The 144,179-nt window shown below is 38.1% G+C and overlaps 3 protein-coding genes and 2 pseudogenes across 5 annotated transcripts; 3 read left to right on the plus strand and 2 right to left on the minus strand.

Moving 5' to 3' along the window:
- Positions 1 to 7,080: 7,080 nt before the first annotated feature.
- Positions 7,081 to 7,884, plus strand: LOC121978215 (B3 domain-containing protein Os03g0120900-like). Its single transcript, XM_042530592.1, has one exon. The coding sequence runs from the start codon at positions 7,081 to 7,083 to the stop codon at positions 7,882 to 7,884; it is 804 nt and encodes a 267-aa protein (XP_042386526.1).
- A 24,035-nt stretch (positions 7,885 to 31,919) lies between these two features.
- LOC121978216 lies at positions 31,920 to 58,819 on the minus strand (annotated as a pseudogene).
- A 9,617-nt stretch (positions 58,820 to 68,436) lies between these two features.
- Positions 68,437 to 69,895, plus strand: LOC121974974 (putative gamma-glutamylcyclotransferase At3g02910). 3 transcript variants are annotated; one of them, XM_042526285.1, is made up of 2 exons: positions 68,437 to 69,023; positions 69,707 to 69,895. In XM_042526285.1, exons 1-2 carry the CDS (start codon positions 68,496 to 68,498, stop codon positions 69,806 to 69,808), a joined length of 630 nt encoding a protein of 209 aa, XP_042382219.1. In that variant the 5' UTR covers positions 68,437 to 68,495; the 3' UTR covers positions 69,809 to 69,895. The 3 variants fall into 3 exon arrangements, with proteins under 3 accessions (XP_042382219.1, XP_042382220.1, XP_042382221.1); XM_042526286.1 differs by having other exon boundaries at positions 68,439 to 69,023; positions 69,703 to 69,895; XM_042526287.1 differs by lacking the exon at positions 69,707 to 69,895 and having other exon boundaries at positions 68,443 to 69,146.
- A 969-nt stretch (positions 69,896 to 70,864) lies between these two features.
- Positions 70,865 to 72,267, plus strand: LOC121978217 (annotated as a pseudogene).
- A 2,113-nt stretch (positions 72,268 to 74,380) lies between these two features.
- Positions 74,381 to 87,289, minus strand: LOC121974973 (choline-phosphate cytidylyltransferase 2-like). Its single transcript, XM_042526283.1, has 8 exons — positions 86,899 to 87,289; positions 78,177 to 78,290; positions 77,861 to 77,956; positions 77,291 to 77,333; positions 77,067 to 77,222; positions 76,849 to 76,917; positions 75,719 to 75,829; positions 74,381 to 74,700 (listed from the first exon to the last, which is right to left on the minus strand). The coding sequence occupies exons 1-8, from the start codon at positions 87,189 to 87,191 to the stop codon at positions 74,611 to 74,613; spliced, it is 972 nt and encodes a 323-aa protein (XP_042382217.1). The 5' UTR covers positions 87,192 to 87,289; the 3' UTR covers positions 74,381 to 74,610.
- Positions 87,290 to 144,179: the final 56,890 nt, after the last annotated feature.

Genomic DNA, 144,179 nt, shown 5'->3' on the forward strand with positions numbered 1-144,179 from the left:
GTATCCACCTCAGTAAACAAAACAAACTGATCATTTCTCATTAAGGTTGATACGGATCAAAGAAGATTCCAAGTTTTCAATATTAAAGCACTCTTCATAAACCAAAACTAGAATGAACGCTGCTATTGTTCATTTCACAACAAAAATGCAAAACAAAACCCCGAGAGCTACTCCTACCGCAGGTGAGAAGCACTTACATCGGGTTCTTGGACTTACAACCGAAGGGAAATGCTTTAGGGTTTCGGTGGAGCTTCGATTCTACCGGTTCCTTGTATCTCCCGAGTTCTCCTTGTCGGAATGGTCACCCACGGGTGAAAACCGGCCGGAAAAGCACGTCGCCGACGCCGGAGGGAGGAACCCTAGCCTTGGCTGCGGTTTCGCCCGAGGGAAGAAAACGGCGTCGCGTGCGTGGGGAGAAAAGGAGAGATTAGGTTTTAGGTTTCGGGAAAAGAAAATTATCTCCTTTAATAACCTGGATTATTTCGGTTCCATCTATTACTTAAATAAATTCCTCCCCATATATGATTAACGAAACAATTACAGCTCAGTTGGTTGGCTGCTGCTTGGCTCATACTTGGAATCGTGGGTTCGAATCTCAACTTCAACATTTTTGGTCAAATCTTCCTTCTTTTTGTAACCCTACTAAACGACCTCCAAAAATCACGTAAAAATACTCTAAAAATTCTTAAAAATCTCTAGAATATTTTAAAAGTATTTCCAAATATTTTTATGGGCTTTTAGAACTTGAAATAGGGAAAGTTAGGTCGTTACAATTCTAGAGTTTTTGAAATAGTTTTTCGAGTTTGTGTTTTCTTCTTTTTCGAATTTATGATTCGATTGTTCTTTTTGGTTAACCTAGAGTTATTTAAGGAAATAAATATTATCTTTCCTTAAAAGGCTTTGCCTAGGCGGTGGTGGTTGCTCCCATATCCAAGAAGGTCATGTGCCTCGCCATGCAGTCCTGGAAGCCAATTTTGGAAATTAATATTTATGGAATTAATAACTTAGGTAGATTTGAATCAATAGTGTTAAGTTCCGCTTGCGATTCAAATCTAAACCATTAAGAACAGATAAGTTAAATTTGGAATCAATGATGTTAAGTTCCGTCTGCGATTCCTAATTTAACTTCTAAAGAACACAATAGGTTATTTAAGGAAAGGTTCGACACTTGTACAAAAAAATTTTGTACAGTGGAACCAGTACGATTTTCTTAGGACTAACTAACAGTTACCACCCCCTAGAGTTTTCACCTTCCTAACCTCAGTTAGGACTTTCCTGAAACCTCATTTAAGCACGTTAGATAATAAGGAATCTTAACTTTGAATCCCTTTGTCATTATCAAAACCTAGGTTCGATCGTCGGATGTTTCCCGCACCAACAAAAATTTGCTAAATTAAAATTTAGAAAGAAACTCAAATTTATCTATCGAAATGGCATGATATGATAATCTCAAGATGCCATATAGAGAAGGATGAACTGCCTGGGATTACTAAGCTACCTTATATGGTTGAGTTGGCAAGCTACTGTATCCGCTGAGCTACTGAGCTATTGTGTCGATTGAACTGCAGAGTTGTAGAGTTGCCTTGCTACTGTATCGCCTGAGTTGTGAGTTGTTGTGTTGGTCGAGTTACATAGTCACCGAGATGCGTAGCTACTATGTTGGCTGTGATACAAAGTCATCGAGCTATCGAGATGTTGTGTGTCGGCCGAGCTGCCAAGTCAATTGAGTTGTTGTGTCAGTCAAGTTGTCTAGTTAGTTGATCTACCGTGTCAACGAAACTATTGTATCGGTTGATTTATCTAGTTAGTCGAGTTGTTGAGTCAGCCAAGCTGTTGTGTCAACCAAGCTATCGAGTGAGAGGCTGAGATTGAGTGGAAAGAGACGCCAAGGCCTACGTTTGGCATAGTTTCTTTAAAACATATTCATCTCCTCCGGTTGTGCTTCAAGATTACTTTAGACATCTGTTTCCTATGATACAACGAGAAAAATCACATACATAACTAAATAGTGGTTGTTCATGATGAACTCAATGAGTACCCAAACACTATCATGAATAGATATCTATCGAGCAAAATGCACGATAAAGAGAAAGAACGAAGAAACGAAGAAACGAAGGTGGAAGAAATGAGCATCTCTTTTGCTTATGTGTTTATCTACTTAAGGTCATAATCTCCTTATATAAGAGTTTCATCCCTCTGTTGCATTGAATGATCGAATAGTGGTTATTCATTGTCTCCAATTGGTTAACCATCAATAGTTGACCATTTCAAATTGACGGTTACGGATTCTCTATTAATCACGCATTAGAGCATCCATTACACCTGAGCAACAAGTAAAAGAATAATTAGAATGGCAAAACATTAGTTGATTCTCTTGGGAAAAATTTGCCCCAACTGATTTGGCATTCGACACACATAGGTCGTGTTCGTTTATGAGTCATCTTTAGTTTAGTATAATTCTGGCCCTGAATTTGTACCCCTTGCGCGAGTGTATATGAGAGAGAATCTCTCCCCATGCATATGTTCACAGTTTCAATACATATGATACATTATAAATCAATTATAATACCATAAAACTCTTAATGTGAGACTAAACTCCCACACACAATAGAGATCTCCTTCCTTTCCATCTCCATTTTCTATTCACATTTCCAACCATGTTCCATCTACAATGAGATTCTATTCTTCATTGAAGTTCTTTCTACCTTTGCAATTTATCATTTTTATTATTCTAGTTGTTTTTCTTATTCCAATTTTTTAGCTTAAAGTTTCCATCTTCAATATTTCATATATTCCTAATTTTGCTATAATTAGTTTTTTTAAAAGGTTTCTTTACCTTCAAAAGATTTTCAAAAAATAATAGATTTTGGAGGGATGAGGATCATCCATGTAACATGTCTAGGTTTGACAATAAAATATTCTACCTTCCCAACATCCAATTTTACTCCACTATTTTATATTTGAATTTAACAATGTCTTCAAATCATTCCAAAGGTCCTTTGCAAGGATGATTCCTAAACGTGATTTCTCTACGGTGGTAAAAGGTGATAACGTTCATCCCTCACAATCTATTATCAGATTATGTGAAGAAAGGTAAATTATAGATGGTTACTAGCCCAAGTAATAACGAGTGCATGAGGGAGGATAAGTAACATAGCTACTAACTAGGAATTGTCCCTCAGATTTCATAGTAGTAGCACCCCATATACTAGTCAATTGTCTATTCCGAAGGGACAAAACATGATTCCTCTATATGTGTAATGTGTGAACACATGAAATTTCCCTTTTCTAGATTTAAATCAGGATATTGCAATCTTTCACCATGAAAAGTGTGTTTCTTTTCTATTTTTCAAATCTATATATATGCTATGTGAAATTAAGCTTCGAACATCATAAAGGTCAATTTCTCCCTTTAGGATTTCATGAATCTTTCCTAGTGTCCAACAAAATTTCAAAGGACAAAAGAGACTAAGGTATAAAATATTACTCATTCTTAATGACGGAAACCCTACTTTGGTCTTAGTCACCAACTATGAGAAGAGAATGGAGTGTAAGAGGAGTCCGCCACCACACCTATTTAAACTTGTTTTTCTTCTCTATAAATCTCCACCAACAACGAAGAAGGACTATGATTACGACAAAACTTTCATTAAACCCCTAAATCATTAGCAAAATGAATTCCATTATCCAAGTTGGTTCGTAAGACAAATCTATGTGTACAACACATGATAGCCTTCTAACACCCATACCATGAGCTGAAAATCTCAAAGGGTCTCAGTCACCATGATCAAATAGTAAGGGCTTGAATAACATACAAAAAATAACAAAATAATTACTATGAACACTAAGATCTTTACCAATGTCTTCTCCTTGGGTAATTCTAGATGGTATTTACCACCAAAATTATTTCTAGAGATAAAATATTTTGCATTTCATCAATTGTATCAATTTGAAGCGACCCCTATATATAAGAGGATGCTCATATTACAATACATTTTTCTTTTATTATTTTATCGCTTCTTTTTATCAATTTATAGGTCTCTTAACCCGAAGGTATCTTGAGATTTAGGGGTAATTCACTACAAGTTTAAACCCCACAAATAATAAAACTCTTAGTGGACTTGATAAGCTCAAAGACACATGCGAGGAAAACATATGCTGTAGCCAAGCTGCAGGCGATTTTTTATATTTTTTTTCATTCAAAACTAGCTAAGTGTTTAAATCAGATATATCATTTCATCTAAATTAGTATTGGTCAATGCAATAGACCTTTTATTTTCCTTAGTGATTCTTAATGACAGATTAAAGTCTAAAGTCAAAGGATTACACTGACATTTATTGCTAAACTCAGAGCCTGTTTATAAACTCACATACTTTTATGTCAAGTTGATTAAATTGTGTTTAGTTTATTGTACCACAACACATAAAAAATGATATACTACATCCATGAGCTAGATAATTCAACCCTGACATCAACAAGAACGTTCAAGTTGCTCTTAAGTTGCCTAGTTATGTCTCCAAATTATATATATATTTTAGATAAAGGAACATGGAAAGGTGGCTACATTCTGACTCCTAAACTGTAGGAATTATGGACGAGCAACCTCCTTCCCATCTGCATAAAATATCCACAAAACTAACAATTTGAACTGGAAGAAGTGAAAAAAAAAATGATTCTAAGCAATATGGGTTTAGGGTTTAGTGTTTGGTGATTAATTAATCTCCATGTCATAACATGGTCTGGAGGTGTATGCAGATGAGTGGGGTTATTGTATTACATAGTCAAAAATCCAAGCAAGGGGGAAACCATAAACTAATTGTGATATATAACATTATGCTAATCTAATAGTATTATAATCTTTGACCAATTATAATCCAACGTCAGGCTCTTCCAAGCTACTGATGTCATTTTTCCCATTGGAAGAAACGTGATCATCTCTCAGTGCCTGTGGCTTTCACATGCCCCTCCATTATTGTTTGTTTTTTAGCTTCTTTTCAAGGCTTTCATTAGCATTTTATGTTAACTAATTAAGGGAGCCTTTAAGCTAATATGAAGATATCTCTGCACTAATAATGATCAAGGGAGAATCAGTTAAGTAACCTTGGTAAATGATCAAATGGATACATGATCAAGACTATATTTTGTTTTTATAATTTAAGTGTTTGGATTTCGCCCTACTAATCAGAAAGTATATATGCCTGGTCTTCTCCTCTGTTCGTCTATTGGGTAAATCAAGAGCACAATTTATGTATATTCAGAAGCTTTGATTGAGACTTTAATTTGATATAATTCAACGGTTATTTGTTGTAAATGACCTATTTGCAACAATTTCAAATGACCTGTTTAATTCATTTGGACAAATTCATTTAAATTTTGAGTTATTACAGAACAAAATTGCAAAAGAAACAGCAATGTCAATTTGAACATCGAACTATTTTAGACTATAAAATATAAAGACAAAAAAAATGTAAAATAAGATAAAAATGAAATATAATTTTTATTATATTAGCTTCTTAAAGATGAACACATTATTTTGGAAAAATTTTATTTTGGTTAGTAAATTAATAAAAAAAAAAATGCAAACACATCTTTACTATTTAAAAAAAAATAGTAAAATAAAATATAAACACATTATATCAAAACAAGTAATTAATGATAGCCCTATTGATTTTGTTCCATATATAAAAAGAGAATATATAAGACAAACTGTTTAATATCAAATAACTTATTATTTTACATAAATTATATAAAACTATTACTATGAAATTTCACCAACTAGAAAATATTATGTTATTTGCAATATTTTATTTTTATTCACTCGTATATCTTAATTTATTGGCATTATAATTGCAGACATTAATAACTCCCCTAGACTATATATATATATAGTGCACACTTACAACTTTCGATGCTATGGCTTAAATAAAATATATCATAGTCTACTGTCGAATAGTTTACAGTCTCACAATATAAAAAAGAATTAGGCCAAGTCTTGAAAGGAAACTAACATCCTACCATATAAATCAATCTGAATAAACGTTTTAGAATAATTTAACAAGGAAACTGAGATCAATCAAATCCTTTGTTGTAGAAGTTCATCTGTCTGAATTCTATTGATCCTGAAGTTTGTGTAAATTCTATTAGTTTGTATGCTTCTGAAGTTGTGGCAGCAGTTCATAAAGCCTGTGCTCCTGATGAAATCCAAAACTATTATGATAATATATAGCTAGGGTTGAGATCTGAAGCAAGTTTTTTTTTTTTTTACATATATATGGCCTGTTACATCAAGACATTAGAGAAACCAAATGTAGATTTCCCCCTTCTTCCAATGTAAAGCTTGGCTTGGCAGAGAAGAGTCTGCCAAGAAGACATCTCTTTCATCTTCAGGCATGTGTCCCTTCCCCTACACAGTTAGTTTCACAAAAACTACAAGAGAATTGCCTCCGATTTGCTACACATTCTCCCATCTATGTGTACGTACAGGAAGTCATTTTTTTTCTACCACGTCGCCAAACAAGCTAAGCACTGATCCAATCACTCCTCCATATTTTAGCTAGCTACTTAATAATGATCTGCATGTCTATCTATCTATATCTATCTGTATGTATATCCAACTGGCTTTTGTTTTCTAGGGTTCATAGTTTATAGCTAGCATCACCTCAATTCCCATATGTCGACAAGGACAAGGTTACATGAGACCTACCGGATTATTATTGAGGGTTGAGGGGCTCCTCCCTTTCTCCTCACCTTGGAAGGTCTCCTCCTCCTCCTCCTCCTCTATATCCTATGCTCTCTTCTCCTACCTTTCTCCCTACATCTCTTCTCTTCCTCCTCATCCTCCCATTGGTTCTTCTTTTTCTAATCCCTGCAATCTGAAGAAAAACAAAACCCTAGTCTCTCTTTCTCTCTATCTTTCTCTTTCTTTCTAGATCTGCAAATGAGATCCATGTTAGATTTGTGATCCATAATCCCTTCCCTTTTCCTTGTTCCCCTCATGCTCGTTCTAGAAGAAGAAATGGTATAAAGAGTCAGAAAAAGAGATTAATGCTTATATATATATAAAAGATATAGCAGAATTAATGGAGAGAATGATCCCCTTCGCTTCGGCTTCTTCCTCATCCTCCACGCCTTGGTCAGCGTCCTCCTCCTCCTCCTCTTCCTCGGCTGTGGGGGCGGCCGCGGCGGCCCCTGTGGTGGAGTTGGAGCACATGTTCGACAAGGTGGTTACACCCAGCGACGTCGGGAAGCTGAACCGCCTCGTGATCCCCAAGCACTACGCCGAGAAGTACTTCCCCCTCGACCCCTCGACTGCCGCTGAGGGGGTGCTGCTCCGCTTCGAGGAGTGCCTAGCCGGCGTCGCAGCCTCTTCTGCCGTCGGAGGGAAGCAGTGGCTGTTCAGGTACTCGTACTGGAACAGCAGCCAGAGCTACGTGATCACCAAGGGCTGGAGTCGGTTCGTGAAGGACAAGCAGCTCGACACTGGCGATACCGTCTCCTTCAGCCGCGCGGATTCCGGCCTCCGCCTCTTCATCGACTGGTCCCCGCGGAGGCCACCGCAGCAAATCCGGGGGCGCTTCCCGCCTATCCCTCGCTCAGTGATGGCGCAGTGGGTGGGGCTTTTCCGGCCCGCTGGGCAACTGCCATCGGCCTACAACCACCGAGGAACGTGGTACTCGTATTACCATTCGCGGCCAGGAGGAGGCCTGGGGCCGCCGACGCCACCGCCGCCACCGCCCCTGCAGCAACTCGGAATCAGAACGGCGAGTCAGGCGGAGCGGAAGCGAGTCAGACTGTTCGGCGTTGACTTGGAGTGCTCCGAGTCAGAGACCTCTCCTCCTGCAGATCCGCCGGCGCTGCCTAAACCCCCTCCGGGCAGAGGATGAAGGAAGCTAGCTCTTACAAATCTAACGACATTTTGTCTCCGCAGGGAGAAACTGCAATACAATATCCTTCAAATTAATGCTGCAGAAATTCTTGATTTGTGATTAGGGTTTTGACTTGTAGCTGTCATTCTTTTTTCATTTCTTCCATCTCGTGGGAACACTGAGGAATGATGATGATGATATATGATGATCAGAGAAACAAACAAGAAAATCAAAAATCATCTACATGATGAGCTTAGCTTGTTTGTATCTTAATTATCTACTCCAAGCACTCTCTCCTCTACCAATTAATCATGAGAGATCAGATGTAGATAATCAAGCTAAAGTGTACATCATTTCCAAACTTATCTAGTTAATTATCACAACAACTTCAAGGATAAAGATCATATCTCTTCGATCTCTTCAGTATTCTTCTTCTTACTTAACAATTGTTTCTTTTCTTTTCTTTTCTTTTCTTGCAGTCCTGATGTATGTGGATATGAGAGAAACACAGTGACGAAGATCTTTGAGGTTACATCTCTCTTTCTCTCTCTCTCTCTCTCGTTCAAATTTTTAATCTGCACAAATATATTTATGTATTGACAAGATCTCTCTCGCTTTCGGCTGATAGATCCGCAGCTTCCCAGTAAGACTAGGTTAGGCTTAATATTATATATTACTCAGGAATTAATGAATTGTTTTGGATTTCTTTCACCATTTATTTATACATATGCAGAGATCATCTTGATTTGCGCAGACAATTCATGGATGTGACGATCTGCGATCATGTCATTTAGTAAACCTAATTGATTTGGACGTCACAATTAAAGAAGAATTGATTGCAGTTATATATAAAAGTGAGAAGAGAGGTGCAGGGTTAGGGTTTTGGGCGCTGGCTTCTGCAGCGTACGTTCCTGTAACACATTTAAAACCAGTACAAACCTACTCAAAAGTGCCCTAGCTTTGAGTGAAGCCCTACGGATTAAATGAATATTAAATTAAATAATAATAACCAAAAAAGAGGGAACCGGTTCTGCAGCTCAACATATATTATATTATATTATTCAGAACATTTCTTACCTTCTACTGTTTGGTTAGAGGAGTGGAGTGCTTAGTTCTAATTTGATCATGCTCGAAACACTCTTGTTACTAGCTAGCTAGTTAGGCTTTAAAGCCCTAAATTAATGTTCAAATATCCATCTGCATCGATCAGAGGAGTTAGAGAGACAAGAGATCTTTCTTCCTGTTTCATTATGCATACTTAGCTTAGATGTTTCTTCAGAAAGGAAAAGAAGACTCTCATGTTCAAAATAACTGTATATGTTCTAATTAAGGACTGATAATCGTCACATTGGTGAAGTTTTGGAAGTTGAGTTGCATGTTGTTGGTTAGTCACCATGTGCAGGTTGATGCCAAGTTTCAGAACTTCATAAAACAAAAAAGTAGATAAATAAAACTCAACTAGTTTCAGCCAAAGTGGACTTTACATAGTTATTTCTTTGTCAACTTGTCTGGTTTGGTGAGATAAAATATTTTGGAAACCCTATCAAGTTAAGCATGTGCTAATTGATGGGGCTTGGTGTGATTTGAAGAACATTTAGATATTAATTCAAATCACTTAGATCTTGTTTTTTTTGTTGAACCTACAAAATCCTACAACACTATGACCTTTTCCGTCTATTTAAGGCTCTATATATATAAAGCACAGTTCGAATCCAATAAGCAATTTGTTTTAGAGTTTTTTTTTTTTTGGTGTTTATTTGTGATGTGTGTTTGTTCTTTTTGATTAAAGAGTTCTTTTCCTCCTCCTCCTCCTCCTCCTCCTCCTCCTCCTCCTCATCATCATCATCATCATCATCATCATTATTATTATTATTATTATTATTATTATCATTATTATATCACCTTCTTAAAGAAGTTAACAATCAATATGGATATCTGCTTGTTTCTGAACCACATTTCTTATTCAAAGAAAAACTAGTTCATCTATCTAAACAAGGTTTATCCCACTATTTAGTCAAGTATAAAATGTACATTAATGTGCAAGTCATATACTCATAATTAAATACACAAACAAACAAAATTTATAAACAACGCATCTATGGGAAAAAATAGTAATTACAGATAATTAAAGAATAAGTGAAGTAAAAAAAAAATAGTGATCACAATTATCTCATAAGTTTTATAAGGTGATCTATAGTTTACTCGTAAATTAATAGTAGTCCTTAGCGCATCTAACCCTAGAATTAGGAGTAAGATTTTGTTGGAAACATATTTATCCCCTTACATCACAGCATTATGTTAGTTAATATCCACGCAGTTCTTCATGTGGTGATTGTTTTACCATGCAACAGCACAACTTATTTAGTTTTGTGTGTGTGTGCGCACGCGCGAGATGTATAGAATGATCCAGTTCATTGTTATCGTAGCGCAGACAAACATCCAAGATGAAGATAGCTAGTTATTGGCACTTGTGCTTTAGAGCATGGTGGGCATGGTTACAATATAACATTGGATGACTTTCGCAAGGATATGGGTTTCAATAGTACATGAATGGCCAATGTGATGTGTTGGATGCAATAGGCTTGTTGGCATTAACATTTTTCTAATTTTAAAAAATTGCTATTTAGAGCTTTAAATGATTAGAGTGGCCTAACTATTTATATAAGTTAATTACTTGACAACATAATTCGCTATTATATTTTGTATACTTATTCATATTAATATTTTAAAAAATAGAAAAATTGTTATTTATGACATTGAATGACAAGGTATATCAATTCAAGTATGCATCTATCTAACTTAAAGTAACAACATAGATCATGAAAATGTTCGCATTTCACTTTGTACATCAAACGTTCTCATCTCATTTTATACATCAAAGTGGGAGATTGAAGTTAATTAGTGGAGCAAAAGATGATATCATTCATCCCAAGTGGCTGAGTATAGCAAATCTTAAGGTAAGATATAGATAGGAAAATCAAAGGGACATTTTATCTTAGCGTAACGACTCTTTGTATGGAGGAGGTTAAGCACCCAATGAGGTATTTTGCATCCATTGAAAATTGATCTCAAGATCTATTAGAACAAACATTCATATAGATATCAATTGCATCAACATGTGGAGATGAGTTTGAAGTCAATTATGATTGCATTGCAAATTGAAGTCAATTTTAAGATTCAAATTGATATTTTGAAAGCTTAGGAAGATAGTTAATTATTTTTAATAATTAAAATATAAAATACAATTCCAAAATAAGAATAAATTTTAAGTTTTTAAATTGATTTTGAAATTGAAAGTAAAAGGATTTGAAAATCAAAAAAAAATTATGATATTGTCTCTAAATTCAATAATAATCTTGAAAATATATACTAGTTTATGAAATTATTCAAATATAGATTTATAAATTATTTTAAATTTAAAATTAGATTTTGAAACTATATGGAAAAAGGGAAATTATTTTTCCAAATATTTATCAATTTATTAAATTATTTGTAAAATTGAAAACAAAAATATTATTATTTTTTAAATTTTAAATTATTTTTCTAATTATTTTAATTTATAATATAATTTTTACATTATAATTATTTGAAGAATTTAATGTAGATTTTCCTAATTGTTCGGAAATTCAGAATTAATTTTGAAAAAAATTTCTCAACTTTTGAATTTTTTGGAAGCTAACAATTTAATTGAGAAAGTATTTAAACTCTAAATTTATTTGTTGAAATATTTTAAAATTTTAAACTAAGCATGATTTTAGAAAAGATAATGATCTGATATTGGCTTGATTAATATTTTATTTGAATAAATATTCTAATACTAAATGTCTTAAAATTGATTGAAATGAATAAGGTCTAAAGTACCAATTGGTTTCGTATATCTAATTTATACTGATTAATTTTGGATTGATCAGTTTGGCTTCATAAAAAATTTTCATTGACTATCAGAATAAATCGACAAGTATTCGCAATGGGCGACTCATCACTCTAACGTTCTTTAGTCCATCGTTCATTAAATAAAATTCATCCATTAACTCACAACTCATACATAATTACTTCAAAAATTTACAAGATAACCTGTAGCTCTACCATTATCGCTGGGCAAAATACTTCTTAATCAAATCTCTTCTTTTACACATTATACATTGAGATTGTGATGTAAGTTAAGGCATTATGAATCCAACAAGAGTATAGATTTCATGTCTACAAAGTAAATTTTAAATTTTCCATTTTTATCCAAATGGAATGCGATGGGTAATGTTTGAGTATTTTAGCTCAGAAGAAGTACTTCAGTGTCAAAAAGAATATATCGTTGAAATACATCAACTATTGTTTTTTATACGTACTCAGCCAGTTCTTACTATCCGATTAATATTAGAGGTGGTCTATCCAACTCTATAGATGTTTCTTTCGGCCACAAGGTAAAATAGGCAGAGAAGTACAAATAGGTTCTCACAGACTGCTCAGTATCACAATTTTTTCAAGCTCCTCAGGTATAATGTATCCTGCGTGATATTTGAACTCTCATTGTATAGGAGTAAGTCTCACCTCTTAACATCTCACTATAGCCCTGGAGTAAAATATTTTAATTATTATTTTTATATATCAGGTATCCAAATCTTACAACACAATTAATTTTAGAATAGATGATCTGACCCTATTTTTTGTCCACCAAGTAAATTCAGGAAGTGTAATAACTCCTAACATGGTGCATTGGTGCTCCAGCTTCACTAGTACTTCAATCATCATAAATAGCCTTGCATGGGAATTGAACCCAATTTGCTTAGAAAATGAACCATGTCTCCTACCACTACACTAAGCCCTAGGGACCAACTATTTTTTTTAGTTGGCATCATGTATATTCATCTTATACCGACTAATCTTAGGGATGACCGGTCTAGCCCCCAAAAGTTTTCTACTGCATGCCCATCAGAGTAAATCAGGAAGTGCTCGCAATTGACAGGATATCAACCTAATGTTCTTAGGTTAATCGTCCATTAAGAAAAATCCATCTATTAATTCGTCGAAGTTGAGACTCAATCCTTAAATGTCGTATGAAAAAAATGATGACTACACAGGTCGTCCATGAGGACTAACCCGACCGGACCAAAATGAATTCAAATATTTGATTTGAATATTTGGAGGGAGAGTTTTTCTTTCTTATAACCTCCTTAATCCCACTTTCTTGGATAAAGGTATATATGAAATGAAAAGGGAATAAAAGGAGGAGACGTTCTTACCATGAATTCATTCCATTCTGCAAACCACCATATCACAATTTAAACATTTGGATTATGAGAATTGATCTCTTTCCATTTGTGAACGGTATCTGACCATTGAGGTCGAATGATGTTTTATTTGATTTTTTGAGTTCATTTTCCACCATTGGTATCAGAGCTTCAATTAGTCAAATTTCTAACTTGATTTCGACACATTTAAATAAAATATGAGTTCGAAAAGCCTGAAACTCCCGAAAAGCTCTCTCTATGAAATTTGTAGTGGGCCTAAATGAACATTTTCAATGTCAGATCAATATCTCAAATAGTCAGGATTTCTGCCATCGTCGGGCATTGCGTTGGGAGATACCAATCGCCGCGGAGGTCCTGAGCCATGGAGGAAAAGAATGGCGCCCCCTCGCAAACCCTTGCCGACTACGCATCAAGCGAGTCGCCGGGAAATCACGATTTTGCGTTGTGGTTTCCTCCTGAGCTGACAATGTCACAACCACATTGTGGGTATCTCCCATAGCCGACGATCGTGTCATAGAGGAAGGGAACCGTCGCCATTGGCTGGTCATGGTGTGGCTACGGAGAAAGAAAATTGTGGGAAGTGAAACTTAAAACTTAAAACCACGTAAGTTTTCCTTGTTTTATTTTTTTCAATTAAAACATGTTGCAATTAATTGGAAGTATTGATTCACGGGTGTAATATATTCTAATGGGAAGTGAAACATTACATGCTGCAACAATAGTGAAATATTATGTTTCAATTAATTCATGTGTTTAATTGGAATTACACTTTATGATTTATTGTTTCAATTAATTGGGTTTTGGTTTAGATTTGATCAAATAGACATTTAGGTTTGTCTGTGTATCCAATCTAATATTTTTTTTCTTTCTCATAGTATAGATATGGCTAGAATTAAACAAACTCTTAGCATCGTTCGGGGAGCAGCTAAAGTTGCCTCGGGAAGAATAATAAAGTTGCATATGTTTAAGCGTTATGAAATGAATCATATACACATCATTACCTCGACATCTTAAAGTTTGGGAGGAGAAATATTTATATCTTTTACATTTGGGTCATTATTTTGAACTTACTGATATAGTTTGAATTCCACGAGATTCTTTGCCTGGATGTTGGAAAAGCATAATTGATGAAATACTTAACTAAAGTGGATCGACTATCTGCCTTGATGCCAGGGTCGTCTCAACCATTTTTGAGGGCCTAGGCGAAAAAAAATCAAAGTTTAAAATTTTGACCCGTGCCAAGATTTCGATCCTGGATCGGAATGATACGGTTTTGGTACTATATCGTGTTGTGCCGATATAATTTCGATATTTTTTAAATATAAAATATATTAATTAAAAACTAAAATATTTAATATAAATATTTAAAAAATAATCTTTTAAAAAGAAAAAGATATGAAAATAAATAAATAAATAAAAATTTTATTATAATTTTTAAATTAAAATAAATAAAATATAAAATTAATTAGATAATTTTATTAGGGTTTAATAGATTCTCTTTAGATTATCTCTATCATAACTAGGAGTTTATTAAAATAATTAACCTAAGTTTAATTAAAAAAAAATTTGAAATCCGACACCACTCGAGAGCCCACACGACTTTGGCGCTGTCGCGGGGTTGCCTGACCAGCAATGGCCGTGGGGATTGCGTGACTCCTTCGGCGCGACCACGTTGGTCGTGTGACCCCTCTGTAGTGATCGCAGGGTCGTACGATACCTCCGCGATGGCAACGGAAGGGTTATGTGACCCCTCCACTACTGTTGTAGGGTCGAGTGCCCCCTCCGTTGTGACCGCGAGGTCGCGCAACACGTCGTACCTGTCGTGGGTGTGGTGCCGAGGTCCTGCCGGTGCCGGTCGCCAAGCGGACGAGACCTTTCGCCCGTTTTGACTGTTTTGCCATGCCACTTTAAACCATGAAAAAAAATTAATATTTTTTAAATAAATATTATTAGAAATATTTAATTTTATTAGTTATAGCAAAAGGTGAAATTTACCACCCTAACAATCCAACATGACTGACCCTACAAGCATATGTAAGGAGATAAATCGGGAAGTTGCAGTTGGTCACTGCGGGGAGAGTATTTTTCTTGGTTTTGCCGAGAAACGACATCTTGCCCATTGTAACAATATCTATTATGTATTAGTCAATTCAACTATGTCCCTCGGGCGATATTTATTTTTATTAGTAAAATTTAAAAGGGTAATTTCATATATTGCTAATGATTATTTATAGAAAGCAGTGGCCCAACTAGGCCACATAGTAATAATTTTATCTTATGTCAAACCTAAAAAATAAAAAATATTTTATATTAACTAATTTAGAAACAAGTAATAAATTATTGTAATACTATTAATATACATTTTAATTATAATTTTTTAAAAAAATATCAATTATTTTTAACTCCAAGGAGGTAAAATTATTGTGTGACTTAGAGGAAATAATTTTGAGTACTAGATATAGTCACTACTTATAATATACGCTTCCTCGAAATCCATTATTAATGGGAGCTTCGTGAACTAAACTGTTTTTTATCAATTTTAATTTTGATAAATTATTAATAAAATGTATTTAGTAAAAAATATTTAGTTAGAAAATATGTGAATTATTAAAAAATGAAAAAAAATTAAGAAAGAAATAATACTACAATATTAAATATGTTTTTAACTTTTGAAAAGTATTTTTATAAAAAAATATTAATTAAGTATAATCAATAAATATTTTTAATTTATTAACAAAATTTAATTTTGATTAGTAAATTAAATTTTTAACAGTAAAAAATTTAAAATTACTAATTAAATTTTAATTAAAAAATAAAAATAAATTACCAACCAAATCTAATTTTAATAGTAAAAAATTAAAATTATCAATTAAATTTAACATGAGTAAAAAAATAAAAACAATCCAGATTTAATCTATAAAAAATTTAAAATTTTTGACCAAATATAGTTTAGCTAATAAAAAATTAAAATTACCGATGAAAATAAATCTCGACTAAAATTTATTTTAACTATAATTTTAAATATTTAATATCTAAACTCATATGTTTTTAAATTAATATTTATATTTGATATATATATATATATATAATTTGTGGGCCCAATATAATAGGGGCCCTATGCATAGGCCTTAATGGCCTATGCCTTGAGCCGGCCTTGCTTGATGCGATAGAGTCTTTATTGATTATGAGATGGAGGAAAGAGATTTAACTCAAGATGAATAAGTCATTATCCAAGAGAATAAATTCTTAATGGTACTCGTCTCTTACAGTTCGCTCCATTAGACAAGCTCTCAAGATGAATGGCCAAGATGATAATCTGCATATGTAATGAAAAGAAATTAGATTTTATTTAAAATGATAACTAGTTATGGTGTATGTTTATTTTAAAATTTTCACATGAATATAATATGGCATATGTAATATAGTTTATGTTTTATTTATATTTGAATACAAACATGAATAGTAAAGTTTGATGTTAGATTATTTTAAGACATGTTTATCTACATATGTTTATTTGGAATCTATTGAGATATTCTAAGTTATGTGGGTGTTTTATGTGGGAAGAATTTGAGTGATTCTCACCTAAAATTAATTGATATTTTTTTGTAGTTTGAAATTAAATTTATGATGATGCAACATTAGGATTGTAGATGATGATTGGAAACTTAGTGAGCTTTTGAGTCTAGGCCTTATGTTAAATCATCATAGATTTAATTACAAATACATAAACTAATGTGTATATTTTAATGAGCATTAACATGTGTTATTGTGTTACCACCTCTAAAAATTAAAGACCATGACATCAAAATCTATCATTGTTGATCTTAACAAAGGTGACAAACTGAATGGTGACAACTATAATACTTAGCGCCATAAGATTTCGTATGTGCTTGATGAGCAAGATGCCTTAGAGGGAATCAACCAAATCATGCAGGATCCCGGTGTGGGTGTTGAGTTTTTCGGACAGCAAAAATCGCTTTTTGTGTTACGAAAACCCCGAAATTCTCATGCCACAGATCCGTGCAAAGTTTATAAAACAAAAATTTCGTGTACGAGTTTCTCTAACCTAGATCTACACTAGATCTACAAAGGAAAGGAGGTTACCCTTGATGAGAAGCTCTTCGCGTAATCCCGCTCGTCCAAAGGTTCGCCGGATCTCGAGAGTATTAAAGTAGATACTCCTCTATATGTATCCACACAAGCAAGGAGATGGAGAAAACCAAACAAAAGGTGTGCTAGCACCTTTGATGGTCACGGCAAGGAGGAAGAGAGGGAAAGAAGAAAGAGCTTGAGGAAGAAGATGGAGGTTACTCACCAAATGAAAAACTCCCCAATTGAATTAAGTGGCCGGCCACATTGAAAAAAAAGGCTTTTAAACCTCCATGGGATACCAAGAGTCACAACTCTTGGTCTCCCTCATGAGGTGGCACACACATTGCTAGCCTTGATGATGTGGCACATCATTATTGGCCCACTTAATGCCAACTCACCAATGAGGTGGCAAATGGTCAAGTCAAACTTGACCCTTCATCTTCCTCTCAAGTCAAGTCAAACTTGACCACTTCTCTCCCATGGTTGATCTAATCTAACCATTGGTTCAAGTCAATTTTAATTTAATGAATCTCTATTCATTGAATTAAATTGATTAAATGAGTCTAAGTCCAAATTAGACTCACTTAACACATGAACCAAATTGAGTCCAACTCAATTAGCTCAATTTGGATTACTCTTAATCCAATTTGGTTCATCACATGAACCTAATCCTTTAGGTTCATCAAATGAACCTAATCTCCATCTAATTGCCCTTTGTGTGTGACCCTATAGGTTCTTATAACGTTGGCAATGCTCCTAAACCCATTTAGAAGCATAAGTAATGAGCGGTATCAAGCAACACATCATTACTACCTAAGTTATAAGAATGTTGAGATCCAACATCACCTTGTGATTACTAATTGTGACTCTTCACAATATACGACAAGTGTCCTTCTATCCTTGACATCTAGATTGATCAATGTGAGGCATAGACCGTGTCATTCTCTAATCAATCTAAATCTTGAACTCCAAGTAAACTCACTCAATCAAATGAGCTCAACATCTCATATTGACTCATTTAGGCATGGTCATGCACTTAGTGGTCTCACTCTATTAAGAATATTGATGTCTCTCCCGTCATATAGGAGGGATAGATCTCATCTACATCACTCACATCCCTCCGCACAATTTGTTACATACCCAGTAATCGTCTTTATAGTCCACCCAGTTACGGGTGACGTTTGACGAAGCTAAAGTACGTAACTCCTTATGTAGGGAACCATGGTGACTTCAGGTCCAAGGACTAGTAGTCATACTAATAGCCACATGAGAAAATATATGACACTCATATAACGATCCATGATACTTTCTCATGGCGGTCATTCAGTATACATTCTCCAATGCATACCCATGTGTCAACTTGATATCTCCATATCCATGACTTGTGAGATCAAGTCATCGAGTTGACCTACATGCTAGTCTCATCGCATTAACATTGTCCCTGAATGTTAATACTTGACTAGGAATGATTAAGAGTAGTGTTCCCTATATCATCTCACTATCGATTCAACCAATCGATTGATATAGGTAAGAACCTTCTACTCAAGGACGCTATTATACTTAGTTATTTGACACCAATACAAGTAAGTATAATAACAAAAAACAAATGCCTTTATTTATATACAAGAATATGATACAACGAGTCCATACAACAATCATCAAATGATTGGCTCTAGGGCTCTAACTAATAGTGGGGAACAAAGCTCATTAGAGGAGAGATCAAGAAGCTTACCAGGCATGGAAAAAGAAAGATTCCACTGCTTGTGCTATTTTGGTTAGCTATATAATTGATGATCTCGTCCATGAATATGAGCAACATCCTACTACTCATGACATTTGGGTGTACCTAAAGAAGAAGTATGGAGGTACTACAGTCACTCGTCTCAGGCAATTAACTATCAAGTTTGACACTTACAAGAAACTAGTTGACCACAACATTAAACAACATTTACAAACTATGTCAAACATGATATGAGAATTGAAATTAGTTGGGCATTGCTCTCTAATGAGCAATTGGTTCAAGCTTTGATTAGATCTCTTCCTAACAAGTGCGAGCATTCGAAAGTCAATCTAACTTACATTGATAGCATTAAGACTGTCTCTAATGCTGCTAGTCATGTTGAACTTGAGGATGAGCAACTTGGTGTTGCTAAGTCCATAGAAAGTACTTTGAGGCTGAATCTAGTTCCAAGAAAACTTCAGGCTTTAAACACTTTAAGAACCGGAAGAAAAATAAGAAAGGGAAGAATGTTGTCGAAGGTTCCAAGAAGAACAACTTCAAGCCAAACCAAAAGAATAAGCATAACAAGTTTGGGAAAAAGAAAAATAAAGCAAAATGAAGTGTTGGAATTGCCAAGAATTTGGTCATTTCGCTCGTGAGTGTCATGAGCCTAAAAAGGTAGCACTTACCAATACTGTTGTGAGTACTATTTGTGTCTCTAGTATTGTTTTACTAATAGAATCTTATCATGTGTGGATTGTAGATTCAGGAGCAATAGACTATGTGACTAGAGATTAGGAAACATTTGCAAATTTTTGTTGATTTTCTTATGTAACAAGATGGATATATGTAGGAAATAACGCTATAGTTGAAGTCAAAGGCATCAGTACTTGAAAACTTGAGTTGCATGGAGCCGAACTCTTATCTTACATGATGCCCTCTATGCCCCAGAAATCCAGCGAAATCTAGTATCAGTTGTTGTTCTTTTGGGATCAGGATTCAGTTATTAGTTGTTATTCTTTTGGGATTAGGATTTAGTTTGAACTTTAGTAGTAATTTGGTTCGTATCTACTATGGCAATATATGATTGTGGACATCTCAAGAGTGGTTTTATTGTATTAGATTGTGTCAGACAAATGTTTATCTATTATGTTGATCATTATGTTTTGTTAAACGTTTATTCATCTAGTAATGCAAATGTAGATGCTTATACTTGGCATGCTAGATTAGGTCACATTAGGCAAGACAGAATGAATTGGCTAATAAAAATAGGACTATTAGGTTCTCTTTCTAAAGTTGATTTTTCTAATTATGAGCATTGTCTTGCTGGTAAATTTATATGAAAACTATTTGGAAAAGTAATTAAGGGAGAATTTCTATTGCAATTGATTTATTCAGATATATGTGGTCCAATGAGTATGAGGGCTAGACATGGACCCTCTTACTTTATTACATTTATAAATTATTTCACTTGTTACAGTCATATCTATTTGATTTTACATAAATCTGAAGCATTGGAATGTTTTAGACACTATACAAATGAAGTGGAAAATCAAATGGATAAGCCAATAAAGGCCTTGAGGTATGATATGAGACATGAATATCCAGATCAATTTAAGGATTTGTGTAATGAAAAGGGCATAATTAGACAATTGACTATTCCTTACACATCTCAACAAAATAATGTTGCTGAGAGAAGGAATAGAACATCGTTAGATATGACAAAGTTCATGATGACACAAGCTAATTTGTTTATTTCGTTTTGGGGAGATGTTTTATTAGTTGCGACCTATATTGAACAAAGTGCCTTCAAAGTCAGTTCCTTCAACACCATATAAACTTTATGTAGGTCCCAGTAGGCCAACTAGAGGGGGTGAATAACCCTGCAAGTTAGAAATAAAACTTCTCTTGCTATTGATCTTAGCAAGGACACACTTTGTTAAATAAAAAAATGAATACAAACATAAATTAAAGGAAGAAGCCAAAATTACTTGGTTACAACCTAGTGGTTGTTAATCCAAGGCGATGAAAAAGCTCCACTAACGTTCTCCTTCAAAGCATGTGGAGTAGTCTCTTACAATCGTTAAAAGTGCAAAAATAAAAAAAAGAGTTCGAGTACAGTTGTGTTTTGTAAACTTTAAAGACCAGAGTTCTATTTATAACTCACTAGTCTCAACTAGTTATTTGTTATTACGGCGCATCCCGGGCACCTGGACTCGGTAGACTTAATTCACTCCGTAATGACTCTTAGTCAACGGTTTATTGATTTTCAATGCCTAGACCGGGTTTAGGACCCTGGAGTCTGCTGACGTTGACTCCAATGTTGATTCTCGCTGCAACGGCTCGAACATCTTGTTGACTTGGCCAGTACTGCTTCGAGTGGTTAGAGTTAGGACAGTTGGACCAAGTCCTAGCTAGACCCGACCCCGGGCCGGGTCTGGCCCGGACCCGGCCCGGGCCCGTAACCGGGTCAACGGGCCGGTTGCCCGTTGACCCGGTTCGCCGGGTAGAACCGGAACCGGCCCGGCAAGTTGTCGGGCCGGTTCCGGTTCATTGGCTGTAAAACCGGCGAATCGCCAGTTAACCGGCGGGTTGAACCGGCGGTCCAGCCGCAAATTTTTTTTAAACGGCTTGAACCGCCGGTTAACTGGCGGTTCATAGCCGTTGGAACCGTCGGTCCGTTGGGAGGGTTTTTTGGGTATTTTTTTCAACGGTTAGGATCATTTGACCGTTTTTGATCAATGACTATGATTTAGTGTCCGTTACTATCAAAACTCTATAAATAGAGAGCTCATTTCATCATTTTTCACACACATCTTCTCTACTCTTGATCTCATTTTCGTATTCTTTAATCTCTACACGCTTTCGTTTCCAATTACAATGGAAGGAGGCCGTGAAGGTGCATCATCTCGAGCTCGGAAGGGAAAGCAAATAATGAATCCGCGGGAGGAGGACCCCAACATTCAATCCACCGATGATGAGATCGAGCATCTTCCGAATCCGACACCCGAAACACAAGGAAGTACCGATGCAATTACTTTTAAGGTTCGGGAACTTCCTCCTCTAAAGTCTTCTATTTTCACTAAACATTTTGAGAATGTCACTCTTCCGTCGGGAGAAATGCGTGCAAAATGTAAGCACTGCAATGCTTCCTACAAATTCCAAGTCGACGGCGGCTATGGGTCGTTGAAATGACATGTAGAAACGAAGCACCCGACGGAATATGGACTCGACCGTTCTCAAACACAATTATCAAGATTTTCTTCAACTAGCGATAGTACCGATTCCGGTTTATTTTTATATTCGGATAATAAATTAAGAGAATCATTAGCTAAATTTGTTTCCGTAGAACATCTTTTTTTTAGTTTTAGATCTAAATGCACATTTGAAGATTTTTGTAAAGAATCTCTTAATCCATGTGTTAAACGTGTTCATAGGACTATGATCCTGTCCGAACGTTGAATCGATGGACGCTGGGCACGTGGCGCTCTCCGAACCGGTGACGTGGATCTCTGACTGGCCGTATGGAGCTCCGACGAACCTGCAAAGAAGTCGAGCCGAAAAGGGGTTCCCGGCGACGACCCTCCGACGCTCAAGTCAGGCAAGAGAAAACTATGAAGTGGCTTTCAATATTAGAGATCGCGTGATTGCGTACCTCCGGCGAAGTCTAAGAGCTCTTATATAGAGCTGCGAAGAGGCTTATGCATACATACCGAGGCGAACACGTGTCCTTTTACCATACCTCAGTATGGGCTTGTCAGAGGAGCTTGCCTGACACCATACTGCTACAGTTCGAGCACGTCTCTGATGGGACAGTAGAACCTTCCATCGTCGGATTCTGCGTATGGCCTGGTCGTCGAACATGTCTGTTGTCAGAAGATGTTCCCCAATGTCCCCTTGTCCTTGTCCTTGTCTCTTTTTCCCCGAGCCGAGCGTCCATCTGCTCGGGAGGCATCGGTCCGACCGGGCGTGGATATCGGTCCGACCGACAAGCTTCCACTCCCTCGCGTGCTCAGCTGAGATTGTTCCTTCACATCATTGCTGCTTTACGCCTTGGCCGAGCGGGCTTCCCGCTCGGCTCGACAACCCTGTTTACTATGAGCGTCGGAAACCCGACTCCCCATCGGGTTGTCTTTGTTTATGTACTGACCCGTTCGGCCAGTCGACCCACCCCTTTTTCGATCGGCCGGGCCTCGTGCTGGCCCCTTTTGACTTTTGACCTCCACGTGACATTGACTCCCCTCCAGAGGGGGTCCCCCGACCTTACCACCGGATCACTTGCCTCCCCTTCAAGTCTAGTCGAAGGAGGCAATTAGTCCGACTGACTGGATCGCCAATCACACCGAGCGGCGTCTTTGTGAAACTATCTTTCGCTCGACCCCCACAGGGGTAGCTATGTCGTCAGTCAACGCCAACATTCCTCGGATCTCTTCGAAGTTTGCGCCAATCTCCATCATTAAGGCTGAACACACGCTCATTAAATGCGCTCCAGTAGCCGAATGCCACGTGGCGCACTGTCCTCATCGTACGGCGGCGGCGTCGCGGGCGACGAGACCGAGGCGGTTTAAAATGGACGGCCCGATGCGTGCTTCGGTTCCCGAGACCTGCATCGGACGGTTGAGGCCGCTCGGGCTCAACCCTATAAAGCCTTCTCCTTCTCCCCCTTCGCCGCATTCTTGCTCTCGCGTGCCCAGAAATTTTCTTCGCTGTTCTTGCTCCGGTGATCTTGTTACAGCTTCTTCCGGCGATCCCGTGTTCCTCGTCAATCTTTATTCTTCTCTGTAAGGTTCTTCTTCTTTTCTATCTTGGGTTCTAGTGTTTTTTGTCATGTTTTCGCTTTCTGGTCGCTGTATTGCTTGTCATCTTCCTCCTTCTGTCATTTGCTTTTCCTCGCCTTTTGTGATTTCGTCCGTTCGGACAATGGCTAGTTCTTCCCAGCCACAAGACCCAGCCCTCGGCCCTTGGTATACTACCCTGGAGTCGCGCTTCGATCGGCGCGACGCCGATATTCTGATGGAAAATTTTGATATCCCCTCTGATTTTGAAATCATCTTACCCCCCCTCCGCTCGACGACACAAACCGCCGCGCGGAGCTTTCTGTGTTTTCCGCGACCAGTTCGTAGCCGGTCTGTGATTTCCAATCCATCCCTTCATCGTAGAAGTTTGCAATTTTTTCGGCATTCCGCTCGGAAGCTTAGTCCCTAACACCTTCCACCTTCTATGCGGCATTGTCGTCTTATTCAAAATCCACAACATTCCCCTCCGACCGGAGGTCTTCTACTATTTCTACTACCCTAAATAGTCCGAGCTGGGCACTTACATGTTCCAGGCTCGGCCCGGTTTATTTTTCTTTAATAAACTGCCTTCTTCCAATAAGCATTGGAAAGAATATTATTTCTACCTCCGTCTGCCCGAACGGGCCTCCTTCCGAACCTAATGGCAGGTCGGACCGCCAATCTCCCCTGAGTTAAAAAAGTTCAAGACTCGACCGGAATATCTTCACGCTGCCAACATGCTAGCCGGTCTGAAGCTCAATATCAACAAGTTCTTACCATAAGGGGTGATGCACATATTTGGCCTGAGTCCGATCAGGACTCCCCTCCCGAGCGGCTTCGGTAAGAATTTTACTTGTACATTCGCCTTGATTGCTAACTGATTTCCTCCTTTTTCCTTTGCAGCGGACATTGTCATGGAGTCCGTGATGGCCGGTATTCTAAAGAGGAAGGCGGCGGCGCTCGAGGCCGCAGCTGCCAAGGAAATGGAGGCTCTTGGCATTGAGCCGGTCGGCTCACGTGAAGGAGAGAGCGATACGAATTCGGGGGAGTCGGCCGCTCAGGCTTCTCTCCCAGAGCCGGTTGGCGCAACTGCTAGTCGAGGGCCTTCCGTCCGGGAGGAAGGCTCTGCTCAGGAGGAAGAGCGCCCTCTTCAACAAAAGAGGCGCCGCACGGAGACACCACTCCGCTCGGCTACTTTCGCAATCCATCCGTCCGAGCAGGCCACCGCCGATTCTCGCGGCAAAGCCCCAGAGGTGGAGGTGATCTCGTTCGATCGGACCCCATCCCAACTGGACGCGTCCGCGGACCCCCTCGAGGCTGTTCCGATCAGCGCCCTTCCGCCCGCTCCCCGCCGAGTCGAACGTTCGGCCATTTTGTCTCAGTTTTCTGCGCCGGCCTCCGACCCTTCTCCAGCTTCCGCTCAAACTACTCCCGGTCGGCGCCATACCATCAAGGTCTCTTTGCATCTCCCCACCGAAGAATTGATGCCAGAGTCCGATCGGCCAACCGCGCCCGAGCACCTGATCACAATGAAGGGGCCCCTAGCCGAGATGTGGGCCGACGCTCGGGCACGTGTCGCGCTGATTCCGCTCAGAAATCTGGCCAATAGCCACATGCAGCAGGCCACTGGGGTAAGTGTGTTTCCTTCCGAAGTTTTTTATGCATTCTTTCCGATCGGCCATTAACAATTCTTGCTTATGCCAGAGATGGGTGGAGGAGATCGCCGTATGCAACCGTCTAGCCATGGTGGACGAGGAATTAAAGAGGCTGAAGTCTCCGGGCGGCCCGTCCGGCTCCCAAGGTCCAACATACGCCGAGCTACAAAAAGAGCTCAAGAAGACCCAAGACCTGTTGGCGACTGAGCAAAGGAAAACGGTCGATCAGGCCCATACTTTGGCCGAGCTCAATCGACAGGTCAAGACACTCGACCAAAAAATAAGCCTAGCCACCACTCGGAAAAACACGGCTATCGCCGATCTGGAGAAGAAGAATGTCGAGGCGCGGGGCTTGGAGCAACGAGTCAAAGAGCTGATGGATCAGCTGGACGGCAGAAGGTGAGCCACTCGGCCGAGGCGACTAAACATAAGGACGAGCTGAAGAAATTACATGAAGCTCTTGAAGCTTCACAAGCTACCTTCAAAGAATACCAGGAAGCAGAGCCCGGCCAAGTCGCAGCGCTGAGGCAGAAGCACATCCGCTCGACCGAGTTTTCAGAAAAAGTGTGCGAGCGGATGTATACCGCCTTTGAGCTTGCCATCTGTTACGCTCCGCAAGTGTATGGAAATGTCGCAAGTAATATAAAAGATTATCGTATCCACAGGGACTGGAATAAGAACTAGAAATGTCTCAATGCGAATTAGCTAAACAACTATCCAATTGTTTCAAATGCAAAGTGAAGGTAAACAAATCTAATATTAAAGATCAACAAACAAGAGTTTAGTGTTTTGGGTTATGATAAAGGGAGATTCTAGGAGTTTCGGTTTCTTTGTAAGATTTCTTGAATGTAAATGGTTCACCAATTCTTATCTCTCAATTGCCAAACACTTGTAGAAAGTTACCGGTTCTCTCTTGCAATAGATAACCGGTTAAGGACTGAGAAATGTATCTAAATATGATCAATTAGACGTGAACCTATGTTGTCCTTACACAGAAGCGCACCTATTACTATGCCTTCCTCGGATATCAACATAGAAGCCCACAACTTATTAATCTATCAAGATACAAGAAACTAATCACAAGATCCATCCTACTCTCTTGAATATTCCTATTTCCTCTTCAAGATTATCTGTCAAACATCCTTACACGGGCTTGCACCTGTCACGTGGATCCCTCGGATGATCGAGTGAGAGTTTATCTTTACAAAGTCCACAAGAAATCCAAACAATCAATCAAGAATGAGAATTAAGCACAAATCACCATTAATCATTCAAGATCTAATTGATACAAGCAAGACAATGTCATTGAAACAAGAAATTGGCAAATCCATAAGAGATTACATCAATCCATCATACAAATACTCCCTTAATCCTAGAATACAAGATCTACTCCATGAATCGAGGAAGAATACCCGAAGAAATAAAGATTACAAGCATTTCTTAAATCCCCAATCCAAGAAACCAAGAAAGGGGAAAGAAAACTTATCTACGAAGAAGCCTCGTCTTGGGATCCAATCCTCGCTCGAGTCGAAATCGTCAAGAACTCCTCGAACGCCTGAAATCCTCCCAAGAATGGGAGGATACCACCGAATCTTGCCTTCTCCCAAAGGGAGAGATCCCTTTCAATTCATGAAGGAGGGTTTAAATAGAGGAGGAAATCGCGCCACACGGCCCCATGACACGGTCGTGTGAGATTCACACCCTTCTCTGCCAAAGCTGCATGGCCGTGTGACTCACACGGCCAGGACCTTTCTCTGAAATGCTACGGTCGTGTGGTGCACACGGCCACCACCTGCTTAGCCTCTGGAAACCTCACACGGTCGTGTAGATCTACACGGCCATGTAAGGCATCTGCTCTAATTTCTTCAAATCAAGACACGGCCGTGTGAGATTTACACGGCCATGTCCTCTTCCTTTCTACCACACGGTAGTGTGTGGTACACGGCCTGATGCTCTCTCCCTTCAATTCCTTCCAAGCTTGCCCGAGGACGCATAATCTTCACCAATTTCGACTCCTGTGTACAGAAAATGCACAAAAAGTAGATCTCCGAACCAAAAGAGTAAATATGCTAAAAGGAAAGCTGGAAGTATAAAAGTGCATAGATCAAGCATGCTCAAAGTATGTAAATGTGCGTAAAAACATGCATAAAAGAGTATATAATCTACGCACATCACACCCCCAGACTTAAACCTTTGCTTGTCCTCAAGCAAAATGCTGCAGTCTAAATTCATATGTTCTACAACACATTCATAAAACCTAGTGTACTTTCCTAACTCTATCAAAAAGTTTCATTAACAAGCGTGATCATGGAAACAAGTAAAGTACGGTTCAAGCATAAGAATCTTGTGCACAGTGTAAAAGTAACTCAACACCCTTCAAGTTTCAATCCATGTCCTAGTCAAGTCATCATCAAATTTGAATTCCTAGTGTTTCCAGTGAAAGACAAGTAACCAGTGATAGGCACTTACTCACCATTCACTTGGTTCATATTTCTCAACTAACCCAAGGTCTCAAAGGTGTGCTCAATCTCAAGGGAAGCTAAGCAGTCATTTCCCCAGTAACCTAACTCGGTCTCAAAGGGGTGACTTGCTAGATTCCACTCATGACAACTGTTTTTTATATCCCTTATTTTATTTTTTATTTTTTATAAGTGTTTGCATTGTGCAAAACTTATTCACAAATGTACTTTTAGCACACATGTTGGGATATTTTGATTTTTCCAAATGAGCTTTAATGATTTGAGCCTCATCCAGTAACCAAAATGAAAGTTGAGAAATCACCATGGAAACCAAGTACTAAGCAAACAAGATGAATCATGACTATTTCAATGACATCAACTATTCAAGCATCAAGCACAAGTGTAGTGAAGATAAAATCCTTAAGGTTGAACCAAAACTAAAACTCATCACCATAAGATTTTTAGCTTATTAATGCTTCCCAAGATAGAAAAAAGAACTACACAAAGTTTACTACTAGCATCATTCGAACATCATGAATCAAGACAATAATCGTGCTAACATTTCACTTGAATCCAAGAAAGCATATAAGTGAAGATTTGATGTTCTCAAATTTTTTTTTTTTTTTTTTGCCATGATTATTTCAAAAACAAGCACAATAAAGCAACAAGCAATGAAAATAAGAACCAACATGAAAAACTAACAAAAACTAAAAACTACATGACACCCCCCCAGACTTAAACTTTTCATCGTCCCGATGAAATCAATATGGTGGAGGAGGTGGAAAATCAGGAAAATCAGGGAAGAAAAATGCAAAATCTTTAACAAACCATTTAACTTCGTTTCTGAAAAAATTATGATACTCAAACAATTTATCAATATCATCCTGCACAAATCTCATAAAACCTCTAAGATCTTCATGAAATTCCATTTTAGCCTTATAAGCATTCATCATTTTAGAAATCTTATCACACAATTCTCTTTCACTCTTAAAACAATCTTGTAGCTTTTTAAATAGTTCCTCCTCCATAAGCTTCTTATTCTCAAGAAATTCATTAGTTGAATCTAAATCACTATGAATATTCTTTAAAGCAGAATTAAGTTCTTGAAACATAAAACTATGAATCTCTTGGTTACCCTTAGAAACATTTCTTGGAGTAAAAGATAACAAAGCTCTAGATTGTTGCCTAGCTAATTTTAAACACCAATTCTCTTTATTATGGATTCTAGTGAAATCATGATTGGGCAATTTTAAAGGGAAACCATTTTTAATGAATAAACTAAATCCATGCTCTTCATGCTTAATCATTTTCATTGCTAAACATGAATTCAAATCCAATGTACAAGAACTCTCCACCACCTCTAATTCACTCAAATCACATCCTAATACTAAGGCCAATTGAGTAAGTAATCCCCCCAAAATAATAGGTGTGGTAGAATTCGATTTCCCTAATTTTGCCAAATGTTTAAGAAAGAAATAACCAGAATTAATTTGAACATTTTCGACCATTGCCCACAAACAATACAAATTTATAAGTCTTACTGATCCCTCTTTGTCCTCCCTTCCAAATATAGTGTTTTTCATGAATAAGTAAGCATATTTAAAAATAGGATTGATAATTTGGAAAACTCTAGAATTATGAGGATCAAATAGCGGTTGTTCAGAAATTTGTCGCCAAAAATGTGAATTCTCAAATTGGGGCAAAATCACACACACATCATTCTTTGGCAATTCATAACAAGTATTAAAATCTCCCAACGTCCATTCATAACTTTCATTAAACAAACGAAATTTAATCTTCCCCCCACCTTGAACATTATCAACCTCTATTGAACTTAAAAATTCAAAAACAATTCTAGGATAAGTAGGATATTTTATGTTCACTAAACCACTCCATCCTATCCTTTCAAATAACCAAACTAAATCATCCTTAAACCCCAAAGTTTCTAAAGTTTCAACATCAAGAAACCTAGTGCCTAAAAGAGGTCGTTTACATAAAGAAGAATATCTATACCGTTGCTCATCACTAGAGAAAACAATACCAAAGTCATTAGAAATACCTTTAAAGCAAACATTCCTCTCCTTTCTTGCAACCACCTTCTCCTTCCCTTTTCTTATGGCCGAAATCTCCTCAATCACGTTTTCCATGGAAGAAAATCAAATCTCCTTAAGAAGAATGAGAAAGAAAAATTAGAAGAAGTAGTTTAAACCTTTAGAAATGGGAAAATAGGAAAGAGGAACGAGCGGCGGTACACGGCCGTGTGCCGCCCACACCCCGTGCCCTAATTCCCTAAAAAGATGTGGATCAGGCCGTGTGATATCACACGGCCATATTCATTTCTCATCGCACGGTCGTGTCTGTGACACGACCCCCTTCTCTTTCTTCTTTGGATTCCAGACACGGGTCGTGTCTGGGACACGGCCTAAACCTCTTCTTTCACGGGTTTCTTCGCACGGCCGTGTCTGGGACACGGCCTAGACCTTTTTCTCCTCGGGATATCTTACACGGCCGTGTCTAGATGACACGGCCCAAACACCTCCCTTGAATGTCATGGCTTAACCTGAAAACAAAATTAAAAACAAGTAAAAACCAACAAAATGAATTTATACTAGCTAAAAGAATTCAATCTGGAGGGCGAGGTTCAGAAAAATACAACCTTTGTACCTCTTTAATTTTCGTACCATGAATATATTTTTTCAAACGTTGACCATTTACCTTAATTATCCCAAAATCTTTGTTCCAACTATCTACAGCTCCAAAAGGATAAACCTTCTTTACCTCATATGGACCCGTCCACCTTGACTTAAGCTTCCCAGGAAAAAGTTTTAATTTTGAATTGAACAACAAAACCAAATCTCCTACATTAAAGTCTTTACGAAGAATGTGTTGATCGTGCCATTTCTTCGTCCTTTCTTTGTAAGATTTAGCATGCTCATATGCATCCATCCTTAATTCATCAAGTTCGTTCAACTGAAGCTTCCTTTTCTCCCCTGCTTCCTTTAAATCCATATTCAAATTTGCAATTGCCCAATAAGCCTTATGTTCTAGTTCAACTGGAAGATGGCAAGGCTTACCATAAACTAATCGAAATGGGGTCATCCCAATAGGAGTTTTATAAGCAGTTCGATATGCCCATAAAGCATCATCTAATTTCAATGCCCAATCCTTTCTTGAAGTGGATACGGTCTTTTCCAATATGGACTTAATTTCCCGGTTAGATATCTCAGCTTGCCCATTAGTTTGAGGATGATAAGGTGTTGCTACTTTATGCTTCACTCCATATCTTCTAAGTAAGTTTTCAAACTGTTTCTCTATAAAATGTGATCCTCCATCACTAATGACTGCCTTTGGCACCCCAAATCTTGGAAAGATAATACTCCTAAATAATTTGATAACTGTTCTCGCATCGCACGTAGGAGATGCCACAGCTTCTACCCATTTGGACACATAATCTACCGCCACAAGAATATATCTATTCCCATATGAAAGAGGGAATGGTCCCATGAAATCAATTCCCCAAACATCAAATAACTCAACCTCAAGAATGTAATTTAACATCGTTTCATTTCTTTTAGTTATATTCCCAGTTCTCTGACATTGATCACAAGACTGAACAAACAACTTAGCATCCCTGAATAAGGTTGGCCAATAAAATCCTGCTTGAAGAATTTTCGTAATCATTTTTGAACTACCCAAATGTCCTCCATAGGACGAAGAATGGCAATGAAACAAGATATTTCTAACTTCTTCTTCAGGTATACATCTTCGATAAATCACATCATTGCACTTCTTATACAGGAGAGGTTCATCCCAAACATAATTCTTAACTTAAAAAACTTTTTCCTTTGTTGATGAGAAAAATCCGGAGGTAACACTCCACTAGCAAGGAAATTCACAAAATCTGCGTACCAAGGAGTTTTCACACTTGATAAAGCTAATAAGTGTTCATCCGGGAATATGTCATCAATAGGTAAATCAAAATCCACCTCATTTTCTGACTTTTTAGATATTCTAGACAAATGATCCGCTACTACATTTTCAGCTCCTTTCTTATCCCTAATCTCAAGGTTGAACTCTTGCAAAAGTAAAATCCACCTGATTAACCTAGGTTTAGCGTCTTTCTTTCCAAGTAGATACCGAATAGCTGCATGATCAGTATATACTATTACTCTTGATCCTACTAGATAGGATCTAAATTTATCAATAGCAAATACCACTGCCAATAATTCTTTTTCTATAGTAGAATAGTTTACTTGGGCTGCATCAAGTGTTTTACTTGCATAATGGATCGCATGTAAAATCTTATTTCTTCGTTGTCCCAAAACTGCTCCTACAGCAAAATCACTAGCATCACACATTATTTCAAAAGGAAGATCCCAATCAGGTGCTTGAATGACTGGAGCTGTTGTAAGAGCACTCTTGATTTTATTGAAGGCTTCAATACATTCACTATCAAAACAAAACTCAACATCTTTAATCAACAGATTAGTTAATGGCTTGGAAATCTTTGAAAAGTCCTTAATAAAATGTCTATAGAAACCAGCATGTCCTAAAAAACTCCTAACTCCTTTTACATTGATGGGTGGGGGTAATTTGTCTATTACTTCCACTTTTGCTTGATCTACCTCAATACCATGCTCTGAAATTTTATGCCCCAAAACTATTCCTTCCTTAATCATAAAGTGACATTTTTCCCAGTTCAACACTAGGTTTGTATCTTCACACCTTTTTAGGACAGTAGAAAGATTTGACAAACAAGAATCAAAGTCATTTCCATAAACTGAGAAGTCATCCATGAAAACCTCCATAATTTTTTCTATTAAATCTGAAAAAATTGCCATCATGCATCTCTGAAAAGTGGCTGGAGCATTACAAAGCCCAAATGGCATCCGACGATAAGCAAAGGTACCATAAGGACAAGTAAAAGTAGTCTTCTCCTGGTCTTGAGGATGAATTGGAATTTGAAAAAATCCAGAATATCCGTCCAAGTAACAAAAGTAGGAATGTTTAGCTAATCTTTCAAGCATTTCATCAATAAATGGTAAAGGGAAATGATCCTTCCTTGTTTATTTATTTAACTTCCGATAATCAATGCACATTCGCCACCCCGTCACTGTTCGTGTTGAAATTAGCTTATCTTCTTCATTCTTGATAACAGTTATTCCTCCTTTCTTTGAAACCACGTGGACTGGACTCACCCATTCACTATCCGAAATTGGGTAAATAATCCCTGCATCAAGAAGTTTAATCACTTCCTTATTTACTACCTCTTTTAAATTTGGATTTAGTCTCCTTTGATGCTCAATTGAGTTCTTGTACCCCTCTTCAAGTAAAATTCTATGCATACAGAGAGATGGACTAATCCCTTTTATATCATCAATTGTATATCCAATGGCCTTTCTATGCAACCTTAACTCATCCAACAGTCTCTTTGTTTCAAACTCATTTAACTGAGCATTAATTATAACTGGATAAGTAGAATTCGGCCCAAGAAATTCATACTTAAGATTTGGTGGTAATGGTTTAAGTTCAAGTTGAGGTGGTACTATTTCTGGTAAAACTGGCTCTTGTTCTATCAACATAGTCTCCTCCTTAGCCAAGCTTTCTTCTAAAAACTCTTCATTATCTAAAGACAGATCATCCTCCTTATGATCACCAAGACATACCCCCTTTTCTGTTGAAAATGCTTTTTCACCAAACATTTTTGATAATGATTCACAGCACTAAGGAAATAATGTTTGGAAATCGTTTTGATTCAAGATAAGCCCTTTTTCAACATCATCCTTTTCTCTAATGATATCCATTGTTAAGAATGAGCTATCTTGCTCTGCCCAATCATTGGAATTTTGCGTAATTCTGCCAACTATCTCAAAAGTTTCTTCTAGACTTTTTTTCAAAAATGATCCTCCAGATGCTAAATCCAGTTGATTCTTATTTGAGAAAGAAAGCCCAACATAGAACAAATGCATAATTAACCATTTCTCAATTCCATGATGTGGACATAACTGCAGAAGAGAGGAATATCTTTCCCAGGCTTGGTATAATTTTTCTCCATCCAATTGCTTAAAATTTAAAATTTGACTTCTCAAATAAGTAGTTTTCCTTGGAGAAAAATATTGGTCAAGGAATTTTTACTCTAACTCATCCCATGTTTTGATACTTTGAGACTTTAGAGAATTATACCATCTTTTTGCAGCATCCTTCAGACTAACAGGAAAAGCAAGCAGCTGAACAATATCAGATGAAACTTCTTCATATTTCAAAGTATAACAATATCTATAAAACTCCATCAAATGGGAATAAGGGTTCTCAATTTCCAATCCTCCAAACTGAGTTTTCTGAACCATGGAAACAAAAGATGGTTTGAGTATAAAATTTCTTGCTTGTATGTTAGGGTAAACAATTGCTCCCATTTGTTTTGCAGACTTCGGAGCTCCATAATCTCCTAGTGACTTGCACACCATGTTTAGATATTCTTGTTCTTTTATTTGCCTTTGCAAAATTCTTCTTTTATGGAAAGTTCTGTCAATCTCAGGGTCAAAAGGAAAGAATTCCCCTGCAAAGTTAGATCTTTGCATACACAAGAACAAGATAGCAAATGACAATTCAACAGAAAAAGAGAAAAATAAAAGAATAAAAAATGCAGAATTGAATTTGTACAAAAAGAATTAACAAGAAGTAAAAGTTATACAAGAAAGTAAAAATAGAAATCTAATGATTAGTTACAACTATGCAATATGAAAGGAAAACAAATGTTATGTTTAGTCTAACTCAATTGATAATTCCTAATGTTATAGTGCAGTCCCCGGCAACGGCGCCAAAAACTTGTTACGCTCCGCAAGTGTACGGAAATGTCGCAAGTAATATAAAAGATTATCGTATCCACAGGGACGGGAATAAGAACTAGAAATGTCTCAATGCGAATTAGCTAAACAACTATCCAATTGTTTCAAATGCAAAGTGAAGGTAAACAAATCTAATATTAAAGATCAACAAACAAGAGTTTAGTGTTTTGGGTTATGATAAAGGGAGATTCTAGGAGTTTCGGTTTCTTTGTAAGATTTCTTGAATGTAAATGGTTCACCAATTCTTATCTCTCAATTGCCAAACACTTGTAGAAAGTTGCCGGTTCTCTCTTGCAATAGATAACCGGCTAAGGACTGAGAAATGTATCTAAATATGATCAATTAGACGTGAACCTATGTTGTCCTTACACAGAAGCGCACCTATTACTATGCCTTCCTCGGATATCAACATAGAAGCCCACAACTTATTAATCTATCAAGATACAAGAAACTAATCACAAGATCCATCCTACTCTCTTGAATATTCCTATTTCCTCTTCAAGATTATCATTCAAACGTCCTTACACGGGCTTGCACATCACGTGGATCCCTCGGATGATCGAGTGAGAGTTTATCTTTACAAAGTCCACAAGAAATCCAAACAATCAATCAAGAATGAGAATTAAGCATAAATCACCATTAATCATTCAAGATCTAATTGATACAAGCAAGACAATGTCATTGAAACAAGAAATTGGCAAATCCATAAGAGATTACATCAATCCATCATACAAATACTCCCTTAATCCTAGAAAACAATATCTACTCCATGAATCGAGGAAGAATACCAAGAAATAAAGATTACAAGCATTTCTTAAATCCCCAATCCAAGAAACCAAGAAAAGGGAAAGAGAAAACTTATCTACGAAGAAGCCTTCGGATCCAATCCTCGCTCCCGAGTCGAAATCGTCAAGAACTCCTCTCCTGAAATCCTCCCAAGAATGGGAGGATACCACCGAATCTTGCCTTCTCCCAAAGGGGAGAGATCCCTTTCAATTCATGAAGGAGGGTTTAAATAGAGGAGGAAATCGGGCGACACACGGACGTGTGAGATTCACACGGCCATGTCCGATTCCTTCTCTGCCAAAGCTGCATGGCACGGCCATGTCCCTTCTGTTCTCTGGAAATGCTACATGGCCGTGTGGTGCACACCACCGCCTCTGGAAACCTCACACGGTCGTGTAGATCTACACGGCCATGTAAGGCATCTGCTCTAATTTCTTCAAATCAAGACACGGCTGTGTGAGATTTACACGGCCATGTCCTCTTCCCTTCCTGTTAAAACTACACGGCCGTGTGTGGTACACGGCCTGATGCTCTCTCCCTTCAATTCCTTCCAAGCTTGCCCGAGGACGCATAATCTTCACCAATTTCGACTCCTGTGTACAGAAAATGCACAAAAAGTAGATCTCCGAACCAAAAGAGTAAATATGCTAAAAGGAAAGCTGGAAGTATAAAAGTGCATAGATCAAGCATGCTCAAAGTATGTAAATGTGCGTAAAAATATGCATAAAAGAGTATATAATCTACGCACATCACACCCCCAGACTTAAACCTTTGCTTGTCCTCAAGCAAAATGCTGCAGTCTAAATTCATATGTTCTACAACACATTCATAAAACCTAGTGTACTTTCCTAACTCTATCAAAAAGTTTCATTAACAAGCGTGATCATGGAAACAAGTAAAGTACGGTTCAAGCATAAGAATCTTGTGCACAGTGTAAAAGTAACTCAACACCCTTCAGGTTTCAATCCATGTCCTAGTCAAGTCATCATCAAATTTGAATTCCTAGTGTTTCCAGTGAAAGACAAGTAACCAGTGATAGGCACTTACTCACCATTCACTTGGTTCATATTTCTCAACTAACCCAAGGTCTCAAAGGTGTGCTCAATCTCAAGGGAAGCTAAGCAGTCATTTCCCCAGTAACCTAACTCGGTCTCAAAGGGGTGACTTGCTAGATTCCACTCATGACAACTGTTTTTTATATCCCTTATTTTATTTTATTTTTTTTTATAAGTGTTTGCATTGTGCAAAACTTATTCACAAATGTACTTTTAGCACACATGTTGGGATATTTTGATTTTTCCAAATGAGCTTTAATGATTTGAGCCTCATCCAGTAACCAAAATGAAAGTTGAGAAATCACCATGGAAACCAAGTACTAAGCAAACAAGATGAATCATGACTATTTCAATGACATCAACTATTCAAGTATCAAGCACAAGTGTAGTGAAGATAAAATCCTTAAGGTTGAACCAAAACTAAAACTCATCACCATAAGATTTTTAGCTTATTAATGCTTCCCAAGATAGAAAAAAGAACTACACAAAGTTTACTACTAGCATCATTCGAACATCATGAATCAAGACAATAATCGTGCTAACATTTCACTTGAATCCAAGAAAGCATATAAGTGAAGATTTGATGTTCTCAAATTTTTTTTTTTTTTTTGCCATGATTATTTCAAAAACAAGCACAATAAAGCAACAAGCAATGAAAATAAGAACCAACATGAAAAACTAACAAAAACTAAAAACTACATGACACCCCCCCCAGACTTAAACTTTTCATCGTCCCGATGAAATCAATATGGTGGAGGAGGTGGAAAATCAGGAAAATCAGGGAAGAAAAATGCAAAATCTTTAACAAACCATTTAACTTCGTTTCTGAAAAAATTATGATACTCAAACAATTTATCAATATCATCCTGCACAAATCTCATAAAACCTCTAAGATCTTCATGAAATTCCATTTTAGCCTTATAAGCATTCATCATTTTAGAAATCTTATCACACAATTCTCTTTCACTCTTAAAACAATCTTGTAGCTTTTTAAATAGTTCCTCCTCCATAAGCTTCTTATTCTCAAGAAATTCATTAGTTGAATCTAAATCACTATGAATATTCTTTAAAGCAGAATTAAGTTCTTGAAACATAAAACTATGAATCTCTTGGTTACCCTTAGAAACATTTCTTGGAGTAAAAGATAACAAAGCTCTAGATTGTTGCCTAGCTAATTTTAAACACCAATTCTCTTTATTATGGATTCTAGTGAAATCATGATTGGGCAATTTTAAAGGGAAACCATTTTTAATGAATAAACTAAATCCATGCTCTTCATGCTTAATCATTTTCATTGCTAAACATGAATTCAAATCCAATGTACAAGAACTCTCCACCACCTCTAATTCACTCAAATCACATCCTAATACTAAGGCCAATTGAGTAAGTAATCCCCCCAAAATAATAGGTGTGGTAGAATTTGATTTCCCTAATTTTGCCAAATGTCTAAGAAAGAAATAACCAGAATTAATTTGAACATTTTCGACCATTGCCCACAAACAATACAAATCTATAAGTCTTACTGATCCCTCTTTGTCCTCCCTTCCAAATATAGTGTTTTTCATGAATAAGTAAGCATATTTAAAAATAGGATTGATAATTTGGAAAACTCTAGAATTATGAGGATCAAATAGCGGTTGTTCAGAAATTTGTCGCCAAAAATGTGAATTCTCAAATTGGGGCAAAATCACACACACATCATTCTTTGGCAATTCATAACAAGTATTAAAATCTCCCAACGTCCATTCATAACTTTCATTAAACAAACGAAATTTAATCTTCCCCCCACCTTGAACATTATCAACCTCTATTGAACTTAAAAATTCAAAAACAATTCTAGGATAAGTAGGATATTTTATGTTCACTAAACCACTCCATCCTATCCTTTCAAATAACCAAACTAAATCATCCTTAAACCCCAAAGTTTCTAAAGTTTCAACATCAAGAAACCTAGTGCCTAAAAGAGGTCGTTTACATAAAGAAGAATATCTATACCGTTGCTCATCACTAGAGAAAACAATACCAAAGTCATTAGAAATACCTTTAAAGCAAACATTCCTCTCCTTTCTTGCAACCACCTTCTCCTTCCCTTTTCTTGTGGCCGAAATCTCCTCAATCACGTTTTCCATGGAAGAAAAATCAAATCTCCTTAAGAAGAATGAGAAAGAAAAATTAGAAGAAGTAGTTTAAACCTTTAGAAATGGGAAAATAGGAAAGAGGAACGAGAGGCGGTACACGACCGTGTGCCGCCCACACCCCGTGCCCTAATTCCCTAAAAAGATGTGGATCAGGTCGTGTGATATCACACGGCCATATTCATTTCTCATCGCACGGTCGTGTCTGTGACACGGCCCCCTTCTCTTTCTTCTCTGGATTCCAGACACAGGTCGTGTCTGGGACACGGCCTAAACCTCTTCTTTCACGGGTTTCTTCGCACGGCCGTGTCTGGGACACGGCCTAGACCTTTTTCTCCTCGGGATATCTTACACAGCCGTGTCTAGATGACACGGCCCAAACACCTCCCTTGAATGTCATGGCTTAACCTGAAAACAAAATTAAAAACAAGTAAAAACCAACAAAATGAATTTATACTAGCTAAAAGAATTCAATCTGGAGGGCGAGGTTCAGAAAAATACAACCTTTGTACCTCTTTAATTTTCGTACCATGAATATATTTTTTCAAACGTTGACCATTTACCTTAATTATCCCAAAATCTTTGTTCCAACTATCTACAGCTCCAAAAGGATAAACCTTCTTTACCTCATATGGACCCGTCCACCTTGACTTAAGCTTCCCAGGAAAAAGTTTTAATTTTGAATTGAACAACAAAACCAAATCTCCTACATTAAAGTCTTTACGAAGAATGTGCTGATCGTGCCATTTCTTCGTCCTTTCTTTGTAAGATTTAGCATGCTCATATGCATCCATCCTTAATTCATCAAGTTCGTTCAACTGAAGCTTCCTTTTCTCCCCTGCTTCCTTTAAATCCATATTCAAATTTGCAATTGCCCAATAAGCCTTATGTTCTAGTTCAACTGGAAGATGGCAAGGCTTACCATAAACTAATCGAAATGGGGTCATCCCAATAGGAGTTTTATAAGCAGTTCGATATGCCCATAAAGCATCATCTAATTTCAATGCCCAATCCTTTCTTGAAGTGGATACAGTCTTTTCCAATATGGACTTAATTTCCCGGTTAGATATCTCAGCTTGCCCATTAGTTTGAGGATGATAAGGTGTTGCTACTTTATGCTTCACTCCATATCTTCTAAGTAAGTTTTCAAACTGTTTCTCTATAAAATGTGATCCTCCATCACTAATGATCGCCTTTGGCACCCCAAATCTTGGAAAGATAATACTCCTAAATAATTTGATAACTGTTTTCGCATCGCACGTAGGAGATGCCACAGCTTCTACCCATTTGGACACATAATCTACCGCCACAAGAATATATCTATTCCCATATGAAAGAGGGAATGGTCCCATGAAATCAATTCCCCAAACATCAAATAACTCAACCTCAAGAATGTAATTTAACATCGTTTCATTTCTTTTAGTTATATTCCCAGTTCTCTGACATTGATCACAAGACTGAACAAACAACTTAGCATCCCTGAATAAGGTTGGCCAATAAAATCCTGCTTGAAGAATTTTCGTAATCATTTTTGAACTACCCAAATGTCCTCCATAGGACGAAGAATGGCAATGAAACAAGATATTTCTAACTTCTTCTTCAGGTATACATCTTCGATAAATCACATCATTGCACTTCTTATACAGGAGAGGTTCATCCCAAACATAATTCTTAACTTCTGAAAAAAACTTTTTCCTTTGTTGATGAGAAAAATCCGGAGGTAACACTCCACTAGCAAGGAAATTCACAAAATCTGCGTACCAAGGAGTTTTCACACTTGATAAAGCTAATAAGTGTTCATCCGGGAATATGTCATCAATAGGTAAATCAAAATCCACCTCATTTTCTGACTTTTTAGATATTCTAGACAAATGATCCGCTACTACATTTTCAGCTCCTTTCTTATCCCTAATCTCAAGGTTGAACTCTTGCAAAAGTAAAATCCACCTGATTAACCTAGGTTTAGCGTCTTTCTTTCCAAGTAGATACCGAATAGCTGCATGATCAGTATATACTATTACTCTTGATCCTACTAGATAGGATCTAAATTTATCAATAGCAAATACCACTGCCAATAATTCTTTTTCTATAGTAGAATAGTTTACTTGGGCTGCATCAAGTGTTTTACTTGCATAATGGATCGCATGTAAAATCTTATTTCTTCGTTGTCCCAAAACTGCTCCTACAGCAAAATCACTAGCATCACACATTATTTCAAAAGGAAGATCCCAATCAGGTGCTTGAATGACTGGAGCTGTTGTAAGAGCACTCTTGATTTTATTGAAGGCTTCAATACATTCACTATCAAAACAAAACTCAACATCTTTAATCAACAGATTAGTTAATGGCTTGGAAATCTTTGAAAAGTCCTTAATAAAATGTCTATAGAAACCAGCATGTCCTAAAAAACTCCTAACTCCTTTTACATTGATGGGTGGGGGTAATTTGTCTATTACTTCCACTTTTGCTTGATCTACCTCAATACCATGCTCTGAAATTTTATGCCCCAAAACTATTCCTTCCTTAATCATAAAGTGACATTTTTCCCAGTTCAACACTAGGTTTGTATCTTCACACCTTTTTAGGACAGTAGAAAGATTTGACAAACAAGAATCAAAGTCATTTCCATAAACTGAGAAGTCATCCATGAAAACCTCCATAATTTTTTCTATTAAATCGTAAAAATTGCCATCATGCATCTCTGAAAAGTGGCTGGAGCATTACAAAGCCCAAATGGCATCCGACGATAAGCAAAGGTACCATAAGGACAAGTAAAAGTAGTCTTCTCCTGGTCTTGAGGATGAATTGGAATTTGAAAAAATCCAGAATATCCGTCCAAGTAACAAAAGTAGGAATGTTTAGCTAATCTTTCAAGCATTTCATCAATAAATGGTAAAGGGAAATGATCCTTCCTTGTTTATTTATTTAACTTCCGATAATCAATGCACATTCGCCACCCCGTCACTGTTCGTGTTGAAATTAGCTTATCTTCTTCATTCTTGATAACAGTTATTCCTCCTTTCTTTGAAACCACGTGGACTGGACTCACCCATTCACTATCCGAAATTGGGTAAATAATCCCTGCATCAAGAAGTTTAATCACTTCCTTATTTACTACCTCTTTTAAATTTGGATTTAGTCTCCTTTGATGCTCAATTGAGTTCTTGTACCCTCTTCAAGTAAAATTCTATGCATACAGAGAGATGGACTAATCCCTTTTATATCATCAATTGTATATCCAATGGCCTTTCTATGCAACCTTAACTCATCCAACAGTCTCTTTGTTTCAAACTCATTTAACTGAGCATTAATTATAACTGGATAAGTAGAATTCGGCCCAAGAAATTCATACTTAAGATTTGGTGGTAATGGTTTAAGTTCAAGTTGAGGTGGTACTATTTCTGGTAAAACTGGCTCTTGTTCTATCAACATAGTCTCCTCCTTAGCCAAGCTTTCTTCTAAAAACTCTTCATTATCTAAAGACAGATCATCCTCCTTATGATCACCAAGACATACCCCCTTTTCTGTTGAAAATGCTTTTTCACCAAACATTTTTGATAATGATTCACAGCACTAAGGAAATAATGTTTGGAAATCGTTTTGATTCAAGATAAGCCCTTTTTCAACATCATCCTTTTCTCTAATGATATCCATTGTTAAGAATGAGCTATCTTGCTCTGCCCAATCATTGGAATTTTGCGTAATTCTGCCAACTATCTCAAAAGTTTCTTCTAGACTTTTTTTCAAAAATGATCCTCCAGATGCTAAATCCAGTTGATTCTTATTTGAGAAAGAAAGCCCAACATAGAACAAATGCATAATTAACCATTTCTCAATTCCATGATGTGGACATAATTGCAAAAAGGAGGAATATCTTTCCTGTGCTTGGTATAATTTTCTCCATCCAATTGCTTAAAATTTAAAATTTGACTTCTCAAATAAGTAGTTTTCCTTGGAGAAAAATATTGGTCAAGGAATTTTACTCTAACTCATCCCATGTTTTGATACTTTGAGACTTTAGAGAATTATACCATCTTTTTGCAGCATCCTTCAGACTAACAGGAAAAGCAAGCGGCTGAACAATATCAGATGAAACTTCTTCATATTTCAAAGTATAACAATATCTATAAAACTCCATCAAATGGGAATAAGGGTTCTCAATTTCCAATCCTCCAAACTGAGTTTTCTGAACCATGGAAACAAAAGATGGTTTGAGTATAAAATTTCTTGCTTGTATGTTAGGGTAAACAATTGCTCCCATTTGTTTTGCAGACTTCGGAGCTCCATAATCTCCTAGTGACTTGCACACCATGTTTAGATATTCTTGTTCTTTTATTTGCCTTTGCAAAATTCTTCTTTTATGGAAAGTTCTGTCAATCTCAGGGTCAAAAGGAAAGAATTCCCCTGCAAAGTTAGATCTTTGCATACACAAGAACAAGATAGCAAATGACAATTCAACAGAAAAAGAGAAAAATAAAAGAATAAAAAATGCAGAATTGAATTTGTACAAAAAGAATTAACAAGAAGTAAAAGTTATACAAGAAAGTAAAAATAGAAATCTAATGATTAGTTACAACTATGCAATATGAAAGGAAAACAAATGTTATGTTTAGTCTAACTCAATTGATAATTCCTAATGTTATAGCGCAGTCCCCGGCAACGGCGCCAAAAACTTGTTACGCTCCGCAAGTGTACGGAAATGTCGCAAGTAATATAAAAGATTATCGTATCCACAGGGACTGGAATAAGAACTAGAAATGTCTCAATGCGAATTAGCTAAACAACTATCCAATTGTTTCAAATGCAAAGTGAAGGTAAACAAATCTAATATTAAAGATCAACAAACAAGAGTTTAGTGTTTTGGGTTATGATAAAGGGAGATTCTAGGAGTTTCGGTTTCTTTGTAAGATTTCTTGAATGTAAATGGTTCACCAATTCTTATCTCTCAATTGCCAAACACTTGTAGAAAGTTGCCGGTTCTCTCTAGCCGGCTAAGGACTGAGAAATGTATCTAAATATGATCAATTAGACGTGAACCTATGTTGTCCTTACACAGAAGCGCACCTATTACTATGCCTTCCTCGGATATCAACATAGAAGCCCACAACTTATTAATCTATCAAGATACAAGAAACTAATCACAAGATCCATCCTACTCTCTTGAATATTCCTATTTCCTCTTCAAGATTATCTGTCAAACGTCCTTACACGGGCTTGCACCTGTCACGTGGATCCCTCGGATGATCGAGTGAGAGTTTATCTTTACAAAGTCCACAAGAAATCCAAACAATCAATCAAGAATGAGAATTAAGCATAAATCACCATTAATCATTCAAGATCTAATTGATACAAGCAAGACAATGTCATTGAAACAAGAAATTGGCAAATCCATAAGAGATTACATCAATCCATCATACAAATACTCCCTTAATCCTAGAAAACAATATCTACTCCATGAATCGAGGAAGAATACCTGAAGAAATAAAGATTACAAGCATTTCTTAAATCCCCAATCCAAGAAACCAAGAAAAGGGGGAAAGAGAAAACTTATCTACGAAGAAGCCTCGTCTTCGGATCCAATCCTCGCTCCGGAGTCGAAATCGTCAAGAACTCCCCTCGAATCGCCCAGAAATCCTCCCAAGAATGGGAGGATACCACCGAATCTTGCCTTCTCCCAAAGGGGGAGAGATCCCCTTTCAATTCATGAAGGAGGGTTTAAATAGAGGAGGAAATCGGGCGCCACATTTGACACGTAGTGTGAGATTCACCGCCATGTCCATTCCTTCTCTGCCAGCGCATGGCCGTGTGACTCACAGCCATGTCCCTCTGGAAATGCTACAGCCGTGTGGTGCACACGTCCACCACCAGCCTCTGGAAACCTCACTGCAGTCGTGTAGATCTACACATGTAAGGCATCTGCTCTAATTTCTTCAAATCAAGACAGCAGTGTGAGATTTACACGGCCATGTCCTCTTCCCTTCCTGTTAAAACTACACGGCCATGTGTGGTACACGCCTGATGCTCTCTCCTTCAATTCCTTCCAAGCTTGCCCGAGGACGCATAATCTTCAATTTCGACTCATGTGTACATAAAATGCACAAAAGTAGATCTCCGAACAAAGAGTAAATATGCTAAAGGAAAGTGGAAGTATAAAATGCATAGATCAAGCATGCTCAAAGTATGTAAATGTGCGTAAAATATGCATAAAAGAGTATATAATCTCGCACATCACACCCCCGGACTTAAACCTTTGCTTGTCCTCAAGCAAAATGTCATAATCTAAATTCATATGTTCTACAACACATTCATAAAACCTAGTGTACTTTCCTAACTCTATCAAAAAGTTTCATTAACAAGCGTGATCATGGAAACAAGTAAAGTACGGTTCAAGCATAAGAATCTTGTGCACAGTGTAAAAGTAACTCAACACCCTTCAAGTTTCAATCCATGTCCTAGTCAAGTCATCATCAAATTTGAATTCCTAGTGTTTCCAGTGAAAGACAAGTAACCAGTGATAGGCACTTACTCACCATTCACTTGGTTCATATTTCTCAACTAACCCAAGGTCTCAAAGGTGTGCTCAATCTCAAGGGAAGCTAAGCAGTCATTTCCCCAGTAACCTAACTCGGTCTCAAAGGGGTGACTTGCTAGATTCCACTCATGACAACTGTTTTTTATATCCCTTATTTTATTTTATTTTTTTATAAGTGTTTGCATTGTGCAAAACTTATTCACAAATGTACTTTTAGCACACATGTTGGGATATTTTGATTTTTCCAAATGAGCTTTAATGATTTGAGCCTCATCCAGTAACCAAAATGAAAGTTGAGAAATCACCATGGAAACCAAGTACTAAGCAAACAAGATGAATCATGACTATTTCAATGACATCAACTATTCAAGCATCAAGCACAAGTGTAGTGAAGATAAAATCCTTAAGGTTGAACCAAAACTAAAACTCATCACCATAAGATTTTTAGCTTATTAATGCTTCCCAAGATAGAAAAAAGAACTACACAAAGTTTACTACTAGCATCATTCGAACATCATGAATCAAGACAATAATCGTGCTAACATTTCACTTGAATCCAAGAAAGCATATAAGTGAAGATTTGATGTTCTCAAATTTTTTTTTTTTTTTTGCCATGATTATTTCAAAAACAAGCAAAATAAAGCAACAAGCAATGAAAATATGAACCAACATGAAAAACTAACAAAAACTAAAAACTGACACCCCCCAGGACTTAAACTTTTCATCGTCCCGATGAAATCAATATGGTGGAGGAGGTGGAAAATCAGGAAAATCAGGGAAGAAAAATGCAAAATCTTTAACAAACCATTTAACTTCGTTTCTGAAAAAATTATGATACTCAAACAATTTATCAATATCATCCTGCACAAATCTCATAAAACCTCTAAGATCTTCATGAAATTCCATTTTAGCCTTATAAGCATTCATCATTTTAGAAATCTTATCACACAATTCTCTTTCACTCTTAAAACAATCTTGTAGCTTTTTAAATAGTTCCTCCTCCATAAGCTTCTTATTCTCAAGAAATTCATTAGTTGAATCTAAATCACTATGAATATTCTTTAAAGCAGAATTAAGTTCTTGAAACATAAAACTATGAATCTCTTGGTTACCCTTAGAAACATTTCTTGGAGTAAAAGATAACAAAGCTCTAGATTGTTGCCTAGCTAATTTTAAACACCAATTCTCTTTATTATGGATTCTAGTGAAATCATGATTGGGCAATTTTAAAGGGAAACCATTTTTAATGAATAAACTAAATCCATGCTCTTCATGCTTAATCATTTTCATTGCTAAACATGAATTCAAATCCAATGTACAAGAACTCTCCACCACCTCTAATTCACTCAAATCACATCCTAATACTAAGGCCAATTGAGTAAGTAATCCCCCCAAAATAATAGGTGTGGTAGAATTCGATTTCCCTAATTTTGCCAAATGTTTAAGAAAGAAATAACCAGAATTAATTTGAACATTTTCGACCATTGCCCACAAACAATACAAATTTATAAGTCTTACTGATCCCTCTTTGTCCTCCCTTCCAAATATAGTGTTTTTCATGAATAAGTAAGCATATTTAAAAATAGGATTGATAATTTGGAAAACTCTAGAATTATGAGGATCAAATAGCGATTGTTCAGAAATTTGTCGCCAAAAATGTGAATTCTCAAATTGGGGCAAAATCACACACACATCATTCTTTGGCAATTCATAACAAGTATTAAAATCTCCCAACGTCCATTCATAACTTTCATTAAACAAACGAAATTTAATCTTCCCCCCACCTTGAACATTATCAACCTCTATTGAACTTAAAAATTCAAAAACAATTCTAGGATAAGTAGGATATTTTATGTTCACTAAACCACTCCATCCTATCCTTTCAAATAACCAAACTAAATCATCCTTAAACCCCAAAGTTTCTAAAGTTTCAACATCAAGAAACCTAGTGCCTAAAAGAGGTCGTTTACATAAAGAAGAATATCTATACCGTTGCTCATCACTAGAGAAAACAATACCAAAGTCATTAGAAATACCTTTAAAGCAAACATTCCTCTCCTTTCTTGCAACCACCTTCTCCTTCCCTTTTCTTATGGCCGAAATCTCCTCAATCACGTTTTCCATGGAAGAAAATCAAATCTCCTTAAGAAGAATGAGAAAGAAAAATTAGAAGAAGTAGTTTAAACCTTTAGAAATGGGAAAATAGGAAAGAGGAACGAGCGGCGGTACACGGCCGTGTGCCGCCCACACCCCGTGCCCTAATTCCCTAAAAAGATGTGGATCAGGCCGTGTGATATCACACGGCCATATTCATTTCTCATCGCACGGCCGTGTCTGTGACACGACCCCCTTCTCTTTCTTCTCTGGATTCCAGACACGAGCCGTGTCTGGGACACGGCCTAGACCTTTTTCTCCTCGGGATTCTTTACACGGCCGTGTTTGAGACACGGCCTAGACCTTTTTCTCCTCGGGAGATCCTACACGGCCGTGCCTGGATGACACGGCCCAAGCACTTCCCTTGAATGTCATGGCTTAACCTGAAAACAAAATTAAAAACAAGTAAAAAACCAACAAAATGAATTTATACTAGCTAAAAGAATTCAATCTGGAGGGCGAGGTTCAGAAAAATACAACCTTTGTACCTCTTCTATTTTCGTACCATGAATATATTTTTTCAAACGTTGACCATTTACCTTAATTATCCCAAAATCTTTGTTCCAAATATCTACAGCTCCAAAAGGATAAACCTTCTTTACCTCATATGGACCCGTCCACCTTGACTTAAGCTTCCTAGGAAAAAGTTTTAATTTTGAATTGAACAACAAAACCAAATCTCCTACATTAAAGTCTTTACGAAGAATGTGCTGATCGTGCCATTTCTTCGTCCTTTCTTTGTAAGATTTAGCATGCTCATATGCATCCATCCTTAATTCATCAAGTTCGTTCAATTGAAGCTTCCTTTTCTCCCCTGCTTCCTTTAAATCCATATTCAAATTTGCAATTGCCCAATAAGCCTTATGTTCTAGTTCAACTGGAAGATGGCAAGGCTTACCATAAACTAATCGAAATGGGGTCATCCCAATAGGAGTTTTATAAGCAGTTCGATATGCCCATAAAGCATCATCTAATTTCAATGCCCAATCCTTTCTTGAAGTGGATACAGTCTTTTCCAATATGGACTTAATTTCCCGGTTAGATATCTCAGCTTGCCCATTAGTTTGAGGATGATAAGGTGTTGCTACTTTATGCTTCACTCCATATCTTCTAAGTAAGTTTTCAAACTGTTTCTCTATAAAATGTGATCCTCCATCACTAATGACTGCCTTTGGCACCCCAAATCTTGGAAAGATAATACTCCTAAATAATTTGATAACTGTTTTCGCATCGCACGTAGGAGATGCCACAGCTTCTACCCATTTGGACACATAATCTACCGCCACAAGAATATATCTATTCCCATATGAAAGAGGGAATGGTCCCATGAAATCAATTCCCCAAACATCAAATAACTCAACCTCAAGAATGTAATTTAACATCGTTTCATTTCTTTTAGTTATATTCCCAGTTCTCTGACATTGATCACAAGACTGAACAAACAACTTAGCATCCCTGAATAAGGTTGGCCAATAAAATCCTGCTTGAAGAATTTTCGTAATCATTTTTGAACTACCCAAATGTCCTCCATAGGACGAAGAATGGCAATGAAACAAGATATTTCTAACTTCTTCTTCAGGTATACATCTTCGATAAATCACATCATTGCACTTCTTATACAGGAGAGGTTCATCCCAAACATAATTCTTAACTTCTGAAAAAAACTTTTTCCTTTGTTGATGAGAAAAATCCGGAGGTAACACTCCACTAGCAAGAAAATTCACAAAATCTGCGTACCAAGGAGTTTTCACACTTGATAAAGCTAATAAGTGTTCATCCGGGAATATGTCATCAATAGGTAAATCAAAATCCACCTCATTTTCTGACTTTTTAGATATTCTAGACAAATGATCCGCTACTACATTTTCAGCTCCTTTCTTATCCCTAATCTCAAGGTTGAACTCTTGCAAAAGTAAAATCCACCTGATTAACCTAGGTTTAGCGTCTTTCTTTCCAAGTAGATACCGAATAGCTGCATGATCAGTATATACTATTACTCTTGATCCTACTAGATAGGATCTAAATTTATCAATAGCAAATACCACTGCCAATAATTCTTTTTCTATAGTAGAATAGTTTACTTGGGCTGCATCAAGTGTTTTACTTGCATAATGGATCGCATGTAAAATCTTATTTCTTCGTTGTCCCAAAACTGCTCCTACAGCAAAATCACTAGCATCACACATTATTTCAAAAGGAAGATCCCAATCAGGTGCTTGAATGACTGGAGCTGTTGTAAGAGCACTCTTGATTTTATTGAAGGCTTCAATACATTCACTATCAAAACAAAACTCAACATCTTTAATCAACAGATTAGTTAATGGCTTGGAAATCTTTGAAAAGTCCTTAATAAAATGTCTATAGAAACCAGCATGTCCTAAAAAACTCCTAACTCCTTTTACATTGATGGGTGGGGGTAATTTGTCTATTACTTCCACTTTTGCTTGATCTACCTCAATACCATGCTCTGAAATTTTATGCCCCAAAACTATTCCTTCCTTAATCATAAAGTGACATTTTTCCCAGTTCAACACTAGGTTTGTATCTTCACACCTTTTTAGGACAGTAGAAAGATTTGACAAACAAGAATCAAAGTCATTTCCATAAACTGAGAAGTCATCCATGAAAACCTCCATAATTTTTTCTATTAAATCTGAAAAAATTGCCATCATGCATCTCTGAAAAGTGGCTGGAGCATTACAAAGCCCAGATGGCATCCGACGATAAGCAAAGGTACCATAAGGACAAGTAAAAGTAGTCTTCTCCTGGTCTTGAGGATGAATTAGAATTTGAAAAACAATATCCGTCCAAGTAACAAAAGTAGGAATGTTTAGCTAATCTTTCAAGCATTTCATCAATAAATGGTAAAGGGAAATGATCCTTCCTTGTTTCTTTATTTAACTTCCGATAATCAATGCACATTCGCCACCCCGTCACTGTTCGTGTTGAAATTAGCTTATCTTCTTCATTCTTGATAACAGTTATTCCTCCTTTCTTTGAAACCACGTGGACTGGACTCACCCATTCACTATCCGAAATTGGGTAAATAATCCCTGCATCAAGAAGTTTAATCACTTCCTTATTTACTACCTCTTTTAAATTTGGATTTAGTCTCCTTTGATGCTCAATTGAGTTCTTGTACCCCTCTTCAAGTAAAATTCTATGCATACAGAGAGATGGACTAATCCCTTTTATATCATCAATTGTATATCCAATGGCCTTTCTATGCAACCTTAACTCATCCAACAGTCTCTTTGTTTCAAACTCATTTAACTGAGCATTAATTATAACTGGATAAGTAGAATTCGGCCCAAGAAATTCATACTTAAGATTTGGTGGTAATGGTTTAAGTTCAAGTTGAGGTGGTACTATTTCTGGTAAAACTGGCTCTTGTTCTATCAACATAGTCTCCTCCTTAGCCAAGCTTTCTTCTAAAAACTCTTCATTATCTAAAGACAGATCATCCTCCTTATGATCACCAAGACATACCCCCTTTTCTGTTGAAAATGCTTTTTCACCAAACATTTTTGATAATGATTCACAGCACTAAGGAAATAATGTTTGGAAATCGTTTTGATTCAAGATAAGCCCTTTTTCAACATCATCCTTTTCTCTAATGATATCCATTGTTAAGAATGAGCTATCTTGCTCTGCCCAATCATTGGAATTTTGCGTAATTCTGCCAACTATCTCAAAAGTTTCTTCTAGACTTTTTTTTCAAAAATGATCCTCCAGATGCTAAATCCAGTTGATTCTTATTTGAGAAATAAAGCCCAACATAGAACAAATGCATAATTAACCATTTCTCAATTCCATGATGTGGACATAACTGCAGAAGAGAAGAATATCTTTCCCAGGCTTGGTATAATTTTTCTCCATCCAATTGCTTAAAATTTAAAATTTGACTTCTCAGATAAGTAGTTTTCCTTGGAGGGAAATATTGGTCAAGGAATTTTTCCTCTAACTCATCCCATGTTTTGATACTTTGAGACTTTAGAGAATTATACCATCTTTTTGCAGCATCCTTCAGACTAATAGGAAAAGCAAGCAGCTGAACAATATCATATGAAACTTCTTCATATTTCAAAGTATAACAATATCTATAAAACTCCATCAAATGGGAATAAGGGTTCTCAATCTCCAATCCTCCAAACTGAGTTTTCTGAACCATGGAAACAAAAGATGGTTTGAGTATAAAATTTCTTGCTTGTATGTTAGGGTAAACAATTGCTCCCATTTGTTTTGCAGACTTCGGAGCTCCATAATCTCCTAGTGACTTGCACACCATGTTTAGATATTCTTGTTCTTCTATTTGCCTTTGCAAAATTCTTCTTTTATGGAAAGTTCTGTCAATCTCAGGGTCAAAAGGAAAGAATTCCCCTGCAAAGTTAGATCTTCGCATACACAAGAACAAGATAGCAAATGACAATTCAACAGAAAAAGAGAAAAATAAAAGAATAAAAAATGCAGAATTGAATTTGTACAAAAAGAATTAACAAGAAGTAAAAGTTATACAAGAAAGTACAACTAGAAATCTAATGATTAGTTACAACTATGCAATATGAAAGGAAAACAAATGTTATGTTTAGTCTAACTCAATTGATAATTCCTAATGTTATAGTGCAGTCCCCGGCAACGGCGCCAAAAACTTGTTACGCTCCGCAAGTGTACGGAAATGTCGCAAGTAATATAAAAGATTATCGTATCCACAGGGACTGGAATAAGCACTAGAAATGTCTCAATGCGAATTAGCTAAACAACTATCCAATTGTTTCAAATGCAAAGTGAAGGTAAACAAATCTAATATTAAAGATCAACAAACAAGAGTTTAGTGTTTTGGGTTATGATAAAGGGAGATTCTAGGAGTTTCGGTTTCTTTGTAAGATTTCTTGAATGTAAATGGTTCACCAATTCTTATCCCTCAATTGCCAAACACTTGTAGAAAGTTGCCGGTTCTCTCTTGCAATAGATAACCGGCTAAGGACTGAGAAATGTATCTAAATATGATCAATTAGACGTGAACCTACGTTGTCCTTACACAGAAGCGCACCTATTACTATGCCTTCCTCGGATATCAACATAGAAGCCCACAACTTATTAATCTATCAAGATACAAGAAACTAATCACAAGATCCATCCTACTCTCTTGAATATTCCTATTTCCTCTTCAAGATTATCTCTCAAACGTCCTTACACGGGCTTGCACCTATCACGTGGATCCCTCGGATGATCGAGTGAGAGTTTATCTTTACAAAGTCCACAAGAAATCCAAACAATCAATCAAGAATGAGAATTAAGCATAAATCACCATTAATCATTCAAGATCTAATTGATACAAGCAAGACAATGTCATTGAAACAAGAAATTGGCAAATCCATAAGAGATTACATCAATCCATCATACAAATACTCCCTTAATCCTAGAATACAAGATCTACTCCATGAATCGAGGAAGAATACCCGAAGAAATAAAGATTACAAGCATTTCTTAAATCCCCAATCCAAGAAACCAAGAAAAGGGGGAAAGAGAAAACTTATCTATGAAGAAGCCTCGTCTTCGGATCCAATCCTCGCTCCGGAGTCGAAATCGTCAAGAACTCCCCTCGAATCGCCCAGAAATCCTCCCAAGAATGGGAGGATACCACCAAATCTTGCCTTCTCCCAAAGGGGGAGAGATCCCCTTTCAATTCATGAAGGAGGGTTTAAATAGAGGAGGAAATCGGGCGCCACATGGCCCCATGACACGGCCGTGTGAGATTCACACGGCCATGTCCAGTTCCTTCTCTGCCAAAGCTGCACGGCCGTGTGACTCACACGGCCAGGACCCTTCTGTTCTCTGGAAATGCTACACGGCCGTGTGGTGCACACGGCCACCACCTGCTTGGCCTCTGGAAACCTCACACGGCCGTGTAGATCTACACGGCCATGTAAGGCATCTGCTCTAATTTCTTCAAATCAAGACACGGCCGTGTGAGATTCACACGGCCATGTCCTCTTCCCTTCCTGTTAAAACTACACGGCCGTGTGTGGTACACGGCCTGATGCTCTCTCCCTTCAATTCCTTCCAAGCTTGCCCGAGGACGCATAATCTTCACCAATTTCGACTCCTGTGTACAGAAAATACACAAAAAGCAGATCTCAGAAACCAAAAGAGTAAATATGCTAAAAGGAAAGCTGGAAGTATAAAAGTGCATAGATCAAGCATGCTCAAAGTATGTAAATGTGCGTAAAAACATGCATAAAAGAGTATATTATCTACGCACATCACCATCACCGCCACAACAGGATATCTAAAGTCCAAGGGTCAACTGCCCGACTCCTCCAGCATCCCGGCCCAAGACCATGCGGCGCTCCTTAGCACCATCCCTAAGGACCTTTATGATTTTTTGGAGTAAAGTTTTTATGTAATTCGGCCGTTCGGCCAAAAACTATCCTTTTTGTAATTCGGTCGCTCGACTTTGCTTCCTCCAATTTCAATGAAATATTTATCTCTATGCAAATTCGTTTTTACTTTGCATGCTTGTGGATGATTGGTCGGGGCCTATGACATACAACTCGGCTAACTAGGCCTCCCGAGCGGGCGTAGGTGGCATACGACTTGTCACTACTTTCCCTTGCCGCTATCTTCAAGCGTCTTTCGTTCCGACCGGAGGGTTTATAGTCGCCGGTGCGACTCTCGATTTTTAACGTCGGAGCTCAACAGTCTTCTGGCCGGAGGGTTTATAGTCGCCGACGCGACTCTCGATATTTAACGTCGGAGCTCGACGGTCTTCCGTCCGGGGGATTTATAGTCGCCGGTCTGACTCTCGATATTTAACGTCGAAGCTCGACGGTCTTCCGTCCGGGGGGGTTTATAGTCGCTGGTACGACTCTCCATTTTTAACGTCGAAGCTCGACTTCTTCCGGCCGGAGGGTTTATAGTCGCCGGCGTGACTCTCGATTTTTAATGTCGGAGCTCGACGGTCTTCCGGCCGGAGGGTTTATAGTCGCCGGTACGACTCTCGATTTTTAAAGTCGGAGCTCGACGGTCTTCCGGCCGGAGGGTTTATAGTCGCCGCCGACTTCTAACGCCTGAGCTCGGCGGTCTTCGGCCGAAGGTTTATAGTCGCCCGACTCGATTTTAACGTCGAGCTCGGCGGTCTTCCGCCGGAGGGTTTATAGTCGCCGACGCGACTCTCGTTTAAAGTCGGAGCTCGACGGTCTTCCGGCCGAGGGTTTATAGTCGCCGACTCGATTTTAGAGTCTCGACGGTCTTCCGGCCGGAGGGTTTATAGTCGCCGGCGCGACTCTCGATTTTTAACGTCGGAGCTCGACGGTCTTCTGGCCGGAGGGTTTATAGTCGCCGGCGCGACTCTCGATTTTTAACGTCGGAGCTCGACGGTCTTCCGGCCGGAGGGTTTATAGTCGCCGGCGCGACTCTCGATTTTTAACGTCGGAGCTCGACGGTCTTCCGTCCGGAGGATTTATAGTCGCCGGTCCGACTCTCGATATTTAACGTCGGAGCTCGATGGTCTTCCGTCTGGGGGATTTATAGTCGCCGGTCCGACTCTCGATTTTTAACGTCGGAGCTCGACGGTCTTCCGGCCGGAGGGTTTATAGTCGCCGCGTGCGACTCTCGATTTTTAACGTCGGAGCTCGACGGTCTTCCGTCCGGGGGATTTATAGTCGCCGGTCCGACTCTCGATTTTTAACGTCGGAGCTCGACGGTCTTCCGTCCGGGGGATTTATAGTCGCCGGTCTGACTCTCGATTTTTAACGTCGGAGCTCGACGGTCTTCCGGGCGGAGGGTTTATAGTCGCTGCACGACTCTCGATTTTAACGCCGGAGCTCGTGGTCTTCGGAGGATTTATAGTCGCCGGCTCGATTTTAAAGTCGGAGCTCGGCGGTCTTCCCACGGACGGTTTATAGTCGCCGTAGCGACTCTCAATTTTAACGCCGGAGCTCGATGGTCTTCCCGAAGGGTTTATAGTCGCCGTAACGTCGGAGCTCGGTGGTCTTCCGGCCGGAGGGTTTATAGTCGCCGGCGCGACTCTCGATTTTTAACGTCGGAGCTCGACGGTCTTCCGGCCGGAGGGTTTATAGTCGCCGGCACGACTCTCGATTTTTAACGTCGGAGCTCGACGGTCTTCCGGTTCGGCTGACGACGCCCATACTTGCTCTAACTTTCTGATTTTTTACTCCTGCATTTCAAGTATACAGTCGAACGGAAAGTATACAGCATACATTACATTGGCACACCTTTCACCCCGCCCGGTAAGGCTAGAGGTGGTTCGCGCTCCATGGTCGATCCAGTTGCCGTCCGTCTTCACCCTCCAGATAATAGACACCCGAGCGGAGCTTTTCGATGACTTTGAAGGGGCCTGCCCAAGGAGCCTCCATCTTGCCAACGTCCCCGGCCGACTTTACTTTCTTCCACACTAGGTTGCCGACCTGGAACGCTCTAGGGATCACGCGCTAGTTGTAGTTCTGCTTCATTCTCTGCCGGTACACCATCAGCCGAACGGACGCCTTGGCTCGCTCTTCGTCGATCAAGTCCAATTCCAGCTGCCTTCGCTCGACGTTGTCATCATTATAGTTCTGGATCCGGACGAACTCTATACCTACTTCAACTGGGATAATTGCTTCGCCGCCGTACACCAAATGGAATGGCGTGACTCCCGTTCCCTCCTTTGGGGCCGTGCGGATAGCCCATAGGACGCTCGACAGCTCGTCCACCCAGCTTCCTCCCATATGGTCGAGCCGAGCCCGAAGAATGCGAAGAATCTCCCGGTTGGCTACTTCAGCTTGACCATTGCTCTGGGGGTACGCCACGGAAGTAAAATGTTGTTCGATACCATAACTTTTGCACCATTCTTCAAGCTGCTTCCCGGCGAACTGTCGCCCGTTATCAGATATGAGCCGGCGAGGAATACCGAACCGACAGATTATATGCTGCCAGATAAACTTTTTGACCATCTTCTCGGTGATCTTGGCCAGTGGCTCGGCCTCCACCCATTTAGAGAAGTAGTCGACCGCCACCAGTAGAAACTTCCGCTGACCGGTAGCCATAGGGAACAGACCCACGATATCCATTCCCCACTGATCGAACGGACAAGACACTGTAGATGCCTTCATTTCTTCCACCAGTCGGTGGGAGACGTTGTGGTACTTTTGGCAGGAGAGACACGTCGCAACGGTCCGAGCGGCGTCTGCTTGTAGGGTTGGCTAGAAGTACCCGGCCAGTAGGATCTTCTTAGCCAACGATCGTCCGCTCGGATGTCCTCCGCACGATCCTTGGTGCACTTCATGAAGGATGTACTCCGCGTCCTCCGAGCTTACGCACTTCAAAAGTGGGCGGGAGAAAGCCTTTTTGTAGAGTTGGTCTCCGACGAGTGTGAACCGACCGGCTCTCCTCCTCAATAGTTGTTCTTCCTCCCGATCGGACGATGTCGCACCCGAGCGTAAAAACTCCATGGTGGCTATCCTCCAATCGCTCGGAAATGAGAGGCCCTCCATCCGGTCAATGTGCGCCACCAAGGATACTTACTCGATTGGCTGCTGGATGATGACCGGCGATATTGAACTTGCGAGCTTGGCTAACTCATCCGCCGCCTGGTTCTCCGCTCGGGGTATCTTCTGGATAATGACTTCTCTGAAATGGGCCTTGAGCTTTTTCGAAGGCCTCAGCGTATAGCTTGAGCAGAGCATTGTTAATCTCAAAGGTGCCCGAGAGCAGCTGGGTGGCCAGCTGGGAGTCTGAATGAATTGTCACCCGACCGACTCCTACATGCCGGGCTGCCTGCAAGTCGGCTATGAGGGCCTCATACTCCGCTTCATTATTTGTGGCTTTGTAGTCTAGCCGAACGGATAAGTGCATCCGTTCTTCTTGGGGAGAAAGTAATAGCACACCAATCCCGCTCCCGAGCCGAGTAGACGATCCGTCCACAAATATTTCCCACATAGCTTCGGGCTCGGGATTTTGCACTTCGGTAACAAAATCTGCTAAGGACTGCACCTTTATCGCCGATCGGGGTTGATACTGAATGTCAAATTCACTCAACTCCGTTGTCCATTTGATGAGCCGCCCGGATGCTTCTGGATTAAGCAGTACTCTTCCCAATGGGCTATTCGTCCGGACGATGATTGTATGTGCCAGGAAATAAGGACGAAGTCTCCGAGCGGCGAGGACCAAAGAAAAAGCCAGCTTCTCGAGTCCAGTGTAGCGAGATTCAGCGTCTTTTAAAATATGGCTCAAGAAGTACACGGGTTGTTCTTTACCGCTCGTCCTCACTAATGCCGAGCCCACTGCCCGCTCGGTTGAAGATAAATAAATACAGAGCGGCTCACCTGCAGCTGGCTTAGCTAGCACGGGCAAGGAATTCAGGTAGGTCTTCAGCTCCTCAAACGCCCGGTCGCATTCCTCGTCCCAATGAAACTTAGTAGCTTTGCGTAGGATCTTGAAAAAAGGGAGACTCCGGTCGACAGTCTTAGAGATGAATCTTGAAAGTGCAGTTATCCGCCCGGTCAGGCGTTGTACTTCCCTCAGATTTCTTGGGGGCGGCATATCTTGCAACGCTTTTACCTTGCTGGGATTTGCCTCTATGCCCCGCTCAGTCACTATATAGCCCAAGAAACACCCGCCTTTTGCTCCGAACAGATATTTTTGAGGATTCAGCTTGACTCCATACTTCCTCAGCGTTCGGAAGGTCTCCTCCATGTCCGCAGAAAGATCAGCCGCTCGGACGGATTTGATGAGAATATCATCCACGTATACTTCTAAATTGCGTCCGATCTGCTCTTTGAATACTTTGTTCATCAAGCGCTGGTAAGTTGCTCCTGCGTTCTTCAATCCGAACGACATTACATTATAGTAGTAAGTGTCGTCGGCTGTGACGAAACTAACCTTTTCTTGATCTTCTCGGGCGAGCGACACCTAATGGTAGCCCTGATAGGCGTCTAGCATGCATATTAACTCGCACCCGGCTGTGGAGTCCACCAGTCGATCAATCCGGGGTAGAGGGTAGAAATCCTTTGGGCATGCTTTGTTGAGATCCCTGAAATCGATGCAAACCCTCCACTTGTTGCCTGGCTTGGAGACTAGCACTACATTTACGAGCCAGCTCGGGAACTAAACCTCCCTTATATGACCGGCCTCCAAGAGCTTCTCAACCTCCGCTCGGATTATGGCGTTCTGTTCGGCGCTGAAGTCCCTTTTCCTTTGCTTCACCGGCCGAGCATCCGGTCGGACGTGAAGCTCATGCTGTGCTATACTCGGCGAAATTCCCGGCAGCTCATGCGTCGACCAAACGAAGACGTCGCAGTTTCTCTGGAGACATTTGATCACCTCCTTTTTCTGGCTTGCCTCCAGATCGGCCGCAACGAACGTGGTAGCCTCCGATCGGGTCGGGTGGATCTGCACCTCCTCTTTTTCTTCATAGACCAAAGAGGATGGTTTTTCGGTTATGGCGTTCACCTCGATCCGTGGCGTCTTTCGCGCGGAATTAGCTTCCGCTCGGACCATTTCGACGTAGCATCGTCGAGCCGCCAGCTGGTCTCCTCGCACTTCTCCAACTTTATCTTCAACCGGGAACTTGATTTTCTGGTAGAAGGTGGAGATGGTCGCTCGGAACTCACTGAGCGCCGGTCGCCCCAGGATAACATTGTATGTTGAGGGAGAGTCGACCACGACGAAGTTGGCGGTCCGCGTCCTTCTGAGCGGCTCTTCTCCCATTGAAATAGCCAGTCGGACTTGCCCGACCGGTAGAACTTCATTGCTCGTAAACCCGTAGAGGGGGGTTGTCATGGGCAACAACTCGGCTCGATCGATTTGCAGTTGGTCGAAAGCCTTTTTGAATATGATGTTGACCGAACTGCCTGTATCAATGAAAATGCGGTGAATAGTATAATTAGCTATTACCGCTTTGATAATGAGGGCGTCGTCATGTAGCACTTCGACTCCCTCAAGGTCCCTGGGCCCGAAGCTGATTTCGGGCTCGCTCGCCCGTTCTTGACTGCAGCCGACCGCATGGATCTGGAGCTGCCTTACACTCACCTTCCTTGCTCTGTTGGAGTCACCTCCGGTCGGTCCGCTAGCGATGATATTGATTTCGCCTCGGGACGTGTTGCTCCTATTTTCTTCCTCCCGTGCGGACGGCCTAGGCCGCTCCTTAGACATCCGGGGATTGTCCTCGTGCCTCAGAGGATGATGCCGCTCGGGAGACTGTCGTTGTCGCCTGTCGCCGATTCGCCGATCGGCTTCAGATTGTCGCTGTCGCCTGTCGGATGATGGCGATCGACGATGGCTTCTTCTTTGGTTTGGGCCGCTCGGCAGCTACCTCTTGGACGACATGAGACCTCGCGTGGTGAGAGCGGAATGCCTCGGCACGCGGTCCTCTGGGCGGCTCCTGGCGAGTGACAGGCTTCCACTCGGCAGGGGCTAGCCGCTCAGAAGAAACTTTTTTTCTTCGGGCCGCCTGGGCTTCCTCCACATTAATGTACTCATTGGCCTGGTGCAACATATGATCATAGTCTCGGGGCGGCTTTCGAATAAGTGAACGGAAGAAATCACCATCCACGAGGCCTTGCGTGAATGCATTCATCATTGTTTCTGAGGTGGCTGTTGGAATATCCATGGCCACCTGGTTGAATCGCTGGATGTAAGCTCGGAGCGACTCCCTGGGCTCTTGTTTGATGGCGAATAAACTGACACTAGTCTTCTAGCAACGCCAACTGCTTACAAAATGGTGGAGAAAGGTCGTGCGGAACTCCTTGAAGCTGGTAATGGATCCGTCCGACAACCTCCGAAACCACCGTTGCGCCGATCCCGAGAGGGTGGTAAGGAACACCCGGCACTTTACTCCATCTGTGTATTGATGTAGGGTAGCTGTGTTGTCGAACTTACCCAGATGGCCGTCCGGGTCAGTGGTTCCATTGTATTCCCCGATCGCCGGGGGCACATAATGCTTTGGCAGAGGGTCCCGCAGGATGGCCTCTGAAAACTGTCGGTTGATCCGCTCGGGGGAGGCGTCCGTTCGGGGAGACTTGCCTTTTCTGTTGTCTCGCCTGGGCGCCTCGTCGGATGAAGATCCTCGATCACGGTTAGCTGGTGCGGCTTTAGGGGGCGTACAGAATAGGGCCCGATGAAATGCAACCGTGGCAGGCGGTGCTTCCGCTCGGCCACCTGACGCTGACGTCGCTTGTTGCTCCATCTGCTTGTTGCTCCACGAGCTTAGCTGCTCTTGCCTCGATGAGAGCGTCGAGCTCCTCCTGGGAGAGCATCACGGTGTGCGGTCGTCCAGCTTCGTCCATCTCTTCCGCTCAGATGCAGGTGCGTTCCCACAGACGGCGCCAATTTGATCCTGTCCGAACGTTGAATCGATGGACGCTGGGCACGTGGCGCTCTCCGAACTGGTGACGTGGATCTCTGACTGACCGTATGGAGCTCCGGCGAACCTGTAAAGAAGTCGAGCCGGGAAGGGGTTCCCAGCGACGACCCTCCGACGCTCAAGTCAGGCAAGAGGAAACTATGAAGTGGCTTCCAATATTAGAGATCGCGTGATTGCGTACCTCCAGCGAAGTTTGAGAGCTCTTATATAGAGTTGCGAAGAGGCTTATGCATACATACCGAGGCGAACACGTGTCCTTTTACCATACCTCAGTATGAGCTTGTCAGAGGAGCTTGCCTGATACCATACTGCTACAGTTCGAGCACGTCTCTGATGGGACATTAGAACCTTCCATCGTCGGATTCTGCGTATGGCCTGGTCGTCGAACATGCCTGTTGTTAGAAGATGTTCCTCAATGTCCCCTTATCCTTGTCCTTGTCTCTTTTTCCCCGAGCCGAGCGTCCATCCGCTCGGCAGGTATCGGTCCGACCGGGCGTGGATATCGGTCTGACCGGCAAGCTTCCACTCCCTCGCGTGCTCAGCTGAGACTGTTCCTTCACATCATTGCTGCTTTACGCCTTGGCCGAGCGGGCTTCCTGCTCGGCTCGGCGACCCTGTTTACTATGAGCGTTGGAAATCCGACTCCCCGTCGGGTTGTCTTTGTTTCTGTACTGACCCGTTCGGCCAGTCGACCCACCCCTTTTCCGATCGGCCGGGCCTCGTGCTGGCCCCTTTTGACTTTTGACCTCCACGTGGCGTTGACTCCCCTCCAGAGGGGGTCCCCCGACCTTACCACCAGATCAGACTACACTTACTCGTACAATTTAAAAAAATTAGTAAAACAAGGAAAAAAGAATTTAATTGATGAATTTAGTAAATTAGATAATAAAGTTTCTTTATGTTCTGATATTTGGAGTGATCATTGGCAAACACATTCGTATATGAGTGTGACTTGCCATTGGATCGATAACTCTTGGAACCTCCAAAAAATATTATTAGCTTATAGAGTTTTTGATGAATCACATAATGCTCATAATATCGCACAATTATTATGTTTAATTTTAGAAGAATATGGTTTAACTCATAAAATATTTTCAATATCATTAGATAATGCTTGTTCCAATACTATTTGTATAGATGATCTAAAATTTATTTGTCAACCTATTATTGGAGGTTTATTTTTTCATATTCGTTGTGTATGCCATGTTTTAAATTTATGTGTTCAAGATGGTTTAAAAATTTTAGAAAGTTATATTAAACCAATTAGAATTGTAATTTCTTATTAATGGTCTCATCCATCTATAATGAAACAATGGGGTAGGTTTTGTAAAATTAATGAAATGAGACCTAAAAAATTTTCACGTGATGTACCAACACGTTGGAATTCAACATACCAATTATTACAAGATTCATTTCAATATAAAGAATTATTATGTTCATTTTTTGCACAAAACACTAATACTAATATATATTTATTTTCACAACAATGGAATATTTGTAGTAGTATTTGTGAAATTTTAAAAGTATTTAATGATGCAACCGAACAACGTAACTTTCCGGTGTTTATTATCCCACTGCTCAATTAGTTTTAGAAAATTTTTCTAATATAGTATTAGTTTTAAATGAACATATTAATAATGAATCTTTATCTCCTTGCATCTTAGCTATGAAAACTAAATGGGAAAAATATTTTTATTTAATTCCTGAAATTTATTTAATTGCATTTGCTTTAGATCCTAGATTTACATTAGAAGTTTTACAAGAAATGTTAACTTTATATTATGACGCTTTAATTCCAATTAAAGATTCTTCTTCCCCTGATCCAGTTAATATTATATATAATGTTAGAATTTATTTATATGATATTTATAATCAATATTATGCAAAATATGGAACACAAATTAATATTTCTGAAATACAACAAACTACTAGTAGTAATTTAAAACTTACAAAAGCACAACTCTTATTAAAAGAACAGACAAAACGTCCACGAGGATCCTCAAGTTCCACACAGGAACTTGAGAATTATTTTACGACTTCTTTTGATTTTAATGAAGCAGATAGCGAAAACTTCGATATCTTAAAGTGGTAGTCACAGAAGGCCCAAAGCTTTCCTGTTCTCTCCGTGATCGAGTGTCAATTGTTGTTGTGGAGCAGACGTTCAGTGCCGACGGCAACATATTAGATGAACGACGATCAACTTTGTCTCCCGACTCATTGGAAGCCCAAACATTACTGGACGATTGGACCAAAGCGGAGAAAAGAATCCAAGGAATGCAACTTTTAGATGATGAAGTTGAAGATTTTGATACTGAAGGAACAAATACGACAGGAACAGGAAATGGAAGTGAATGAAAATGTAAAAGGATAAAAATGTAAAAGAACTACATGAGCTTTAATTCCCCTAAAGGGATACGTAGACAACTTAAATAAGTGCAAGCCCTTTTTCAATAAATTTTAATTTCTAATTTTTAATGTTTAATGTTTAATTTTTAATTTTTTTTAACATATTAATCTTGAACCGTGACGAACCGTGAACCGAACCGTGAACCGTAACCGTCTTGGGCGGTTAAGGTTAAGGGTCGACTTGCCTGGAACCGTCGAACCGGGGGTTTCGAACCGTCGAACCGTCGGTTCTGAACCGTGGTTAGGTCTAGTCCTAGCGCCTAGACAAAGTCAACTTTTGATGATGACTTTGTTCGATCGCTTGGGTGATCCTCTGACCATCCAAAGTTGAGCTCACTTGAACCCAACTCCGACCTTCTCCTCAAGCAACTTTCCTCCCTAGGTTTTCATCCCTCAAAAGTGTCGTACACATTCTTCTCATCCACGGTGTACTCTTTCATAGCTCCTCGTCTTTTGGATAAACCAAGCTCCTCAACTCGTTTCCTGTGTCATCCTTCTTACTTGCTACATCTTCTACTTGACTTCTTATGTTCCAAAGTCCTTACATACTTAGATACAAGGCATCAAAAATATAGTATCTAACTTAACTTGATTGATCATATCAAAACAAACTTGGGGTACTTACACTTTGGACTGGTAGGAAACTGGACCTAAGTAACCTTAGACCTTGAGGATCAACTACTTATATTTATGATTCTACAAGTAAATATAGAAAGTTGGATCCTCAAGGAAAGAAATATATTTTTATTAGATACTCTAAGCATTCTAAGGGTTATGTATTTATTGATGAACAAGATAATGGAAGCATTACTGAGATTAAATCATGAAATGTAAAATTTCTGGAGAATGATTTTCCTAAGAGAGGTGAAATAAAGGGCAATGTGTTGGATCAGATGAATGCGATAGAGGGGGGGGGGGTGAATATCGTGCTTTTAAAAAAAACTTTTCTTTTAAGAGATTAAAACAAAGTCGTGTAACAGAAAGTAAAAAGAGACTCGTTCGATTACTTGGTTCGAAGTCTAGGTCGACTCTTACTCCAAGGCCCACGATCCTTGACCGCACCAATGAGCAATCCACTATAACTCTTCTTTCCGAAAACCTCGGAAAGAGGCAGTGCGCACAGATGAGCAAGATAGTAACAACCTACTATCTTACTAATAAATGAATACAATGCAAGCTAAAATAATATACCGACAAATATAGAAGTTGAAGCTTGGTCGGTACTTCCGAACGGAGTAGCTTGAAGAGTTGTAGAAGACTTGTAGCATGAGTAGCTTACGTAGAGGAGAACTTTGAGTCAATCAAAAAGCGTTACACAGCCTCAAACCTCGAGCTTCTTTTTATAAGAATCGTCGATGTTCAGTCGACCGATCCTTAGGTTCGGTCGACCGAACCAGCTCCCTTCCTTCTTGGATGAGATTCAATGCTGATTCGATCATCGACAATTAATGATCATTAAGGGTTCGGTCGACCGATCCTTTTGTTCAATCGACCGAACATGCTCCTTCCCTGTTCGTCGAGATTTGCCGAGATTCGCATTTATTGTGCCTTTAATGATTGATCGTTCGGTCGACTAATCCTCTGGTTCAGTAGACCGATCAGTGTAATTTCCTTGCTGATCATTACTGATTGAACTGTGCTGAGTCACACTGGTTCGGTCAACTGATCCCTGCGTTCGGTTGACCGATCCGGTCGAACCTACAAAATAGTGTTAGACAAAATATCCCTGCAACACAAAGATTAGCACAATAATATATAATGCATAAGTAATATTAGACATTAGAACCTGTCTTAATCTTAACTTAGAAACCTTCCCGGTTTCTTCAGTTAGATCAGCGACCTTAGGTTGTCCCTTCAGGAACTCGACCTCACTGTTGCTCCTCCAGTTGCTTACCTCAACTTACTTACCAAACATTGGTCCTCCAGACTTGTTTGGACTTTCTCTGCTTAGTGTCTGATCACTTGATTCACTAAGACCCTTCCTGCAATATTACATTAGCTAGCAGTAATAATAGTAATACAAAATGCTATAGTAAAACTAAACTTAGAATCACCAAGATTCGCTGGTTCGGTCAACCGCGCGCGGTCAACCGAAAACCATTCGATTAACCTTGCTTGGAATTCACTCCTCGAAGATTTCTCGTTACCTAAGGTTATCTCCCCCTAGGATTTTCTCCACCTGGCTTCTTTCACCAAGACTCAGTATTCGGCTACCCAGGGGATCAGGTCTTCCAGACCTATCCACCTGGCTTCCACGATCTACCGAGATTTTCCTTGCCTCAGTATTCGACTACCCAGGGATCAGGTCCTCCAGACCTATCTGTTGGAGCAATCTCAATGGTCCGTGCGACCATGTGTTTTGGTGTTTGGGCAAAGAGTTTAAGTTAGGTTCACCCTTGTATTTGATATGTGTATTTGAGTTGTGCAGGTTTATATGATACACATGTGACTCAGGTTGATAGCTTCGGGTCCGGTGAAGAATGGAGCATCCGAGGGACCGTGGACAAGGCAGCGAGGACAAGGGTCGAGGGAAGCGACTTCGAGGCATACGCGAATGATGGCATTGGGACTAGCCGCGGGCTTGAATGCATCCGAGGGATGAGAGCCAAAGGAAGTAGGCTTGAAGGCAAGAGGTCAAGGCTGCAAAGAAGCATCAAGTGAGTCATAAGGGTGAGAGTACGAGTGCATGAGAGATTGTACTCGGAGTAAAATCCTAGTTTTAGGGTTTTACTATAGCGTCACTGTAGCGTATTGTAGCGCTACTGTAACAGTCGACTACATGTTTTAGCAGTCAACCGCGCAATCGACTGGGTGCGAACAGAATGGTTATGTTCGTTCGGTCAGTGTGGGTCAGTCGACTGCATGTTTTGGCAGTCGACTGCACCAGTCGACTGCAAGTTTTAGCAGTCGACTGGTATCGAGTCGTTGGGATGTAACGGTCGAATTTGTACAGAGGGCAGTCAACTGCATGTTTTGGCAGTCGACTGGTAGGCGGGGTTTTCAACCCGCGACCTATATAACCAAAGCTTGGGAGCTTGGTTATAGTTTACGAAATAGAGGTGGTTAATCTCTATTAGTAGTCTACCTGTGCTTAGCTTGTAAAGAGTCCTTGGTGAGAGTTGTGGTGAGGTTTCTCCACTCACAAGGAGCTACGTGAGCTAGCCAGAGGTCTTCCAGGGCGTAATCCACTGACGAATAGGGATTATCCACCTCAAGGACACGCCGTGAAGTAGGAGCTTTATCTCCGAACCACGTAAATGATCGTGTAGCTTGGTTTGCATTCCTTCTTGTCTTTAGTTTAATTTCTTTTAGCTTGTTTGTTTTGTATATTCCGCTGCGCATACTAACAAGTGTAGGAAGATCAATCGATTTGGGGACACCGTCTATCCAACCTCCCTTCAAGCCGACCACCGATCCCTTACACTATCCACCTGGCTTCCACGATCTACCAAGATTTCCCTTCCCTCAGTATTCGGCTATCCAAGGATCAGGTCCTCCAGACCTATCCACCCGACTTTCACGATATACCGAGATTTCCCTTGCCTAGCTTACAACTAGGACTTTCCATGATCAAACTCTATTAAATATACTTAAACATATTTGTCGGACATTAAAACCTTGAAGGTCGATTGCACCAATACAATGAACCTTTATTTAAGTTATATGATCTAGATAATGGGTGTAAGTACTCCAGATTAGTTTTGATATGGTTAACTAGGTTAAGTTAGGTTTTGTTGTATTTAATATTTGTGTATAAGTGTGTAGGAACTTAGAAACATAAGAAGTCGAGCGAAAGACGTAGCTAACGATAAGGATAACATTGAAAAGAAGTCGATGGACTCAATGCATCTAAGAGATAAGGTACTATAAAAAAATACACTACAAAGAAAAAAGAAAAAGAAATACACGACATTTTCTAAAAGACAAGAAGCTAGAGCAACTCGAGCAAAAGACTACTTAACTTTTGACTTATTAACTTACTTCTAACTTGGCCCTGTCAAATGTAGACTTCCCTATCCACCCATCAATCATTTATCTCTTTTTTTTTTTTCACTTTAAAAGAACTGCTATTCAAACTGAACTTGTGAAGGCCCGTTCGTTGATCTATTGTTTTTTTAAGTATAAAACGAAGAAATAGAAATGGGAAGTCAAAGTTAATTGGAGTAAACTCATATAAGAGGAGCATGATGAGATAAGCATTGGGTATAGAAAAGCAAGTTGTCTCAATTAACATGAGCTGGTCTAACTTGTGGAATTGGTTTAGATAATGAAATACTGATAGACATAGAAAAATGATTGTTTAGATGAGCAAGCAAGAGGCTATTTATGACAGGGAACCTCCTCCTCCTCCTATCCTCCTTCTCCTATGCTAGTTGTCGCCTCTGCCTCCTTTGAAATCTCATTGTCAAGCAAACCTCGAATTGGATGATTGCTCTTCTTAGACCTCACGTTGATGAGCTAAATAATTAAACATTTAATATGAAAAATTATAAATTAAAGGGCAATCATGATTTATTCATTGTAATCTTAGACTAATCCAACAAAGAAATTTAACCAATCCAATCACTAATCAAATAGTATAGTCTATCAACCATATAAATTATTTATTAACTTTGGTTATACTAATGTATCATCTTATTTATAAATTATTTACTAATATATTTTTGAATATTGAATGAATATAAATACAATTTATTGAATTTGAACATCATTCAGATTCATTTGCATATTATAAGTATTATTATTATTTTTTCAATTTTTATAACCTGATTACGATCTTCTATTTCCTCCACCAATTACATCTAAATACAATCACTCCTGGAGTAGTAAATAAAGTTAATTAAATTTATTATTTTTTAAATAGAACCGCTCCTGATGTGATGTTATCACCATAAAAATGCCTCGCATAAGAATTGAACCATAGGAAGAAATGTCCTACCAACTTCTTAAGCACCCGCAACACTAATTCATTATAACATTCACTATCTCATCAAAAAATACGAGGATCATTGTCAAATACTCATTATAATAATATATCTTTTTACTCATATCCCTTTTAACATTAACACTCATTATTTATGGGTCTCATCATCCACTTATTCATCCATTTTATTAGTTTTTTAAATAATATTAAAAAATTTATAATTTTAAAAAGAAAAAAAAATATTAAAAAATTAAGAGAAAAGGAGCGTTCAAACCTTTAAACATCTTTTCTCCTCTCTTTTGTGAGTGAATATTATAATATCCATTCATAATAAAAAAAATATTAAATAAATATTATAATATTCATTTAACATCCGCTCTTATAATAATTTTGTATCCGGGGACATAAGTAGCATTGCTAGATTTGTTTAGAGGGTAGACAGGTTTTTTTTGCCCTTTATCGATTCGATAGGACGAGAGACGATGGATCTGGATCGGACGGCTCTCGTGTTCGTCTACGGCACCCTCAAGCGCCGCTTCCCCAACCACTCCCTCTTGGCCGACCTCGCCGCCGCTGGCGACGCCTCCTTCCTCACCTTCGCCCGAACCGCTCGCCGCTTCCCCCTCGTCATCGGTCCCCTTTCCATCCCCTTTCTCCTCCGCCTCCCCGGATTTGGCCGTCGCGTCGACGGGGAGCTCTACGCTGTCTCCTCCCGTGGCCTCTCCCGCCTCGACGAACTCGAGGGCACGACCCGCGGCCACTACGATCGGATCCCTCTCGTCGTCGTCCCCTTCACTCCAGGGGCCGATGGCGACGAGGCCCGTGACTCTGAGGAAGGAGAGGATGCGCCTGGGGCTGTTACCGCGGAGGCCTACTTCGCTCATCCGAGCATCGGGGACGACCTGTGGCGGAGATGCGGAGAAAGAGGGCTTGTATCCTACACAGAGGACGACGCGAGTGGGTACGTGCCACCCAAGGACCGGCCGGCGGGCACCACGTTCCTTGGCGAGGTGCGGCGCTTTATTACCTCTCCTTATTAGATGAATGAATTACTATTTATCGCTAAATTGCAAGAAACAAGAACCTATTTTCACCATTTCTCCCAAAAATACAATTGATTCTATCATCAAAAATCCTTTTTTTTTTCATAGTTGCTTTTGTCTCTCCCTTCGTTATTGTTGATCATGAGCCTTACCAGACTTGCTCACCGCAGCCAATTGTTGGCCGGAGCTTCGTCGGAGAATTTTATCGGCGGCTTATTTAGATGAACGGAGCCTTCGTTAAATTTAACTTTTAAAGTCTAATTATTTAGATGAAAGATCTAGAGAGAAAAGAGAAGGATACATCCACAAATTCACATATGGATTTTCCTGATCGATGGACATTTTGCTAATTAGAAGGGGATCCTGGGGTAAACTTTGGCCTCGATATCAAGGATTCAAGTTGTGGAGGGTAAATTGCATATAATAGACCAAATATAGTCGGGATCTTATCCTTTAATGTGTATTTTGCCACTTACCTTTCTCTTCCTCATGCATTTCAATTCATGGTGGTCGTTGCTTCAGAGGTATCATCAATTCATCATCAAGCATAAGCATACATTTTACCATAACTTGCATCATTCTAGATGAGTTTTATTTTTCCATTGGAGAAGACTATGTACATCACTTGTGGTCCATGTTTATTAAGGTAGGTGTTGCCGAAACAATTCCTAAGCAGAATCACATATCTATTGTTCGGGAATCTAACCAGTAGTGGACTGATATTGATTCACCAAGGGTTGTCCCGCCTGTAGAAATTGTGGAAGTTAAGAAGTTTCAGCTCCAGTGACTGCATCATTGAGCAGGGCAATGCAGTTGGATAAGTCTAACCAATGTAGCCAGGAAGAAGATGCGGTGAGGCACATTTATGATCGTAACGGGCATGTTAGTGAATGTGTTTGGCGATGCAGGTTCAACAGCTCTCGTCGCCTAACTAGGTTAAGACGCAGAGCAAAGACTAACATGTAGTTCAACTTGTGCTCTCGTCTCTGAGCTACCTACCTGTGTGTGTATATGCCTAACTAGGTTAAGATGCAGAACAAAAGCAGTGGCTTGAAGCAGAAATACATGTGTGTGATAAATCTTGATGCTAGGGTTCCAAATTGGCTAAATACTAGTTTTGGATTAAGCATCGACCGTAAATTTTCGCATTAAATTGTAGTGTTTTTAGCATGTTCACTGTGGGTTCCACAACATATCTAAACATTCACTGAACTTGAATATTACATAAACAGGTTGGAGAATACAACAATATCAAGTATAGATATTGTGAGAATTTTGACTAATTGTTGATGGTTGTGCTTGACCTCAAACAAGCTTTGGTTTGGTTGACTTTTTAAGTTCACGATGAAAAGCCTTTGAATCCTTGAACTTTGAACCACAGCATAGATCATCATGTTACCAAGTCAATGCCCTCACTTTAGTAGCAGCTTCTTTGATTTGATCGATTGTGAAAATGGCATGGAAATCATCATCTGGCAAAGAATTAAACGCTGCATAGGCAACATCATCGACAGTCGCCAGCAAAATTAGGATATATGTGAGAGAAAATATAAAGATTATGCTTGGTTAATTAATCAATTAAAATTTCTTTTTAATAGTAGCCCCTAGAGTTTGGTATGATGGTAAGAAGTAGAGTGCATTCCTAAACAACTAAGGGGGCGTTTGGTTTAAGGGAATAGAAGTAAGAAATGAGAATAGCAATCAATGTTAATGTTTGGATTACAACAATGGGAATATAAATGAGGGAATGATTCCTTATTAGTGGGTAATGGTTTATTCCGGTGTCCCACCCCTTCAATCACTCATTCATGTATTTGCAGCAATCACAATTTCTCATTAATACCAAAAATACCCTTAACCTAATTTCCCATCGCATTTTTCTCCTCCTCTCCTCATTGCAACCTATTCTTGAACGACGCCAACGTCGCTCGACGCTGAACGTCGCCACCTCGCCGAACGCCTCCACCTCGTCGAACACCGCCACCTCGCCGAACGCCCCACCTCCGATCACGTTCGCTCGCCAACTCGACCTCGATCCTTTATTATCCGTTGAGCCTGCCAAGCCGTGGGCCGCCGACCTCCTCCGCCACTGCGCCCGCGCCTTCGCAGACAAGGACTCTTCTAACCTGCACCGCCTCCTCTGGATGCTCAACGAGCTCGCCTCCCCCTACGGCGACTGCGAGCAGCGCCTCGCCTATGCCTTCCTGCAGGCCCTCTTCTGCTGAGCCACAGCCTCCGGCGACCACTGCTACAACACCTCCCTCGCCGTCGCCGAACACACCGTCTCCTTCGCCTCCACCCGCTGCCTCGCCCTCAAGTTCCAGGAGGCTGCTCCGTGGTCCACTTTCGGCCACGTCGCCGCCAACGGCGCCCTCCTCCAAGCCCTCGACGGCGAGCCTGCTCTCCACATATATCGTCGACGTCAGCAACACCTTCTGCACCTAGTGGCCCACGCTCCTCGAGGCCCTCGCCTCGCGCGCCGACGCAGACGCCCCGCGCGTCCGGCTCACCGTCGTCTCCTCCACTGCCGCTGGCGTCGTGGCCGAGATCGGAGCGCGCATCGAGAAGTTCGCGTGGCTTATGGGCGTGCCGCTCAAGTTCCGGGCTATCGCCGCCCCCGCGCTGTCGCACCTCGCTAACGCGCTGCGCCCCGAGAAGCTCGAGCTCCGCGAAGGGGAGGCCGTCGCGGTGAACTGCGTCAGCTCTCTTCAGAGAGTCGGGTGCGGGGATTCGCGGGACTCGTTCCTACGGGCTGCGGCGGCGCTGCGGCTGAGGGTATTGACCAGTGGAGGACGAGGCGGACTTCGGCGCCGCAGGCAAGTTCATGGAGTCCTTCGAGGAGTGCCTGCGGTTCTACGGCTCCTATTTCGAGATGCTGGAGGAGAGCTTCCCGACGACGTGCAACTAGCGGCTTGCTCTGGAGAGGGAGTGCTTCTGGAGCCTCGTCGGACTGCTAGCGTTCGAGGGCGGCGCAGACGCAGTGGTGGACGGTGAGCGAAGGGAGAGAGGGAGGCAGTGGTGCCGACGGTTGGAGCGGTGCGGCTTCGAGACGTTCGGCGTCAGCGACGACGTCATCGATGACTTGAAGGCGTTGCTGAAGCGGTACCGGCCGGGATGGTCGCTGTTGCCGGCGGAGGGGGAGACGTCGGACATGTACCTAACGTGGAAGGAGAATCCAGTCGTGTGAGCTTGCGGGTGGAAACCAAAATAATCTGGATTAACTGCCACTAATTATAATTAATATTCTTGAACTCTAATATATATATATATATATTTAAATATTTTTTAATATATTAAGTAATAAGGGTAAAATTGAAAATTTATTTGATTCTCATTAGTAATGTTGATTCGAAACAAACATCATCAATTATAATCATATTCATTCCAGATTTTGAACTAAATGCTGATAATGCAATCCTGATTCCCATTCCCATTGACTCCATAATCAAACTCATTATCATTCTGATTGATAAATTTGAACTAAACGTCCCCTAAGTTCAATTCTCACGCAAGACACTAGAAAATATAATTACTAGTGAAGCTAGGATGGCACGTCAAGAGCCACCGTATATATATTTTATATCAAAAATATTTGTATTTGAGTGTGGTTAAGTATATGAGTAGCCGGTATAACATATAACAACTACACCATAGCGTTTGCTGCAGTGGACATAGTTTGAATCTCTAGAGGGAATGCAGTTTTGCAAATAAAAACTCGATTTCGATTTAGCAAGGACGCATTTATTGGGTAAACACAATTAAATGCATAAAAGAAAGATGCTAAGTAATTTTACTTGTTTACCATCAACCAGTTGTTAGTCCAAGAACTTTTGAAGATCAACTGTTAAAATATATTAGAATAGTCTTGAACTTTTAGAATAGTCTTTTGTTTTGCCCTTTTAAAAAATATATTAGAATAAAGTTGAAAGATATTATTTTATTTTAAAAGTAAATGATTCTCTTTTAACGACTCTAATAATTAATAGTCTTTTGTTTTGCCCATGAAGATTAGACTATATAATAGACCTAATTGATTTGATCACTCCTGCAAGGGGCAAAGTCAAGACTAGATATTGATAGGGGTCACTCAGCGAGATCACTTTGGTCGGTAGTACAAGCTGTAATCGGTTCATTGTCGGTGAAGCAAGTCAAGACTAGATATTGATAGGGGTCACTCAGCGAGATCACTTTGGTCGGTAGTACAAGCTGTGATCGGTTCATTGTCGGTGAAACGAGTGTATTTTTTAGGACGCTTTCCTCGTCCTATAGACGGGGGCTAGGTCGGCAATGTAACCGGTTCACCGTTAGCGAAGCGAGCATATTTCTAAGGACGTTTTTCTCATCTTTGTAGATTGAAGGGGGGCCACGACCCCTCCCAGTCTAAGAGGCCCTCCACTCCTGCTACTGTATTATTGGAAAATTCATGCATCCTTTTATTCTTAACTAGAATCGTTGGGTTATCAAGGTGTCTGTTCCAATAGATTTTACCAAATGAAATGTAAACTTATCGTCTTCCCTAGAGCTTGCTAACTTTAGATTTTACCTCCTAAATTTTGGCAGATTATACTTGTGCCCTCAAACTTTTCAAAAGCATATCACCTTATCCTATAATTAGTTCAGCATCGTGATATCCTACTACTCATCGTATTTCACTATATGTTCTCTAATTTTCCTTTCTAAAAATGCATCCTAGAATAAAAATAAATAAAAAAAATCAAAGTTTTCTACCTCATACCATGAGGCATTGGCATGGATTTAATTAGATTAGGTTTTAAGAATAATTTGTGTTGATTCAAAATTATCTGACTTTGATTAAAATCAGTCTAACGTGATTAAATTCATATTATCCGAAAGATCAAAATCAAGCCATCGTCCTTCTAATAATAAAAAAAAAAATCCGATACTTAAAAATTTTAATACCATGAGACATTGACTAAATTCATTTCATCACCACCACCGATACCGACAAAGGACTCCCTTCGATTGTGGCCAACACAGACCTTGCCATTAGTTTATGTTGGAAGGTTGAGTTCACCAGTCAGAAACCAATGACATCCACAACTTGAGAGCAATTTTTTCATATATATTTTCAACTAATCTTCAAATGATCTTTTCCATAGGTCTCATTTTATCCTGGAAGATATAAAATATCTATAGCATCTTCTTTTACTCTCTAGCTATTTGATGGCCAATTATAAGTTGATCCTATAATTTATCTCCCTTCATATAATTTAAGGGACATACTCTGAGATATATTTAGGGTGAACATAATTAATTATCTTTTGCTACCATCTATCACATAGTTATCACCATGGAAATAATGATTGTAACAGTCCAGCACCAGGCCGAAGTTCAATTAAAATAATTACACGTATAAGATATTTGCTGATAAGGGTAATTTGAATAAAGAAAAGGCCATCCTACTGCTTAGCAGTAAGAGCAAACACAACAGAAAATAGAATGGAAAGGATAAGAACAATTCTCTCCAAATTTAGTAAGGGGAATACACATAATGTTAGAATGGCGAAGAGCATCGAGTTAACTGGTAAACATCTCACAAGAGCTCTGGGTCTTGGAGGTCGGCACTGGACTTGCTATGCTGCCTCTTGAGTCCCTCCTGAATCCGGTCTTTGATGGCAATTTCCTGTCATACAAACAGCCTGAGCAGAATAGACGACACGTTGATTGCAATGTAGGAAAGTTAATCTCCTCTGTTGTACAATAATCTGAGCTCCAACAAATTTCCTCTATTGAACAGCAATTGAGATTATCCACTCTTTTACAACTTACACTGGCGAGAAAGAGTTCATCCACCAATTTCAAAACAACGTGGCCAAAAATACACAAATCAGGTGGTCAAAACTTCATCCAAAGGGAGGAACAAGGTTATTATTGGTAGAGTGGGAGGAAGAGACTTGCGAATTCTCTTAAATTAGAAATGAGTTTGCCCAACTCACTCTAGTTCTTATATAGACTAGTCTGCACCTATTTGATTGTCTCTTAGGATACACCAATCCAAGTTTATCTTTGATCATTGGATTGTTTGACAACCTAAATTGCACAAATTCAAGCACTAGCTCATCAACCCATGTCACACATACTGTGGCAATAGATTAAATACATGCCTAAATGTGCCTTGAAGCGAGGCAAAGTACACCAACAAGGCATTCCACTGCACCATATCACATTGGATTGTACCCTACCACATCACTCGGTCGCATGCACACGTGTCAGTAGCCCACTTGGTGAACATGAGGCACTTTGTTAGTGCACCCCACTCATACGCTTTGCATATTACCTAAGCCCATCCTGTGCTTTTGCAATATGTGCAAAGCGGATCATGCCTCCATAGAGGCCATTAAGTCCATTGACAAAATACCCCACCTCCCGCCCGTAATTTACCCGCATGTATATTGCTATGGAACCGGTGATATTGGACCGCTTTGGGTGAGCGATATCACATTAAGTCCATTGACATAACTTTATGCAAGTGCCTAATGTTCAAATATATCAATCAATCTTTTTTTTTTTTCAAAATCTTGATGTATGACAAAAGTTCCAATTCAAAAGAGCTCTCTTTTTTGTTCTTTCTGTTTAGAAAACTTTTCTGGTAAACAAGTCTATTTTGAAAAATTCCAACATGAGATGGGTAGTGAGCTTACCATAATGTGGCAGCCCTCCTCAAATTTCTCAAGGAATCCTGCAATCCATCTGTCTGCATTCTCCACCCAGTCATTGGGTTGGACTCCTGCTGACTTTGCTACCGTGTGCAACTGCAGAAAAATAGTTGTCAAAAGCTGAAACATAAAGAGCTGGAGATTCAACTAGCTGGCATGAATTTAAAAGAAAATGAGAAGGAAATTAACTGAAAAGGACCAAGCATTACATGAATGCTGCTAAAATTTTAACTAACGAATTTTGGTACTGCTCATAAAGGGTGGCTATTGTGACTACTGATTCTCACATCAGGTTCTTATGACGTAGACCTATCATTGCTAAAGCATTCGACTGTTCAACAAACTACAGTAGTTATTGGGAGTTATTTCAAAGAAAAAAAATTCTGTAAGCAGCGCTGCTATTTCAATAGTGTCAAATAAGATTATTTTCACAGATTACAAATCGTATGTTAAATTCTCAACTTAATCAATTATTTCAGAAAATTCGTAATAATGAAAGTTGAACTGCTCAAAGGAAGGTACAAAGCTTTAAAAAGTACACATGTAACATATGCATGTATGATTATTATCCTATGATCGGATGACTTCACCGAGATAGTCAGTGACATTCAGTTGCAATTGGATATTATTATATGCTTCAAACATGATACAGTAGAATAATGTAGAAAAGTCACGTGTTTGATGTTTCTAAGCTATTTTCTGGATATTCACCTACCTGAGTCATAAGATAATTCTAACGTACACTTTTTTGTCAGATACTCAAGATAATATCCTCATTCGCACAAGAATCAAAGGCCTATTAGAAGTAAAGTCTTGATATTCCATAGTCGTAACACACTAGATAGCCTAGCAGTTGCAACATCCATGCTACCTTTTCACTAAGTCAAGATTTTGAATCTATGAAGATAAACCACTCTGATTGATACATGCATCAGTATGTGTGCTAGTTGCCGGCACTTGTGACTTTAACATTTGCCTTGTTAAGAAAAACTGCTGCCACGATTTATGCGACAAGGTAATTGAGTGAAACAAAACATGCATCAGAATTTCATAATGAAAACAAGAGAACAAAATCTAATGAACCGTATATAATAAAAAAAAAAAAACACTCGCACCTTTTCTTGATGTTCCTTGACTTTTTCCCGCAGTTTAGTTATTCCCATGTTCACTCTCAGTTGCTTCTCCTGGAACATTCAAATGTGAAGTCTAAATGTCTCAATGAGATGGGTCGAATCACTCAATAAATGAAAATAAGATGTTGTTACCATCAAGATGATGATTCTCAACTTCTAGGCTTTTAGCTAAATTATGGAAAATAAAGACAAATAACTACCTTCACATAACTCACTCCAAGATCCTTCCTTGTATACCCACGGGCTAAATTACGCATCACATATTCATTGTAATCTTTCAAAATCCTCATTATTAAATCTGATGTGGAAATGCCATCTGTTCGCTTTGTTTCTTTAAACTTCCCAATAGCTTTGACCTACATTTAGACAATTAATCCTCCATTCATTAAAATACCATTCTAACAGTGATAGAAAAGGAACTAACAAACTCATAGACATCTTTGCCAGCTCCACTTGCATCTGCATATCTGCAAAGAATCATGTTAATGACAATAAGTTGGAGCAGTGAAAAAGCATCACAAAATTAAATTATGGACAGGATACACATGCCATATCAGGAAAATAGGAAAATATGAAAACTAGCTGAGACTTATTATTCTCAGATGTACGTTGTAGACAATGAATGTGGCTGCTTATCAATTTGATTAAATTTGTTCAGTTGTGAGGTAATGGATTGGATACTGGCAATTTCTTTCTCACGTTACATCATCAAATATCCAGGTTTATATATTTTATTGAGTGTGCAACAAGAGTTTGGCAACCAAAAAGACTTTGACAAATAGGAAATAAATCAAAACATTATGTGCCAATTCTAGCTACAAAATTGGAAAATCATTATCTTTACCACTACAGTGAAATTTCAAGTTATCCAACAATCACATGTATCATTCATTGAATAAATATAAGCTCAATACTGAAAAATAGAGCCATGCAGAATGAAAATCTGGCTATTCATACAATTTTCTCTGAATACTCTCTGGTTAATCAAACTTACGGAAGGGAGTCGTGAGCTACAAAGTCTATGTTGTGCTTGTCTATGAATTCTTGGTTAAGGACCCATGGAGCATCTGGTATCACTTCGTCTACCCACCTAAATACAAAAGCAAAATATTAGAATGAAGTCTTATCCAACCATCCCAGCAATTGTACGACAATTAAGATCTATTTTCATTAAGGGCTATATCTTGAAAGAGAAAGGAAACAACATTTTAAAACTTCACTCAAGATTAAACACTTTTGGTGTGACAAGCATCAGACTAAGCCTCAACAGAAATGAAAATTGAGGAAAAATCAGGGAGAGAAACACATACTTGCAGTGACGGAGTGATTCATAACGCTCAGCTTCAGTCATGACAGTTTTTCCTTTGTATTTAAGAGTAATTTCATCATTGCAGCATCCAACTAGTAAATAGGTGTTTGGAAATCTAAAAGGAAAGCAAAATCTTTTAAAACAGGGTGTAAATAACTACAAAATTTATCAATAAATAAAAGTACATCATGTCATAAAAGAAAAAAAATAAATGTGCAGGAAACTGTTTCCAAATATTTGAAGGAAAACAGATAGAAGACGTACCAAAAATATGGTTAGGAGGTATCACATATAAACATAATTAGTGAAATTCATAATAAAGAATATATAAGTCGTCTCAGAAAGCAACCTGTTTATTAGAATGATCCACCAATACTGACATTGGCAACATTGGAAGTATTGAAGGGACATTTTATTGATACAGCTAAAAAGTTATTTTTGGATGCTAAAATCAGAACCAAAAATTCCATACCCATTAATCTATTAATAAAAAAAGGGCAGTCAGGTGCACGAAGCTCCCTACATGCGGGATCCCGGGGAAGGATCCATTGTACGTAGCCTACCTTGCTTTTTGCAAGAAGTTGTTTCCAAGATTCAAACCCATTACTCTATGAATCTAACTCATATAATTAAAGTTAAAGACTTAGGTTAGTGAAACATTTACTCATACAGAAAATTTTCTATCAAGAAATTAATTGTGAATTTCTCACTATTCTAGTAAATTATGATGATAAGTCAAGCTTTTGATGAGAAAAAGGACTCAAGTCATTAAAGTAAAAAAAATATCATTTATTAGGAAATCCTCATATTATGTTAACTATAGTTCAACATAAAAATAGTATAGCTTTGTCTTCTAATATGCAGTAATGGTAAATAAGGAAAAATTTTGTAATGAAGTACATCATTAGAAGGTAACCAGTAGGGTTCCTTTTAAATGAATATGAACTAAATATGAATTCTCATGGATCCAATTTTTTCTTTTTTTATATCTAAAATTACTTTCTGAAATTTAAGAGCACTTGACTAGCATCTTCTATGCTTTTCAGCTTTCTCAATTTTTTTTTTGAAATTTGTGTCTTTCGGAGTGGTTTCAAATTTTGGAGCATAAATGGAATTCTGCTGAGAGAAACCTGAGAGTGCTTGCCACATGTGGAAGGTGAATTTCCAATTATTGTTCAACTGTTACTTGAAATATGGGGAGCTATATTTGAAATCCATATAAATTCACCCTCATAAGTTACAAGCTGTCTGTTGCCTTTACTTCTTTGTCACTCTGAGAAATTACATAGTTCCAGGGTTTGAAATGCCGTTTCGTGCCGCCCGGCACGGACGGTTTTTACCGTTCCGTCGGGCGGCCGAAACTGGCACGGGAGGCGTCCCCGTCTCGGCGGCGTCGGAGGAGACGCAGGATGCCTTCTGCAGCGCCGAAGGCGTCGTGCACGACGGCTTCTGCGGCGCTGGAAGCGTCCGGCAGGTCGCCGGGCGCTTCCAGCATCGCCGGACGCCCCTCTCGGGATCACCCGTGATCATCGCGGCGCGATCTCGCGTACTGCCACTATTTTTTTTTCTGTTTATAATAATTATTTATTTTATTTATTTAATTAAAAAAATTTCCAAGGAGGATGTGTGATATTTCGAAGAGGCTTTTATAAACCCTAATTAAATTATCCTAATAAAATATATAAAAAATATATTTAAAATTAAAATAAATTAAATAAATTTTATTAATTAATAATCTAAAAAAATAATATTTTAAATTTCATTTAAAAAATTTTAAAAATATATAATAATTCTTATTTATATTCTAATAATTTTTTATTATTTTAAATGAAATTAAAAAAAATTAAAAAAAAACTAAATTTTTTTAAAAAAATTCTAATAAATTATATTTATATTCTGATAATTTTTTTTTTTTAAATTTTTTTACTTGATATTTTTTACTATTTAAAATATATATTATTTAATTAATAATTAATTAAATGAATAAATAGTTAATTTATATAATTATTATTAATATAAAGTAATATCTTGTATTAATTTATATTATTATTATTATTATTATAGATGCTTCCATTTTAATTTGAATTATTAATATATCAATTCTATTTAAACAAAATTATTTTTAATTATTTTTCTAACAATATTAAATTATTCAATAATTGAGAACTTATAATAAATCAATATACAACTTATTTTTATATACACAATAAACATATTTATCTTATAATTACTATAGATAAATAAAAAATACCGAAATTGTATCGGCACAGTATGATACGATAACGAAACCGTATCATTCCGGTCTAAGACCGAAACCTCGGCACGGGTCGAAATTTTAAACCTTGCATAGTTCACAATATGTTTGAAGCAACTTAATTGATACATAATTCTCCAGATATAAATTACCCATTATTTTACTTTATTCTCACAATAACTAGAGTTTTTTTGCCTGTAGGAATTAACAAAACTGAAAAATTCTCATGAATAAAATCATTTGTATCTCAGAACTTTTTTAACAATGTAGACTGCATATGCCATATACAATCATTGTATGGCAGCTTATATGGCTCAAGCCAAGGCTTGTTAGACCATGATAGGAAAACATCAAACTTTAGATTCTTCATCATAAAAAGCAACTAACTAGTAAAAAAACAGAGGAATAGAAATATAAAAAGAGGGAAAAAGTTTTGTTCTTGGCATCCATATATAAGAACCTGTTTGTGTTATCATTTGTTAAACTTAATCCAGTATCAGGTAATTGAGATTATAATTTAAGTTTGATGGTTCATTGAAATGAGATGGATAATAATTCTCATAAGAAGAGAATGAAAGACAAACCAATGGCCTTCATCCAATTGGTAAAATTGGCCAGAAAGTAGAATCAGTCCTATGGTCAAGATTTGTAGACAATAAATATCTATATTGTTCAAATGACATGAGATCTAAAAGTTCATATAATACTTCAGGATCACAGAAGAAAGAGTTGTTTCGTGTTTCAACCATAAGATCATAGTATAAAAACATCTCAATTATTAGATTATTATTTAGAGATTTAGAGTCCAGAGATAGTAGCAACAAGAATAGTAGCACAAACCAAAATGTGATACCCCAATATACATGATAAATTATAATCTTATACATTCATAACTTGACGGTCAGGAAATCCCAAGTGCTCAATAAAATGAAATAAAATTTCAGCTTTTTCTTGCAATGCAACTTGCTCTACTATTTTGTGACTAGAAATAATCATAGTTATTATAGGCGCTCGCCTGGTTGTGCCTTGCACCTAGGCACAACAAAGTGAGTTTCTTTTGACTGTGCACCTTAAGCATGTGCATTGTGAGAGAAGAAAGAAATCGATTTTGAGGAAATTGATGAAGATTCAGCTATATAAATCTGAAAGTGATGATGATAATGATATGATTGAGGAAGATGATGAAGATTTTGATGATTGAGATGTTTGATTTTTTTTTTTTAATTTGAATTATGTACATAATGTATTTATTTGCTATTGAATTTTATATTTATATTATTGTTTAATATTTTATGGACTATAGTTTTGTTAGTAAGATATATTGGTAGAACTTCCCTATATATGTTTGAATTGTAAAATTTATACTAGAACGCCTTACTTCACTAAGGCGTGCGTCTCACCTTGCATCGTGCACCTTAGGTCCCATAGCACCTATGCACTTTTGGACGCCTTACGCCTTAAATAACTATGGAAATAATAAATATTCGATGTTACTAAATTATAGCATTTTTTTGTCACTGAATATTATTGTTCTGTTAAGTTGTTATATATCATAAGATAACAAATAAAATGTTTTAGTAGATTGTAACCTTTATTATTCATCTAAACAGGATATAGTTGCTATAGGAGATTTGATCAATTATGACTGCTATCTCAGCTCCTCTTCGGATTTATCTACTTGACCTAAACTAGAATTTATATCGCTTTCCTAATATGGTTCAAATTGCTACTCTTAGCAAAATTCATCAATATCTTGTTGTATTAGATTTGCTTTGAACTCATATTTCTTTTCTGATTCAATCTATTATTAGTGGAGTCATAATACAATCCAACAATAGAGATGCCTTTTAAATGTGAACTAATGGTAGGTATATGTACTTTCTGAGATTATAATACCTCATGTGGTTCATTGAATGGTGCAGTTTTAATGAGAAATATTCAAATTCATATCATTTATGACGTAATAATTAAGCCAAAGTTAGTGAGATTTGTTGCACACATCAAATCCATTCTCAAAAAGATTTACTTTGTGCTAACTACCTTAGAACAACCGCTTGTTGTTCCCAAATGATCTGCTCTTTAACTAATTTAATTGGAAGTATAGAAATTTTGCATCCTATCTCATGGGAAATAAGAGATAACCAGAAAGAGGATGATCAATTCCAGGGGACCAACCTCCAATAACCAAAAGGCTTTTATTTAGTAATGAATTACCCCATTGTTTTTATTGATTGATTTCTTGCAATTTATTTATGGCATCCAAGATGCACCTTGTCTAATAACTATCTCTTTATTCTAAATAAAATAAAGTAATTTCTTATTATAATTAAATAAATTATTCTAGAGATAATAAAGGACAATATTTATAAGTTGAAGGAGTAACATGAATAATTCTCTTTTGAGGCCATATCCTTCCATTGTCCTTTAAAGCAATCACATCCTCCTTCATTCTTTTTTATTCTTTTCTTTTTCTTTTGATGGCTTGCATAAAATGTGGACCAATTGAAGCCTCCTAATAAAGTTATTATAGACAAGTAACCTAGTATGATTCATCCTAGAGTCCAAATGGATATGCCTAAAATAGCTTTGTCAAGGTATATTGTGTCTAGTCTTCATTATGAGGTTATAAGCATGTCAATACTTTCTTTTGTAAAAGCGACTTTTGCATTGAGTCTTCCTTTGCTTTGCCTTGCCCTGAGTCTTCAATGAGCTATGATAAAAGAATATTCTACACCATGCTTGCATTGAGTAGTATTTAATGTATTGAGATGTCTTGTGGTATATTTTCTTTGAGTAAAAGTGAGTTCAACAGTGTTTCTCTGAGGAACTTAGTTGGAGTTATTGATGGGAACAAGGTGCCCATTTTTGATGGTCTCTAGCAATTTATACTCATCGCCAAACTTGTGGGCATAGAGGAAGATATTGCATTTAATGCACTCGTTGAAGGGGATATGTGGCTGCACTAGACAAGGTATTGTTCCTTAGTTCTCTTGAATGATGGAAGTAGCGATTGTTGTAAATGATAGAGGCTCATAAAAAGGCTGCAATGCAGTGACCTAAAATATATGTTTAGATCCTCAATCACCTTTATAGATATATTATTGTTGTTTGTTCTTTTGCTGGATCTGTTCCACTAGTATTTTCTTTTATTGCACTTTAAACTTATTTTTATTATCATAACTCATCTAAAGCAATAGATTCCTCACAATTTTGTTATTCTTCATTTTTTATTTAAAGATCTTTTCTTATTGCAGTCATGTAAAGCATAATGCAACTTTTATAGTGTGAGGATGGTACATCCTAGCCTTTTTATATCATGATGAAGCCCAGTATAAGTGTTCAACAATTCTTGCTTTGACCAACCACAAATTTGGCTAAGGAGTTGGAGAAAGCGATTATGGTATTCTGTTATTGTTGTGATTGTCGAATTTTGGAGAACTTCTTATTTGCATTCTCATACTCTTGGAGGATGAAATGGCTGAGAAGACCATCTACAAACTCCTCCAATGATGTAGACCCATGGAATAACTCAAATAATTAACACCATTAGAGTGCCTCCCCTTCTAGATGCAAAGAAGCTACATCCATTGGATCCATATGGCATGCCATGTAGCAGAAAAAATCTTGTAACTTTAGCAACTCATTCAGTAGCATCTCTACTTTTCTACTAAGGGAATTCTTCGTGTGTTTAATAGGATCTCCAATTTCTAGCTATATGAAATCTTGTTGCCGACATGTTAAATTGACTAAACATATTTTTTTTATAATAATATATTTTTTCTTCTAATAGAAATAAACAAATAAGGATATTTTAAAGGAAGCTTTATCAAATAAAATTGAAATAATGCGGGTAGATTAAGGCCTGAACTATTCATGACTCTAATGCTATCAATAGATAGGATAATGATAATGATTACATTAGGGATTGTAACAATGATGGTGGTAGAGGGATTATAATGTAATGATAATTGGTGGCTGTGAAGAACTGGGCTCTGATACAAAGTTGATAGGACCCAGTAGAAAATAGAGAAAAGGGAAAAAAGGATGATCACTTCAATGAGATCGACCCCCAATAATCAAAAAGCTTTTAATTCATAATTAATTAACTCATTGTTTTGATGATTGATTTCTTGCCAAAGAATATATGTTTTTGTATATGCATCTAATTCCTAGGATACAAATTGGATGATTCAAATGGAGGAGCACGTTAGGCGTTCTTTCTAATTGTAAGGTACCTCTAAAGTTTATTGGAAAGTTTTGCAAAATGACGATTAGACTTGCTATGTTATATGAAATTAAATGTTGGGCTATAAAGGGAGCACAAAAGCAAAAGACGAGAATCGTAGACATGAGAATGTTAATGTGCATATGCGGACATACGAGGATGGGCAAAATAAGAAACAAGAATATTAAAGAGAAAGTCAGAGTTACACTTATTGACATAAAATTTCAAGAGACAATTTTAAGATTGTACTGACATATACTTAGATGTCTAATAAATACTCTAATTAGACAATGTGAAGTCATAACAAATATGCACATTAATAGAGGAAGAGGGAGACCAAAGAAGATTTGCTTAGCAATGATAAACAAAATAAAATTCATTCAAATAGAAATGATGATATAGTAGAGGATTGAGTCTAATGGCATAGGAGGATCCATATGAAAAAAAGAAGCCCAAGCCAGACAGGGAAAACCCCTATACGAGTACCAAGGAATACATGAGTAACACTCCAAACACACCCAAAAACATTCCCAAATACCCAAAAGAGAAAGCACTATACATTTAGTTGTGCGTAACAAAATCAAGGAAAGCACTCGCCTGATTAAACCGGTCAAATAGGTGGGGGCTAGGGTTTCTCCATGTTCCCAACCTACACCGGAACACTCACCCCACCTAATAGATTTAATGATAAGGAACCTCCAAGAGGAGTTAACCAGACTAGAGTAGGTTTGGAATATGGCAAGGGAGGGTTAACTGTTCTTAGAAGCGAGCGCTTTCCTTGATTTTATTATGTAGGACCGAATGTATAGTCCTTCCTTTTTTGGGTGTTTAGGGGTGTTTTTGGCCAACTAGGAACTCCAATTGAATGGATTATAGACTGGATCCTTGCCTCCCAATTGAATTGATAGAAGTTGACTTGAGTGAGCTATCTTACAAAAGAAGTACCCTTGTCGCCCCGATGGAATGCATTGAAGAAAGAAATCCGCTCTTATCCCTTTTCTTTTATTTAATCTTTTGGCAAGCCTGTCTTATTCTTTTATATGAGTAAATGCTACTCTAATTCCTTTAGGAAAAAGTGTTGTATCTCACCCAACTCCTACAAAACCCACCCTCGAGGGAGAAAAGGAAGTTATCAACACCAATTGAACATTATGGACCTTATGCTTCACCAATCTTTATATGCCACAAGGAATCGATCAATCGAATCCGTTGCAAGCCCATTTTTTGAGCCCTTAGGGTTCATTCTCTTCTTTTCTTTTGTGCATTTCCCTGCCATGTTCCCAACCTGCTTCTAGTTCGGGGTAACGCTTCTTGGAGGTTCCTCGATCATTAGGCCTATCAGGTGAGGCAAGGGTTCTGGCATAGGTTGGGAACATGGCCCGAGACCCCACCTAATAAATTAGGTTGATTGGGCAAGCTCTTTCCTTGATTTTGTTACACACGATCAAGTGTATAACACTTTCTTTTTGGGGTATTTGAGTATATATTTTTGGGTGGTTTTGGGGTGCTACCCATGTGTACCTTGGCACTCATATAGGGGCTATCCTTGACCAGCTCGGGCTTCTTTTTTTCATTCGTACATTTCCCTACCATGTTCCCAACCTACTCTAGTCCTAGGTAACTCCTCTTAGAGATTCCCCAATCATTAGGTCTATTAGGCGGATGTGCCTTGTCAATAATTAAAAAGACCAATTCCAATAATAATCTCCTATAATAAATTAAATAAAGTAATGTACTTATTCTGATTGATTGATTTATTCTAGAGATTATAAATTATAGTAATTATAAGTTGAATTGGTAATTTGAATAATTCTCTTTTAGGACCATATAAGAATTTTCCTCATTTTCAATCCAAGTGCAATTCTTAGTGAGGGCTTCAACCTACGTCAAATGGCGTTTTTACACTTTCAGTATTCTAATTGAATGAATTATTCTAGAGATAAAAAAGAACAGTAATTGTAATAACAATTCTCTGGGACAGTATTCTATCTTTAATCCGAGTACAATTCTTTCAGTTCTTTTCTAACTATATCAACATCAATTCACGGTGTGATTGACTTGTATTATTTTTTTTCCTTCTAGTATTTGATGAATATAGAAACTAATTAAGTCCTAAGAATCTAAGAATTATCCCCAATAAAGATCAATCACATTAACTGGACCATAACTCCACAAGAAGCGACAGGAACATAACAGGATATAATCAATCAATTAGCCTAGATAATGAACTGCACGGGATCTCACATTTTCTTTGCCTGTTCGAGGGCTCGAGCGTGGCCGAAGTGGAACAAGTCGTAGATCCCGTCAGCGTAGATGCGGACAGGCCGCTCCAACGAACAAACACACTCCTCCGTAGACGAGCTCTCCGCGACCGCGGTAGGGTGGGCCAAGCAAGAGAGGGTCTCGTACCACGTCGTGGGCGTGGCGGGGGCTTCCAACTCCAAGTTCGACGCCAATGAGCATGTGTCGACATTACCGAAGGGCGGTTGCGCCATAGGATCGCTCGCCGGAGGCACCTTCCCTAGCGTGCGGCGCATCGGCGGACGGTGCTGCGATTCTGGAGGGAAATGACGAGAGGCGGAGGAACGAAGAAACAACAAAATTGGTTTATTTCGTTTTAAAGAGACGGAGCGATAATAAAATCATAGACGAACCAAGAAAAGGGGAGGGGCATCTTTTAACTGGCCGATATAAATTTTTATATATATATATATAAAAGGTTTTAACTAATTTTTTTTAATCCCTGTCATGTGACATGTCTCATATATATATGCAATAAATTCTTTCTCCTCTAATTACATACAACATGCATAGCCATCAGTGTGTTATCCTTTAAAAATTAGTATCACGTAGTACTGAGGTTAGTGTTGATCTTTGATATTGATTTTTATAAAGTAGCACCACTTGATGCCTACTGTTGAATTAATTAGCACCACCTTGATTCAGATTTCTTTAAACTAGCACTAAGGTCATGCTGGTTTATAGAAATCAGTATCACAAATTTGCATCAATGCTGGTTTGTAGCTTGGTGTATCACTTAGTGTTAATTTCTATAAATCAATATGAAGGTAACGCTAGTTTATAAAAAGCAACACCAAGGTGACGCTGATTCTACAAACTAGCACCAGTGTAGAGCTAGTTTGTAGAAAGTGATATCAAGATGGTGCTCATTTCTACAAACCATCACCGGTGTAGAGTTGGTTTGTAGCATTGGTGCTAATTCGTAGAAATCATCACCAACTTAAAAACCAACATCATCTTATATGCAAGAGAGAAAAAAAAGTTATTTTGTATGCAGATGAAAGAGAAATTAAAATTTTAAATTTTGACTGTATTTGTAACCTTAGTGCGGGTTTGTAGAAATTAGCACCAAGGTGCTGCTAATTTCTACAAACTAGTAACACCTTGGTGCTGGTTTCTACAAACTATCACCAAAGCTAAGGGGTGCTAGTTTGTAGCCTTGGTGCTGAATTGACATTAGTTCATAAATTAGCACCAAGACCTGCACCCTTGGTATTGGTCTTTAAAGACCAACACCCTTCAGTAAGGTAGTGTTGATTTTTAAAGATCAGCATAACAACGATGGTGGTGTCTGGTGCATGTAATTAAAGGAGAGAAAATTTGTTGCATGCAAATGAGATTTGAGAAGGATTAAAAAAATTTGGTCAAAGCCACGTCAAATGGCCACATCGGATGTCGCACACCATCGCTCACATAAGGGTGTATAGAATATATACTTTGTCTCGTGACCTATAAATCAAGATTAAAAATGTTATCACCCCCATATATTGCCACAGTTAGTGCTTGCATTGATGATTACTTCAATGGATCTTATCTTAGAGTTAATTTTCAACGAGGTACAAAATATCTTGTTCGATGTCTAATCTTTTTCATGTAAAGGACTATGTTAAGATAAAATATTATCTATAATTTATCTATCTGTATTTAGTCAAGATGTAACGATACTAAGCCGCTGGGCTACTTCAAAAGATTAAAAAAAATTCATTATTGACTGATCCATTTGAACATGTTGGATTGAGAGAGAGACAAGGGTAAATATCGTTAACAAAGTTATTTCAAAAACTTAAGTTATTTAAATGCAACGAGAACATTATCTTGAAGAATTATAATAAAAATATAGTACTTTTAATCCTTTAAAATATGCAAGTAGATTTTTTTTAAAAAAAATCTGGTATTATTTCATCATGATTTTATGTTTATCATTTGAATGCGCAGTGAAAAATTTGAATCAAACTCGATGTCACATGCATAACATAGTTGATTTTACTTAGTTCACCATCTACCAAGGCGACTACGCCCGAGACTTAGTCCTAAATACCACCACCACTATCCTTCTCTTTCTCGAATATTTTCTAGAGGCGAAGAAGCTTCTTATAACCTATGCACAGCAAATAAAAGCAATACAAAGATACAAAATACATATAAAAGTGAAAACAACTTTACAAGTGAAATATTTGCTTTTGATGCTTTCTCGTTGCTTTGGATTACCTCTTGATGGTAGAAAATGCAACAACACTTTGTCTCCAAACCCTTAATAACGGCTAGTTCAAATCATCTCAAAAACCACCTTTATATGGTTGTTGTTTGGCCTAATTACTTGCCCCCGGGGCTAAGGTGTAGCGAAAGGGTGCAAAGTTTGTTAGGACCTTTGTGTTCGCTAGAGGGGGGTGAATAGCGTTTCGTCGCGCTTGTCGGTTGTTTCGTCTTGATAATGTGCAGCAGAAATAAACACAAGACACACACAACGCTAACACTACGGATTTACTTGGTATCCACCTCAAGAAGAGGTGACTAATCCAAATATCCACACGACATGCTCACTCCACTAATGAAAACCTCCTTCTCGGTCGCAGCCGGAGGCGGAGAAACCTCGTACAGTACTCACACACAAACACAAATACGAACACAAGAAGAAGAAACAAAAATACAATGTAATACACCATTCTTCTTGCTTACTTGTGCTTGTCGTCGCCTCTTGAACCTTGGAGAAACTCCCCAAGTGCCTTCAAGAACTGGTGTGAGTAGATCGGAGAAAGCTCATGAAGAATGGCTGAAAATCGCAGAAAACAGATCGCAAAAATCTGCGAAGAAAACGCTCCGCCCAAGCTTTAAACATCGCTCCCAATCGATCCAAATCATCCCCAATCGATTGCCACGTCAGCACCACTCCATCGCAGCCGTCCATCACCTGCATCCTATGCAACGGTCACTTCCCAATCGATCAACCGATCGATTGGGACTACCTGAATCGATCACCCGATCGATTCAGCTCCATTCTGTGTTCTCGCGTTTGCGCGAGAACTCCTGCTGCCCAATCGATCGACCGATCGATTGGGACTACCTGAATCGATCACCCGATCGATTCAGCTCCATTCTGTGTTCTCGCGTTTGCGCGAGAACTCCTGCTGCCCAATCGATCGACCGATCGATTGGCAGCTCCCAATCGATCGCTCGATCGATTAGGAAAGCTTCTGTGCTCACGATTTCACATCCCAATTGATCGATCGATCGATTGAGCCTTCCCACAATTGCAACACACTCCAATCGATCGACTGATCGATTGGACCCTCATTCAATCGATCGTCCGATTGATTGACCAGCCTGAACTTAACCCAAACTCAAGTTCAAAGCCTCCAACCCAACTCCCGGTCAACCGTGACCTGTTGGGTCTCTATGCCTAGTATTTGGCCACACCCGACCAACCTCGAACTAACCTTCTAGCCTCCTCCATCAGTCTTGTGTCCCTCAGATATCTCCCATCCTTCACGCCTTGCCTTCAGGAGTTTCCTTCGGCCTCATCCTAGTTGTCTAATTCTCCTTGCAAGTCACACTAGGACTTACCTTGCTAAGACCACATGTTTGGACTTACACCCTTTGCCAAGATCACACTTGTACTTTCCAATTGTCTGGCTCCTCACCAGGACTTTCTCCTTTGTCAAGATCACACTTAGACTTTCCAACCGCCTGGCTCCTCACCAGGACTTTCTCCTTTGCCAAGATCACACTTGGACTTTCCAATTGCTTGGCTCATCACCAGGACTTCCCCTTGCCTAGCTCCTTACTAGGACTTTCCAAATGCCTAACATCCAGTTAGGACTTTCACCACTGCCTAAACTCTAGTTAGGACTTCCAGACGCCTAACCTCCAGTTAGGACTTACCCAGTCAAGGCTCCTGTCATCCCTAACCTACTTGACTTGTCTTCTCATCAACCTGGTTTGACCATCTCCATAACTGGATGATTGCTCCAGCAATCTCCATATATTGTCAAACATCAAAATTCAAATCCTGACTCAATCTTGACTCAACTCAAGCTTAATCAAACTGGTCAAACTTGACCAAGGGAACTTGCCCCAATAATCTCCCCCTTTTTGATGTTTGACAATACCTCTAAATTAGGCTAAATCTCATAGCCATAACTTCTTTTTCATACCAAAGCTAAATCTCATTGCTTTAACATTTTCTTTATTACAAGGCTAAATCCCATAGCCTTAACCTTTTCTTCATCACAAATCTAAATCTCATAGCCTTAATCACTTCTTTACACCAAGGCTAAATCCCATAGCTTTAACCCCTTTCATGACAAGGCATGAATGAAGGTTTCCTTCATTCTCTCCCTTTCCTAGAGGGCGAACTCCCCCTACTTGGGATGAACGTCTAACTTAACCTTCCATTCTCCCCCTTTATCACACATCAAACACTGAAAACAAACTCTTCTCCATAAGAGTTAACTCTTCGTTGTTTACAACCTCACATGTTGTTAACAACCCCACAATAAAGATCTCATATTCTTCATTGTCTCCAAAGCTCCCCCTTGAGCTCTACTTCACTCCAAAATGCTCATCCTAGAGCATGCAACAACTTCCCAATGAAACTCTCATTCATTGTATTCAATGCTCCCCCTTGAGCAGAAATCTTCTTCTCAATGCTCATCCAAGAGCATCTTTCACGTTACCAATGAAGGTCCGATCCCCTTCATCAACCCAATGCTCTCCCTTGAGCAGTAATCTACTCCACAATGCTCATCCGAGAGCATTTATCATCCTAGCAATGAAGATATCAATCTTCCATTGCTCCCTAATACTCGACCCTGAGTATTAATTCATCACGAAGGTTTAACTCCCTTCCAAGGTGTTTGAAAAGATTTTTATGTTTTCAAAGAGTAACTCCCCTAAAAACATGGTCAAACTTCTATCATTGCTCCAACAATGACTTGGAGTTCCTAAACAGTTAGGAAAACCAAAACTTGAAGTTTTGAGGTTCAAAATTCAATAATGAAACTAAACCCCAACCTAAACTTCACCTAAATCTACCTTAACCAATCCATACTTGCTTTCAACATGAAAACTCCCCCTAAATGGATACAAGTGTATGCCAAAGGGTTAAGAATGATTAATGACCCTTGAAAACCAAAACTTGAAGTTTTAAGATTTCAAAATTCAAAATTGAAGCTAAACCTTATCCTAAACTTCACTTTGGGTTCTCTTAACCAATCCATACTTGTTTTCATCATGAAAAACTCCCCCTAAACATATACAAATGTATTCCAAGGGGTTTAGAGTGGTTAACGGGACTCGAAGTGACTTGAAGTGCTGAAATCAGGCTTTTCAGGCCAAAATCAGACTTCCCAATCGATTGAAGTTGGGACTCAATCGATTGAAATCACTTCAATCGATCCATTGATCGATTCCGCAAGCTACTGCTTGCAGAAATTCCCTCTGAATCGATCGACTGATCGATCCAGCCTGAGTCAATCGATCGGCTGATCGATTCACTACCTTTCTGTTCGCGGGAATTAGCTTCCCAATCGATCGGTTGATCGATCGAACCCATCCCAATCGATCGCGATTGGGTTCCTGATTTCTTGAAATTCAATTTCAGTGAAATTCAGAAACTCCCAAAAAATTCTACAAAATTCTAAAAATCATGAAAATTCATGTAGACATTATTTAGGGTATACTTTATCAAGGAAAAATAGTTTTCTATGAAAATACTTCTTATTTTTAAAGATTGACACAAATTTGAAAACTTGTAAAAACTTTAGTGTTTTCTTCAAGTTTGTGTTTAACTATTCAATGATGATTACTATCAAAAGATAGTCTTCACCAAGATTTTCCAAAAGCATTTTAAAATCATTTTCAAAACCAATATCCAACCATGTTCTTTGGGCTCAATGCACATGACTTGTACATTAGCTTTCCCAATGATTGGAAAACACATAACTATGTGTTTTGATGAACCTAAAACTCAACAAGATGCACTAAATCAACATCTTGAATTTTGTTCACCATCCTAACATTTCACATGTATCTAATGTGTGCTAAAACACATACAAGTCACCTTATGATTCTTGTGAGATGTATATTTGGTTTTGCCCTAAACTAAAGGATCATGCATCTCTATTTAGGCATTGTGAAAATCATGATTATCCATCTAGGATGTCACTTGATATGATCCCACTTGTTGGGACACTTCCATTCATAATAAATGTCTTTTGTCCTTAATTACAAGTAAATTGACGTAATGCATGATGTTACATGGCATACATCAAAATAAGTAATTTTCAAAAGAAAAGCATGCTATAGCTACATGATATATATATGACATGACATGATATTTTTGTGTTTTTCATAATAAAATGAATGCAACATATGATGTTATGACATATGATAGACAATCAATCATGACATTTTAGCATAAATAAAATACACCTAGATAATCTATCTAAGTATGCTTAAACTTAGCTAAAACCTTAAAATTAAGCTTAGATTGCTTATCTCTTGAAGGAATGCCAAAACCCAACTTGGCATTTCTTTTACCCCCTTGTTATTTGTGCCAATTGAAATTAAGAATTCAATTCTCAAATATTTGTTTGACACATATTACTCTCTTTCATGATCAAACATTTAGATTGAGACTTAATTTTGCTTTTAATCTCTTAAGAACATACTAATATCTCAACTAGACATTTCTTATCCTTTCTCCAAGTGTGCCAACTTACCTTTGATGTGATACCTCAAGGTTTGGCAAAACTTACTCTTCCAAAGAGTAATTAATTTTACTAAGGTTTAAATTGTCCCTTAAATCACTCAGAAGATACCAAAATTCTAACTTGGTATTTCTTTTACCCCTTTTCTATTTGTGTCAATTGAAATTTAAGTCCAATTCCTCAAGACTTGGCACATTTTACTCCTCCAACGATTAAATGAAATCAATTTAAGGCTTATATTCGCCTTTAACCTTCTAAGAAAATGCCAAAACCCCAACTTGGTATTTCTTATCCTTTTCTAAATGTGTCAATTTAAATTAAGTTCAAGTCCTCGAAGTTTGACACATTTTACTCTTCCAAAGAGTAAACATCTTCCATTAGGACCTAGATTTTCCTTTAATTACCTTAAGAAAATATCAAAACTCCAATTTGATATTTCTTATGTTTTTCCAATTGTGCTAAGTTAACCTAATTTCAAATCCTCAACACTTGATACCTTTTTGCCCTTCAAGGTTTAATCACATTTGATTAAAGCATGAATTTTCTCTTAATTCCTTAAGAAAGTATCAAAATTCTAGCTTGATTTTTCTTATACTTTTCTTAAGTGTGCCAATTTAGATTAAGTTCAACTCTTCAAATTTTGGCACATATATTACTCTTTCAAAGAGTAACCCTACAATCCTTTTTCATTTTCAAAGGTTAACAATAACTTTGAAAATGCTTTCAAGTGTCAACTTTAACAAAGTTGGGTTAACTACCCTTCCAATTGAAGTTGACACTCTCTAAACTCATTTAGGGTGTAGAGAATATGTTCCTAGGAACCCAATACCTATTGGTGCTCTTTGGATGCTCTAGGTACTTACTAGGGATAACTTCCCTAGATACCTTCCTAAGGACCTTTCTAGGCTTCTTAGAAGCCTTGGTCACTTCTACTAGGTCACTTCTAGGGCTAACTCCCCTTGTAACCTTATTTGTGACTTTGTTTGGCCTTTTTGGAGCCTTCGTCGTCACCTTTACTAGGTCAACTCTAGGGATGGTCTCCCTTGTGACCTTCTTTGTGACATTATTAGACTTCTTAGAAGTCTTAGTCACATTGGTCTTTGCAAAAGTACTCTTAGGGACAACTTCCCTTGTACTTTTAGCTTGACCACTAGTCCTAGGTTTGGTTCCATAACTATATGGAACCCTATGAAAGGAAGTCACATCCTTCTTGGCTTTGGGTTTGTATCCCAAACCTCTATAGCCATTGGATGACTCTTGTCTAACTTTTCCAAGGTTGTGCTCACTTTGCCCCTTAAGCAAGTTTTCCATTCTTGCTAAGGTTCTCTCTAAGTTATCAAGTCTTGACCTTAAGACTTGGTTTTCCCTTACTAAATCCATAGATTTGGATTTTTGTTGATTCCTATGAGCATTGCTAGCCTTAGGCTTATATCTAAAGTCCTTAGGATTGTTGCCTAAGTAGTTATCTACCTTTCTAACCTTAGGTATGGTAGATCTAGCATGAGGAGGTATATATTTGTCCTTAGGTTTATCATGCATTCTATTTTCATGATAAATAGCATTATAGTGATTTAAATTTGAACTAGCATGCTTTTTATCATTTCTAAGAGAATTTGCATTAATAAAATTTACCTTGGGTTTGCTCTTACAAGCTCCCCCTAGATTTGTGCACCCTCTAATCACCTTGGTTGACTTCTTCCCTTTAGGATATTGACTTCAGTAATGTCCTCTCTGATTGCAAGAGAAGCACACAATGTGTTCCTTGCTTCTCTTTATTATGGGGTTGGTCTCCTTGAGCTTTTCTTTGCCCTTTGTTGCTACTTGACCCTTCTTCTTGGCCAATTTGGGGCATTTGCTCTTATAATGCTCATGCTCCCTACACTCAAAGCAAATGATATGATTTTTATCTTTAATAATTAAAATTTTTATACCTTTCCTTGCAGGGTTGATGCTTGATCCTCTATTTGATTTTTCTTGCAATGTAGAGATAACATCATCTTCTATTTCTTCCTCTTCACTTGAGGATGTGGACTCTTCCACTTCTTCATCTCTTGAGGATGTGGAAGATCTCTCCTCTTCCACCTCTTCCTTTTCCTCCTCGAATGTTGACCTCTCGTCAACATCGGATTGCATCTTTTCTTCCTCCTCCTCTTCGGATGTTGACCTCGTGTCAACATCGGATTGGTCCTTCTCTTCTTGAACCAATGAGCCCTTCTCCTTGGGCTCTTCCACTCCTTGGACTTGTGTAGGGCCTTCATGATAGACAATGATCTTTTTCCAAAGATCACTTGCATTTGTGGTTTCACCTACACTCAACAAAATATTAGAAGGTAGTAAATTATGCAAAATTCTCGTTACCTCCTTGTCCGCCTCTAATTGCTCTCGTTGCTCTTCGGTCCAATGCCGAGGTCGGAGGCATTTACCCTTCTTGTCCGTAGGAGCTTCAAATGGGTCACTCAAGACAACCCATTGGTTCCACTCCATTTAGAACCATGTCTCTAGCCGATTCCTCCAAAAGGCGAAGTCTTCCTTGTCGTATGGCGGAGGAATCCGGATGCCCCATCCTAGTGGACCTCCGAAGTCCATCTTCTTCTTCCTCTAGCTTCTTGCTCTCTTGGCGGTTAGTCCGTAGAAGAGCGACCTCGCTCTGATACCAATTGTTAGGACCTTTGTGCCCGCTAGAGGGGGGTGAATACTATTTCATCGCGCTTGTCGGTTGCTTCATCTTGATAATGTGCAGCGGAAATAAACACAAGACACACACAACGCTAACATTACGGATTTACTTGGTATCCACCTCAAGAAGATGTGACTAATCCAAGGATCCACATGACACGCTCACTCCACTAATGAAAACCTCCTTCTCGTTAGCAGCCGGAGGCGGAGAAGCCTCGTACAGTACTCACACACAAACACGAACACAAGAAGAAGAAACAAAAATACAATGTAATACACCCTTCTTCTTGCTTACTTATTCTTGTCGTCGCCTCTTGAACCTTGGAGAAACTCCCTAAGTGCCTTCAAGAACTAGCATGAGTAGATCAGAAAAAGCTTGTGAAGAATCTCTGAAAATCACAGAAAACAGATCGCAAAAATCTGCGAAGAAAATGCTCTGCCCAGGCTTTAAACATCGCTCCCAATCGATCCAAATCATCCCCAATCGATTGTCACGTCAGCACTGCTCCATTGCAACCATCCATCACCTGCATCCTGCGCAACGATCACTTCCCAATCGACCGACCGATCGATTTGGACTACCTGAATCGATCGCCCGATCGATTCAGCTCCATTCTGTGTTCTCGCGTCTGTACGAGAACTCCTGCTACCCAATCGATCGACCGATCAATTGACAACTCCCAATCGATCGCCCGATCGATTGGGAAAGCTTTTGTGCTCGCGATTTCACATCCCAATCGATTGACCGATCGATTGGGCCTTCCCACAGTCGCTGCACTCTCCAATCGATCGACTGATCAATTGGACCCTCATTCAATCGATCGTCCGATTGATTGACCAGCCTGAACTTAACCCAAACTCAAGTTCAAAGCCTCCAACCCAACTCCCGGTCAACCGTGACCTGTTGGGTCTCTATGCCTAGTATTTGGCCACACCCGACCAATCTCGAACTAGCCTTCTAGCCTCCTCCATCAGTCTTGTGTCCCTCAGATATCTCCCATCCTTCACGCCTTGCCTTCAGGAGTTTCCTTCGGCCTCATCCTAGTTGTCTAATTCTCCTTGCCAAGTCACACTAGGACTTGCCTTGCTAAGACCACATGCTTGGACTTACACCCTTTGCCAAGATCACACTTGGACTTTCCAATTGCCTGGCTCCTCACCAGGACTTTCTCCTTTGCCAAGATCACACTTGGACTTTCCAACTGCCTAGCTCCTCACCAGGACTTTCTCCTTTGCCAAGATCACACTTGGACTTTCCAATTGCCTGGCTCCTCACTAGGACTTTCCCTTGCCTAGCTCCTTACTAGGACTTTCCAAATGCCTAACATCCAGTTAGGACTTTCATCATTGCCTAAACTCTAGTTAAGACTTTCAGACGTCTAACCTCCAGTTAAGACTTACCCAGTCAAGTCTCCTGTCATCCCTGACCTAATTGACTTGTCTTCTCATCAACCTGGTCAACCTTTTGACCATCTCCATAACTGGACGATTGCTCCAGCAATCTCCATATATTGTCAAACATCAAAACTCAATTCCCGACTCAAGCTTTACTCAACTCAAGCTTAGTCAAACTGGTCAAACTTGACCAAGGGAAATTGGCTCAACAAAGTTATCAACCAGACACTCGCAATTCAATCCCCAGCTATGGCGCATTTGCTGGGATTTTTTCTTCAAATGGGGCGTGCAACTACAAGATACTGGCTTCTGGGCAATTATTAAATATGGCAACTGATTCATGGTTTAATAATACAATTAATTGAGAGATAATCTTGTAGGAATTTTTAGAGATTTTTAGATTTTTTTTGGGATTTAATTCAAGTTCGGATAACTCGTTTCAAGGGAATAAATCTATTAGGCATAAAGAAAGTCTGCTTGGATTAATACTTACATGGGAGTTGATTAATTTAATTAAGCTAGGTTGAATTTAATTAACCTAGATATAAAAACCTAAGCACCCTATTCATTCACTGATTTCTCCTCTCCCATATCTCGATCCCCTTCTCCTCAATTGTCGTCGCCCTGGCATCCCTGAAGTCGTAGGGTCGCCGACTACTGACCGTCGGTGCTGACATCGATGGCGAGCCAGTTGACGCTGGTGCAACCTCTCCACAGCCGCCACCTAGCCTTAGCCCTATCCCGATTCACAGGACCTGCTCGCATGAGGCCGACCCAACGACACCATTGCCATCTGTCATCGCCGGCCATCGTAGAGCTGCTCCTCATCCCCTCATGTTTGCAACACATTCTTGTGATGGTCTTCCCCTCTACTACGAGCATGGGCTGGCGCAACCATCCCCTCTTTAGCCATGAGCAGGAATCTGGCGGCCCTCCAATTGATGATGTCGTCTTCTCTCCCCTGTGTTGTCATCCTGTTGTTACAGCACCTCCTCACCGTGCCCAGCTCAGTGATGCCGCCACCCCAACCTCCCACTTCACCGGAGGATGTCAAGGATAGTGTGCCAGCATCACTGTTCATCGGTGCCATGGTTGTTGTTGCCTCCAATTGACCATTGCCAGTTGTCGTGAGCTTGTACCAGAGGAGTTATGGGTAACGGAAAAAAAATCCCTTCCCTAAGTAATGTTCATTCATAGATTTGGAGTTTGATTAACGAAAATTGATTTAAGTAGTGATTAACTAATTGGATGATTAATTAGGGTTAATGATGGATTAAACTATAGATTTATGAATTTTGGATGAGAAATTTGGTGTGGATGATATGATTAAACCTAATATGATCAATTGGATGAATTAGTGAGAATTACGATTGATGGAGGTTAGACCTAATTCAATCTAAGAGTTGGGTTAGTTGAAGTTAATTATTAATCAGGGTTAATTAATGATTGCCTTCAAGTAGGGTTTACCTTAATTAGTTTTGGGAGGTGATTTAGCTTTTAGTTGTATATGTAACTAGCTAAATTATATATGTTGATGCAGGGCTCTGATTTGAGACGAACATCTTGATATGAGATTTATTCTGATACAAACTACAGATAAAGGCGGGTACTTCTTACCTTGTTTCTTTAGTACCTTGACCTTAGTGCATGAGCTATATTCAGATAGTTGCTGTATTTACCTTAACTCTTATCATTTTACTTCGTAAGTTTGATACCTACCTTGCTTGATCTTTATGATGATCGATTTGTTATCTATACAGTCTCTCATTGTCATCCATGATATTTAGTCAATATTAGATACCTTGTTTACTCGCATTGATTGTTGTATATATATGTACTTTGTTGAGCATGTTGGTTTTGTTGGAGGATCGGACGGCCGGCTTGAAGGGGGGTTGGATAGACGGCACCCCCAAATACTCGCTTCCTACGTATTCGTTAGTGCGCAAGCGGAAATCTAATACTAACTACAAATATGAATACAAAGAAAGCTTAAGACAAGAATAAAAAATGCAAACCGCTAACACGTTCGTTTACGTGGTTCGGAGATAACTTGCTCCTACTCCACGGCTGTCCGTAAGGTGGACGATCCCTCAATCCGTCGGTGGATTAATCCCCGGAAACTCCGGCTAGCACAATCCTCCTTGTCGGTGGAGAAACCTCGCCACAACTCGATCAAGAGCACTTGGATTGCTAGGGCACTAGTTGACTACTAATTAGAGGTTACCCACCACTAATTTCGTCGCCTTGGCCGGCCATACCAAGCTCCTTCTTATAGAGCTTGGGGAAATCAGCCTTGCTGATTTGCCCGTTACCAGTCGACTGGTGCCAGCCCAACGACACTCCAACGGCTATCTACCAGTCGACTGGTCCCAGCCATTTCGGGCACAGAATGCTTCAGTGCTCACCACCAGTCGACTGGTACAACCCTAAACTTAGGGTTTCCCATCCCGAGTACATTCCACTCGCACTCGGACCCTCACGACTCACTTGACTCTTCTTTGCAGCCTTGACCTCTTGCCTTCAAGCCTACTTCCTTTGGCTCTCGTCCCTCGGATGCATCCAAGCCCGCGGCTCGTCTCCAATGCCATCCTTCGCGTATGCCTCGAAGTCGCTTCCCTCGGCCCTTGTCCTCGCTGCCTTGTCCACGGTCCCTCGGATGCTCCATCCTTCACCGGACCCGAAGCCGTCAACCTGAGTCATATGTGTCACCTGCAGTCCTGCACAACTCAAGTACACATATCAAATAACGAGGGTAAACCTAACTTAAACCCTTTGCCCAAACACCAAAACACATGGTCCCGCGGACCATTGGGATTGCTCCAACAATCTCTCCCTTTTTGGTGTTTGGCAATACGTTTAAGTTAGGGAAAACATATAGCAAATAAATATGCTAAAAACAAATGGACTTACGTTGCCAAGGCTACACACTTGGACTTACACCGCCGAATGGACTTACGATGCCAAAGCTACACACTTGGACTTACTCCGCCGAATGGACTTACGTTGCCAAGGCTACACACTTGGCAACCGCCGAATCAAAATACAAACATGCATTGAAACCTATCACAAGGCTCCCCCTACACCTAAGCTCCCCAATGAGCTAGGATTTTACCACGGGCTTTTTAAGAACCTATCCCAAGGCTCCCCCTACACCTAAACTCCCCAATGAGCTAGGATTTTACCACGGACTTTTTAAGAACCTATCCCAAGGCTCCCCCCTACGCAAAGGCACTTAAGATTTTCCCAATTTAAACCTTACTTCTCCCCCTTTGCCTAACATCCAAAAAGTTCTCCAACAATATCTCAATTGTTGAAAACTTATCATCTAACTGACCCTAAACTCATGTATTAATCCCCCTTGGATCCCATACATCTAACCGAGTTGACATGGTCACATACCAATGCTGAAAACAGTTTCAGACTAGTATCAGTCGACTGCCCCAAGTGCCAGACATTCTGTGGTCGAAAAACACTGTTACCAGTCGACTGGTATCTGCACCAGTCGACTGGTACCCTTTTTCTGAAAAAAATCAGCCTTTTCAGGCCAACTTCAGAAATGCACCAGTAATTCCCTAGACCTCCAAAAATTCTCAAATTTTGTGGAGAGGTCTATTGTACCAGTGTCTACTTTGGAAAAATACATTACAAAATGTATCTATCACAAATCCCAAGATTGACACAAAATCCAAAACTAGCTAAATGGTTCAATTGAACATTGACCTAAAGTCCTAGTTTTGGCTTCCTTTTGATGTATTTGCCCATACCAACCCACAATGCATCCCTAGCATTGGTTTGTATGACATCTATACATCCAAAACCAATTATCATGCTATATGACCCCAAATGTCATATTTCTTGCATGAAACACACCATGTGTGCCAAATCCCTAGGTTTGAGACTCAAGTCCGTCTCTAAACCACTTGGCACACTCCATGGCTCCTCTAGACCCCCAAGTAGAACCCACCTGAGATCCATTAGACATGGGTCCCAAATTGACACTTGGAGCTCTCCCTAGAGCTCTTTACCTTAGTCACCTCCCTAGGTGACTCATCTATTGTGACCAAACCACAATGATGTCCCTTAGAAGATCTCCTTATCTTCTTGACCTTGGACACATCATCCTTGCCATAATCATATGAAACCCTAGCATATTTCTTTTTATTGGCCTTGGATGACTCTCCCTTACCCTTATCATGTGTCACCTTAGCACATGGTCTCCTTTTGACCTTGGAGACACTAGATCGGTATCCCAAACCCGATCTATCATTGTTGGGTTTTTGACTCCCAACACCATACTTAATCCATTAGATCCAATAGTGAATCTCTTAAGGAATTTCTCTAAACCATCAAGCTTTGCCTTCAAAGCTTGATTCTCCCTTTCTAGATTCCTAAACCTAGAGTCAACATGTCCACCTTAGACATTCCTAGACCTACCCTTTCTAGGCATTTGTCTCCCCTTCTTGGGATTAATGCCTTGGTTCTCCATTACCCACTTCTCCTTAGGTAATGAGAATTTAACTTTCCTAGGTCTATCATGCATAGGTCTCCTAGGGTTATGATCAACATTTACCCTATTCTTATCATGATATTTAAATCCAAAATTTTGCATGGGCATACAATGATAATCACAATCATTTCTCCTAGCATGCATGGGAACATGAAAATTTGAATTGCATTTCAAATTAGGGTATACCTCCCTTACCCTTGAATCTCCCCCTTGACTTGAGCTCCTCTTCTTCTTCTCCCATTTCTTCAAAGAATCCCATTTCTTCTCCCATGTTGGAGTGTATACTGAAAGCCTAAGCTTTGTAAACATTCATTATCAATAAAGAATCACATTTGGTCAAATTGTCTACATTTGTTTGTAGTTGTTCATTTAATTTATATTGTAGATAACATAGTATGTGGTGTCACATACAGAAGATGATGTTATCAGTACCTTATAAATTATAAATAGTAGCTCACGACTAAAATGGAAAGGAACAAGCCATTAGAAGGTCGTAGTGTAATTAGGTATTAGTTTATCTTGACTATATAATTACACTAGTACACTCAGAGTGTATTGAGTAGGACCATTAGAGGTCGTTTCTTTTATACTGACTTTATAAAGGAACAAAGACCTCAGTTATTATGGAAGTGTGTGCTCTTAATCCTAATATAATAACAAGCACATATGTTTGATATTTATTTCTTTAATTTATCAATGGGTGAGATTTAGTTCGATGAATCAATAAACCCGATAAGTTGGGAAATGGTATCACTTATAGTGTGTGTTGTTGATTATAGAAGGAAACTGTGTCCTAGAGATACTAGGTTGATAATGTCCCCAAGAGGAGCTCATAAGGATTGTCATGTTAAACCCTGCAGGTGGACTTAGTCCGACATGACGATAAGGTTGAGTGGTACTACTCTTGGACTTAGATATTAATTAAATGAGTTGTCAGTAACTCACTTAATTAATGGACATTCGATATCTTAAACACAGGTAGACTAACACACTCATAATAAGAAGGAGCCCAAAAATGTAATTTGGGATTGGTGCGGTAGTTCAATAATAGTTTTCTAGTGGAATGAATTATTATTGATAAAATTAAGTTGTGTGTTCGGGGCGAACACGAGATGCTTAATTTTATCGGGAGACCAAAACCAATTCCTCCTCTCGGTCCCTATCATAGCCTCTTATTTGTAGAGTTCTATACCCACCTATACCCACCTTCTATACCCACCAATAAGGGGCCGACCAAGCTAGCTTGGGAAACAAGCTAGGGCCGGCCTAGGTATGAATTTGGGTGGCCGGCCCTAGCTTGAACCCAAGCTAGTGGGGGTCGGCCAAATTAAATTAAAAAGGGATTTTAATTTTAATTTTTATTATGTGGAAGAAATAATTTATTAAAGAGAATTAAAATTAAAATACCTCTCTTGTAAAAGATCTACAAAAGATTAAAGAAAGAGATTAGATCTCTTTCCTAATTTGTAGATTGGTGAGATATTTTATTTTCTCTTTAAAATTATCCACATGTTGATGAAATTAAAATTATAGAAATTTCCTTTTATCAACCATGAAGAGATTTTTAAAGAGAAATTTTATTTTTTAAATTTCCGGAAACAAATTAGGAAGTTTTAATTTGTTGATTGAAACTCTCCTAATTTGCTTTATTGATTGTGGCCGGCCATCACAAGGTTGATTGGGAAATTTTATTTTATTTTTCTCAATTAATTCATGTCAAGGAAAATTAAGGAAATTTTATTATAATTAAATTTCCTAATTTGCCTAGGCCAAGGATTATAAAAGAAGGGGTAGGGGTGCCTTCATGAGAGACAACCTCTATTATTTTCTCTCCCTCTTTTCCTTGGTATTGTGGCCGGCCATCATCTCTTCTCTTCTTCCTCTTTGTGGTGGCCGAAACTCTCTATTGCTTGGAGCTCTTGTGGAGGTCGGATACTACTTGGAGAAGAAGAAGAAGAAGGAGAGGAAGCTTGCATCTCTTAGAGCTTGGTTGGTGGTTTTCTTCTTCCTTGGTGAAGCTTTCTTGTTTTGGCCGAACCTAGCTAGGAGGAGAAGAAGGTGCTTGGTGGTTTCTCATCTTGGAAGATCGTTGCCCACACAACGTCCGAGGTTAGAAGAGGAATACGGTAGAAGATCAAGAGGTTTTTCTACAAGGTATAACTAGTAATTTTTCTTTCCGCATCATGCTAGTTATTTATGGAAATAATACCAAATACAAGAGGCTTACGTTCTAGAATTTCAAATATGTTTTTCGATGTTGTGTTCTTTTGTATTTTCTTTTTCTTGTGATTTGATTGTTCTCTTTGGTTAACCTAAAGTTATTTTAGGAAATTAAATATTAGCTTTCTATAAAAGGTTTTGTCTAGTCGGTGGTGGTTGCTCCCATATCCAAGAAGGCCATGTGCCTCGCCACGTCAGTACTGGGAACCAATTATGAAAATTAATATTTAATGAAATTAATAACTTAAGGAGACTTGGGTCAAACGTGTTAAGTTCCGCAGGAGATCCAAGTCAAAACCTAAAAGAACAAATAGATTAAGTTTTGGATCAAACGTGTTAAGTTCCGCAGGCGATCCAAAATTTAATTTAAAAGAACACATGGTAGCTAGGAAAAGGTTCAGACCTTTGTACAAATTTTTTTTACAGTGGAACCTATAGGTTTTCTGAGTAGCAACCAACAATTGGTATCAGAGCTAGGGTTTTGCCTCTGTGTATTTGGTATTTAGTTTAATTATGCACATGTCATACATAATTTAGGCAGGTTAATAGTAGGATGTGCTAACTTTGTGGATGCAGGATCCAACTATTATGACTTTTAGTTATTCTGTGTGTGATTAGACCCTTGGACATGTCAAGGGCATTTATATGTGTGTGCATGATTGTATTAAAATACAGAAGGAGCTGTATTTAGTTTTATTAGGATTTTATTTTTGATCTAGATACATGTACATTCCTTTTATGGAATATAGGATCAAAAATGTAAAATTCTATTTATGTCGCGGATCGAATTTGCAAAGCGTGGAACCTTCTAAGGAGCGGAACTAGGAGCAAGATGGATGCGACAGCTAGACCCGATGGCGGTGGCCAAATATGGCAGCAGCTTGGGATGACAACACACGGAGGACAACTAGAGATAAAAGCCATAATAGTTGAAAATTAGTTTCTCTATTTATTGCTTTTATATTGTGCTGTGTGTGCATGTTAGTTTACAAGTAAAGTAGGCTAGCATAGTTAAAATTCCTCATTTATAAATAACTAAGTGGGAGAGAGAATTTTAAATAAATCCCATGGTCTTCATTACTGGTTTGTAAGTGATGCAAACAAGCTTGCGCGTTGGCTCTGAGTGCCTTCCTCCATAACGGATGAGCTTGTTTACGGATCACTAGAACAGACTTCCATTTTTGGATGACTATAGGAAGTTAATTAAGAGCGTGTGATCTTCCCCAACGGAAGGGGCACAATCTTATTAATGGACTTAGTGTCAAGTAATGGTGTACACTTAGACACATCTAATAGTATCCTCCCCAACGGAGTCACTGCTATTATTTGTGTGACCAAATAATACCAACTATTAATTTTATTTGTCAAAAGTTAGGTTGACAAGATAATAAAATAATGGGTTAAAACCCTCCTTCTACAAATGTTGAATTTGTATACGTCCACACTAACGTGGCATACAAAATTCACGGTGTTATGAGGTGTTGGTTAATTTAAAATAGTATTGTTTGAGGAATCAATATTATTCTAAATTTAGAGTTCTGACCAAAAGTTATTTGTGATTCTTAGGATGACTTTCAACCCACTGTCCATCATACTTCAACAAAATAGACTTACTGGACCTAATTACATAGATTGGAAAATGAACCTGGACATTGTTCTGACTGCTGAAAGCTATAAATTTGTACTGACTGAACCTTGTCCCGATGCACCCACTGGTGAATCTACCCAAGAGGAGATTGAATATCATAAGAGATGGGTAAAGGCAGATGAGATGGCGCGATGTTACATTTTGGCTTCAATGTCAAATGTATTGCAACATCAGCATCAAGATTTACCAACAGCTTATGATATTATGAACAATCTCAAGGAACTCTTTGGTCATCAGGATAGGGCTTCTAGACAAGAAGCTATGAGAAAGATAATGACAGCCACCATGCAAGAGGGTACTCCTGTAAGGGATCATATCCTAAAGATGATGACTTATCTGAAAGAGATACAGCTCCTTGGAGAAATTGATGAGGAAACCCAGATCGATATGATCCTCCAAACGCTACCGAGAAGTTTTGAGCAGTTTCACCTGAACTATAATATGAATAAGAGGATTTATTCATTAGCGGAACTACTGACAGAACTTCAAGCAGCAGAAGGATTATTTCGTCACAATGCTCAAATTCACTTTGCTGAAAATGGTTCTACTTCTAAACCGAGAGGAAAGAAGAAGAAGAAACAAGCTGGCTCAGCAAAGAAAGTGAATAAATCTCAGAGTACAGGATTTAAAGCTGGAGTGAAGAAGCCGAAGGGCAAGTGCTTCATCTGCAAGCAGGCAGGACATTGGAAGGCGGACTGTCCTCGTAGGAACCAAAACAAAGGTATATCTCATGCTCTAGTTGTTGAAACATGTTTAGCGGTGTTATCTACCAGCACCTGGTGTGTAGATACGGGAGCCACTGATCATGTCTGCAATTCCTTGCAGGGGTTCCAGGAAACCCGACGACTATCTGAAGGGGAGATTACCATCTACATGGGCAATGCTACTAAGGTGGCAGCTGTTGCAGTGGGAGACGTCTACTTATCTTTTAGTAGAAATAAAAATTTGATTTTAAGAAATTGTCTTTATGTACCCAGTTTTAGAAAGAATTTAATTTCAGTTTCTAAACTGTTTCTAGATGGATATTCTGTTTCTTTCAGTAACGATGTAGTTATTAAAAGAAATAATGTGATTATTTGTTCTGGTGCATTGGTTGGCAATTTGTATACTTTAAATCCAATTTCTTCCACAAAGCAAAATATGGAAATTTATAACTCATTTTCTAATTCTAATAAGAGAAAAGAACCTTCGGAAATGAACCAAGCATATCTTTGGCATCTAAGGCTTGGTCATATTAACTTAAGTAGGATTCAGAGGCTTATAGCCGATGGACTTTTGAGTTCATTAGAGTTGAAAAATTTTCCAACTTGTGAATCCTGCTTAGAAGGAAAAATGACCAAGAGGCCGTTCAAGGCCAAGGGGTATAGAGCCAAAGAAGTGTTAGAATTGGTTCACTCTGATTTGTGTGGTCCTATGTCTGTCCAAGCAAGAGGAGGTTTTGAATATTTTGTCTCTTTCATAGACGATTATTTAAGATACGGATACATTTACCTAATACGCCGCAAGTCCTAGTGCTTTGATAAGTTCAAAGAATACAAGGCTGATGTGGAGAAACGATTAGGTAAAAGTATCAAGACACTACGATCTGATCGTGGTGGCGAATACCTCTTAGGAGAGTTTAGGAATTACTTATCAGAGGCTGGGATTCAATCCCAATTGTCTGCACCTGGAACACCCCAACAGAATGATGTAGCAGAACGAAGGAATAGGACTCTTATGGAGATGGTTAGATCGATGATGAGTTATTCAGAATTACCAAATTCGTTTTGGGGATATGCTCTGGAAACAGTAGTATACGTTCTGAACTTAGTACCTTCTAAATCAGTTTCTTCTACTCCCATAGAATTGTGGAATGGGCGAAAACCCAGTCTAAGACATATTCGGATTTGGGGTAGTCCAGCACATGTGCTAAAACCAGATGCTGATAAGTTAGAATCTCGTACAGAAGTTCGCATGTTTGTAGGATATCCCAAAGGAACGAAAGGAGGTTTATTTTATAGTCCTAAAGACCAGAAGGTCATTGTTAGCACCAATGCCCAGTTTTTAGAAGAAGACTATATAATAGATCACAAGCCCAGTAGTAAAGTTGTTTTAGAAGAACTTAGAGAGGACATGTCTACTTTAGTACTAACAGTACAAGATGAAGTATCACAAGAGACTGCAACACGTGTCACACATGATACACAACCACACACAGTGCCTCGTTGTAGTGGGAGGGTTGTAAGGCAGTCTGATAGATTCATGTTTTTGGGAGAGTCTTTGGACTTGATCCCGGGTAAACATGAACCTGATCCACGAACATATGACGAAGCACTCCAAGATATAGATGCAGTATCTTGGCAAAAGGCAATGAATTCTGAAATAGAGTCTATGTACTCTAATAAGGTCTGGGAGCTTGTAGAACCACCTGATGGTATAAAAGCCGTTGGATGCAAGTGGATCTACAAAAGGAAAAGAGGGACAGACGGAAGGTAGAAACCTTCAAAGCTAGGCTTGTTGCGAAAGGGTACACTCAGAAAGAGGGAATCGATTATGAGGAAACCTTTTCACCGGTAGCCATGCTTAAGTCTATCCGGATACTCTTATCCATTGCTGCTCATATGGATTATGAGATTTGGCAAATGGATGTCAAGACAGCTTTCCTTAATGGAAGTCTTGAAGAGAACATCCATATGAAGCAACTAGAAGGGTTCATTGAAAAAGGCAAAGAGCATCTAGTGTGCAAGCTCAATCGGTCCATTTATGGACTAAAGCAAGCTTCAAGATCTTGGAACATCCGGTTTAATGAAGTAATCCAGTCATATGGATTTATTCAAAGTCCGGATGAATCTTGTGTATATAAGAAGTGTAACGGAAACGTGGTGGTATTTCTTGTACTATACGTAGATGATATTTTGTTAATTGGCAACAATGTCAAGGTATTATCAGACATAAGGGTATGGTTGTCCAAACAATTTGATATGAAGGACTTAGGAGATTGTGCACACATTCTTGGGATCAAAGTTATAAGGGATCGTAAGAAAAGAATGTTGTGTCTATCCCAAGCTTCATATATAGATACAATCCTTGCTCGTTTTAGCATGCAGGATTCCAAGAAAGGTTTCTTACCTTTTAGACATGGAGTAGCTCTATCTAAAGAGATGTCTCCAAAGACATCAAAAGAGATAGAGGACATGAAAGCAGTTCCTTATGCTTGGCTGTAGGAAGCCTAATGTATGCAATGCTATGTACGAGACCGATATCCGTTTTGCCGTGGGCATGGTCAGCAGATATCGAGTAACCCGGACAAGGACATTGGACTGCGGTAAAGCATATATTAAAGTACACGAGAAGGACTAGAGATTATATGCTAGTTTATCAAGCAGACGATTTGCTCCACTGGGTTACACGGATTGATTTCAATCGGATAGGGATAACGATAAGTCTACATCGGGCTATGTGTTTACTTTGGAGGTGGAGCCATTTCATGGAGGAGTGTTAAATGCGTTTGGACTCAACCATGGAAGTCGAGTATGTAGCAGCCTCAGGCGGCTAAAGAAGCAGTATGGCTCAGGAACTTTCTAATGGACTTAGATGTGATTCCTGGTTTGCCCAAAATCATCACAATTTATTGTGATAATAGCGGTGCAGTTGCAAACTCGAAGGAACCACGAGCCCATAAGGCAAGTAAACATATAGAGCGCAAGTACCACCTGATACGAGATATTGTGAAGCGAGGAGAAGTTGTCATCGCCAAGATTACATCAGCGGATAACCTGGCAGATCCTTTCACTAAGGCCCTTCCGGCGAAAGCTTTCGATCGGCATGTGGAGGGAATGGGAATCAGATGTATGGTAGAAGATATGGCAGCTTAGTCATTAGTATAAGTGGGAGATTGTTGGAGTGTATACTGAAAGCCTAAGCTTTGTAAACATTCATTATGAATAAAGAATCACATTTGGTCAAATTGTCTACATTTGTTTGTAGTTGTTCATTTAATTTATATTGTAGATAACATAGTATGTGGTGTCACATACAGAAGATGATGTTATCAGTACCTTATAAATTATAAACAGTAGCTCACGACTAAAATGGAAAGGAACAAACCATTAGAAGGTCGTAGTGTAATTAGGTATTAATTTATCTTGACTATATAATTACACTAGTACACTCAGAGTGTATTGAGTAGGACCATTAGAGGTCGTTTCTTTTATACTGACTTTATAAAGGAACAAAGACCTCAGTTATTATGGAAGTGTGTGCTCTTAATCCTAATATAATAACAAGCACATATGTTTGATATTTATTTCTTTAATTTATCAATGGGTGAGATTTAGTTCGATGAATCAATAAACCCGATAAGTTTGGAAATGGTATCACTTATAGTGTGTGTTGTTGATTATAGAAGGAAACTGTGTCCTAGAGATACTAGGTTGATAATGTCCCCAAGAGGAGCTCATAAGGATTGTCATGTTAAACCCTGCAGGTGGACTTAGTCCGACATGACGATAAGGTTGAGTGGTACTACTCTTGGACTTAGATATTAATTAAATAAGTTGTCAGTAACTCACTTAATTAATGGACATTCGATATCTTAAACACAGGGAGACTAACACACTCATAATAAGAAGGAGCCCAAAAATGTAATTTGGAATTGGTGCGGTAGTTCAATAATAGTTCTCTAGTGGAATGAATTATTATTGATAAAATTAAGTTGTGTGTTCGGGGCGAACACGGGATGCTTAATTTTATCGGGAGACCAAAACCAATTCCTCCTCTCGGTCCCTATCGTATCCTCTTATTTGTAGAGTTCTATACCCACTTATACCCACCTTCTATACCCACCAATAAGGGGTCGTCCAAGCTAGCTTGGGAAACAAGCTAGGGCCGGCCTAGGTATGAATTTGGGTGGCCAGCCCTAGTTTGAACCCAAGCTAGTGGGGGCCGGCCAAATTAAATTAAAAAGGGATTTTAATTTTAATTTTTATTATGTGGAAGAAATAATTTATTAAAGAGAATTAAAATTAAAATATTTCTCTTGTAAAAGATCTACAAAAGATTAAAGAAAGAGATTAGATCTCTTTCCTAATTTGTAGATTGGTGAGATATTTTATTTTCTCTTTAAAATTATCCACATGTTGATGAAATTAAAATTATAGAAATTTCCTTTTATCAACCATGAAGAGATTTTTAAAGAGAAATTTTATTTTTTAAAATTTCCTGAAACAAATTAGGAAGTTTTAATTTGTTGATTGAAACTCTCCTAATTTGCTCTTTTGATTGTGGTCGGCCATCACAAGGTTGATTGGGAAATTTTATTTTATTTTTCTCAATTAATTCATGTCAAGGAAAATTAAGGAAATTTTATTGTAATTAAATTTCCTAATTTGCCTAGGCCAAGGATTATAAAAGAAGGGGTAGGGGTGCCTTCATGAGAGACAACCTCTATTATTTTCTCTCCCTCTTTTCCTTGGTATTGTGGCCGGCCATCATCTCTTCTCTTCTTCCTCTTTGTGGTGGCCGAAACTCTCTATTGCTTGGAGCTCTTGTGGAGGCCGGATACTACTTGGAGAAGAAGAAGAAGAAGGAGAGGAAGCTTGCATCTCTTAGAGCTTGGTTGGTGGTTTTCTTCTTCCTTGGTGAAGCTTTTTTGTTTTGGCCGAACCTAGCTAGGAGGAGAAGAAGGTGCTTGGTGGTTTCTCATCTTGGAAGATCGTTGCCCACACAACGTCCGAGGTTAGAAGAGGAATACGGTAGAAGATCAAGAGGTTTTTCTACAAGGTATAACTAGTAATTTTTCTTTCCGCATCATGCTAGTTATTTATGTAAATAATACCAAATACAAGAGGCTTACGTTCTAGAATTTCAAATATGTTTTTCGATGTTGTGTTCTTTTGTATTTTCTTTTTCTTGTGATTTGATTGTTCTCTTTGGTTAACCTAAAGTTATTTTAGGAAATTAAATATTAGCTTTCTATAAAAGGTTTTGTCTAGTCGGTGGTGGTTGCTCCCATATCCAAGAAGGCCATGTGCCTCGCCACGTCAGTACTGGGAACCAATTATGGAAATTAATATTTAATGGAATTCATAACTTAAGGAGACTTGGGTCAAACGTGTTAAGTTCCGCAGGAGATCCAAGTCAAAACCTAAAAGAACAAATAGATTAAGTTTTGGATCAAACGTGTTAAGTTCCGCAGGCGATCTAAAATTTAATTTAAAAGAACACATGGTAGCTAGGAAAAGGTTCAGACCTTTGTACAAAATTTTTATACAGTGGAACCTATAGGTTTTCCGAGTAGCAACCAACACTTTTGACCTTGGAGACACTAGATCGGTATCCCAAACCCGATCTATCATTGTTGGGTTTTTGACTCCCCAACACCATACTTAATCCCTTAGATCCAATAGTGAATCTCTTAAGGAATTTCTCTAAACCATCAAGCTTTGCCTTCAAAGCTTGATTCTCCCTTTCTAGGTTCCTAAACCTAGAGTCAACATGTCCACCTTGGACATTCCTAGACCTACCCTTTCTAGGCATATGTCTCCTCTTCTTGGGATTAATGCCTTGGTTCTCCATTACCCTCTTCTCCTTAGGTAATGAGAATTTAACTTTCCTAGGTCTATCATGCATAGGTCTCCTAGGGTTATGATCAACATTACCCTATTCTTATCATGATATTTAAATCCAAAATTTGCATGGGCATACAATGATAATCACAATCATTTCTCCTAGCATGCATGGGAACATGAAAATTTGAATTGCATTTCAAATTAGGGTATACCTCCCTTACCCTTGAATCTCCCCCTTGACTTGAGCTCCTCTTCTTCTTCTCCCATTTCTTCAAATGCGCCAATTTCTTGATTTCTTTCTTCTTTGGGCATTTGGTGTGGTAATGACCCCGCTCACCACACGTGAAGCACACTATGCGCCATTTCTTCTCCTTCTTTTGGGCTTCTTTATTCCTACAACCCATGTTAGTATTCAAAATAACTTGATTGGGTTTAGGAGTTACCTTCTTCTTACCCAATGGACATCTACTCTTATAGTGCCCCTTCTCATTGCACCCGAAGCATATTATATGGTCTTTTGACTTCACTTCGGTGGAGGTGCTCACTAGGTTGACTTCTTCCAAGATTTCTTCTTCATTCATCTTGGACTCTTCTTCAACCCTTGAGGATGTTGATGATGCCTCTTCATCCTCCTTCTCCTCCTCGGAAGTCGAGCATGAGTTAACTTCCGGTTGCTCCTCCTCCTCTTCTTGAGCCATTAAAACCATATCCTTGGGCTCCACATCCGATTGGTCCTTCCTCTCCTCTTGGACCACTCCATCACTTTCTTCGGATTTTTCTTCTTTTTCTTGTGTAAGCAAAAAATCCTCCCATGGAAATTTCTTCACTTTACTCCACAATTCATGGGCGTTCTCATATTTACCTACACCACTTATCACATTAGGAGGTAATATATCAATCAATATAGATATTACCTTTGAATTTGCCTCCGATCGTGTGGTTTGCTCTTCCGTCCAACGTCGTGGTCGGAGTCTCTTCCCTTTCTTGTCTTTCGGGTCTTCGAACGGTTCCTTGATCACCATCATGATATCCCAATCCGTATTGAAGAAGGTCTCCATCTTCATCATCCAATAGGTGATGTCCCCAAGGCTTTCTCCTTCAAATTTTGGAGGGACAATAAACCTGGCCATCTTGTGCTTCCTTGGCGGTTAGTCCAACGGAGAGCGTCCTCGATCTGATACCACTTGTTGGAGGATCGGACGGCCGGCTTGAAGGGGGGTTGGATAGACAACACCCCCAAATACTCGCTTCCTACGTATTCGTTAGTGCGCAAGCGGAAATCTAATACTAACTACAAATATGAATACAAAGAAAGCTTAAGACAAGAATAAGAAATGCAAACCGCTAACACGTTCGTTTACGTGGTTCGGAGATAACTTGCTCCTACTCCACGGCTGTCCGTAAGGTGGACGATCCCTCAACCCGTCGGTGGATTAATCCCCGGAAACTCCGGCTAGCACAATCCTCCTTGTCGGTGGAGAAACCTCGCCACAACTCGATCAAGAGCACTTGGATTGCTAGGGCACTAGTTGACTACTAATTAGAGGTTACCCACCACTAATTTCGTCGCCTTGGCCGACCATACCAAGCTCCTTCTTATAGAGCTTGGGGAAATCAGCCTTGCTGATTTGCCCGTTACCAGTCGACTGGTCCATGCACCAGTCGACTGGTGCCAGCCCAACGGCACTCCAACGGCTATCTATCAGTCGACTGGTCCCATGATCAGTCGACTGATCCCAGCCATTTCGGGCACAGAATGCTTCTGTGCTCACCACCAGTTGACTGATCTCAGTACCAGTCGACTGGTACAACCCTAAACTTAGGGTTTCCCATCCCGAGTACATTTCACTCCCACTCGGACCCTCACGACTCACTTGACTCTTCTTTGCAGCCTTGACCTCTTGCCTTCAAGCCTACTTCCTTTGGCTCTCGTCCCTCGGATGCATCCAAGCCCGCGGCTTGTCTCCAATGCCATCCTTCGCGTATGCCTCGAAGTCGCTTCCCTCGGCCCTTGTCCTTGCTGCCTTGTCCACGATCCCTCAGATGCATTCAAGCTCGCGGCTTGTCCTCAATGCCATCCTTCATCGGACCCGAAGCCGACAACCTGAGTCACATGTGTCACCTGCAGTGCTGCACAACTCAAGTACACATATCAAATAACGAGGGTAAACCTAACTTAAACCCTTTGCCCAAACACCAAAACACATGGTCCCGCGGACCATTGGGATTGCTCCAACTGGTTTTACTATAGCATAGTTGATTACTATTTATATATCTATGGTGATGATTGTTTGCATCTAGCTCATCATATTATTGCATGCATGTCGACGACTATGTCTCCCTTATTGTTGAGAGAGTCATTGGCCATTGCCGCACACTTGGCCACTCAGGGGTAGTGGTAGTTGGAGTACATGCCACATGTCCTATTGTGCACACTCAACCACTCAGGGATAGTAGTAGCTGAAGTTGCGAGCAGCAGAGACCCCGCTGCTATGTAGCTAGATAGTTACTATGTAAATTGTCCACTCTGTTACTCAAGATTAGTGGTAGCTGGAGTATTATACAATTGTCATTATCCCGGCCTCTAGGCCATATAGGGGTTATGGTAGGTTGAGGAGTGGGCGGGAGTGACCATACTTGTGTATATGCATATGATATGTGTTTGCATATCTTGGTGATTTATTGTATTCATATGTCTGTGATATATTACATATAATTGAGATATGTTTGTTGCATGTGTTTGACATTAACTTACTTATTAGTAGTATATATATATGGCATACAAGTTGTTCTTGTAGTTATGAGTAGTACTATTATGATTTCTCACTTACACCTGACTTTCTATTACTTGCCTAGGGTATTGGTTAGTATGAACATTTAGTATAGTATCACTATTATTCTTGTTATTAATTTCCATGAGACTGTATACCTTTAAATATCTAATTATATTATGTTCATGTACTTCTATGTTTATTACCCGTTGAGTCACCTAGATTCACCACACCTTTTATTGTTTTCCTTTCCCCAAGGAGCAGGCAGAGGACTTATGGAGTCACTTGGAGATCCTGTTCACCAATCCCAAGTCGCATCGAGCATCTTCTTCCGCTAATTGCTTTTGCTCACATTATTGGTTACAAACTTGTTCATGTATTTAATAACTTGTGTGGATTTTTGGACTTGTGGTGTCTTTTTATTTGGTTATATATTTGTTGAGGTAAGTCATATTGGTACGCAGTCTAGTTAGTTATTTTGCGTGGTTGTGTTTTATACCAGTTGTGTAGGTTGTGTACTATTATTATCTTCTGTTGTGTTTTTATTTCAGCCATGTGGGCTACCTAATATCCTATATGGTTATGTATGTTTCTAGCCATGTGGGATGTAGTTATTATACTTGTACAGTTGTGTGACTATATAAATCCAGGTTTCATACAATATCATAATGAGAGAGATGTTGTCCATTTGTCGGGTAGAGACTTCTCCAGGGCGTGATAATTTATTAGTATCAGAGCCACAGATTTATGAGGTCTATTTCTTGTATTTTGGTTTTTCGTGGTTTGTTTTCTTGATGTGACTATTTGAATTTTGGGACTAGGTAGCGGTAAGACATCTCCAAGCTATAGGAGGTAAGGTTGTAAAATTGATGTTCTATATATGTCTATTAGTACTTATCTAGTTGTCTATACTAGGAATGACACATAGTGGGTCAGTCACTGTTAACAGTCATTGTCCGGGTTGACCACAAAAATGATCTGTTGAGTCGATGGGACCTAAATCTGTTGCCAAGGAGGTGAATTCTCCTAAAGCCAAGTCAGATAGTAAAGATCAGACCTATCATCCCTTTTGTAGATCAAAAGTTACAATTTCAGGGGATTCCTCCTACCATGCCACTAGTAGTACTAGCTCCTACTACTACTAGTTAGGCGAGAGATAGAGCACATATACCGTTATTAGCTCGGTCAAGAAAGGATCGATTTACTTTGTCTCATGGAGTTTCCGACCCTTGGGTTATTTGTACTTGATTAGATAACCTAGATTACACATTTGAGTACATGACTTATGTAGATGTAGAAAGGATTGAATTAGGTGTATACCATTGTTGGCTTGATGATAACGAATCTGTCACACTCGTAAATCAAATTAACAAATGTATTTCCACTGAACCCCTTAACCACACAATAATGTTGTAGTAACGAGCCCAGGATCGATCTCGAGGAACCAACGGTAGAATGTAATTTAGGATTATATTTTATTCCTATATTTGGGGGTTTTACGTATAAATGGGGGTTTAAACTTTGAATTTAAATCTAACAAATGAAAAGCACAGTAATAAAGAAATTAATCTAAAGCAAGAGTGAAACCTAACTATGTGACAATGATCAAACCATAATGCATTGTCACCCTACATTATAATTAAACCATCAACACACTTAAACTAAATATGAAATAATGAAATGCAATTAAATATGATCTACAGCACTAATTAAAACCCTAACTTAAAACTACCCAACTAAACAATTAATCAAACATAAATTAAACACAATTAAACTTCAACAAGGTAATGAAATGCTAAATTACTTGCATAAAAACATAACAAACATAAAAATAAATCTGTATCAAGCTACAAAACAGGAATAAAATGAAATTAACCCTAACTGAACCAACTCACAACCATTCTCTACAAGTTTCACACTCTTGCCGTCACACAAGAGTGCCAAAGTCGAGAACACAACACCCAACTCCGGACCTCAGCGGAGAGTCTCTACAGTATATCAGCTCGAGGAATGCTCAACAGTGCCGACGAACCACCCCCGACACGCTGTGAACACCTCAAACCAATCACCGGCCCGAAAATGCTGGAAATCTGAAAATCTGGTTTCTGGATCTGGGATGAAGATGCGGATGATGGATTGTGGTCGGATGAAGCTCAGTAACACTGGAGGACCACCGCCGAATGTTTCTGATGGGAATCAGAGCTCAGATTTGGAAGAACATCTCCAAATCTGAGGTGAACAGAGAGATGCCGGGAGAAGAATAACACCGGAGAGAACACCCTCCGATGATTCCAGATGAACGGGATGGGCTGCAGTGAAGCTCTACAATGAAGTTGAAGCTCGAGAGGTTGATTGGAGAAGGAATCGGGGCCGAAATCTGGAAGAAGTCGCGCGCCGAGACGAAGAAGAGCGGAGGAGATCGACACTGGAAATCACTGTAGCTTTTGGGTTTAAATCTGATCCAGATCTGAACGGATGGTTGAAATTGATTTGGAGCTTGATCAACGGTGGAAAGTCACCTAAAATCCGATCCGAAGGTACTGATCTTTATCTAGGGTCTGGATATACTTTCCCTTAGGTCGGATCGACCAGATCTTCACTGGATGGTTCAGATCTGCCCAATCTTCGATGAACGGTCCAGATTAATTCAGGCTTGATCAATGGCTGCATGAACTCAGATCTGAATCAAAACCTCTGGATCTTCATCTATGGCTGAGATCTCCTCCTCATTAGGTTGGATGGGCCATATCTTCAATGGATGACTCAGATCTGCTTGATTGTAGATGAACGGTCCAAATAACTACAAGGTTTGATCTTCTCGTTTCAACTCCGCTTCGAGCAAAAATTTGGTCCAAATAGATCCAAATCCAAGATCCTTTGATGTTTACAAAATAAAAATCAAATATTAGCATCAAATAACACAAAAATACAATAATTTGTAATTAAGTCCAAGAATAAGACAATGCACAAAAATGTGATGTAACCATGATTTAAACCTATGAAATCAACATCAAACCATGCATATACGAATCAAAATAATACAGTAAAATCGTGGTTATCAAATCCCCCACACTTAGTCTTGAACGCCCCGTGAAAGTAAAGAAAATTAAAAATCATCTCCACACAAAAAATTCCCTAGCAATACCTAGAAGATAGTAAAAAGAATTTAACTAAGACCATCTAAAGATCACAAACAATCATGAATACAATCCAACAATAATCAGTAAGTTGGTAGTTTTAATCCAATTAAAAAATTAAGCAAGTTACAATCTCACAAGGAATTTACCTATTCTAGCTCTCACACTCAATCATGCATATAAGTGGAGCTCACTCAATGCAACTCACAACATGTCACTACCATAAGCTTGCTTATTTTCTACTTCTCCACCACTATAAACATAGCATACATGAATTAAAAGGATTTTATCAACAAGAATTGAAATGGAATCAAAAAGAGCAAATGAAATGAATGTAGTAGCAAAAGAAAAGGCATTAATGAAGAAAATGAGAGAATGAGAGTATTGGAGGAATATACTTGATGAGTTGACCATTTTGATGTGAAAAGAGATGAATACAATTTAATTTTATCAATTCAAGAGACCAAGCTAACCTCCCATTCAATTTGATGGCAATCCAAAATTCTTGATATTCTATCTCCACACTTGATACTTTTGATTCACCAAAAAAAAAAAAATTCTTCACTGTTTTTTCCACATTTCACTTCCAGCACTTTGAAACTAAAAAATAATCTTAAATCATGAAGATTTTTTCTTCACTGTTTTTTCCACATTTCACTTCCAGCACTTTGAAACTCAAAAATAATCTCAAATCATGAAGAATAATTCCCTCCCCCACACTTAAAATATTGGTCATCTCGAGCAATGAAACACATAATAGAAACAAACAAAACAATCAAATTTGTAAAGTGCTGCTGCTTCAGTAAATGGAATCTGAATTCTAACATCTGCTGCAACAAATTTAGAAAAGAAGATCTTATAAGACTGCAAAGGCAGTACCAAATCCAAACTCCATTGATACTTCAATTTCAGAAATAATGTTTGCAGTAATTTAGTTGCAGTTTCTGCAACTACAACTTCAAAACCTCACTGATCAGATTCTGAATTCTGGAAATCAGCAATCTAGAATTCAATACCAGCAAAATTCAGCTGCAATAAGCAAGCTCCAACAACTCCAAGCATAGCAGCAGTTGTGCAGTACCACAACATCAAAATTACCCATCTAATTGAGACTTGGATCAAATGTTCTCATTTCAATCTGAACATTTCCAGCAGTTAACTTCCCTCGCTCTACATTCATGAACCTTAACTTCATCGAGCATCTACAACAGCAGTTTCAGAAATCAGTTGCTGGAATATGATTCAGAATTCAGCAAGAATTTAAAGAGTTGCAACTCCCAGAATTCCAGTTAGCACTGGAATGATTGGAACTTCAGATTTTCCCAGAATTGGTGCCAGTATCTATGAATTGTTGCTTGAATCTTCAGCTTCATTAATCAAGATTTCAGCCTCAGCATTTCTGTAGTCCTATCAGGTTCTGAAATTCATAGTTCCCAGATTTCAGTTTTGCATTTCCAGAATTCAGCTTCTTTCTAAATAGAATTTCTGTTTCAGGATTCAAATCATGCATTTAACAGCATCTTAAATACTTGGCCTGATTCATTAAGAATAAGCTTGGAAGCAAACATCATATAGCACTGAAATGTTTGAAACTTGAATTCAAAACAATGCAGATCAGAAATGGCATAAGGATTGGACACACACACACAAATAGATTCCTATTCTGCAATTCTACAATATGTTCCAAACGTTTCAGAATTCTGAATTGGGAGATATTTGGGCTTTGGTTCGGAAGGAGTTGGAACTAGGTAAAGAACTCATTAGGCACTCAATTGTTTTGAACTTGAATCCACAATTTCTGTAATTCAGAACAACACAAAATTTGGCACAATTCAGCATTCCAATCCTTGAAGTTTTAATCTCCCTACAACATCTTATTAAGCATTTAATAAACAACATCTTAAATTCAGTTCATTCCAGCTCAAACAAGTCAAATTGTAGATTGGCACAGTCCTTCAACTCAACCCTTTTACAACTTCATTTTCAACAAATCATGTTCCAGATTCCTTTTCTATTCCTTGAACATTCCAATCAATTCTGAACTTTGAATTTAAGGCCAGCAAGGAATTGAAGTTTTCAAATTCAAATAACACATTATAAAGATATAATCCAATAGATTTCAGAAATTGAAACAACAATGTATTTCAGCAAACAATGGAAATATCTTGTATTCAAATATTTTGTATTCTTCCTTAGCAGTAGCACAACATCACATGGTGAAAAGAGTAAACATCAAACAGATTTCAGCATAAATCTGAATTCTACACTGCAATTCCAGCAGACCAGAATCTCATTCCAAAATTTCAAATATCACAGCAGTCCAACTCACTGATTTCAGCTCTGAAATGCAGCTGGCCAATTTCCAAGAATGCTGCAGATTTTTTTTTTCTCTGTTTCTATGTCAAACTGATTGGGCAATTTTAGGAATCCAATGCAAGCTTCCAATTTTAGAATTTTGAGTTTCTAAACAGCTCCCCAATTCAATTTAGAACGCATTGCTAGATTCTTAAATCTGTAGCTCAATTTCAGAACCAAGAATTCAAAGAGATCCGAAATGGATACATGAAGATTTAAGATAGGAAATAACATCATTCAGCACTAACTTGAGAAAAGCTTGAGTTCTACAAGTTTCTTATCAGCAACTGGTTTTAAAGGTTGGTTTCTAATCAACAATTGGTCTGAAATCAAATTCTGACAACTCAAAATTTAGATTTGCTAGAGCAGAAACAGGATTTGCAGAATCAGAATTCAAGCTTTCTAATTCAAGAGATTAGAATACCAAATGGTAATGGAAGTTCATCAACTTGACTTGCACTTCTTGCTAATTTGAGGCTTGTGAGACATTTCTAAATTAAGTTTCATAATTCAAATTCTGCATTTCAGAAATTCACAACATCAAATTAATTTATGAATTCTTCCTTTCAGTACTTTTCTTTCACTTAATCCATCTTCACATTTGGCACAAAACAATTCCAATTTGATCCACAGTTTGGATTTTTCAATAAAATATATTCAAACTTCCTCAGTTTAGTTTCTGAATTTAACATCCAACACTTTTCAGAATTTGCATCTCAACAATATTAAAGATGTTGTAGTACCAATTGACAAGGGTAAGATAGAGACTTCTCTATGGGTCATCACTGCTCTATAACCTACAACGATTTTCTGCACAATAGTTTTTCTGATATTCAATTTTAGAAGACAAATTCTCTAATACATTGTTTCCATCAACATATTGGTTGCATCGGAATCCATGTTAAGTCTTTTGAGCCAATGGAAATTGAGTTTCATGTAACCACACAAATTCTCTAATAAAAATGATAAAATCAGAATTCATGAAATTCCTTCTAGAAACAAGGTTGCAACAAGAATCCACTGTTTCAAAAGAGTTCTCCAACACTTGTCTCTGAAACTCTCTATGTTCTGCAAATTTTTCTTCAATTACAGAATTCTCACAATTGCAGCAGAGAAGTTCACGATTTCAGAAGTTAAGCCGCATAGATTTCAAATAAATCTTTATTAGGTTATCAGTAATCACAATACAAGCTCAGTAATCCTGTTAAATAAGTGCAGAATTTCAGCTCTCTTAAAATGTTCTCAGTAATAAAGTTGATGAATCTATCACCACAAAATTGATCCCCTGCTTAATTGTGATTACTGATTTAATTCCTTACCAAACATAGAAACACTAAAGATAGTAACTATTAAAAACCACAACTTCATAATTTAGATCCTGGCATAAAGCAGTATCAGTTTACTGAATTTAAAACTGAAATGCAGCTAGATAATTCCAGGTTCTGAAATCAGACATGTCTGTAACTGTTGTCACTGCCCTTCCTCCTTATAAATGACCTCAAGCTGTATATAAACGTGGAAGCAGTGTAAAAATCAAAGGTAAGGTTAAATCAACAGGCCAGGAACAAAAGAGACCAACCAAAATGGAGATTAATACAAAATTGACACACACAAATCAGAAAATTACAGCTTTAAGTTCTGATTTTACTTCCTGAATTATGCACTTTGTCTCCTTTTAGTGTCTTTACATTGGATAGTAGAAATGTAAGAATCCTCTTGAAGTTATTTTATCAAAGATTGCAATGACAATTGGGTGCAACATTTTGAATCCCAGCTCCAGCAATTGAACTTAGTTACAGTTTCCAGATTTCAGATTTTGAGTTGATTCAAACTTCAATCTGTAGAACACTTGGACAGATAAAAACACCATTTGTTAATGGGTAAGCATGAGTTTTACTTAATCTTTTCATTGATCACGAAGTTGCATAAGGAACTTGGTACACAACTGATAACAACTGATACATCAATTTAGATTCCACAAAACTGCAGATTAATATCAATTCAGCAATCTAACTCAGCAACTTCTTGGACTAAGTTCCAGAATCTATAAATTAAAGTAATTTCAATTTGTAATGTAGAAACTTCAGATTCACAAAGAGTTTCAGAATGCAGTTTTGTTTCTAATTTATGGATTTGATCTATGAGTTGCAGAAATACATTATAGAACTGCACTAGATTTCTGATCTTCATACTTCTTATGTACAATTCGAGTTTCAAAAATTCCAAAAAGTCACTGATTCTGAAATTGGAATTTCCAGAATTGAACACGGCTCAGATTTATTTAACAACAATCATCAATTCCCATGTTTCTGTAGCTTTTCAGAATTTTACAGATTTCATAAACTTGATCCTTCTAGTTTTTGCTAAATTCAGTTTGAGAAGGCATGGAGTGAAATGAAAAACCATTTGTTACTAAAATTAATAGAGTTTCACTTGAGATCTTGCTGATTTATTGACTGCTACTAAGAATTTGGTACAAACTTGATACTTCACAGTCAAGTTACAGCAGCTACATTTACCTCCAGATCAGTAACTTTTTTTCCTTTTTTTTTTCTTCCTTCTTTTGTTTCAACAGCATCTACTGATCTCTTTTAGTTTAAGCAACTAATACTCCTTTCTACTTCACTTGAGATTTGCAATAGAAACTTAGGTCCAGTTTCTTAAATTTTCAGAACTGTACATTTAGTTTTCAATTTCATCAAAGAAAACTTCAATCAGATTAAAGAAAGCAACCATCTTCCCTGCTCAAATTCGAATTCTGAAGCAACTACTTTTCTATTCAGAAATGCTAAGTTAAAATCCACAATTACAGTATAACAGTTTAGATTTAAGTGGTTAAACAACAATCAGTAATAACATTCCAAGTTCAGTAGCCCCTGCTGTGCCATATTGATTTAAAAACTGAACTTCACAATACATCAAGTGACAATAGCAAGGCAATTCTTTAATACATCCAAGGAATGCTCTTTGCTATAATTTTCCACAATAGCATAGCTTATACCAAACTCCCAAAATATGCTCAAAAATCAGAGATCTAAAACATCATGACATCACCACCCAAGATTTCAAGATCTCCCACATAAGCAACCTTTCCCCCACACTTAGAATTTTGGATATTCTAACTCATCAAGCAATTAATTCAACACTCTCAATGAAATAGGACAAGCAAATAGATCAAGAATTAGAATGCTAGATGAGAATGCTTAAAGAAAATTGTGGGAAAAAGGAATTGGAATTAACGAGGGAATATGAATGAGAACTATCCTTAATTTCCATGCATACTATGATATTGTGATTTTGAAAAGAAGCAAAGCAAGTTCTAGAGCTTCAATTGCTATGAGTACATGTCACACTACAAGAAAATAAAGTGTAGGCTTGAAGTGGTCCTCTCTAGGTATTTTCATGCAATCAAGCTAAATCGATCAACATGGAATCCACTGCCATTTTAACCAAAATCATGTAAGTAGAGTATCCAATCATGTCAAATGGCCTAAAGTTGATGATCAAATTTAAGAGACTTTTACCATCTTAAAAGTATCACTAGAAAAATTCATGGAGAATTTTATTCAAATGACATGCTATGTATACCAAACTAAATGCAAAGTATGGAAGCAAATGTGGAAATAAAATGCAAAATGTAAAAACAAAGTGCAAATACAAAGTATAGAACTAAAGAAATGTATCAAGAATTTATTAGACACAAAGCATGAAGCCAAATTAGAACCAACTCCCCTTTCATTTCCCGGTGGTTGAAGAAGATCTAACAAAAGAAGTCACCCCGGAAGTAAAGTAATCATGGTGCTACTTAAATTCTTCTTATTAATCATTTTTCCTTTGAAAATTCTTTTCCGGAGGTCGTAGACGGTTCAGATTAGTACCCATTTCAAACATCTATTGTGTCCTGCAAAAGCAAAGATAAGCAACACATTCCGAACACTATCATGAAAAGATAAATGGGTATCACATTCTACAAATTCAATTAATGGTACCTATATGAAATTTCCGGATAATTCACAAGAAATTCTCACCTTATCGTGTTGAAAAGTACCTAGAGTGGTGATTGTTACCTCCTTTTCATCAAATGAATGCTCAAGCTCTGTTTCTGGTGAATGTTCAAACTCATGTGGTGATCCTTGGTTGCTTGGCTCCATGACACAAGTCCCTACACTTTCATCTTCAATTCTTGGTGATTCTTGAGGTAATGCTTCCTGTAAGCATTCCCCTACACTTAAATCATCTTTGTTGGAGCAATCTAGGTGCCCTAGGTTTTGATGTTTGGGCAAAGATTTAAGTTAGGTTTATTGTTGTATTTGATATGTATTGTGAGTGTGCAGGATACAGGTACAACAAGGAAAGTCCAAGTGTGATCTTGGCAAATGAGGAAAATCCAAGAATGAGTCTTGGCGGTGTAAGTCCAAGCATGTAGTCTTGGCAACGTAAGTCCAAGTGTGACTTGGCAATAGATGAAGTCCCGAAGGTGAGGAGCCTCTTGGCAAAGGAAGACCCGACAATATGGATAAGGCCGAAGGAAGCTCTAGAAGGAAAGACGTGAAGGATGGGGAGACATCCTAGGGACACGAGGCTGATGGAGGAGGCTAGAAGGCTAGGTCTAGGTTGGTCGGGCCAGGACGAGTGCTGAGTGATTGTACTTAGGGTAAAATTCTATGTGTTTTAGGATTTACTGTAGCAATATTGTAGCAGCACTGGTGTGACACTGTAGCAGTCGACTGGTTACTGTAGTAGTCGACTGTTACACTGTAGCAATCGACTGGTACACTGTAGCAGTCGATTGGTAGCCGAACGTTGGGTAACGGTCGGCTTCACTTAAAGGACCAGTCGACTGGTGCATAAACCAGTCGACTGGTAGCGGGAAAACAGCTTAGTGTTTTCCTCTTGAGCTCTATTTAATAGAGCTCGAGGTGCTTGGGCATGGTTGACGAAATAGACTTGGTTAAAGCCTATTAGAGTCTCCCAAGCCTTCGTGTGATTGGTGTGCTTGTATTCAAGTGTTTATGGCGAGGTTTCTCCACCGACAAGGAGCTTGAGCTAGCCGGAGGTTTTCCGGGGAATCATCCACCGACGGATCGGGATCGTCCACCTTACGGACAGCCGTGGAGTAGGAGCTTTATCTCTGAACCACGTTAAATCAACGTGTTAGGTTTGTTTTATCTTGTTAGTATTTATTTTTGTGTTTCCGCTGTGAACTAACATTATAGGAAGCGATCGATTTGGGTGAGACGCTATTCACCCCCCCCCTCTAGCGGACGTCAAGGTCCCAACAATCTTCAATAATAATACCTGCGTCATTCTCAACATCTAAAACAACACTATTAGTAGAATCAGAATTTTTAACAACTACATCATCATCACAAATTAAACTAGAAAATTCTTGTGAATAAATGGGAGTAGGGTCAGGCCTGACAAAATCACTACTTTCCATCTCTCCACTGGAGTTCTGTACTTGTAACTGATTAATGGATGATGCAATCTGATCCAACTGACTCTGAATATTCTGTATCCTTGTAAATTGTTGCTCTTGATGCTCACTCATTTGATGCATAACCTCATTGAATTTTCACATTGATTCTGTAAATTGTTCTTGTACTTCCTCTTACCTATTTCATTGCTCCATAGGTGGGTAGTACTGTCTCTCCCTCCAATCTCCAAAATACGGATAATATGGATCCATGATAAAAAGAATTTCCTGTTCTTACGCAACAACTAGCAAATAAAATCAGAAGACTCAGGAACAAATAAAATCAACACATGGATATATAATCAGGAAAGCAATCAAAACAATACAAAATTTTAAAGTTTTCCAAAATAAAAACAATCCTAAAATTACCAAACATTGCATATCTTGTTCCCCGACAACGGCGCCAAAATTTGATATACGAAGTCTGTCACACTCGTAAATCAAATTAACAAATGTATTTCCACTGAACCCCTTAACCACACAATAATGTTGTAGTAACGAGCCCAGGATTGATCTCGAGGAACCAACGGTAGAATGTAATTTAGGATTGTATTTTATTCCTATTTTTGGGGTTTTTACGTATAAATGGGGGTTTAAACTTTGAATTTAAATCTAACAAATGAAAAGAACAACAATAAAGAAATTAATCTAAAGGAAGAGTGAAATTTAACTATGTGCCAATGATCAAACCATAATGCATTGTCACCCTACATTATAATTAAACCATCAACATACTTAAACTAAATATGAAATAATGAAATGCAATTAAATCTCATCTACAACACCAATTAAAACCCTAACTTAAAACTACCCAACTAAACAATTAATCAAGCACAAATTAAACACAATTAAACTTCAACAAGGTAATGAAATGCTAAATTACTTGCATAAAAACATAACAAACATAAAAATAAATCTGTATCAAGCTACAAAACAGGAATAAAATGAAATTAACCCTAACTGAATCAACTCACAACCATTCTCTACAAGTTTCACACTCTTGCCGTCACACAAGAGTGCCAAAGTCGAGAACACAACACCCAACTCCGGACCTCAGCTGTAATGACCCAAATTTCCTCAATTAGAGTCCTAAAAGTAATTTAAAAATATTTAAAAATGCTATAGAAATATTCTAGGGATTTTTAGAAATTTTTAGAGTATTTTTATGTAATTTTTGGAGGTCGTTTGGTATTTTTACTAAACGAAAGAAGTTTCGACAAAAAATATGTCCAAGCCGAGAATTGAACCCACGACCTTTGCCTCGGTCAAAACCTGGCTGACCAGGTGGACAAACAGATTTTTCTGTTTAGAAAAGGCAGCGAATTTATTTAAGATAGTTAACAGAATATTGGATTATAAAAGGGATAAGTTGATCTTGGATTTGTCTGTTTAGAAAAGGTAGCGAATTTATTTAAGATAGTTAACAGAATATTATAAAAGGGATAAGTTGATGTTAGATTTGTCTGTTTAGAAAAGGTAGAGAATTTATTTAAGATAATTAACAAAATATTGGATTATAAAAGGGATAAGTTGATGTTGGATTTGTTTGTTTAGAAAAAAGATAGCGAATTTATTTAAGGAGTTAATAGAAATATTAAGTTATAAAAAGGGATAAGTTGATGCTCTGTTTTCCCGTGACTTAAACCATTCTCTCCTTCTCTTCTGCGTACGATGGTGGAGCCCGAGCAGAAAACGAAAGGGAGTTAGGGCATCATCTCCGGCGGACGACCAAGGTCCTAGAAGCCCTTTTTGTTCGGTTGTGAGTCCAACAATCAAGGTAAGTGCTTCTCACCTGCAGTAGGAGTAGTTTCGGACCTTTGTTCTTCTTGAATTCGAAGCATAAGAAGCGCTTATAGTGCAGATTTTTAATTAAGCCTATAGTGCAGATTTTAATTAAGCTTATAATGCAGATTTTTATATAGAGCTTATATTGTAGATTTTAATTAAGCGCTTATAGTGCAGATTTTTAATTAATCTTATAGTGCAGATTTTAATTAAGCTTATAATGCAGATTTTTATGTAGAGCTTATATTGCAGATTTTAATTAAGCGCTTATAGTGCAGATTTTTAATTAAGCCTATAGTATAGATTTTAATTAAGTATTATAGTGCAGAATTTATGTTTGCATAATATGCAGAAATAGTGTAGCATAGAATGCAGAATCTTTATTTAAATAGTATGCAGAATTTTGATTAGCATAGTATGCAGATTTTTGTTTATGCATTTCAAAGTTAGAATTTGTTTAAACATTTCAGTTTTTAAAGAAGCATTCTTTTATTAGAGGTATTAACAAGTATAAGAAAGATAAAGAAGAGAAAAAAAGGCCAAGGCCTTAAGTAGATCCCAAAGTCAAGACTTTAGGGATTTTGGCACACAAGGTGCTCGTTAAAATGCCGAGGCATTATATATTAGAAGTATTAAAAGATAACAAGTATTTTACTTTTATCAGTGGCACTGTGCTGGACTCTCAGTTGTCCTTGGATTGGGCTCCCATAGTCATCCCTATGTTTAGATAACCTAGTAGTAACGGCACGGCCGACGGTCGACGGTCGACGACCAGAGGGTCGCCAAATAGGCCGCCAAATGGGTGCGCGCATAGCAAGTACAGTTGCCGGGCCCAAGAGAAGTTGATTACTATTTTGAAGTATTAAAGTATAAGTTTTCAAACAAAAGAAATAAGCTTCACATAAGTTTAAAATTCTGCAAGTTTAGCTTTTTTATATACTGACATGTTGTTTAGATTTACTTACATGTTTAGTATTTCAGTATGCTATGTTTCGTTTGCTATTAGATGAACATTCAGTTTCTAGATTTCTTTCAGCTTACATGCATACTCGAGTTTTGTGAGTTAGATAGCGCTTACTAAGCAATTTTGCTTATAGATGCATTTTCCTCTTACTGCAGATAAAGGAAAGGAAAAGTTATAGCAAAGGAAGGCGACAAGGAGGTGCGGATGGATGTGTGATGCCTGGACTATAGAAGCCTTGGGACCTAGCGTAAGAATTTATTAAGATTGCCATTTATTAAGAATGTATTAGATGAGTCATTTAGTCTTCCGCTGCTAGTTAATTGTATGTTTTGAGTTTTTTTAGAGTTTATGTATTGATATTTTCATGCGAACAACTCTAATTAAGTAAAGTTAGTAGTCCAGTAGCGCTCCGCCCTCATAGTCCAGTAGTGAGGATGGTGGGGTGTTACAATTGGTATCAGAGCAGTTCCTATTCTCCAACATCACACATCAGCACCAATCTTGCCGTCTTCAAGTAAGAAAGTATTTAATTTTTAGTATGATTTTCTTTATTCTTTACAGTAAAGAGAAATCCTTAGAAGTATTAGATTATATGTACAGAATAGGGAGATGTTTAGAAGTGCTTATAAAGTTAAAAATTCTGCTTAGTTTCTTTTACATAACAAGATGTGTTCTGGGATGGTGGTATGATCCGGGGACCTAAGCCCGATGAGTGCGCCAGAATCAAACAAGATATGTTCTGGGATGGTGGTATGATCTGGGGACCTAAGCCCAGTGAGCGCGCCAGAATCAAAGAAGATATGTTCTGGGATGGTGGTATGATCCGGGGACCTAAGCCCGGTGAGCGCGCCAGAATAAAGGGGAACTCCGGTTCTAAGTTCGGACCCCTACCAACCTAGCGCTAGGGTAGTTGTCAGATCAACAACTTATGTTACGGTACTACTAAGTGCAACTAGGCCACCACAATAGTATGTTTATAAGTATGCATGCAAGTATGTTCAAGTCATGTTATATTTATATATACGTTTATGTTTAGGTCCACGTTATGTTCATGTTATGTTCTTTCCTTTGCATATGGACATGCTTGTGATCGAGTCTATCATTATGTTTAGTTCATCTACCATGCTTACGTTTATGTTGTCATGCTTATGTCACTGCTTATGCTTATGTTCATTGTATGTAGGTTAGAAGGTCCTATGATACCTTTGATGTGGTTTTCCTTAGTACATTAGATTATGGACGCTAACTAATGCATGTACAAGGTAGAGAACATGCTATAGAATTATTCTAAGTTCGAGGACGAACTTTTTATAAGATATGGGGAATTGTAACGACCCAAATTTCCTCAATTACAGTCCTAAAAGTAATTTAAAAATATTTAAAAATGCTATAGAAATATTCTAGGGATTTTTAGAAATTTTTAGAGTATTTTTATGTAATTTTTGGAGGTCGTTTGGTATTTTTACTAAACGAAAGAAGTTTCGACAAAAAATATGTCCAAGCCGAGAATTGAACCCACGACCTTTGCCTCGGTCAAAACCTGGCTGACCAGGTGGACAAACAGATTTTTCTATTTAGAAAAGGCAGCGAATTTATTTAAGATAGTTAACAGAATATTGGATTATAAAAGGGATAAGTTGATCTTGGATTTGTCTGTTTAGAAAAGGTAGCAAATTTATTTAAGATAGTTAACAGAATATTATAAAAGGGATAAGTTGATGTTGGATTTGTCTGTTTAGAAAAGGTAGAGAATTTATTTAAGATAATTAACAAAATATTGGATTATAAAAGGGATAAGTTGATGTTGGATTTGTTTGTTTAGAAAAGATAGCGAATTTATTTAAGGAGTTAACAGAAATACTAAGTTATAAAAAGGGATAAGTTGATGCTCTGTTTTCCCGTGACTTAAACCATTCTCTCCTTCTCTTCTGCAGCTCGGGCAGAAAACGAAAGGGAGTTAGGGCATCATCTCCGGCGGACGACCAAGGTCCTAGAAGCCCTTTTTGTTCGGTTGTGAGTCCAAGAATCAAGGTAAGTGCTTCTCACCTGCAGTAGGAGTAGTTTCGGACCTTTGTTCTTCTTGAATTCGAAGCATAAGAAGCGCTTATAGTGCAGATTTTTAATTAAGCATATAGTGCAGATTTTAATTAATCTTATAGTGCAGATTTTTATATAGAGCTTATATTGCAGATTTTAATTAAGCGCTTATAGTGCAGATTTTTAATTAAGCTTATAGTGCAGATTTTAATTAAGCTTATAATGCAGATTTTTATGTAGAGCTTATATTGCAGATTTTAATTAAGCCTATCGTATAGATTTTAATTAAGTATTATAGTGCAGAATTTATGTTTGCATAATATGCAGAAATAGTGTTGCATAGAATGCAGAATCTTTATTTAAATAGTATGCAGAATTTTGATTAGCATAGTATGCAGATTTTTGTTTATGCATTTCAAAGTTAGAATTTGTTTAAACATTTCAGTTTTTAAAGAAGCATTCTTTTATTAGAGGTATTAACAAGTATAAGAAAGATAAAGAAGAGAAAAAAAAAGGCCAAGGCCTTAAGTAGATCCCAAAGTCAAGACTTTAGGGATTTTGGCACACAAGGTGCTCGTTAAAATGCTGAGGCATTATATATTAAAAGTATTAAATGATAACAAGTATTTTACTTTTATCAGTGGCACTGTGCTGGACTCTCAGTTGTCCTTGGGTTGGGCTCCCATAGTCGTCCCTATGTTTAGATAACCTAGTAGTAACGGCACGGCCGACGGTCGACGGTCGACGACCAGAGGGTCGCCAAATAGGCCGCCAAATGGGCCGCCAAATGGGTCGGGTCGTTACAAAAGTAATAGCAAGTACAGTTGCCGGGCCCAAGAGAAGTTGATTACTATTTTGAAGTATTAAAGTATAAGTTTTCAAACAAAAGAAATAAGCTTCACATAAGTTTAAAATTATGCAAGTTTAGCTTTCTTATATACTGACATGTTGTTTAGATTTACTTACATGTTTAGTATTTCAGTATGCTATGTTTCGTTTGCTATTAGATGAGCATTCAGTTTCTAGATTTCTTTCAGCTTACATGCATACTCGAGTTTTGTGAGTTAGATAGCGCTTACTAAGCAATTTTGCTTATAGATGCATTTTCCTCTTACTGCAGATAAAGGAAAGGAAAAGTTATAGCAAAGGAAGGCGACAAGGAGGTGCGGATGGATGTGTGATGCCTGGACTATAGAAGCCTTGGGACCTAGCGTAAGAATTTATTAAGATTGCCATTTATTAAGAATGTATTAGATGAGTCATTTAGTCTTCCGCTGCTAGTTAATTGTATGTTTTGAGTTTTTTTAGAGTTTATGTATTGATATTTTCATGCGAACAACTCTAATTAAGTAAAGTTAGTAGTCCAGTAGCGCTCCGCCCTCATAGTCCAGTAGTGAGGAGGGTGGGGTGTTACAGTTGGTATCAGAGCAGTTCCTATTCTCCAACATCACACATCAGCACCAATCTTGCCGTCTTCAAGTAAGAAAGTATTTAATTTTTAGTATGATTTTCTTTATTCTTTACAGTAAAGAGAAATCCTTAGAAGTATTAGATTATATGTACAGAATAGGGAGATGTTTAGAAGTGCTTATAAAGTTAAAAATTCTGCTTAGTTTCTTTTACATAACAAGATGTGTTCTCGGATGGTGGTAAGATCCGGGGACCTAAGCCCGGTGAGCGCGCCAGAATCAAACAAGATATGTTCTGGGATGGTGGTATGATCTGGGGACCTAAGCCCAGTGAGCGCGCCAGAATCAAAGAAGATATGTTCTGGGATGGTGGTATGATCCGGGGACCTAAGCCCGGTGAGCGCGCCAGAATAAAGGGGATAAGTTCTGGGATCCTACCAACCTAGCGCTAGGGTAGTTGTCAGATCAACAACTTATGTTACGGTGCTACTAAGTGCAACTAGGCCACCACAATAGTATGTTTATAAGTATGCATGCAAGTATGTTCAAGTCATGTTATCTTTATATATACGTTTATGTTTAGGTCCACGTTATGTTCATGTTATGTTCTTGCCTATGCATATGGACATGCTTGTGATCGAGTCTATCATTATGTTTAGTTCATCTACCATGCTTACGTTTATGTTGTCATGCTTATGTCACTGCTTATGCTTATGTTCATTGTATGTAGGTTAGAAGGTCCTAAGATACCTTTGATGTGGTTTTCCTTAGTACATTAGATTATGGACGCTAACTAATGCATGTACAAGGTAGAGAACATGCTATAGAATTATTCTAAGTTCGAGGACGAACTTTTTATAAGATATGGGGAATTGTAACGACCCAAATTTCCTCAATTACAGTCCTAAAAGTAATTTAAAAATATTTAAAAATGCTATAGAAATATTCTAGGGATTTTTAGAAATTTTTAGAGTATTTTTATGTAATTTTTGGAGGTCGTTTGGTATTTTTACTAAACGAAAGAAGTTTCGACAAAAAATATGTCCAAGCCGAGAATTGAACCCACGACCTTTGCCTCGGTCAAAACCTAGCCCAGGTGGACAAACAGATTTTTCTGTTTAGAAAAGGCAGCGAATTTATTTAAGATAGTTAACAGAATATTGGATTATAAAAGGGATAAGTTGATTTTGGATTTGTCTGTTTAGAAAAGGTAGCGAATTTATTTAAGATAGTTAACAGAATATTATAAAAGGGATAAGTTGATGTTGGATTTGTTTGTTTAGAAAAGGTAGAGAATTTATTTAAGATAATTAACAAAATATTGGATTATAAAAGGGATAAGTTGATGTTGGATTTGTTTGTTTAGAAAAGATAGCGAATTTATTTAAGGAGTTAACAGAAATATTAAGTTATAAAAAGGGATAAGTTGATGCTCTGTTTTCCCGTGACTTAAACCATTCTCTCCTTCTCTTCTGCGTACGATGGTGGAGCCCGGGCAGAAAACGAAAGGGAGTTAGGGCATCATCTCCGGCGGACGACCAAGGTCCTAGAAGCCCTTTTTGTTCGGTTGTGAGTCCAAGAATCAAGGTAAGTGCTTCTCACCTGTAGTAGGAGTAGTTTCGGACCTTTGTTCTTCTTGAATTCGTAGCATAAGAAGCGGTTATAGTGCAGATTTTTTAATTAAGCCTATAGTGCAGATTTTAATTAAGCTTATAATGCAGATTTTTATGTAGAGCTTATATTGCAGATTTTAATTAAGCGCTTATAGTGCAGATTTTTAATTAAGCTTATAGTGCAGATTTTAATTAAGCTTATAATGCAGATTTTTATGTAGAGCTTATATTGCAGATTTTAATTAAGCGCTTATAGTGCAGATTTTTAATTAAGCCTATAGTACAAATTTTAATTAAGTATTATAGTGCAGAATTTATGTTTGCATAATATGCAGAAATAGTGTAGCATAGAATGCAGAATCTTTATTTAAATAGTATGCAGAATTTTGATTAGCATAGTATGCAGATTTTTGTTTATGCATTTCAAAGTTAGAATTTGTTTAAACATTTCAGTTTTTAAAGAAGCATTCTTTTATTAGAGGTATTAACAAGTATAAGAAAGATAAAGAAGAGAAAAAAAAAGGCCAAGGCCTTAAGTAGATCCCAAAGTCAAGACTTTAGGGATTTTGGCACACAAGGTGCTCGTTAAAATGCCGAGGCATTATATATTAGAAGTATTAAAAGATAACAAGTATTTTACTTTTATCAGTGGCACTGTGCTGGACTCTCAGTTGTCCTTGGGTTGGGCTCCCATAGTCGTCCCTAGGTTTAGATAACCTAGTAGTAACGGCACGGCCGACGGTCGACGGTCGACGGTCGACGGTCGACGACATAAGGGTACAGTTGTCGGGCCCAAGAGAAGTTGATTACTATTTTGAAGTATTAAAGTATAAGTTTTCAAACAAAAGAAATAAGCTTCACATAAGTTTAAAATTCTGCAAGTTTAGCTTTCTTATATACTGACATGTTGTTTAGATTTACTTACATGTTTAGTATTTCAGTATGCTATGTTTCGTTTGCTATTAGATGAGCATTCAGTTTCTAGATTTCTTTCAGCTTACATGCATACTCGAGTTTTGTGAGTTAGATAGCGCTTACTAAGCAATTTTGCTTATAGATGCATTTTCCTCTTACTGCAGATAAAGGAAAGGAAAAGTTATAGCAAAGGAAGGCGACAAGGAGGTGCGGATGGATGTGTGATGCCTGGACTAGAGAAGCCTTGGGACCTAGCATAAGAATTTATTAAGATTGTCATTTATTAAGAATGTATTAGATGAGTCATTTAGTCTTCCGCTGCGAGTTAATTGTATGTTTTGAGTTTTTTTAGAGTTTATGTATTGATATTTTCATGCGAACAACTCTAATTAAGTAAAGTTAGTAGTCCAGTAGCGCTCCACCCTCATAGTCCAGTAGTGAGGAGGGTGGGGTGTTACATCAGCGGAGAGTCTCTACAGTATATCAGCTCGAGGAATGCTCAACAGTGCCGACGAACCACCCCCGACACGCTGTGAACACCTCAAAACCAATCACCGGCCCAAAAATGCTGGAAATATGAAAATCTGGTCTCTGGATCTGGGATGAAGATGCGGATGATGGATTGTGGTCGGATGAAGCTCAGTAACGCTGGAGGACCATCGCCGAATGTTTCTGATAGGAATCGGAGCTCAGATTTGGAAGAGCACCTTCAAATCTGAGGTGAACAGAGAGATGTCGGGAGAAGATTAACACCGGAGAGAACACCCTCCGATGATTCCAGATGAATGGGATGGGTTGCCGTGAAGCTCTACAATGAAGTTGAAACTCGAGAGGTTGATTGGAGAAGGAATCAGGGCCGAAATTCGGAAGAAGTCGCGCGCCGGGACGAAGAACTTCGGTGGAGATCGACACTAGAAAACACTGTAGCTTCTGGGTTTAAATCTGATCCAGATCTGAACGGATGGCTGAAATTGATTTGGAGCTTGATCAACGGTGGAAAGTCGCCTAAAATCCGATCCGAAGGTACTGATCTTGGTCTAGGGTATGGATCTACTCTCCCTTAGGTCGGATCGACCAGATCTTCACTGGATGGTTCAGATCTGCCCAATCTTTGATGAACGGTCCAGATTAATTCAGGCTTGATCAATGGCTGTATGAACTCAGATCTGAATCAAAACCTCTGGATCTTCATCTATGGCTGAGATCTCCTCCTCATTAGGTTGGATGGGCCATATCTTCAATGGATGACTCAGATCTGCTTGATTGTAGATGAACGGTCCAAATAACTACAAGGTTTGATCTTCTCGTTTCAACTCCGCTTCGAGCACAAATTTGGTCCAAATAGATCCAAATCCAAGATCCTTTGATGTCTACAAAATAAGAATCAAATATTAGCATCAAATAACACAAAAATATAATAATTTGTAATTAAGTCAAAGAATAAGACAATGCACAAAAATGTGATGTAACCATAATTTAAACCTATGAAATCAATATCAAACCATGCATATATGAATCAAAATAATACAGTAAAATCATGGTTATCACTTGACCAGTAGAGAATCGATGAATTCTTTCATGGAGACTTTGACTATGAAGTGTTCATACCTAGTTATGTAACCCATAAGATACATTCAGATATATGATTCACAGTGAGGTGGATAAGTGTAGAGCTAGTTGCTTAATACTTACAAGATACATCCGTTATATGGGAGAATAACTTGGAGAGTATATTCAGATATATAACTTATACTGATGCGAAAAAGATGAAATTAGCTGCTTATCCTTTACATGACTAGGCACCACATGAAGGAAGATACAGAAGACGATTTTTGAGAACAAGGCATCATTTTGTGATTATTTTTAAGGTGTTTTTAGGAGAGAGAGTACTTCTCTACCTCCTTTGGTATGGCTTATTGTCAGGAGTTCTTGAACATTAAGTAGAGCAACTCGTAGCATAATGATTTACATGGCGATGGTTAGTTGACTCGCCCAATGCTATGCCATAGAAGATTCTGACTTATGGATCAATTGTATATGGTTAGATAACCTAGAAGGTACACTAGGTATATATGACCCATAATGATGTGGAGAAGGTGGTGTTAGCTGCTTAACACCTATAAGATCTAACCGTTACTGAATGAAAGTTATAGAAGATGATCTTCGAGAGGAAGAGCATCACTTGGTAATGATTTTAAGATGTTACGAAGACCTAGTATTTCTCTGCCTCTTTTTCTATTGATCGTCGTTAGAGGTTCCTCAATCTTAAGTAGAGCAATTGTAGTGTGTTACAAGGCCATGGTTAGTTCACTTAATTAACATTATCTCCATCAAGTAGCTCAAGACCTTGACCACGTGATCATTTACCCAAGGTCTTGAAGTCTATATTCAGATTAGAGTGTTTGACCTTTTGTCAAAATTTATCAAAGGATATTTATAGGTATGATTTTGAGAGTTGTGGTGATACCCTCTTAATGGGTAGACTTTTAGTTAAGATGTTAAGTGACCCTTGGACTTTGGATGGTCATTCCCTTATGATGAATATTTGAGTACTTGAAATGATGAGATTTGACATACTTCTTAACATGTACTGGTTGGTCATAACCAGGTTAATTCTTCTGTGTCTTTCTTTTACTGTTTTATTATTTTGTTAACTATTGTACTAACTGAGTTGAAAGTACGAGGAGGGTATAGTTACTTTTTGTTTTCAGCAATTCACCCCCTCTCTTGCCGGCCTCCGCTGCACCAACAAGTGGTATCAGAGCCTGATCGCCTCAGAAGGACTAACCGCCAACTGAAGCACTACTATCTAGACGATGGCCGGAGCCAGTGACTACCCACCTGCATTCGAGGGGGAGTTTGCTTCATGGAAGCAAACTCCCCCTCGAATGCAGGTGTTGGTGCAGCGGAGGCCGGCAAGAGGGGGGTGAATTGCTGAAAACAAAAAGTAACTATACCCTCCTCGTACTTTCAACTCAATTAGTGCAATAGTTAACAAAATAATAAAACAGTAAAAGAAAGACACAGAAGAATTAACCTGGTTACAACCAAGGAGGTTGTTAATCCAGGGCAGTAGAAGCGCACTAAAAGAAACTCTCCTTTGCTGAAGGCGGAGAAGCCTTTTACACTTTCAAAAGCTCAGAACTATTGCTAGGAAACACTACAGATTGATTGCTTGAGTTGTTGTCCTATTTCCTAGCTCCAGGGGCCTTTATATAGGTCCCGGAAATCCTATCCCGAGGGTCCAAGGCGCCTCCAACAAGATTCAAGGCGCCTCCAACCAAGTCAAGCGGATAGAACTCTATCCGCGCACAAACAGTCATTTTGACCTGTTGAAGGCGCCTTCAACAGGGTTGAAGGCGCCTTCAAGATGGAGGCGCCTCCAACCTGACTGGAGGCGCCTCCAAGCTGGCAGCTCAGCTCTTTTGACTTCGTTTCCAGCTTGTTGCGACTTCCGATGCTCCGATCTTTTGGGTGATTGTGGCCAACCGAAATAGGGCTCACCCGAACCCAATTTCCGGCCTTCCTCGAGCAGCCTTCCGTCCCGGCTTAACGTCCCTCGAACGCCGTGCACGCTCTTCACGCCCACCGGAGTACTCTTCCGCAGCTCTCTCGTCCTTCGGACGCACCGAGCCCGTCGGCTCCCTTCCCGTGCCGTCCTTCTCGCTAGCTGCGCTCCTAAGCTCCTACACACTCAGACAAAACGTAGGACCTAACTAACTTGGTTGATCACATCAAAACTACCACGGGGTCCAACAATCTCCCCCTTTTTTATGTGCATCAACCCAAGTTCAAGTTAGGGTAACAAATAGACATAAAGAGTAATTTTAAAGAAAAATTACTAAACTAACAAGTTAAGTATAATTTTTTGCAATTAGTAAAATTGCAACAAAAAAATAGAAAAAGAAATTTAAATTTTAAATTTTTTCTAACTCCCTCTAAACTTGTACTTTTCTCTCCCCCTTTGATCACAGCAAAAACGGGGTTAATAAAAATAGAGAGAACGAATGGTTAAAAAAAATATTCAAAGTAAGAATGAAATTTTGAAAAAAAAATTTCTGGGTAAAATTTTGCAAGTCAAAAAGTTTCCACAAAAAATTTTCAAGTTAAAAAAAAATTTTCCAAAAATTTTTTTAGTAAAATGAATTTTTGAATTTTTCAGAAGAATATTTAAAAGAAATTCTAAGTTAAATTACTTTTAGAATTATAGAAAAGGCTTTTAACTTAGGCAAGAATAATAAATTTTTTTTTTTATTATTATTAAAACAAAATTCATTCTCAAGTTATTGCCATTTCTCTAACCTTATTATGATATCTAAATTTCCACTTTAGTTTATCATAATTTTTTAGATTTAAGGAAAACAATATTAAGTATGCGAAAAATTGTTTTGACAAAATAATTGATAAAAGATCTTTTGATAATTCGTTCGACAAATTATTTTGTAACTCACAAGAATCTTTTGGTAATGTTTTTAGTTTCAGAAATTCTTTCAACAAAATAGTTGGTAAAAAATATTTCGACGATGTTTTTAATTGGAAAGATTCGTTCGACAAAATTTTTTCTAATCCAGAAAATTCTTTCGAAGATTTAATTTTTAATTCGAAAAAATTTTCAGGTACCTTCTCGATTAATGTAATTAATTGTTCAGAAGGTGGAGACCATACCTGACTTACCTTGTCAGCTGTTGATTCTCCCCCTGTCGAGTTGCTTTCTTCCGAAGTCTCTTCCCCTTCATCGATGCTCATTTGGGATGAGCTTTCTGTGGCTTCAGGATGGAATTCGGCTGTTGGGGCTGTTGCGGCATTTACCTTGGATTCGGACTCTTCATAGATCTTTAAGAACTTTTCCCAAAGTTCTTTTGCGCTATTGTACTCTCCGACATTGTCGAGATCTTCATTTGGTATTATGGTTAGAAGATGAAATTCAGCCCGCGCATTTGCCATCGACTCATCACGTTGCTTCTCGTTCCAGAGGTATTTCTCGAGCTCTTCTCCGTTTACTTTCTCTGGTGCTTCATAACCAGATTTCATTATTAAATAAATACCAAAATCAGACTTAAGGTATACCTCCATTTTTTGCTCTCACCCCGCTCTGATATCAAGTATTAGCATAATTAAAAAATATTTTTTAATTGAATTTTGAATTTTGAATTTCCTACTCTCCTCCTTTGCCATATATCAAAAAATAAGCAAAAATAGGCAAAAGATGGATAACAGGATTTTGAAAACACTTAACAGTTTTTCATTTCTTACTTTTAGCTAAGAGAATGGATGATGTTAGCTCTTTGGAAACTTAGTTAAAACTAGAAAACCACTAGAAGGTGGAACCTTTTGATAGTCTTTAACTAAGTTGAAAAAGCTAGTTACACTATATGTAGAGAAGTACTTGTTTAGATTTTGTTAGTGAAATATTTGGAGCCTAAGTGATTTTTAAGAAACCATTTTTGTGGGCTAAGTTTTAAAATTTTGAAAATAAGGATTGAACCTTAGCTAAGCTCTTTGCAAGTATTGTATTTTGAAAACTATAGCTTAGGTTAAAAAAAACTTAGCATAATTTTAAACAATATTAAATTTTAGGACAAGGAGGGAGTGAAGTAGCTAAAAATTTGGTTTAGGTTATTTAGTTGGTTCTTAAGTCCAAGCATGAGTCAAGTTCAATAGATTTTAAATTATCTAATTGGTGTTGATCATGTATCAGAGCCCTAAAGTACAAACATACTTAATCTTAATATTTCCATTTCCTTTAGTTTGAGAGAGACTTTTAGCTGAGATAAGGTTATTTTTATTTTTAACAAGTAACTAAGCAAATTTTTGTGATATCACAATACTTTAAATTCTTAGTTTTTAAAGAGGGAGTTTAGAAGAAGAAGAAAAAAAATTTGATCAAGACTCAGTTTAGCAAATACTTTTATCAAAGACTTAGCTAAACTTATGAAGATAATAACTTTGTTAAGTATTTAACTTTAAAAGGACTTAGTTTTTCAAAGAAAAATTGATTTGATGAAATTTTGAGAATGCTTTGGAAAATACTTAGCATTTCAGCAAAGCTTAGCATTTGAAAACAATTGTTTTGAGAGACACTTAGCTAAATTCCCTTTTTGTCTCTTTTTTAAAAAAACTTTAAAAAATACTTAGCTAAATTTGAAAATACTTAGCTATATATTCAACTTAAAAATGATTGCCTTTAGAAAACTTCTTGCCAAATAGCTAAGTTTAGAGTATAGTCTAATTAAGCTTAGTTAAAGAAGACTTGATTAAGTACTTAGCTTAAAGAGGTTTTACATAAAGGCTTAGTTTTGAAAACATTCTAGAAGAGTTGTAATTTAAAAGCCCGGTCATTAATAATTTTAATTTTAAAGTTAAGTTAAAAATAACCTAAATTTTTGAAGATAAGTAAAAAATAGTTTTTAATTTTGAGGTCAAGTCAAAATTTTATTTTAAAGGAAAATTAATTTTAAAACCAACTCAAAACCACTCCCCCTTAATTAATGCCTTTAATAAATTATTTGAGTTTAGGAGTCCATGCATGAGAGGTTAAAAAAAATTATTTTCCTATCTTTCCATCTCACTCATTCTAGATTAACAAGCATGTTTAGCATATGAGTGAGCGTGAGATGGAGTTGTCTTTGCAGTTGATATAAAACATAAGTTTTGATTTTTCAAATAATTTTGAAATTAAGTTTTGAAAGATTTTAAAAAGATTTTTCAAATAATTTTGAAATTCAGTTTTGAAAGATTTTTAAACTGATTTTGAAAGATTTTTGAAATTAAGTTTAAAAGGATTATTAAAATGATTTTGAAAGATTTTTCAAATAATTTTGAAATGAAGTTTAAAAAAAATTTAAAATGATTTTGAAAGATTTTTCAAATAATTTTGAAATGAAGTTTAACAAGATTTTAAAATGATTTTGAAAGATTTTTAAAATGGTTTTTAAAAGATTTTGAAATAATTATCAAAAGATTTTAAAATAATTTTTAAAAGATTTTTGAAATTAAGTTTTAAAAGATTTAAAATGATTTTCAAAAAATTTTTGAAATGATTTTTAAAAGATTTTTGAAATTAAGTTTTAAAGATTTTGAAATAATTTTCAAAAGATTTTTGAAATGATTTTTTTAAAAAGATTTTTGAAATTAAGTTTTAAAAAATTTGAAATAATTTTCAAAAGATTTTTGAAATGATTTTTAAAAGATTTTTGAAATTAAGTTTTAAAGATTTTGAAATAATTTTCAAAAGATTTTGAAATGATTTTTAAAAGATTTTGAAATGATTTTTAAAATATTTTGAAATGATTTTTAAAAGATTTTGAAATGATTTTTAAAAGATTTTTGAAATTAATTTTTAAAATAATTTTGAAATAATTTTAAAAGATTTGTGAAATAATTTTGAAATTTAGTTTTAAAAAGATTTTGAAATTAAGTTTTAAAAAGATTTTGAAATAATTTTCAAAAGATTTTTGAAAAGATTTTTAAAAGATTTTGAAATTATTTTTAAAAGATTTTGAAATTAAGTTTTAAAAAGATTTTGAAATTAAGTTTTAAAAAGATTTTGAAATTTGTTAATTAAAGATAATTTAATTGTTGATTAACTTGATTTAAGTTTAAGTCAATTTTCATAATTTAATTTCCTAGTCATCTCACCCGATCAAAATTTTCAATCAGGGAATCCTATAATTTTTTGAGATGAATTGAGGTTCAATTTAAGGGTTTGGTTTAACTTTGTGTTAGATTCAGGTTTAGCTTTGGGTTCAACAAGTAAGCATTCTTTGGATAAACTTCTGGGCTATGGTAAGTCACAAGGAACTCATTAAAGTAACCATGCCTTCGAGGTTTCCAAATAGTCCTACCCATTGAGCTTAATACTAAACCTTGGTCTAACTAGTTAGGATCCATTTAAGGGTAGCTTCGGTCAGTTCCACTTGGCCAAATGCACCAGGTCGAAACCATATCTTCCTAGACATGCGATGCCCAAGTTTCCCTAACGTACTATCATCCAAAAATTTCACCAGTACTATGGGTCAAGTTAAACCTAGCCCGTTTTAATCTAACTTTAATTACCCTGCCGGGTAATCTACTCTTGTTTTACCCATTTCGGGTAGTTCAGTTGGGGGTGCCAGCGAGTCTGGATCCTCCATATATTTTTATTTAATATAAGTTGAAATTTACTTTTAATTTTGAATTAATTTCAAATTTAATTTCAAATTTAATTTAATTTCAAATTTTTAATTGAATTTTGAATTTTTTAATTGAATTTTTAATTTTGAGTTTTTAATTTAATTTTGAATTTTTAATTGAATTTTGATTTTTGAATTTAATTTTGAATTTTTTATTGAATTTTGAATTTTGAATTTAATTTTTAATTTAATTTCAAATTTTTTAAATGAATTTTGAATTTTGAATTTAACTTTAAATTTAATTTGAATATTAATTTGAATTATGTTCTTAATATTGTTTTTCTATTAACTCCCCTGGATCATAGCCTCGATATGGTCTATCAAGGTAATAAACTTGATCCTTGGGGACCCAATAGTGACCAGTTCCAACTTGATTAACCAAGTTGGATCTTGGCACCCATGCTTGGACAATTTTTCTATTATTTCTATTAACTAGCGATAAATATGATTTGCATTTTATTTTAGTTTTAAATCCAAGTCCAGTTTTGTTGTAAACGGCTCGCTGTTTTCCAAGAATCAGATCCAGATTCTTAGAGCCCAAGGTGAACCGTTCCAACGTGTCCTTGAGTTCTTTAATTTGAGCCTTCAAATTGGAATTTTCTTCCTCAAGTTGTTGGACTTGAGTTGAACTTCCAATTTGAACTGACTCAGTTAAAGAGCTCGAGTCAGTCGCTTCCTTAAGGGTTGTTACCTCCTTTTGGAGCGACTTAACCCGGACGTTGGATTTAGCTAACTTTTTTACTAAGTAAGGTAATAATTCATGCAAGTTATCTAATTGAAATTCTGCGAGTAGTGAACTTACAGTGGGTTTTGGTCCTTCGGAAACGAATGCGGATTCGTGGCTTCGATCAGACTCAGTCCCGGATTCGTTCTCGATTTCTGACTCATAC

Source organism: Zingiber officinale, chromosome 4B, assembly GCF_018446385.1.
Source record: "Zingiber officinale cultivar Zhangliang chromosome 4B, Zo_v1.1, whole genome shotgun sequence".
Lineage (NCBI taxonomy): Eukaryota > Viridiplantae > Streptophyta > Magnoliopsida > Zingiberales > Zingiberaceae > Zingiber > Zingiber officinale.

What these genes read in the sequence shown, in the direction of transcription:
- LOC121978215 (XM_042530592.1), top strand. Translation starts at nt 7,081, where the DNA reads ATGGAGAGAATGATCCCCTTCGCTTCGGCTTCTTCCTCATCCTCCACG.
- LOC121974974 (XM_042526285.1), top strand. Translation starts at nt 68,496, where the DNA reads ATGGATCTGGATCGGACGGCTCTCGTGTTCGTCTACGGCACCCTCAAG. An exon ending in GCACCACGTTCCTTGGCGAG is followed by an intron (nt 69,024 to 69,706) that starts GTGCGGCGCTTT and finishes TTATTAAGGTAG; the next exon opens with GTGTTGCCGAAACAATTCCT.
- LOC121974973 (XM_042526283.1), bottom strand. Translation starts at nt 87,191, where the DNA reads ATGCGCCGCACGCTAGGGAAGGTGCCTCCGGCGAGCGATCCTATGGCG. An exon ending in GTAGCTCACGACTCCCTTCC is followed by an intron (nt 77,334 to 77,860) that starts GTAAGTTTGATT and finishes GATTCTTTGCAG; the next exon opens with ATATGCAGATGCAAGTGGAG. An exon ending in AGGAGGGCTGCCACATTATG is followed by an intron (nt 74,701 to 75,718) that starts GTAAGCTCACTA and finishes TTTGTATGACAG; the next exon opens with GAAATTGCCATCAAAGACCG.